We start from the raw sequence: 144,179 nt of genomic DNA on the forward strand, positions 1-144,179 counted from the left end.
TACTACTACATCCTTGGGAACCATTGCCAACCACTGTTGGAGGAGGAGGAGGGAGTATATAAAGCAACGACTACACATAACTGAAAAAGAAATTAATCCTAACCAAAATATTTATGATTCAGCTTCTGAAGATATTCTTTCCCCTTGATTCAAATTCTTTCTGAGCCTCAAGCATCCAGGGACTTTTTCTATGAGTTTCCTCACCTTTCAAATGGAGATAATAACAGTACCCACCCCTCAAAGCTATCTGGAGGATTAAATGAGATAATATTTGTAAGAAGCACTTGGCCCACATTCTGGCATATATATAATTGCATCATTGATGCAATTCTACTAGTACAAGCCAGTTACAAACTTGCCTATTACATTCCTCACTGTAAAAAGTGACAAGATAATAAAGAGATAATTGTTACCTTATAGACAATTGTGCTTCTGTTGAGAATTTGCAGAGAAAATGGCACATTGTTGCGCTAATTGGAAAGGTGAGGTGGGAAAAAATGATTTCACTAGGTATCTAATGCAGCATGACTGTGTCAGGCTGGCTAAGTCACTTCTGGGAAGATCCTTAAGGGTCTTCCTGTCTTGCTGTCTCTGAAGAGAAAGTCACATTCTGCACAGTCAGTTCAAAGCCTTAACTTTCTTTCTTTTTTCTAAATGATTTATTTGTTTACAAATCATATGCATGGGTAATTTTTCTAACATTGACCCTTGCAAAACCTTTTGTTCCAAATTTTTTCTTCCTTCCCTCCCTCCCTCCCTTAGCTGGCAAGTAGTCCAATACATGTTACATATGTATGGACATGTTAAGTCCAATATATGTGTACATATTTATTATTATCTTGCTGTACAAGAAAAATCAGATCAAGAATGAAGGAAAAAAAATGAGAAAGAAAACAAAATGCAAGCAAATAACAACAGAGTCAGAATGCTATGTTGTGTTCCACACTCTGTTCTCACGGTTATCTCTCTGGGTGTATACGGCTCTCTTTATCACTGAATAAGTGGGACTGGTTTGAATCCTCTCATTGTTGAAGAGAGCCATGTCCATCAGAGTTGATCATCATATAGTCTTCTTATTGCCATGCATAATGATCTCCTGGTTCTGCTGATTTCACTCAGCATCAGTTCCTGTAAGTCTTTCCAAGCCTCTCTATTCATCCTACTGGTCATTTCTTACAGAATAATAATATTCCATAATATTCATATACAGCCATTCTCCAATTGCTGGGCATACATTCATTTTCCAGTTTCTAGCTACTACAAAGAGGGCTGCCACAAACATTTTTGCATATATGGGTCCCTTCCCTTCCTTTAACATCTCTTTGGGATATAATCCCAGTAGAAACACACTGGATCAAAGAGTATGCACAGTGTGATAATTTTTGAGCATAGTTCCAAACTGCTCTCCAGAATGGTTGGATCCATTCACACTTCCACCAACAATGTATCAGTGTCCCAGTTTTCTCACATCCTCTCCAACATTTCTCATTATCTTTTCCTGTCATCTTAGCTGATTTTACAGATGTGTAGTGGTATCTCAGTGTTGTCTTAATTTGCACTTCTCTGATCAATAGTAATTTGGAGCACCTTTTCATATGTTACATGTAGTTTTAATTTCTTCATCTGAAAATTATCTGTTCATATCCCTTGACCATTTATCAGTTGGAGAATGGCTTGAACTATTATAAATTTGAGTCAATTCTTTATTTCAGAAGTGAGGCCTTTATCAGATCCTTTGGATATAAAAGTATTTTCCCAGTTTATTGCTTCCTTTCTAATCTTGTCTGCATTAGTTTTGTTTGTACAAAACTTTTTTAACTTAATATAATTAAAATTATCTATTCTGTGATCAATAATCTAGTTCTTCTTTGGTCACAAATTTCCTCCTCCTCCACAAATATGAGAGGTAAACTATCCTATGTTCTTCTAATTTGTTTATAATATCATGCTTTATGTCTAGATCATGAACCCATTTTGACCTTATCTTGGTATAGGATGTTAAGTATGGGTCTATGCCTACTTTCTGCCATACTAGTTTCCAAATTTCCTAGCAGTTTTTGTCAAATAATGAATTCTTATCTAAAAAACTGGGGCCTTTGGGTTTGTTGAATACTAGATTGCTATAGTCATTGACTATTTTGTTCTGTGAACCTAACCTATTCTACCTATCAACTTCTCTATTTCTTAGCCAATATGAAATGGTTCTGATGACTGCTGCTTTATAATATAGTTTTAGATCTGGTACAGCTAGGAGCCTTAGTTTTCTATACTTTGAACTATGTCATGGGCCCCATTAAGATCAAATGTAAGTTGTTTAACATGTATGAGACTGCCTGCCATCTAGGGGAAGGTAGAAGGAGGGAAGGGAAAAGTCAGAACAGAAGTGAGTGCAAGGGACAATGTTGTAAAAATTACCCATGCATATATTCTGTCAATAAAAAAATATCAGATCTAAGTGGTTACATAGGCAGCTAGGTGATAAAGTGAATAGAACGCCAGGCTTGGAATAAGGAAGGCTCATCTTCATGAGTTTAAACCTGGCCTCTGATACTTAACTATTCATGTAATCTTGGGCAATTGCCTCAATTTTTTCATCTGTAAAAAAAAATTTTTAGATGAGCTAGAGAAAGAAATGATAAAGTATTCCTGTATTTTTGCCACGAAAACCCCAAATGGGATCACAAAGAGTTGGATATGACTAGAAAGCATATGGTAACATGGAAGACACTGGTCCCGTGCAGAAAGGAACATCTTTATTCTCCAAAGGAAGGCTAGATGGGAAGATACTAACAACTCCTTCATGACATCTCCTAGGTTGGTATTATCAAAGGTAATTTAAAGAGAAGCCAGCAGGAACTAATCACATAAGGAAAGTGACTTATCTCTGGAAAGAGTCTCTAGGATTTGTGAATAAATGGAACATGCTTGCTAAATAGGGACTATGGATGCAGATCTTCCAATCTAGTCCATACCAGTTTCTTATAGCTCTTTATAACCACATGAAGGGAAAGTAGAGATGCACCACTCTATCAGAAGGCACAAGAAACTTTTCATCTTGTCTCTGACACTTAACTATTTGTTTGACTATAAGCAAGATATATGCCCTCTCTAAATATCAGTTTCCTCATCTGTAAAATTGTGATAATGATAATAACTGTAGCACAGTGGTGTGAGAATCTAGTGAGACAAATCCCATTTTGCAAACCAAAAGCACAATATAAGCTATTATATACAGGATGTTTCCAAAGTCTTAGAGCTCTTAGGCTTTAGTAGTTTTGGAGAAAGTGTCAATCTGTAATCTAGAGTAAATTTCCTTATCTAGGAATACCCTAAAACAATGAAATCACCAATGCAATACCCATTCCTAACCTATTTGAAGTATTAATAAAGTGTTCTTCTCTTCCTGAAGAGATAGATCCTCAGTGGTTAAGAGTACCAGGTTGATCATATATGCAGAGTAACTTAAGGCAGAGAGGATGTGGTCACATATTGTTTGTTTGGTTATTATTAGAATTTTTAGTTGTACTAACATCTTTCTACTTACTAGAAATGAGATCAGAGAATTGTTGTAATTGTTGTAATAAAAATAATTCACATTTCAATAGCATCTTAAAATTGCGCAGCTCTTCCCTCCCACAGTGCAGGGAGCTAGTACAAAAATTATTTTCATTTTACTAACAAGTAAATTAAGATTCAGGTGGATTAAATAATTTGGCTAGGTGCCAGGATCAGGATTCAAAAGTCTCCTGACTCTAAATCCTATACCTTTAGCTAAGTGGTTCAGTGTATATATCTTAGGACCTGGAATTGGGAAGACCAGAATTCAAATGTGGTCTGAGACATTTTCTAACCATCTGATTTTAAGAAAGTCATTTAACTTGTGATTTAGTTTTCTCATCTGTGAAAGAGGGATTATGATAGCATCTACCTTTCAGGATTATTTTGAGGCTCAAATGAGATAACAGTTTTAATTGTTGTTGTTTAGTCATGTCTGATTCTTTGTGACCTCATTTTGACAAAAATATTGGAGTGGTTTGCCATTTCTCTCTCCAACTCATTTTACAGATGAGAAGCCGGGGTAAACAAGGTTAAGGGACTTGTTCAGGGTCATATAGCTAATGTTGAACTTGAACTAAAATCTTTATGATTTTGGGCTGGGCTATCTATTTACTGTAATTCTAGCATATTTTAAAAGTCCTACTCATGATTATGATTATTACATATTGCATTTCTGTGCTGGGCTGCATTAACCTATAGTCACAAGTTCACATACTACATGTCAGTCAAGCCTAGCAATGTCTATTTAGGATGAGACTTGGCTTCTGTAGATTAGTTAGTTAAGTGGAACTCTATGGTATGTATATAGAGCTCTACCTGAAATGAGGAAGACGAGTTCCTGGCCAAATCACTTAATCTTTGTCTTCATCATTGTCCTCAACTATTATAATATAGATATTATAATATAATGGTGATAATAATTATAGCACCACCTCATTATGTTGGCAGAGTAGAGATGCTGTGAACCATGGCATTATTAATTGAAAGTTGTAGTAGCTACTTACTTCTGGGGTTATACAAACATGCTTAGCTAAAGAATATTCCATCATTGCATGTGGAAGAGAGGTGCGCTTCCCCAAATAATTAATAATTGGTACTAGAGATATAGATATAAATTTTCATATATTATATATGATATGCGATATATATATATACATAATTCATATATACTTATATAACATAAATGATATGTGATACATATATAATTTATATATATATATATATATAAAGATATGTAAACTTAAAAAAAATAATTATAGCACCAGAGAAGGTAGATGACAAAGGGATAACAACACAGGGCTTGGAATCAGGAAGCCTCATCTTCATGAAGTAAAATCCAGCTTTAGACTCTTACTAGCTGTATGATCCTTCACTTAACCCTGTTTTCCTCAGTTCCTCATCTGTAAAATGAATTGAAGAAGGTAATGGCAAACCATTTTATATCTTTGCCAAGAAAGCCCCAAAATGAGGTCAGAAAGAATTGGTCGCTACTGAACAACAAAAAATAATAGCAACCACCTCTCAGGGATATTATGAGAATTAAATGCACTTAGCACATTCCCTGACACGTAGTCAGCATGTAATACTTTTTCCTTCCTTTCTTCCATTATCACCAGAAAATATCTATTTAATTGAAAGATACATAACGATTGGTGGAAATCATTACCATGGCAGTCCATTTCTGCTAGTCCTAAACTGGCAGCCCCAATTCCAAAAGACTTGGGATGAAAAGTGCCATCCACCTCTAGAGAGAGAATCCACTGAATATGGATCAAAACATAGTATTTCCACCTTTTTATCGTTATTGTTGGTTTGCTTGTTTTTTTCTTGTTTTTTTCCCCTTTTGATCTGATTTTTCTTACACAATGTTATGAATATGGAAATATATTTAGAAAAATTACACACATTTAACCCATATCAAATTTCTGTCTTGGCAGAGGGAGGGAGGGAGGGAGAAAAGGAAGAAGGGAAATAGGGAGAGAGGAAAAGAGAAAGATTTGGAACACAAGATTTTGCAAAGGCAAATGTTGAAAACTAACTTTGCATGTATTTAGAAAAATAAAATACTTTCAAAAAAAAAAAAAAAGTGGCAGCCTCATTCAGTATGATCTTAGCTCAGCATAACTCAACTAACCCTTAGCTCCCTCTGAACTCTGAGGCAACTGTGAGCCCCACTAACATCAAATGCATGTGATGACCTTCAGGACACTACCCCAGTGTCAAAATAGTCCACAATCTTCTCAAAAAAAGAAGTTTCTGTGCTCCCAAAGATTTAAGCAGTAATTCAAACCCCATCAGGAGGATATAGATAGTGTTGAAAGTCAAGGGCCAATGAACCAATCTTTAAGGATTCATGGATTTAAAAATTTTTTATTTTATTTTTACAAAGTATTTATTTGTGAATGGTGCAGACTGTAATATGACACAGAATAGTGATGAATTAAGTTTCTTAGCACAAAGCCACCATAAAGAATATTGCCTCAAGGGGACAAATTTGTGTTAAGACAAATGGTTCTTTCTCTGGTATCTATTGGTTCCTTTCTACAGTTGTATCCTAAGTATGGACTCTTTCCCATGTCCAAATCTCAGTGTTGTCTTCTTCTGAACTCCTTTTTGTTCTCTTTTCTGCAGTTTAAAAGACAATTCAATGACCTCATTTCTTTTTCTTTTCTTTTTTTTTTTTTTGCAGGTATATTATTGTTATACCTCCCCCTTTTCAAAAGTCTCTCCCATCTTCCCATCTTTTTCCCTTCTTCTCTTCCCCTCCCCAGCATTCTCTTCCCTATGACCTGGATACAAATCTCAATTCTGATAATTGCTATATGTATGGTCTCTGGAAATTCTGCAAAATGGAAGGGGAGTAGGTTGGCACTTGTTGGATCTGATCTCCTCCATTTCTAATGCTATGAAATTTAAAATCTATTAAACAACTTAATCTCCCTTGTCCTAAAATGATTTGTGTTGGCTATTTTCTGATGGAAAGCCAAGTTCCTCGTTTTCAGAGACAAATCACATAATGGGGAGGGGAAAATGTTCTTTCTATAGGGTACTTTTGCTCGATCTCCATAGTGAGGCTGGTCAGTTGTACTGATTCTCCTGGCATGTTGTGTTGTGTTGAACGGAACAGGACATTTCTTCATATATGCTACATGTTGTATTTTGAGTCCTTGAATTGTGTACCTGGAAAATAAAAGCAATTATTCCTATTTTTAATTCAGTTTGAATGCTTCAGCTCTTCCTTTGAAAGCTGAGTAATCCCCTTAGGACTGGATCAGATGTCTTTTCAGAAATAAAACACTGTTTTTGTTTTTGTTTTGTTTTTTTTTTTTTCATTCCACAGTAACACCTTATATTTGTAAAGGAAGGCAGTTGGGAGAAAGGATTCTGAATTCAAATCCTATTTTTGACACATCTGAAATCAGAGTATGAGTCAGCATTGACTCAAAATCATCACTTTAAAGATGAGGAAACTGAGACTCAAAGAGGTAGTGAATCACTTTGGATCACAAAGTATTAAATGGCAAAGCCAGAATTTTAGCTTACCTCTTTTGCCTCTAACTCCAGTTTTATTTTCATGGCATCATGCTGTTGTAAGTAATTCATAAGATTATAGATTTCAGAGCTGAAAGAGTTTTAAAGATTGATCCAGACCAAGATTCTCAGTCTACTGCAGGTGAATTTTATCTATGATCCAGTGTATGAGTGTATGCGTGTGTATGAGAGATATGTATATATACATATGCATATATACATATATATACACTTATACATTTGTAAGTATATGTGTATTATGTATAATTACTCACGCACACATACACCCAACTACACATTTATATAGCAAAGTGATTTCTGTCACCGAAGAGAGCAATCTAGTACTAATTGGCATTATGATCCCATTAGAACTGAATTTGCTATTTGTTTTTTCACTCTGGAAAAGACAATTTTACTAGTTATTCCCTACTATCTCTTGTGTTTCCTGACTCATTCAACTTCTATTGGAAATTCTAAGGATGTTTGGTTTTTAAGAAAGTTGGAGATAAAAGCCAGGAGCCTAGCAGGGAATCAGTTTTCTGGAAATCTCTCTTTCAAAGCATGTAAGGAATACATGGCTAAACAGTCTCCCAATTGTCTTTGAAAATGAATTTTTGGGATATCTCCAACCTCTTCAATGTTTATTCTTTAGAATTCTGTTGAGCATTTCATGACCTTCATAGCATTTCCACTAGTCATTCCTAAATTCTGCTCCTCCTTTCCCTCTCCACAAACTGCTCTTCCTAACTAATACTAGCTCTGACCTAGGTTTCTATACACATTGCACTCAGGGGACCCCATTCCAAGGAGCCCTACCAAAAATGAGATGGTATTTGAGATTTTTGGATGATTGTTTTTTCTGTATCTCTTACTGCCTCCTCTATGTTTTTTGTTTCTTTGTTTTTGCTGAGGCAATTGGGGTTAAGTGACTTGCCCAGGGTTACACAACTAGGAAGTGTTAAGTATCTGAAACCAGATTTTAACTCGGGTCCTCCTGACTTCAGGACTGGTGTTCTACCCACTGCACCACTTAGCTGCCCTCTCCTCTATGTTTTTGAGGGAAGCTCAACCTCTTGGGCTGGGGAAATAGTCAAATGAAAAAACACAAGACAAGCAACAGGTTTGATTCACTTACCTGCTTTTTGATTATCACAAACAGTGGCCACAGAGCCAATCCAATGAAGAAAGATATCACAATCAAGATCACCCACACCTGTGATTTTTTCATGTTGCCATTTTCTTTTTTCCAGATTTTTTCTAGAAAGAGGAAATAGAAAGTAATTTGTAGGACTCTAACAAGTTATCTTCCCACAGGTAGATGGGGAGTTCTGGGAAAAAAAGAGGAGTTATCTCTGTATCTTTAGCTGTGTGATTTGAGTCAGTTATTTAACTCATCAGAGTCCCTTTTTCCCTAAATAATAGAAAAAGCATTGTACTGGGGGTCAGGAGTTCAAATCCCAATTTGAGTACTTATTATCTCAGTCTGGGTCTTTGCTCATGCCCTCCTTCATGCCTTCAATGTATTCTCTCTTTATATTGAAAATCTTTTGTTTCCCCTTTAAGGTGCAGTTTGGGCAGCTAGGTGGCCCTATAATGCATAGAGTGCGAAGCGTGGCCAGAAAGATTAATGTTCCTGAGTTCAAATCTCACCTCAGACATTTACTATATGTATGTCCTTAAGCAAGTCACTTAACCTTGTTTGCCTCAGTTTCCTTAACTATAAAATGAGCTAGAGAAAGAAATGGCAAACCACTATTGTATGCTTGCCAAGAAATCCCTCAGAGGTCAAGAAGAGTCAAACACAACTGAAAAAATGATTGAACAGCAGCAAGGTCCAGCTCAGGACCAGCCCTAGGAAAACTTCCATGCTTTTCCTGCCTAAAAGTGACTCTTTCTTCCTCTTAAGTTTTTAAATTTTATTTTATAGCAATTTTTCAGCATTGACAGTTGCAAAACCTTTTGTTCCAATTATTCCCAGCCTTCCCCTCACCCCTTCACCAGATGGTAAGTAGACCACTACATGTTAAATATGTTAAATACATGTATGTACACATGTCCATACAGTTATTTTGCTGTACTTCCTCTTAAGTTGTTATAGCATAGGATAGACTTATCAATCAGCAGGTACTTACTTAGCACCTACTAGGTGTCCAGACACAGAGAAAGGACAACAATTCTTATTCACAATCATAGAGAATCATAGAATAAATAGATTTTAGAATTAGAAGAGAATTTATATAAATTCTAGTCCATTTTCCAGAAGAGGAAAATAAATCTGAGAGATTTTGTGACTTGAATAAGATCACTTAAGTCAAAAATAACAAAGTCGGGGCAGCTAGGTGGTGCTAGCTTTGAATTCAGGAGGACCCGAGTTCAAATCTGGTCTCAGACACTTAACACTTCCTAGCTGTGTGACCCTGGACAAGTCACTTAACCCCAGCCTCAGGAAAAAAAAATAACAAAGCCAAGATTTAAGTAGAGATCCTCTAACTTTGCAATTAGTAGTCTATCCACAATATGAGGTTACTTGCTTTTTGTTCGTAATTTTCTTACAAACTGACTAAATTCTAATTTGCATTATTTGTATTCTGGTCTTATTTTCCCTATTAGTCTTGAGAACAAGGGACATATATTTATATCCCCTTAGTACCCAACACTGTACCTTGCACAAAGTAAATGCTCAAAATATTTATTGATTGAATGAATGAATGAATTTTTGAATGACAGAAATCCTGCCATAGGGAGGTTGTAGACTGGGTTGAAAGAAAGGGCATTTGTGGTAAAAAAGAAAAAATATGCCTAACAATAGAAGCAATATATAATTGAGAACAAGTGTTACATGAGTTCTAGGGAAGACTTTTAAAAGATTTCTAAGTTCTTCATGAAAGAAAAGGATCTGGGGTTAAGTTTTGAAAGGAAAATAGGACTTAGGCAAACAGAGAGCAGAAAAAGCATATTATAGTTAAAGAAAACAATATAAGCAAAGATTTTGGGAATGACATTCATTTCTCTGAAGTATGAACAGAATTGGGTACCTGTTACCATCACCATGGTGCCATTTCCCTCGAGGTTGTTGAGCACTGTGGCTTGGCATATGTAGACATCAGTATCACTCAGTCCTACGTTGGTTATTGTGATCACTAAATTATTCAAGGAACCAGAGAAGAAGGTACGGTTTTCGTAATTTGTATCTTTGATAAGTTCACCTTCTTTTGATAAATACATCACATTCTTGAACTCAATAAAACTTCGCTTCAAGTAAAGTCCAACTAATTGTCCAGTAGTATTGCAGGTGATATTGATTGTGTCCCCTTCTTGAGCCATGATGAGTGATGGAAATTGTTTCACCTCTAAAAAGAAAGAGACAAAGGAGTTGTTCCCATTGAACTGAATGCTGTGCCTCTGGCTCAGTGGTAGCGGCATGCCAATTTCTGTATGGAATTTAAAACCCTTCACATTCTAACTTTAATCTTCATTTCCAGTTTTATTATACTTCATTCCTCATAAGCTCTCCATTGTCCAGCCAAATTGGCCTTTTTGTCAGTCTTTGTGTACAATACTCCTTCTCATATCTCTTGGTTGGTTGATTGATAGAAATATTTTATCCTTCATTCTCAAAGAGGATCAATCAAAATGACATCATTATGTTATAGTCAAGTTAATGTGTCTGACTGTGCTGATCAAACTAATATCAGCTTGGAATGTCCTGTCATAGGTCAGACACAAATAATCCTTTTGGGGTGGATTTTCTGTATACATAAAGTACACTCCTTCCTCATTTCTGCTTCTCTCTCCCTGTCTCTTTCCTTCCCTCCTCCATTCTCTTTCTCTTTTCTTTTTCTTGTGTCTCTTTTCTCTGCCTCTGTCTTTCTCCACATATATGTGCATTTATCTATCTATCTATTTATCATCTATTTATCTATTCATCACCTAATCTATCATTTACATATCTTTTATCTATCTGTCATCTATCTCTATCATTTATCTATCAACTATCTAGCTATTTATCTATCATCTTCCCAATAGAATATAAGCTCCTTGAAGGCAAGGACTGTTTAATTTTTTGGCCTGGCATATAAGATTATAGGATCATAGAAGGAACTTCAGAGAGCACATAGTCCAACCCCATCATTTTATAGATGAGAAAATTCAAACTTCTCTGCAAAATGACTTAGAGAAGCCCAGAAAGTCTAAAAGACTTATCCAAGTTCACATAGGTAATATTAAAGTCAGGATTTGAACCCAAATCCTATGATATTCTAGATTTAGGTATTGTTCTTTCCACTGTATTGTTTCTTCTCCTAAAAAGTAGAACCTTAGTAAATATTGATTAATTGACTGACTACTACAATTACAATGGCACATTTGAGTCCCATAATATAGATATATTAGAATAGGGTAGTTGGGATCTTTCAGGGTTATACCTATTCATTTCTAGAATACTACCATCACAAATATGTGCCCCAAACCAAAATGGTAGAATCTAATCACAAAATAGATCAATTATGAGAAGGGTGGTAGGAATGGAAAGATATTTCTTTTTTTTTAAAAAATGATTAAAATGCATTTTTTGTTACTATTTTCAAATTACTGATTGGTTTTTCAGAACTACTCTTTTTCTCTATTTTCTTCTACTTACCGAGTAGAAGAGAAGAAGAAGACTATAGTAAAAGAATTAATATAAAATAGCAACAATAAAAATTCAAAGTGATTATTCTCTATTTTAAATAACCTAATTTTCAAATATATTTAGATATTTTTGAGAAATAAATAACAAAATTGTTGATATATTTCTTTTTTAATTTTAAAAGTTTCATTGTATTTTACTGTTATATACATTTAGAGGTTATTCCCATTTCATGAGAATTTTCCTGTAACAAAGCAAAACAGCTAAGTAAAAATAATAATTCAGTGAATTCATCTGAAAGTGCTTACAACATTCCATATCTATAGCACTCTCTCTATTAAAAAAAACAACACTAACAGAAATCTTTTTTCTCCTTCCACACCCCATACATTACCAAAAGAAAAGGAAAAAAAAATTAACAAATATTTTGTTGTAACAAAAAACAAATTTTGCTTCAGGCAAAGTAAATTCCCTCAAGAGCCATATACAAAAATATATATTTCATTTTATATTCCAAAATATACAAACTCTCTATAATGGTGAGCAAGTTTCATCATCAGTCTTTGGGAATTATGAATGGTCATCATATTTATCATATTTCTTATAGCTTTCAAAATTATTATTTTAACAATATTGCTATTATTATATAAATAGTTCTCCTGAAATGATTAAGTTATGTTTTGTGAATGTGATGTAGCACTACTGAGTTGTAGAAATGAAGAAATAGATGATTACAAAAATACATGGTAAAACTATTATATATAATGCAAAACAAAATGAGTAGAACCAGAACTATTTACACTATAAACACTAAACTATTTACACTATAAAAATGGATACTTTTGAAAACTTTTCTAACCTGCTGAAGAATGAAATATGCAGATATGCCTATCTAATTTCGAGAAGTAGGTCCACTCTACCAAGTGTGGACTAGTTGGGTTTAATTGAAAGTGATTACTAAATTTGACGTAAAACTTCTAATTGTAACTGTGAATGGGATTATCTGACAATGAATAGAATTGTTTCTAGGCTGATTAAATTAATTTATAAAATTCTTTGTGAGCATGAAATAATTAATAATCACATACTAGATTATGATCAAAAAAATTTTTTTAACAGGAGCAGCATTTCTCAGTGTAATCTCAAGTTTGCTGCAAAAATCAGACAATAGACTTTTGAAATAAAAAAAGGCCAGTAACAATTTTAGAGTCTGTCCAGGTATACAATTTTCCTGCAACTGTGAATGTCTGGGTATGTCACTATACTAACCCTAAAACCTACAATAGTTCTCAGTTGCTAAAATCTTCAAGCCAAATGATGAAAGTCAATAATATAGAGCTATCTATAGCAATTACAAGCAAAACAATAGGCTCAATGAGAAACAGAATTATTTTGGTAGAAAACAAAATGGTAGAGACAGTAGGGAAGAAGAAAAAAATAACCTTTTCACATTTAGAAAAAGAATTGGGATCGACACAGACAGGGGATAGATTTTAAGAAACAAAACAAGGAGAGAACATTTTAAAATTATCAGACTTCTCCAAAACTGTGAGAAGAAATTGATACCACTCCTTCAGGAAAAAGATTACAACAGATGAACCTCAAATTCAAATCATCCAAAACACACAATTTTCAAGTTTCAAGATTACAGTGACAAGGATGTGATTATACAGTAATACAAGAACAAAAATATCTTCTCAAAAAACAGCAAATATAATTGCATGAGATTTTCCTACATAAGAAATTTTTTAAAAATTCAATATGTAAAAAGTTAAAGCTCATTATAACAAATCAGCAAAGCCATGAATTATTTTTCAAGACAAAAGATGATAAATTTATGTTATTTGAAAAAACAGAAGTACATAGAGACAATATGATGGCAGTTTTTAATCTACAAAACCACCATGACCACACATTGAGAAGCCAGAACAAGCAGGTATACAGCAACATAGTCATAAGAAGGAGATAACAAAAACAATAGCTATTTTGTCTTAACTAAATGATGCAAATTGGTGTTGGGTAAAAGTGCTGAGAAAAGAAGTGGGAGAAAGAAAGGAATAAATTAATAATGAGTATCACAGATATATGATAAGAGAAAAAAGAACTAAAGCAAAGAAGATGGAGTGGAGAGAGGTGGCAGTCTTTGGAAAGACACTCCCATTAAAGGGGAAGAGTATATGTGTGGGAATGCAGATTTATTTTTTTATTTTTATTTTTTGTAAATAGAGTGAAGTAATCTTTATATATGCATGTGAAGGTAGAAGTGAGAATATTGATGTATTAAGGAAGACTGTATTCCTTTCTGAGAAAACAAATGAGTTAATAAGATATAGAAATGGTTGCCAAAGAGAGATGGGGTTATTATGTAAAAAAACTCTAAGGTTTTACATCATAAGAAACAATGCAGCCAGATAGTGTGTGTGTGTGTGTGTGTGTGTGTGTGTGTGTGTGTGTGTGTGTGTGAAACTAGGTTCTTTGCTACAAAATTTTTGAAAAATATAACATGCAAATATGTATAAGAAATTAACAGAAATTTATTAGTATGATCTTTTCCCTAATATAATATATAAATTGTCAAAAGATACAGAACAGATAATTCAATGACCATCTGGGGAAAAAAGTTCAAGCTCTCTAATACATATAGAAATGGAAAATTAGACAATTTTGAGTACTATCTTATACTATTTAACTTGGCAAAGAAGAGGAAAGTGATCACATTCATTTTTGGTAGGTCTGTGAAGAAAGAGAGACTCTACTATGCTTCTTGTTGATATTGGGGCAATTTTCCTGGAAATCAATTTGCTATTACATGATAGGAACTATCAAAAATGTTCATACCTTGCGAACCTACTACTATAGAGTGCTAGGCCTGAAGACAAAAAGAACTGAATACAAATATAGCCTTAGATATTTATTAGTTGTATGTCCCTATGCAAGTCAATTAACTTCTGATTGCTTCAGTTTCCTTATGTGCAAAATGGGATGATAATAATACCTCTCTCCCAGGGTTGTTCAGCAGACAAAATGAAGCAATATTTGTAAAACATTGTACAAACCTTAAAGTACTTTATAAATGTTGCTTATTATTATTTTTACTAAGATTATTACTAGATAAATGATGGCATAGTAGATAGAGAATTTATCCTATAGCCACAAAGTTCGTATCTAGCTTTTGAAACTTACTAGTTAAGTGACTCTGGGCAAGTCACTTTAAGTTCTGTATGCTCATTTTCCTCAACTGTAAAATAAGAATAATAAATTCTTTAAAGTTTGCTTATATTTTTGTTCAAATAATATTAAAAACTGAAGATAAAAAATGAGCAATAGCAATTTCTGTTCTGTATGGTTTTCATTAGTGCTAATGAGACAGAGAAAATAATTTCTGTCAGAAACTATTAGCATCTTCCAAATTGGGAGCCCTAAAGTTTAAACAAAAGATAATTTTAGATGATTATGTTAATGTTTACTCTTATGTCTTGTGCTTCACATGGAATTTCCTACATCCCCTAGTTCAAGCATCTCATCATCTCTAGCCCGGAGTATTATAAATACAAATTTATCTCCCCTGACATTCCCTTTAAATCCTTCACACAGTTGCCAAAATAATCTTCTGAAGGCACAGGATTGACTATATAATTCCCTCATCCAAAAATCTTAGGTGCTTCTAGCATAAAATACAAATTCTTTAGCCTGGAAGGTTCTCTGCAACTTGACTCTTTCCTGCTTTTCCAGCCTCAATCTTCTTCAAGAACTCTATGAATCATCCATACTAGACTATACTATCCATTCCCTGAGCTCAAAATTCTTATTTCCCATCACTTTGCATTCATTTGCAATCTGTTTGCTCACTCAGAATGCATTTCCTCTTCATCTCCAGCTCTCAGAATCCTTGTCTTCCTTCAAAACACAGTTCAGGTGCAATCTGCTTCATGATGCTTTTCCTTACCCCTTCCCTTTTCTTGGTGCTTTGTCCTTCCTCAGATCATCTTCCATTATTCTTATTTGTAAATATGTCATATCCTCTTTGCAGGCTCACAAAAAGAATTTAAACTTCCCGAGGGATTTGTTTAATTTTATTTCTTTGTGTTCCTAGAATCTAACAAAGTTGGTTGTTGTTGTTTTAAAAAATCCCAGTCTGGATAAGATTTCATTAGTATAGGGAACGTATATCTTTCCACTAATACAGCTCAACCCCTTCTCTATATTTTATAATCTTAGAAAGTGGTGTGGGGAGCTACAAGATTAAGTAACTTGATAATGGTCACACACAGCTAGTATATTCAGAGGCAGGCCTAGAAAGCAGGTCTCTCTGATTCCAAGATTCTCTATCCCTCCAGATGTTTTGCTATATTGGCTCAGATATATTAGAGACCTCATAAATGTTGAATTGATCAACTTGAATATAATGGGCAAAGGAACAAGCTGAAAACTATCAAGATGCTCCATTTATAACCTATTCTTGGTTCTTTTATCAAACAAACCCAAAGATGCCTATGGTAATTAGGAAACACACATACCGTTTTTTGCTGGAGTCTCAGAGAGAAGCAAGAAGAACAATAGGAGTATCAGAAAGTGGAACATCTTCACCCAAGTGAACACTTCACCTTACAGTTTTGGTAGTCTGATCTCCACCTTTAAAAATATGTTAAACCACACATGGTTCCTGATTTTTAACCACACTTTGAAAACTCTCATTCAAAACAAGCTAATGTAGACTTTTAACTCCCTCACTTGTGACTTTATGGTAACATTTTTGTTTTATTTTACAAAAAGTATTGTAGTGATTCCCTATAAATAATCCAATCTAATCTAGTCCAGGCCATCTGGAACATAGTGAGTGCTTAGTAAATGTTTGTTGATTGATTTATTAAATATAGATTATGTGCAAGGCACTGCTCTAAGTTGTTGGAGAGACAAAGAAAAAATAAAAAAAAAATCTGGGGAGATGAAACATGTAAATAAATAAATACATAAAACATAATTTGGATAGAGCCAAGAAAGATTTTCACACAAAATGGTACATGAACTGAGCCCTGAAGAAGGAAGGAAAGGAATTCTAACACATGGAGGTGAAAAGAGAATCTATCAGGTTTAGGAATTAGTCTGTTCAGAGTCCTGTCTACTCTTCAGATTTTACCTGAGTTCTTTCTGACTTTCCTCAAAATCAACACCAGTTCAAGCCTCTGAATGGATTTTGAAATAACAGAATTCACAAATATTTGGAGTATAACAAATTTCCAGCAGAAGATATCTGAAAGGATTTTAAGAAAGACCTGTCCCAATTGGGCAGAGGGGGATGGAGCCCAATGCAGGAGCCCATGAAGGAAGTATGATCCAAGGCTATTAGCCAAAATATAGCAGATTTGGCTACTCTGTCTTGGTTCAAAAGCCAGTGGCTCAGCAGACTATGAGACTTCCAACACAACTACAGAAGACAAATAGAAAACCCGTGAACCCCAACATAACAGGCAGAAGTTGGCCAAATCTACCCAGCCCTGGGGAGGAAGCCTGTAGCATAATGGACCCCACGGCAGTGTAAAAGGAAGCTCAGGACTATCTCCCCTGTGCCCTAGGACCAAACATCAACCTTTAAAATGAGCAAAAAAAGCAAAAAAGAACTCTGACCTTAGATAGCTATTATGGAGACAAAGAAGAACAGTCCTCAAACCCTGAGGACATTGAAGGCAAAAGGCCTCCAGATGAAGCCTTAAAGTGAGATATAAACTGGTCTCCAACTCAAAAGGCTCTCTTGGAAGAATTCAAAAAGATCTTAAAAGGGAGTTAGAAGAAAAATGGGGAAAGGAAAGCTTTGCAGGAGAATTTGGAAAAGGAAACATAGAAATTATCTGAAATAAATAACTCCTTAAAAATATATATTTGGAGTGTGGACCACAACATAACATTTACACTCTTTCTGTTGTTGTTTGCTTGCATTTTTTTTCCCCTGAGGCTGGGGTTAAGTGACTTGCCCAGGGTCACAGAGCTAGGAAGTCTTAAGTGTCTGAGACAAGATTTGAACTCTGGTCCTCCTGAATTCAAGGCTGGTGCTCTATCCACTGCGTCACCTACCTGCCCCCTTTGTTTTTCTTCCCAGGCTATTTTTACCTTCTTTCTAAATCTGATTTTTCTTGTGCAACAAGATAACTCTATAAATATGTATACATATATTGTATTTAACATATACTTGAAGTACCCAGGCAACAGAAAAACAGGGCAGCCAAAATAATGAAAATTTAAGAGCGTTCATTGCTAGCTAGCGAATGTACCCCACCAGAACAGGGGAGTCAGCAAATGAGTGGTCTCAGGGCCACATATTTATAGAAACAGGAGAGAGACATCAAAATGTTTCTTGATACATTTGACAAAATAAAGGAATTTCTATTTTAAACAGGAGGCAAAAAAAGTTATCACTCTTAGGGTGTCATTCTCAAGCAGCAGCAAGGAGTATTTCTTTAAGCTTATCAGGTTGTCAAGGACTCAGGTCTCCAGGACAGCACATCTGGGGTTGTTAAAAATACCATCTGTAGTAGGGGCGGTGCACTCTGGGGGCAGGTTCTTGGTGGAAAGTGAAAGATTCAGGATGGAGGGGGCCTCTATGCCCCAGGTGGCGCCTATGCCCACAAAGTAAGGGGGGCCAGGTACAGGCAGAGCCAGCAGCTTGTGGCAAGGATGGGGCTGGTCAGGTTTATCAGCCTGTGTAATCCAGCAAGGGCTGACATAAAGGTCTCATAGGGAGACAGCGGTCCTCCAGGGAGTGGAGGCTGAGGGGGTGTTGTTGTGGTTTCCCCTTTTAGATGAGAAGTGGTCATAGCTGGTCTCAGGGGTAAATGAGGAGGATCAATAACTGCATTAGGGCCTATGGGGATGTTTTCCCTCTGGAAGGTCCTTCTTTGGATTGTGAGTAGGGCTCCCAAATCTCTTCCTGCTCATAAAACCTGATACCCCAGGTCCTTCCCAAGAGCTGGCATGGATCCAGATAGAACCATGGCTGCCATTCATAAATAAGACTCACAAGTTTTATTTCGGGTTTCCACCTCCCCCAGTAGTTCTTATTAAGGTCCACACATATCCATAGGAAGAATAGCGGCTGGGCTTCTCAATAGGGTGAGGGAAGCAAGAGAGAGGACCAAATCACAAAAGGGGATAAGGATCTTCCTGAGTCAGGTCCTACAGGTGCATCAGGAGCAGGAAAAGGCCTCACATGTGAACGATGGATCCAAGCCTTACAGTCGGCCACCTTCACTGCTGAGGGATTGGAGAGGATGACCTGATGTGGGCCAGTCCAGCGGGGTTCCAATGCAGAGCCATGAGGAAATTTTCTGGTCAGGATCCAATTCCCCCCGGGTGGAGATCCCATCCAGCAGGCTGGGGCAAGGGAGGCTGGGCAGAGACACAATAGAGAGCTCTGACCACTGCCTGAGTGTCCTGGAGAATCTATAGGGACTTGAAAAGGAAATCATTAGCAACATCATAAGAGCTGTCCTGCCCCATGTGGGGAAGGATGGGAATGGAGCACTGAATAGGCTCCTACCCAGGTCTTGCCAGTTCCCAACTGGGGCTTAGAAATGTGCTCCTTAAGTGTCCTGTTCTTGCCTTCTACTTGACCTGAACTCTGTGGTCCATAGGCACAGTGCAGGTGCCCTTGAACCCGAGGTCCTGTGTCAGGGACTGAACAATATTAGAAACAAAAGCCAGGCCATTGTCAGACCCGAGGGAGAAAGGGAGTCTGAATTGGGGAATAATCTCAGTCACAAGTTTCTTGGCCATGACCAAAGCAGAATCAGACTTCATAAGAAAGGCTTCAGGACAACCTGAGAAGGTATCAACTAAAAGAAAATGATGTCCCTGAACCCGAACTTCCATGTCTGTGAAATCAAATTCCCAGTGTTCCCCGGTGTAAGCCCTTGGGGTGCAGAGCAAGCACAGTGTGGGTGGGGTTCACTTTGGCACAGGTCTGGCATTGGTAGGCAGCGGTCTCAGTGAAGAATTCCATTCCAGGTGAGGAAAAAAAGAAATGGCAAAGAAGATCATTATAAAGGAGTCCCCCCTAAGTGAATTAGAGAGTGTAATTTTGAAACAAAGAATAGTACAAAGCTTTTGAAAGAGTCACACGTCCTTCTGCAGGGTGCAGCCAGCCCTGTCCATCAGCCAGGCCAGGAGGATCTTGAAGCCGGTAGGAGGGTTGGTTGCCCATAGGTTTCGTTGAACTCCCCTTATCTGGAGTTGGCACATGTACAAGTAATTAACCCAAGTCATATTAGTCCTAATTAACAGAAGGGGGGGTTGCAAACAGGGGAACTGAGGCAGAACAATTCAGGGAAACTGAGGTAGGGCCATTCAGGGAAATTGTGGCACAACAGTTCAAATCATTGGATTACCTTCCCCTAGATACCTGGAAGGTCCCAGAACCATAATGTTGACCAACCCTATTTGAGGCAACAAACCAAAATAGAACTAGAAAAATGCACAGACTTATATGGCAAGGGCAAGTCTCTCCCTGACAACCCTAAAAGCTCCCTGTTGCAGCATGACAGATGGAGCACCATCTCAGCCAGAGAATACAGTTCAAGATCAACAGTTCACTGTGTTAGGTGGCCTGCAGTCATTTGTGCATTTAACTCAGCCTCTGCTTATAGAGCAGCAGGGCTCAAGACACTCGTGCTGCCCATTCAGAGAGGCAGCCCACCGCAGGGGAGAAGGGTGAGGCCTGGAGTAGCTCCACCTATCCCTGCCCAGGATACAGATTTCTGAGCAGAGCTATGAGAGCATGCACAGTTAGACCATCAAGGCAGGCAAATTCCAAACTTTGGAGGCCTCAAATGTCCTTTGAGAAGGCTGAGATACCAGTTAAGAACCTGGGGTTACAGAACTGGAGACTCCCAAGGTGTCTGATTTCTGGTTGTTTAAAAAAAAATGCCAAACACTGAGTCTGCCAGAGCAACTCCTACAAAATAAGGAGTTTCAAAGTTTAAAACATAACCAGCAAATCATAGTCCAGTAGGTTTAAGCAAGGAGTAAAAATGAAAAAGGACTTCTTTTAAGTCCTTTAGGACTTCTAATTCAATCTGAACTAGTGAGATAGGGTGTATCTAGTGAGATAGGCAAAGTATCTAGGGCAAAGTGAACAGGAAATTAGGGGGGCCCATTCTTCCTCTTTCCCCAATTTCCTATCTCTTCTTCCTTCCCTTTTCTCTCAGGCAAATGGAATCATCCAAAAAAAAAAAAAAAAAAAGCAAATAAATTGTCAAATAATCATCCCACATATAAATCCCAAGAGTGACTGCCTATACATATCACAGTAGGGTTTCCTAAAAATCATTCAAACATAACAGCAGGAGTTACACAATTTTAACAATTTCCATCCCAATCCCAACACACAATAATAAATGACCCAGTCAGGGCTTAACAGTCATTCATCAACCATTTTCCAATTCCCCATATCAGTCGATCAGGGGCAGGGGGCAAAGTATCTCATCCAAAAAAACTGCTTCAAGTTGATCAAGGCGAAGACAGTCTGAGATAGAAAGACTGGTCCACAAGAACTGCTGCAAGATGTGCGGAGGCCAAAATAGACCGGCCAACAGCTGCCCATGTAAAGAAGCATGCTTGTCTCACAGGACAGCCAAATGGTTGTCAGCTATAGTCCCAATAAAAACAGCAGTTAGGTTTCACAGACCACTGTTAATTGTCCTCTCATCATTTAGAAGAAGAAAAACCTGAATATCAGGGGCAGCTAGGTGGCGCACTGGATAGAGCACCAGCCTTGAATTCAGGAAGACCTGAGTTCAAATCTGGTCTCAGACACTTAACACTTCCTAGCTGTGTGACCCTGGGCAAGTCATTTAACCCCAGCCTCAAAAAAAAACAAAAAAACCTGAATATCCTCAGACACAAATATATAGATGACCAGGCTAAACACTCATTTGCCTAAGTATTTAGGATATAATGATTACATATAACCAGATTGGAAATAGCAAGGTATGACATAATTGAACTGCATTAACAAATTCTACTGACCATTGACTTCTATTGGGCATAGGAAATATGACTATAACATAATATAAAAATTGATCCTTCAGCACATACAGGACACAGGGTAAAGTAGCTTTAACTTAGTAATACTCCAGGTAACTGTCCCACTAACCATCAGAGAGTGGAGCTTAAAAATTCCCTACAAATATTAATTACAAGCCCAACAAATTTTACCTCCAATAACAAATTCCAATGAACAAAGTTCCAGATAGATCCCAAACAGGTATTTACCATGACCTTATATTGATAACAATAAGAAATTTGTCCCAGTATGTTCGCCACTCATCATTCATATTTAAGTAGGCAATGTCATAAATTGAACATTACATAAATCATTTTGCTTTAAAATATCTAATACACAGAAAAATTTCAAATTACATATTGCCTGTAATAGAAACATTTTCAAAAGGACAAAAAACTATTATTTTCAGAAGTCCTTTAAATGATGGGCATACAATCGATACACTCAATTAAAACTTATACAGAATATTCTAATATCACATAAAAGAATCTGAGATCCTTTAAAACATCAATTAAACTTTTAAAAATAACTTTACTAAATTATAGATCACATTTATGACTATATTCCTTAACCAAGGAAATCATGTATCCAGAAAAAAAAAGCCAAAAACAAAAACAAAAACAAATGTAGGCTGTCTCCTGTCAGCCAGCTGCAACTTGATAAAAAAAAGGTTGGAACACTTAGTTTTTTGTTTGGACACTGCACAAAAGATTCCCTCCTATTCCCACTCAAGCTTCCCCACACAGAAATCCTTCCATTAAAATCCTTCCTTTTTCTCTTTTTCTCTGCCCCTCAATTGCTAAATTTCTTAACCAGTGTTCTTAAAACTTAACAGAGCTCTTTAAATCAACACGACAAACAAGTCGACAAACACGACAAACACAGAATAAAAATCACACAGACATAGGGGCACAATTACAACATTAAACCAACATTTAACATATACAGACTGGGGGGCAGCTAGGTGGAACAATGGATAGAGCACCAGCCCTGAATTCAAGAGGACCCGAGTTCAAATCTGGTCTCAGACACTTAACACTTCCTAGCTGTGTGACCCTGGGCAAGTCACTTAACCCCAGCCTCAGAAAACAAAACCAAAAACATATACAGACTAGGGGCTCTCCAGAAACTTTAGAATAGCTCTGAGGGAAGTTGTTGCAGCTCGAGAGTCTTCCCTCCCAGAATCCAAACAGAGCTTTTTAGGCTTCCAAGCCTCGGTTTGATTCCTCTGCCTTCTCAGAGAATACCCAGAGAACCAGATAGTGCCAAATGGCACTCAGAACCAGAGTTTTGCCACTGGTACACAGAACCAGATAGACACAAGTACACTTAAACACAAAATGACAGTAAACAAACAATTCCGGAACACAACAGACAACCAAACCAGCCAAGGCACTCCAACAGCATCCTGTGGAGGCCGGTAGGCGTTACTCATTGCTGCATCCAGTGTAACGACCTACAATCCTTAAGTACTCACCCAGAAACAAACCGGTTCCCAGAACGCTCAAAACCAATTGAGTTGAATTTATGTCTTCTTTCCTGGTCTGCAAGGGTGGATGACCAAAGTCCAAGGCCGAGGAATGTCTCTTGTTGGCCACACTCTGGAGACGGTAACCCCCCAACCCTCCAGGGAAAAGGACTGGATGTGGAAACAGAGCCAAAAGGGGGCAGCTAGGTGGCACAGTGGATAGAGCACCAGCCCTGAATTCAGGAGGACTTGAGTTCAAATCTAGTCTCAGACACTTAACACTTCCTAGCTGTGTAACCCTGGGCAAGTCACTTAACCCCAGCCTCAGGAGAAAAAAAAAAAAAAAAAAAAAAAAACAGAGCCAAAGGCTGTCTTGCTGGAGCCTCCAATCGAAGTACCCAAATGAGAGAAAAACAGGGCACCCAAAATAATGAAAATTTAAGAGTGTTTATTGCTAGCTAGCGACTGCACCCCACCAGAACAGGGGAGTCAGCGAAAGAGTAGTATTTATAGAAAGAAGAGAGAGACATCAAATGTTTCTTGATACATTTGACATAATAAAGGAATTTCTATTCTAAACAGGAGGCAAAAAAAGTTATCACTCTAAGGGAGTCATTCTCAGGCAGCAGCAAGGAATATTTCTTTAAGCTTATCAGGTTGTCAAGGACTCAGATCTCTCGGGATAGCACATCTGGAGGTGTAAGAATACCATCTGCAGTAGGAGTGAAGAACTAATAATAAACTTCTAACTACAAAGATCCAAGATTATGTTTCTCACGGTCCCATTTGGGGTGCTTTTCCACTTCATACTTTAACATGTTTAACATGTATGGGACTGCCTGCCATCTAGGGGAGGGGGTGGAGGGAGGGAGGGGAAAAGTTGGAACAGAAGTTTTTGCAAGGATCAATGTTGAAAAATTACCCATGCATATGTTTTGTCAATAAAAAGGTATAATAATAATATAAAAAAAAGAAATGAGAAATTTATCAGAAATAAAAATTTTTCTCAAAAAAAAAACATTTAGTGAAATGGAAAAAATATACTGAAGAAAACTACTTCTTAAAAAATAGATTTAGAAAAATGGGAAAAAAGAATTAGTCTCTTCTAAGTTCCACTTTTGATTCATTCTGGGTTAGGAAAACCTAGAATTTCAAAGATTATGCCATCAGAATACCAACTTTGAGTGTAAGTTTGGGAATAAAGGCCTGTTGCACAAGAACTAGTCTAGCTAAAGATAAAGATCTTATTATGGTTAGGCAGGCCACTAAGTGATTAATTCTTTGATTCTGCAAATTTTGAAACAATAGCAGTAGTAGAGGTAGTAGCAGCTAAAATTTATATAATGTTTACACTATGTGCTGGACCCTCTGCTAAGTGCTTTGCATTATTCTAGTGCAAGGAGAGAATTTGAATATAGCCATATGATGGTAGTTGTTCTCTGGAACCTAGATCTTCCAATGTGAAAGTATATTGAAATAATTGAGCTGATCATAGAGTAAATAAATGTCAATATGTTTCCTGTGAGAAGTATGAATTATTATGATATATCATCATATGGTTATATCATGCCATGACCATATCATATGGTCAATCATCATTTGCTTTATGCTAGAAGGAAGGGGAATTAATAGCTTAGGACAGAAAGTGATAACATTTATCCAAACTAACAGACTCCTTTAACATTAAAATGAACCAAAGAGAAAGCAATGACTCCACAAGATAGAATAATAGCAAAAGAAAAAAAATAGAAGAAATGTAAGATAATTCCTGTAAAAACAACTGACCTTGAAAATAAGTCAAGGAGATATAATCTTAGAGTTATTAGAGTCTCTGAAAATGATGATAAAAGAAAAACCTGGAATGAATGATTTATGAAATCAAATCATAAAAGAAAGCTGCCTGGATATATTAGAGCTAAAAGATAAAGTAAAAATATATAAAATTCATTAGTCATCTTGAAAGAAACCCTAAAAGAAATTTCCAGGAATGTAAATATAGCAAAATCAGCTATAAGGAATCAGAGAAAGAGTCACAAGACTTGACAGCTATAAAGAAGAGAGCTAGGAAGGAAATATTACAAAAGATCAAGACTTACTATGGAAAATAACTTACCCTGTAACACTGATCAATGGGAGTGGGGTGGGAAAGCCTTTAATGGAACAGACAACTAATTGTTTTTATTTTTCCAATTGTTTAGCTGTGACTTTATTTGTGTAAAAAGTGTTTTACAACTTTTTTATTTCTAAATTTTTAATTAATTAATTTTTTTGGGCTATATATGTATTTTTTTTTTACATATTTCCTTATTGAATCATATTGGGAGAGGAAAACCAAAAGGAAAGAGGAAAAAAAAAAGAAGAAAAAAGGAAAAAAAAATGAACATAGCAATGTGTTGATTTATATTCAGTCTCCATAGTTCTCTCTCTGGATTTGGATGACGTTTTCTACACAGTTTATTGGGATTTCCTTGGATCACTGAACCTCTGAGATGAATCAAGTCTGTCAGATCACCCCACAATCTTGCTGTTATTCCTGGTTCTGCTTGTTTCACTCATCACCAGTTCATATAAAAATTTCCAGGCCTTTTTAAAATTAGCTTACAATTTTTTAATAGAAGAATAATATTCCTTTACGTTCATGTACCATAACTTCTTCAGCCATTTCCCCAGTTGATGGGCATCTACTGATTTTCCAATTCTTTGCTACCACAAAAAGGGACACTACAAACATTTTTGCTCATGTGGATCTTCTCTCCCACTTCATGATTTCTTTGGGCTACAGAGCTAGTTCTGCTGGTTCAAAGGGTATGCACTATTTTATAGCCCTTTAGGAATAGTTCCAAATGAACAGAGAACTTTTAAATCATTCTTGATGAAAAGATCAAAGTCAAGTAGAAGCTTTAAAATGGAAACATAGGAGTTAAGAGGAAACTAGAAAGGTAAATCCATTTAAGCTCCTGAAAATAGCTATAGAATGCCTTACATTGTAACCAGGTGGGAGAAGACGCAAATAAGTGTCCCTTCAGAACCTAAAGCTTTCAAGGATCATAGAGGGAGAAGAATAAGACAAAACATGTAACCTGGGAGTAGTTTGGATGGTCTTAAGAAAAGAAGGAAAAGATAGGGGGAAAGGAATATACTCGGGAATAAAGAAAAAGGAAGGAAAAAAACAATTTATTTCACATAATTAGATACATGAAACAAAGTATATAAAGAAACATAAAAGCAGTGGTAAGAGTGGCCACCATATGAACCTCATGTACATTTGAATCACATGAAAGAGGGTTTAACTCTCTAAGTCTCTCTCTCTCTCCTCTCTCCTCACTCCTCTCACTCTCACTCTCTCTCTCTCCTCTCTCTCTCCTCCTCTCTCTCTCCTCTCTCCTCTTCCTCTCTCTCTCTCTCTCTCCTCATCTCTCATCCTCTCTCTCTCTCTCTCTCTCTCTCAGTCCTCTCTCTCTCTCTCTCCTCTCTCTCTCTCTCTCTCTCTCATCTCTCTCTCTCTCTCTCTCTCTCTCTCTCTCTCTCTCCTCTCTCTCTCTTCTCTTCTCTCTCCTCTCTCTACTCTCTCTCTCTCTCTCTCTCATCTCTCTCTCCTCTCCTCCTCTCTCTCTCACTCTCTCTCATCTCTCCTCTCCTCCCCCCTCCCCCCCCCCCCCCTCTCTCTTTTTCCTCTCCTTGTGTACAAATACATTAAATTTAACAGGGGAAATAGGGTGGAAAAAAAGAAACTGAGAATGTAGAGAATTTAAGAAGGGAGGATATGAATTGACCAATGAACAAAATAAATTTCAATATCAAAGTGTGAAAAATGTGAGTGAGAATGAAAGAAAAGAAAGAACTTAGCATCTATGGTATAGGACTAGGTGGAATCAGTTTACTTACAGATCAGTAGTGTTAACCACAAATTTTCTTTTACCACCTTGTTTTTTTTTTTTTTTTTTTTTTTTTTTTTGTAAATAAGAATATGAGGAAGGGAAGAGAGAAAAACATAAGAGGACAGGATAGAAAGATATATACACAAGTACAACCCCATTTCTCGGGGCATAGATAATCCCATGAGGTGCAGTGTCCCCTGTAAAATGAATTTACAGGCCTGAAAACCTAGATTGATAAATAAAAGGTTTATTGTAGAAATTTGGAAGTAAAGTTCAGTTAGAAAGATGCCAGGGCCGAAGTGGCCGCTAGGCGGGCAAGAATCCTTACATGGCTGGAAGGATACCATGTGTTGGCTGGGAGGGTTCCTGCAATGAGAGCGTTCAGGCTCACCTCTTTTATACCCAAAAGATGATAGGGGTACCCCTAAGTTCTCAGCAGGCTTTTCAGTTAGCTCGGATCAGGTGAGGGCTGGGGGAAGCTGAGCTGAGGGTGGGGGCTGGGCCCGGATATTCAAAGGGTGCCTTTGACCAGGATTTGTGAATCAAGGTCAGCCTGAGTTGGGCAATTAGAAAGGAATCTTAAAGGGACTTCAACCCCCATCATTATCTTGAACATGAATAAGATGAAGTCAATAATAAAACAAAAGAGAATAGAATGGATTTAAAAAGGGAAATCCAACAATATATTGTTTATAAGAAGGGTACATGAAATATTAAGATTTATATAACTAAAGTAAAACACTAGAACAAAATCTCTATGCATCATATGAATTCAAAAAATGGATTAACAATCATGATCTCAGGGCAGCTAGTTGATATAATAGACAGAGCACCAGCCCTGAATTCAGGAAGACCTGAGTTCAAATATGGTCTCAGACACTTAACACTTCCTAGCTGTATGACCTTGGATAAGTCACTTAACCCTAATTGCCTCAGCAAAAAAAAAAAAACAAACAAACAGATATTTAATCAAGGACTTTTAAAGAAAGAATTTAAAATTAATTAAAGCCTAAATAATTCAGTCTTAAGGAATTTATAGGTCAAAGAATAAATTACAAAAACAACAGATTACTTCATCAAAGAAAATGAGAGCAGCATACCAAAACTTTTGAGATGAAGCTAAGCAGTCCAGAAAGGAAAATTTATGTCTCTGAACTCTTTAATCAATAACAAAAAAAGAAGTGATCAATGAATTAGACATACAACTGAAAAAGATTTAAAAACAATAAATTTTAAAAACCCAATTAAACAAGAAATTCTGAAAACCAATGAAGAAATTAATGAAACTGAAAGCAAAAATAAAATTTCTTAAATGGATGAAATTCGAAGTTAGTGTTTTAGAAAAATAATAAAACAGTGCATCTGATTTTAGAAAAATAATCAATTTCAAAAAATGAAGGGAGATTTCATAATAAATGAAACCCTCAGAAATCATTTTGCTCAATAACATGCAAACAAAAGTAATAGCTCAGAAAAATCATGAATATATATGTGTGTGTGTGTGTAATATTCAAGTGAAGAGAAAAATAAATAATTTTTTAAAAATAATTCAATTTCAGAAAAATAAATAAAACAACCCAAGACCAGATGAATTTAAAATTGAATTCTACCAGACATTCAAAGAATTAATTTCAATATTACTGAAATTGTTTACAAAAATAGTAAAAAAAAAACCAGATATACACAAATTCCTTCTATGATACATATTGTTTAACCATTAAATCAGGGAAATGACCAATCTTCTAGAAAAATATAGATCAATGTTTCTAATGACTATCAGGGCAAAAAAATTTGCCAATTAAAGCATAGATGGCTTAGTAACTTTGTCCTCAATTTTCTTTTTATTTAAGATAATCAATTTTAATGGTTTGTACCCCAAGACAGGACCTGAGAGACTGACTTCAGATATGTATATATGTAGTCCCCATTGAGGTATTTCTGCAAGAGTTCTGGTCACCAAGGGATTTTTCAGAGAGCCCATTTGGAGGCCTGGACTCTTCTCAATTCAGAGTCTAAATCCTCTTCAGGTTAAGGAAAGCTCCACTTTGAGGTGAAACTAGAAAAACCACCCAATTTTTTAGTCTGCAGAAATTGTTAAGTGAGAAGTGCTAAGATTCTTTCAAACTTAAAGTAACCTCCACTTTGGAGAAGAAAAAGCATCGAAATAGAGAGAATCCTCAACATTAGTGGAGAAGAAAGAGTTTTGTTTTGTTTTGTTGGATTTTTTTAAAAATCATGATTAGAAATGTATCCCTTTTAGAAAAGAAAAAGTTTTTAGGCAAGAAAAAGGATTTAGGGAAGTAAAAGAGGCAATTCGTTTCTCTTTTTTAAAAATTCTTTTTTATGTAATTAAGCAAAAAACTTAGAAGTGGAATTCTATAATAGAAACATGAAATAATAGGGAAAAAAATAGAAAATAAACTTATATTTAAAAAGAGAAAGGAAAACATTGCTAAATTGCATCCATCTTTAAAAATACACATATATGTACATATATATACATATGTGTACACATATGTATATATATATACATATATACACATATGTACATACACACAAAGGCACTTTAAATGGGTGAATCCAATTGACAAATAAGTCTGAAGCAATTTGAAATTGTTACAAAATTACATTTTCTTATTGATAAGATTATTAAAAAACATTAGCACAAATAATAAGAAGAATTAATCTTACGCTGACAGCAGGACCCAATCACATGACTGTACTAAGTTGTATACTTAATAGAGGAGACAAATAAAAATCCTAATTTCAAAATGTCCTTGAAAAAAGGTGTGATTTAACGTTGTGTTATTCTAGTTAGATGTTCCTTGTGTGTCTGTTTTGTGAATGATAGAACTAACTTTAGGAATGGTGGGTCCCTTGCTTTGAATAAAAAGAGACTTTACACAATTAGGAAAATCTTTAAGAGAATGGGAAATCTATTCTTTCTTATCTTTCTTATCTATGCTTTGTGCTAATCCATGCTGAGAAGTGCTTCTAAGGGTTTGTCTTGTTTCATGTCATTTGCTATGGGGAAAGAATAAAAAGTAAGACTTTTCAAAAAGTCTACAGAAAAGACAAATCTTTCTTTTCTCTCTTTATTTCCAATATTAGTTAGTCACTTTGACATTTACAGAGATGAAAGACAGATAACGATTTATAATAATTAGAAACTAAGTTTGTTATTGTCTACTGGAAATCATGAAATGTTTTGAAATTTTTTTGTATTTTGAGGTACCAGAAAACTTTGTAAAGTTTAATGAAAACGTAAATTGACAGATCAGTTATTTCATAAAAGGAACTTTAAAATTACTAGAGATTGATTTTAAATGTGTAGTTTGAATTTTAAGAACTTTTGCTAATCAAAGAATGTTCAGGATTCAGTGAAATACAAATTTTATAAAATTCAGAGAAGAGTTAAAATAAGAAAAACTTAGAAAATAACACAGAAGAAATTATAATAAAACTCTAGTGAGTTTAAATGATTCCACAAGTCAGAATTTTAAAAGAAACAAATTTGCTAAGCCCTAAGCAGTTTTAGTTAGCCAGTCTGTGAGTATAACGTTTTGAGGTAACATTGTGAAACTGTTTTTAATATTAATGTATAATAAAGATATACTTTATTTTTTATTAACTTTTCTTTTTATGTATATTAACATGTATATTAACTTTTTAAATACACATTTCTTTATGCATCGTATTGGGAGAGAAGAATCAGAACAAAAGAGAAAAAAACAAGAGGAAAAAAACAACCCCATGAGAGTGAACATAGCATGTGTTGGTTTACATTGAATCTCTATAGTTCTCTTTCTTGTTGCTGATGATGTTTTCTATCCAAACTTTATTGGGATTGTGTTGGATCATTGAATGGATGAGAAGAATTTTGTCTTTCATAGTTGATCAAAACACAATCTTGCTGTTACTGTGTACAATGTATTGCTGGTTCTGCTTATTTTGTTCTGCATCAGTTTGTGTATATCTTTTTTAAATCAGCTTATCATTTTTTATGAAACAATAATATTTCATTACTTTCATATACCATAACATTCAGCCATTCTCCAATTGATGGGCATCTACTCATTTTCCAATTCTTTGCCACCACAGAAACATTTTTGCACATGTATTTTTTCTTCATATGACTATAGGTGGATTTAATTTCATTATCTGAAAATTGTCTATTTATTAAAGACATACTTTAAAACTATACTTAAAGTTGGGACAAATTTATGATAGGAAGAAAGTGTGAATTTTTCTTATTAGAAGGCAGAACAGGAAAGTTTTAGGCCATCTTCAGATCCCAAAAGAATAAAAGTAGGTAGAGTTAAAATTTAACTTTCTGTTCTTTATGGCTTTTAAACAACCAAGGTGAAAACATTAAGCAAGTCCTGATTATGAGTCTCAGATTAAAGGTGAATCCCAAAGTGCTAAAAAGCTTGTTTTGAAATCAGGAGGCAACTGAAAGTAAATGAAATGTAATGTTACTACTGTAGTTAAATCAATTGTTTAATAAATTAGAAGCACAGTAAAACTTGTATTGAAATCAGTAGAAGTGAAAATAACTTCAAAATTCTGTTTTGGTAGAACTCTAGTTAGGGTAAGAATGATTGAAGATAGAATTAATCAAGAATATAACATAGGAAAGCATAGCAATGAATTAAATGCATGCACACCTAATAGAGGGTACTCAAACTACAAAAGATCAAATTAAAAGGACCATATGGCTTATAAGTAAATAAAAACCCAACAATTTTGAGAGAATAGAATCTGTGAATCATTCCAGGATATTTCTTGTTCAAACTCAGTGGGTTAAAGCTTTTTCTAGAACTTATAATGGTTTTGATATTGGCAAGATGCATTCTGAAGCCCACCTAAAGTAGCCAGATGTACTTCCCCTTTCTTTATTCTATCTATAGAGCAGACAAAGGGAGGTTTAAAGCCTATCATATATTTATTTAGACATACTTTAAGATATAACTATATATATATATTAATGTAATGAGTTTTGCCTCCAATTACATTGAATATATGAAAATTTATCTGTAAATGAAGTATTTTCAAATACTTGAAAATGACTATCATGTTTTCCTTGAGTGTCATTTTTTCCAGATTAAATATGTTTTAAATTTATTCTAATATGATTGGATTCAAGGCTCTTCATCATCTTAATTCCCTTCCTCAGGTCATTCCAGTTTGTCAACATATATACTATTGTATATAGTTATATACAATAACTATATCCAGCCCTAATGTATAATTAATGAGGTTTTGTTATTCAAGGTAGAATCTTCTGGGACTTTAATATAATTCTAAGTTTTGATTTCAGTTATAAGTGTCTGACCTCTTATAAGGTTACTAGTCTGTCATTTAAGAAAAATGTCGGAAGCCCAATAGGAGTAGCATTTATAAACTCCCAAAATTGGATGTCTGTCATAGAGGAATAGTTGGGGAGGAAACCTTAGGAAGACTAAGATAAAGACCTTCCTGATTCAATTTCCCATTTATTAAAGACATACTTTAAAATTGTACTTAAAGTTGGGATAAATTTATGGCAGGAAGAAAGTGTGAATTTTTCTTCTTAGAAGGCAGAACGGGAAAATTCTAAACCACCTTCAGATCCCAAAAGAATAAAATTAAGTAGAGTTATAATTTAGTTAACCTTCTGCTCTTGATGATTTTTAAACAACCAAGGTAAAAAACATTAAGCAAGTCCTGATTGAGATTGAAAGTGAATTTCAAAGTGCTAAAAAACTTGTTTTGAAATCAGGAGGCAACTGAAAGTAAGTGAAATGTAATGATACTACTGTAGTTTAAAAATATTTTCCTTTTAAAGGAAATTTCCATTTAAAGACACAAGACATTTTCCTACCTGGTTAATTCTGAGACTGGCTATAATATTGTTTCATTCAATAGGTTGCCTATGACTCATACCTGAAATCAAACAGGACTAAGGCTAACATGTTCTTGCCTTTCTCCTCACAAAGCAAATTCCATCGATAAGGGCAAATATAAATTAATGCCTCATTTATTCATAAGAGATAAATTCTATTGGTAATTTTTGATTAAGTAATATGTTAGTATAGTACTACTATACTAAGGAATAATTTTGAATTGTCATTTGAATCCCAAAGAATAGAAACCATGAGGTTTATGGGATATTTAGTTTACAGGAGATCATACTACATCTTTTTTTCTCCCTGAGGCAATTGGGGTTAAGTGACTTGCCCAGGGTCACATAGTTAGCAATGTTAAGTGTCTGAGATCATATTTGAACTTGAGTCCTCCTGACTTCAGGGCTGGTGCTCTATCCACTGCACCATCTAGCTGCCCCCAACATTTTTTCATTATATTGATATGATAGTGGTAAATATGAATTAGTGGGAGATGTGATTTAGTAATAAATGTGTCACAATTTTCAAAATGAATTAAGAATTTTACACGTAAACCTAGTGTTGATAATTGTGAAGAGGATGAAATTATTTTCCTATTTGAAGCATCTATCTGATAATTTTAAGAGAAAGACAATTTTCCAATTCAGGCTCTCATAATGAAATATTTGAATCTCTGAAATTTCAGGTGAATTTTGTGTTCTTAATGTAATGATCCTTCTATAAAATAAAGCTATAGAAGCTATTTTATGTTGAGTTTGTATTGAGTTTTCCTACAAGAGTTTCCTCTTGGAATCTAAGAAGAAAATCTGAAAGGAAGACATCTTTTCAGAACTGTCCTAAGATTTGTTCCAGAAATGCTCATCTTTTGCTTTTTATAATTATAAAGTAGGATGAAAGAATTCTACAGCATGGGGCAATGGATGGTGAGAAGACTTGCTACAGTGGAACATTCTTCTTCCCTTGCTTTTTACCCTCATTCCCTCCTCCTATCTCTGGGCCTCGCAAAATCTGCCCTCAAAGTGCAGCAGAAAGATCTATCATGAAGGCTACCCTTCTCTATCAATACATCTGGACTACATGATTACTTACATACCTTAGAAGAACTGAGAATCACCAACTCTATATCTTTTGGTGAGATAAAGGACCACCATATAATGTACTACTACTTCTTGAAATTCTACAAGCATTACTTTCTGCTCTGCCTCTAAGCCTTCTAGAAACCCAGTCACTGTCATCTGACTTAGTAACATAATCTAGAGACCCCTGAACTTTGTCATCTCACTCCCTGTAAGCTCTTAGCTTCTTTTTCTGAATAGGGAAGAATACTGACTAGGCAGCCGCAGAAATACTTTACCTGTATTTCAATTCCTTTTTTATTTTAATGCACCATGTCTTATTTATTTATTTACATTTTTAAAAATTAATTTTATAATTATAACTTTTTTTTGACAGTACATATGCATGGGTAATTTTCTACATTATCCCTTGCACTTACTTCTATTCTGAATTTTCCCTCCTTCCCTCTATCCTCTCCCCTAGATGGCAGGCAGTCCCATACATGTTAAATATGTTATATAGATACAATATATGTGTGCAGAACCAAATTTCTTGTTGCACAGGAAGAATTGGATTCAAAAGGTAAAAATAACCAGGGAAGAAAAACAAAAACTGCATTTCAATTCTTAACAAATTTAAATGACAAGGAGTGGCTAAACAAAGTATGGTACATGAATGTAATACTATATTGTGGTATAAGAAATAATAAACATAATGAATACAGAAAAACATGGAAAGCTCTACATGAGTAAAGTCAACAGGGCCATAAAACAATGTGCCTGGAAATATAATTGGAAAGACCAACTACATTCATACACACACACACACACACACACACACACACACACACACACACAATCAAAAGTAAATGTTGCAAAACTATAAAGAACAAACATAGATGGAAAGAAATGAAAAAAAATCTCCATCTCATTTCTTTGCAGAGGTGAAAGATCTGCAAATATAATACATTGCACATATTTTTAATACTTTTTCAATTTCACTGATTTTTCTCTCCTCCTTAAACTAAAAAATATATATATATATGTATATATATATATATATATATGTATATATATATATATATATATATATATATATATATATATATGTATATATATATATATATATATATATATATATATATATATATATATATATATATATATATATATATATATATATTATTTGTCAATGAGATGATTGAAGTCAGTTTCAATGATCTCGTGATGAAGAGAGTCATCTACACCCAGAGAGAAGACTGAGGGAACTGAGTGTGGATCATAACATAACATTCTCACTCTTTTTGTTATTTTTCATTTGTGTTTTCTGATTCATTTTCTCTCCCTTTTGATCTGATCTTTCTTGTGCATCAAGATTATTGAATTACTTGCCATCTAGGGGAGGGGGGAGGGGGAAGGAAGGGAAAATGTGAAACACAAAGCTATGCAAGGATCAATGTTGACAAATTTTCTGTGCATATGTTTTGAAAATAAAAAGCTTTAATAAAAATTTAAAAATTAAATTTATATATATATATATATATATATATATATATATATATATATATATATATATATATATATATTTTGTTACATAGGATAGCTATCCAGGAGAGAAAGCCAGATAATGAAGAAATGTATAAAGTTTCAAAAAAAAATCAACCAACACATTTTAAAAAATCAAGATCTTCCTAAGATCTTCTACCTTACTTTGTAAATTCCACTACATATAACTTAAAGCAGAGTAGAATTGTTTCTCTATACATAGCTGTAGTATATTTCATGATATATTGATACATGATACAATGGTACATAATACAATGAAAATATCCATCTATTATACCTATCAAATGGACATAAAATCCTTCTAAAAAGATAACTCTTTTCCTCTCTTCCTCATTCAAGACATGCTGATGTCATATCATATTTTGGGATTTTACATATGAAAAATCAGAACCACATTTATAATTATTCTGAATGGATTAACACACTGAATATCAATCCGCAGGCCAAATGTCTTTTTAAAAAAATTTCCCTCAATTATTGTAAAATCAATTTTTAATATTAAAGAAAAAGTTGAGTTCTAAATTTTCACCCTCCCTTTTCCCCTCTCTCCTTTCTCTAAGATAGTAGGCAATTTGATATAGGTTATACTTGTGCAATCATGCAAAATATATTGTCATTAGTCATGTTGTGAAAGAAAACTTAGAACAGAAAAAAACTCATGAAGAAAATGTTTAAAATGAAAAATACTATGCTTCAATCTGTAGTCAGACTCCATCAGCTCTTTCTTTTATCATGAGTCTTCTAAAATTGTCTTGGCTCATTGAATTACTGAGAATAGCTAGGCCTTTCAGTTGATCATTGTATAATATTACTGTTACTGTATAAAATGTTTTCTTCATTCTGCTCATTTTGTATCAGTTCATGTAAGTCTTTTCAAATTTTTCTGAAATCATCCTCTTCACATACCACATTCATTTCCTAATTGACGAATATCCCCTCAACCTAAGATTCCTTGCCATCACAAAAAAGAATTGCTATAAATATTTTTGTACAAATAATTCCTTTTTCCATTTTTCAGATCTCTTTGGGACCCAAACCTAGTAGTAATATTGCTGGATCAAAGGGCATGCATAGTTTTTATAGCACTTTGGGCATAGTTTCAAATTGTTCTCCAGAATGGTTGAATAAGTTCACAACTCCATCAACAATGTCTTAGTGTCCTAATTTCCACATATTCTCTCCAACATTTCTCATTCTCCTTTTCTCCCTTATTAGCCAATCTGATAGGTATGAAGTAGTACCTCAGAGTTGTTTAAATTTGTATTTCTCTAATGAGTATAGAATATTTTTTCATATGATCATAGACAGCTTTGATTTTTTTCAAGTGAAAACTGCTTTTTCATATCAATTGTGGAATGATTTGTATTCTTATTTTTTTGAGTCAATTTTCTACATGTTTGAGAAATGAGGCCTTTATCACTGGCTGCAAAAATTTTCCCCAGATTTTTGCTTTTCTTCTGGTTTTGTTTGCATTAGCTTTGTTTTTGCAAATCCTTTTTAATTTCATATAATCAAAATGATCTCTTTTTATATCTTGTAATGCTCTCTATTTTTTGTTTGGTCACAAATTCTTCTCTTTTCCATTAATCTGGCAGATAAACTATTCTATTCTCCTCCTAATTTGCTTATGATATCATACTTTATGTCTAAATTATATACCCACCAAATGTCTTTTAAATTGGTATCTGTGGATTCAAGGTTGAGGAAAAGTTTTCATGGTTTGAGGTATTTCAGGAGGTCTTTTCCTCAGAATGCTTCCAGATCATCACTTGCCTTGACAGCCATCTGAAATGAAGAGTTTAGGCTCTGGAATAAAATCCTTTCCCTATAACAAAAGTCTTACAGCAATTTGTTATGGGCCAGAACTTGAAACAAGGTGCTAAGTCAGTTATCTAATTTAGCATGGTATTTAACAGTTCTCTAGTTCAGTACATGTACTTAGTACTTACTCAGTTCTACAAGATTCATACCTTTAAGAGAGCATATATAAGCTAGGAGCCTCAGCCAGGATTCATTCCAGAGATTCAGAAGCCAGAGAAGGCAGGCCTCTCAGAACCAAGGAGAGAGATAGGCCTCCAGAAAAACTAGCCGAGCCCCAAGTGAAGGAGACAAGACTTTGAAGCAGACAATAAAGGATTTGGACTTTAATCCCTGGCTGCACTTGTGGTGATTACTATACTGAAATGAAGGCTGCTCCCAGAAGCCTCCCAAGAAACCTGATCCCAGAGAACATTATATTTTAGAGAAGAATATTACAACAATTAACTAACTTGTCACACACAAAGATACACTCTTATTTTGCCTTATTTTTCAATATCATAAACTAACAAATTGGGAATAGTATGAATGTCAACAATTTCATGTTTTGTCCAGTTATTGCCCATAGATTCCATAATAATTAGATTTGTCATCATATAAATAATTTTTAGATTACACAAACTTTTCAAACCATTATCTTAACAAATTGCTATAGTATTAACATATGCCCATTTGGTTTTTGAATGTGCGCAGCATAGTTTCTCTGTAAATAAATTTCCTAGTTACTAGTCTTAAATTAGAATTTGCAAAGGTTCTTATCCCTATGTGGGCTTCACATGCATTCCTATAGCTTCGTATTTAACATCTTTTTTTTTTTTGGCTGAGGCATTTGGGGTTAAGTTCTTGCCCAGGGTCACACAGCTAAGAAGTATTAAGTGTCTAAAGCTGGATTTGAGGTCAGATTCTCCTGATTTCAGGGTCTGTTTTCTATTTACTGCATCATCTAGCTGTCTCTCTCATGACACATCCCTCACTCTGCAAGAAAAGATGGAAAAGAGAGATCTGGGTGCATTTGTATAAGTAAAATGGGGGATTAGTTAATGAGAGTTCAGCAATTCCCTATGTGGGCTTCAAAGCATATGTATGTATTCTATGACTCTTTCCTATCTTTACTTTGTGGTAAAGAAAAGAAAAGAATATTTTTTCATTGGATATTGAACCAGAACTGAGAGTGCATACAAAAAATTCTCATAAGGGCAATTGTGCCTTTTTTCCCCAATAGTGGAAAGGCACTAACTGTTGTTAAGCCTCAAGGTAAGAAGAAATGTAGATCCAGCACCAGTAACTGACTCTTTACACTCAGGCTCACATCTGGCCATGAATATCTGATGCTTCTGCTCTTTATGTCTTTGCCTTTGTTCTATCTTGTTCTTAATGAAAGAGTGTTCACCAGTGTGACCTGGTGAACTATGAAAAGTCAAGAGAATAAATAGAAAGTAGAATTTATACCAGAGCTTAACATGTACTCTGTTTCCTTGCCTGCACTGAGGACTGCAGGAACGTCACCAAGTGGACTAAGAGATCCCTTTTCTCCCAGGTAATTGCCAATCACCATAGATTTGCAGAAAAAGATTATTTACCCCATGTAATTTTTGTTGTGTCCTTCATTTTTGAAAAGGACTAATGACATCATGAGGTTGATGTCTTGAGTTGTGAATTGAATATATGCACAAAGTTGTCAGATTCACTTTTTCCTCCAGAATCATTGAAATCTAATGGCAAGGCTTGAAGTACCTGTTTCTACCTTCACAGCTGTTGGCACAAATTGTTCTCATTCATCCATTCTCCTAGAGGAAATCTTCACATGCTTGGGGTATACACTCCACCAACTCAGCAATGGGTTTGATTTAGTAGTAATTAGTTATAGCTAGACAGTATGGGGCTCCACAAACGACTTCATCCTTTAGCCTTTCCAAACCTTCCCTTAGAAGTAATTTGAGACATTCTATGGGAAGGGAAGCCTACTAGTTGAGGGGAACATGAGCCATTTTCCTGGTGTTTCAGGGGGCCTTGTAAGAAAACAGATATCTTGAGGTCTGGAATAAGGAAGAACTAGGAAAGGCTAACAGAGACTATCTCTAAAAGCAACTCATGCTTATTGAATGAATCTGCCTTTCTTGGTCATACCCAACAAGTACTTGATTAGGAAGTCCTTCCCCTTCCTAGAATGGTGCTAGTTCCACAAGGACACAACTTTTGGAATCTGGGATTCCATAATCTCAAAGCTATTGTTTTAAGAGAATGTTTTGATGTTGAACAATGTCAGCATTCTGAGGATGTTAGAGGAAATGGAAAACTAAGCAAATTTAATGGTGTCAGGCTCAATTTCAGACTTTTGTGGAGAAGTGAATGCCCTGATCAGAGATAGTAAGTCCTATTTGGAAGTAAGATATGATCTTTCAGAGCTTGATGGTTGCTGCTGTGGTGATAGACTTGACAGAAGTCAGGGGACGCTCAGTTATCTTTGAAGAGCCCTAGAGCTAGAGTATTTTATCTTCAATGTAGATGTGTTCCTCAAGATCCTCTTACACACTAGCCATGTGACTTATAGTCATTAGAAGCTCTATTAGAAAGCCTTGTCAGATCCTCCATTTTTCAAAGCATCTCCATTCCCAGAGTGAAGGATGCTAACATCTATCTGTGTATATCTTTCTTGTATTGTATAGAAGACCAGTGAACCAGGAAAAAATGTTAAGAACCAAGTTCTCTTAGGAACCAGTAGTGGCATTAGAGTCAGGAAGACAATTAAATCTAGCCTTAGACACTTTCTAGTCATGTGATCTTGGAAAGAGCATTTAATCTCTACCTATCTCAAGTCTTTCAACTGTAGAGTGGGGAAGATAATAGCAAGCCCATACTAAGGTTGCTGTAAGGAACAAATGAGATAAGTGGCAGACCATAGGACTAATGGCAGGGGCAGGATGTCAAGGGTAGAATCCCATCCTTTGGCAGAGTTGCAACTTGTTAATGGAGGGCACTAATTGAGGGACTTAGTAAAGTGTGATATTGATTTCATTATTTCCATTTAACAATAGAGGCTTCCTCTGCTCTATCCCTTTTGTTAGGGAGACTGTTTTGCATTTACCAACACATGATAGGCAATTCTAGATGAAGGGTAATAGTAAGACACCGTTGTCATCTATTCTGTAGCAACGAGGGGACAATAAATGGGCTAATAATTGCTTTTCAGAAGTGGCATATTGAGTGCCTTCTTCAAGCTTAATGGTTGTTTAGTCTTATCACTTGCCAAAAGATTCCAGTCAGCCTCGTCTTTATGAAAAAGACTGCTAAAATCAGAAACCTCATATGGTCATAAGGATCTAGGGAAAAAAGAAAATTTGATAACCCATTTTAGGTCATATAGGCTGCATTATCATGCAGTTGGGAGGAGTTTTTTTTTTTTTTTTCCATTATCAATACACACAATTAGTCTTCTTTCAAAGAAATCAGTACTAGCCTCCCATCGCAGCATTCATGTCTGAAGGATCATGGCAATTCCTTCATTCATGACTTCTGATAAGAGAAAAAATGCTGTAAGGGAAAGCAGCCTCCATTCCATTCATGACCATCTGGTCCCCCCACAATTAGCTTGATCCTTAGCCTTTTTATTCATTCTTTTCCATACTAGATGCAAGAAGCTGATTTTTCCACCTTGGGGAATTTCAAAAGCTAGGAGGATAAGCCACAGGAATTCAGCACTCCAGGAATCCAGGCCACAAGTTATAGCCAGTCTAGCATCTGAGGTATACTGAAAAGCATAGAATAATCATGTCTAATGATCTTTAGGACTTTAGACCAGTTAAAGTTAACAGTGATTCCACCTTTGGATGTGAACTTGGTAGGATCCATGCTATGTAGGAACTGAATTGAATTTTAACCTAATCCCTTTTCAGAGATTAAAGTGTTGGGGTGGGGGGAAATTATGAGATCATAAGGGAAATGTTTGTGAATTTATTTTTGTTGTATCTGTGAAGTAAATATTCCTTTGTAATAGCTACATGATATTAACTGGTTAAATAGAATTGGAGTGCTAGTTATTGGCTCCTAAAATAGAGGAGATTATGGGGGGGGGGAGTTGAGCCAATGATAGAGAAAAGAGAAATACTCCAAACACTTCAGGATATTCTGAGAACAATGAAGTAAGGGGAAGATGATGTAAAAATTCTGGCCCTGAGTGTAGGGCACAGCAAACACATTATGTGTATATTATATACTCAAGGACCACTAGATGTTTTAAACTAAACATGTCTGAAAGATAATTCATTACCTTTCTCCCTAAACTTTTTCTTTACTTCTTAGTTTCTGTATTATTATGGAAGGCAACAGCAGCCTACTAGTTTCCCAGGTGCACAACCTCAAGTAATCATCATCTTTCTCACCCCTATCCAATGGATTGCTGAGGCCTATAGATTTCATTTTTGCAACATCTTTCCAATATTCCCCTCTTTCTCTTCTGATACTGCCATCATTTTACTACAGGCCCTCTCATGCCTGGATTTTTGCAATAGCCTGATGGTTGGTCTGCTTGCCTCACTCTCCCCTCTCCAATCTGTCCTTCATTAAAACACCAAAATACTCTTCCTAATATGCAAGTTCAACCATGTAACTCTACTTTCTTTCGCACCCCCTCCCAATAAATTTCAATGGCTCTCTATCATCTATAGAACAAATACAAAATGTTTTATCCCCTATCCTATTCTTATAATCTTTTTACATCTTACTCAGTGGTCCTCAAACTTTTTAAATAGGGAGCCAGTTCACTTCCTCAGACTATTGTAGGGCTGGACTATAGTAAAAACAAAACCTCACACTCTGTCTCCACCCCTCAGCCCATTTGCCATAACCCGTCGGGCCGCATCTGGCATTTGTTTGAGAACCCCTGATTCTTAATGATATAGCATCAACAACTTGGAGAGTATAATAGCCTATGTTATCAGGAACTTGAATAGATCATGTCAAATTCACTTCCTTTCCTTCTTTACTTGGGTAACAAGAATGAGGGCTCAGAACAGTGTCATAAAATTAGGATAAATCTGTGGGACGTCCACCAAGCCTGAGAATATTGTTTTTTCATGGGTGGCCTCCTTTATGCCTTTTTGTGAATTAGAAGTTGCATTAATGATTCAGGACCTTGCTCACTGAGTCAATCCTTGCCTTTTAGTGGGAAAAAAATAGCCTAGCCTACATGTTAGGGATACTGGTAGATATTACTGATAGCACAAGGTATGTAACATTAATTGAATGAATAAATGCCCCAGACTCTCTAAATTGATCAATAGCATCTGCATAGAGATATAGCTTTATTAAGAATCTTGGTTTAATCAATATTTCAGCTTTACTTTGTTCAGTCTTCATGATCCCATAGTCCATCATACATCTCTTGAAGTTTGTTAATGTTGATATTCATTGTTTTCATGACACTACCTATATGTCTCATCTTCTGCCATCCCCTTTTCCCTTTGCCTTCAATCTTTTTCAACATCAGGGTTTTTTCCAATGAGTCCTATCTCCTCATTATGTGTGACCAAAGTACTTAAGCTTCAGTTTCAGTAATATGAGTGAATAATCTAAATTAACTTCTTTCAATATTGACTGATTTGACCTCTTTCTTGTCTGAGGGACAAGTTTTCTCCTGCACTGCAATTTGAAACTGTCAATTCTATAATGCTCAACTTTACTTCTGGTCCAATTTTCACAGCCATACATTGCTACTGGAGAAATCTTAGTTTTTAATATATGGACCTTTATTGATAAGGTGAGATCTCTGCTTGTAAGCATGTTGTAAAGATTTGTCATAGTTTTCCTTTCAAGGAGCAAAAGTGTCTTAATTTCATAGATACAGTCAATATATATGATGATCTTTGAGCCCCAAAATATAAAATCTGATATTATTTCTATTTCCTCTCCCTCTATTTCTCAGAAAGTGATAGGTCCAGTTGCTAAGATATTAGTTTTTGATATTAGACTTCAAAGTGGCTTTTACACTTTTTTCTTTTATCCTCATGAAGAGACTTCTTAATTCCTCTTCATTTTCTGCCATCAGAGTGGTATCATCTGCATATTTGAGATTTCTCTTATTATTTCTCCTAGCAACTTTAATTCTGGATTTTTTGATTCGTTTCACATGATATACTTTACATATCATTATTAAGTTACATAATTAAATTAGGTGACAACATACAAACTTCTTGTACTCTTTTTTCCAATTTCAAAACAATCAGTTATTGTTTGCTTCTATGTTGCTTCTTCATGCACATACTGGAAAATCCCCATACTTCATGCACATACTTCCAGAGACAAGTAAAATGATCTCATATTCCCATCTTTTTAAGAACTTGCCACACAGTTTTATGTACATATATGTGTATATGTATATATGTATGTATATACATACATATATGTGTGTGTATATATATATGTGTGTGTGTGCATATATATATAAACCATATAACTTATCCAGCCATTCCCTAACTGATGGACTTCTCAGTTTGCCAAAAGATTGCATGATAGGGTTATTAGCTTTCATATAGTTTTGGGAAGAACAAGAAAACAAAAAAACAAGAAACAGAGTATAAATGGTTACAAAGTCTGAAGTATCATAGATGATGGAAAACATTATGCTTACATAGAAGTGATGCATGTAGGACTGATGTGGTTAGTGGCTGTGCAGAAAGCTAAGATGTGAGAATCCCCTTCTGGTGGGTGCAGGTTCAATGTGAAACAATTCACAAACCCGAAATATTAGTGGCAAAAAAGAAAGTTTTGTTGTTGGCACTACAGAAGTCAGCTTTGCTAGAAAGACTGACTTCCTCAGTGGCAAGGTCCTGGAAGAGAAATAACAAAAGGTTTATCACTGAGAAGAAAATGTCTCTTCATAGTGGGCAGGGGTCCTGGGCAGTTATGCCAAAGAGAGGTTCCTTGACAAGGCATAGTCTTGCTTTAGGCCTGTGCAAGTTATGAGTTTAAAATTGCATTTTTAAATAGTAAATCTGACACTGAAGTTTCAATTGAATGAGATTACTGCCCCAGGCCTAGGTTCCAGTTAAATGAGATCACTTAATTTCCAGCTAAGTAGGAGTGGTCCTGGACTAATTTTCAACTCAAAAGAGAGTGAGCTAGTCCCACAAGATAACAAAATGACACCACTTATCTTGGTTCCCAGAGATGGGTCTCTCCCTGAGGAGAGCTCCTCAGAGTTTCCCTCCCATATTCCCAAAACTATCTGCATGAGAATTACCAACAACTCTTTCATTTCAAAATTCTGAATATAATACGAGGAACACACCCAGAGCAATCATGATGATTATAACTATGATTTATTTTGATTCATTGTGGGAAGACCTACAGTGAAGTAAAAGCAAAAATGATGAGTGAGCACTGAATTGGGAATTTAGAGATCCCTATTTGCATCCCTACTGGACCAAGTTGCTACATACTACTTTTGGGCAAATCATTTAATTTCTCTGGATCTTAGCTTTCTTAATTCTAAAATAAAAATTATGATAATAAGGTCCTTTTCCAGCTCAAATGCTTTATGATTCTATGAACTATGAAAGTTAAGAATTTTGTGGAGAAATTTGTCTATCCAAAGTATTCTCTTCTCCCTCAGTTTGTTACTAATCCTTTGACCTATTGTTCATGAAAGAATTGTAGAGTTGTAGAACAGGTTCATTTGAGTTCCTCCATTGTGCTCCATGATATAATTGGGTTGTTTTGATAAGAAAGTAAACTGTATTTTAAAACATTCATAGAATAGAGTCAGAAATAGTATAGAGAAATCATTCAGGAGGCTAAAGAATTATTTAGCAGGAATAGATATGAAGATATCTTAATGTAAGTGCTTATTTTGTCTTTTTGTTTTTAATTTTTTTTTTAGAAAGGGTAGATTTAAAAAGAAAGGTCAGTGTGGCAAAAATTCTACATTTAGAGTTAGATGATTTGGATTCAAGTTCTGGCTCTCACACTAATGAGCTACATTCCCTTTCTCAGTCTCAACTTCATTATCTGTCAAATGGCAGTGTGATAATAATATTTAATCAATATTTCTCAGGAGATTATTATCAGAAAATCAAACTGAATCTATAAAGTGCTTTTAAAAATGAATTATTGGAACAGTGGATAGAGCTCCACTCCTGAAGTCAAGAGGACCTGAGTTCAAATCTGACCTCAGATACTTGATACTTCCTAGCTGTGTGACCTTGGGCAAGTCACTTAACCCCTTTTTTTGCCTCAGCAAAAAAAAAAAAAAAATATGTAATCTCAAAGTGACAAAGTTCAAGATCCTAAGCCATATTTCTGAGTTCACTGCCAAGTCTTATTCCAAATACATTAGAATTGCAATTTTTATCCCAAACAGCACAAAAAAACTTAGAAAATTATTCACTCTAACAGACCCATTCTTCCAGACCTCACCTAAGGATTTACTCATCATGGCATTAGTATAGCAAGTTTGTGCACAAAATTCTGGGGAGCCCCTCTCATCATCCACAACTTTACAGCAGGGTGGGTTACTGTTAAAACTATCTTTCCAAAGTTTAATGCTGCTGAGATTGAATAGGCCTCTGGCATCCTGATTGGATATGAACTCTGTTTTCTCTGTCCAATCTGTCTCATTGGACCAGATGATTCTTCTCCCCGGCTTTTCCAGTGTTGCTTGGCAGATCAGTTTATCATTTTCCTTGGAGATTATAGGACTTTCTAGAAGAAGCAGAATCACAGGAAGACAAATAAATACCAGGAAGAGTCATTACCATCAGGAGGAACAAGAAGTATTGGACAAAGAATTTAGACAGCAATGCATTAGAGAATTCCACTTGTACTCTAGCTCATGATATCAACAACATCACCACCAATAATGATGGTGATGATCACAGTTTTTGTATAATACTTTAAAGTTTGCAAAATGCTTTACATATATTATTTTATTTGATTACAACAATCCTGCTCATAAAGTGAATACTATTCCCATTTTGCAGATGAGAAAACTAAGGTTTAGAAGTTAAAATGACTTATTCATGTCCAGTGCTCTCTCCACTCCTTTTCATATCTGTCTTCAAGAAGTACACAAAGTCCTATAGTAGGTCTTGGTAATTAAAAAGCAACTTGCTCTATTAGGAAAGGCAATGACTTGGTTCCATTCTAAACTGGAACTCATTGTATGACTTCTGAATTCACTAACTCTTTTCCTCCACTTATATTTATAGGCTTATTATGTACTAGGTACACACAGAGGCAGCTGGGTAATACAGTGGTTAGAACCCTGACGCTGGAGTCAGCAAGATCTAAGTTCAAAACTAGCCTCAGATATTTACTAGCTATGGGACATTGGGCAAGTAACTTAACCTCTGTTTGCTTTAACCACTTGAGAAAGATATAGCACACCACTCTAGTGTCTTTGCCAAGAAAACCACATAGACAGTATTGACGTTATAATTTGTGGGGTTGCTAAGAATCAGATACAACTGAACAATAGCAATGTTCCAGGAATCATGCTAAGCTCCTTAAAATTATTATTTTATTTGGTCATATGATAATTTATATAATGATTTATAATTAATTTATTGTGTGACTTTGGACAAGTGACTTTGCCTTCCTTCCTGAATCCAAGCTCATTGCTCTACTCACTGCATTACCTAACTGCAGAATAAATACAGAATCATAGACTGACAGTTTGAATCACTTAATTAAAACAATCCAGCTTTTAGAAGGCCGGCATCAAAAGCTCCTCTGCTCAAATTCAATTTCTGTCAAAACTCAATGTCAAAGTCTTCACCAGTCATTTCTGAAGACTTTCTGATCACAAGCATGCTTATGGACTTCTTGCCAAAACTATTCACCATTTAAGAAGCAGTTAGGTAGTATAATAAATACATTGGGATTTCAATTGTTACTCCAAATAGCCCAAAACAATTTGAAAAATTATTCACTCTATCTGACCCCTTCTTCCAGACTTCACCTAAGGAGTTGGACCTGATGTCTAGAAAACCTGAGTTCAAATACAGCTTCAGATACATACTAACTATACAACACTGGACAAGTTATTCAATGTCTTTTCTCATCTGTAAAATAGGGATAATAACATCAGTTCTTTCCCAGAATTGTGAGGATAAATGAGATATTTATAAACTTTTGCAAATCTCAAAAGTAATTTGTGTAATTTGCTAGCTAGCTTTTATTAAAGGAAACGTAATTACCAGAGATGAGGCAAGATGTGTTGTCACAGCTAAACCCTAAGATGCTGATCATTGCTATTGGAAGAGTTTGTTCTCAGAGAGGACCATGATATCAGGGAGGTGATACCATGACATGCAAATGAACTGGATTTAAATTGAGGGAAGATTGTGTAAGGTCACCTGCCTCACTTTCCCCTCCAGAGCATCTGAGTCCAGTGATCAGATTTTGATCAGAATGACTGGAGATGGTCCTGGGTACAATGGGAGACTTTCTTAAGCTAAAATCTTCAACAGATCTATAGTTTGCCTGAGGCCACATCCATTCAGACATTAAGGCTAGGTAGGAATAGACAAAGAATCTTCTCTTTCACTTAGTTAAAAAAAAATTCTAAATAAGTAAATATGGGAGGAGAAGACCCTCAGGATTTCTGGCGGAAGCATAAATGATTGCTGTTGACATTCAATCTGAGTCGATTAGTACCCAAATAATAATCAACTAGGACTTGGTCTGGGATCATCTATTGGTGGCCAATCAATGAGAACCAGAGGGGTTTTTTTTGTTTTTTTTTTAAAGACATGGTTTGGCTTTGATATCAGAATAAAGAGGCTCAGATGGATGTCTATGCAGCTGCTTATGGCACTCCTTCCCAATGCCTCATTCCCAGGACTTATAGGAGGCTTAGCTTCTTTGAGAATGTAGCTATGCAATTAATACATGTTCTAGGTCTTGATTATCTGAGATTTTTTTTTAATGATCCAACTCAGCAAGTTAAGGGGGGTAGAATTATTTCTCTTGAGGTAAAGATTTGTCTATTGCTTTAAATAGATGTCTGAGAAGAAACTCACCCACCAGGATAACCAGTTATATCTGTTCTGTCTTTGAAAGTCAAAGTGCTGGAGAGAATAGAGATTTGGCCTTGGAATCAGGAAGATCCAGATTCAAATCCTGCTTCTGAATAAAGTCATTTAAATTATCAATATCTCCAGGCAACTTTAAGACCATAAGCTACAAGTGAGTTGTCCATCAGAAGATGGAGTTTCCATACTAAAGAAATCATAAGTCCAAAATCTTGAAAAAGTTACCAGTGCTATAGTTACCTATATTAAGGTGTATGATCATTACATGTATACTCTAGGAGGTTAGGAATCTGTCACTAAACTTTGTGTTGTGATTACTGTATCTATATAATAGGCAAATAATGCTTGTTGAAGAATTGAACTTAGAGGAAGAGCTTAATATGTTCCTTAGCTTTATATATAAAAAACTTGCATTCCTGACTTTTTCTTACCTGAAACATACAGTCTAGTGAATTTAATTATGGACCCTTTGCTTAAAAGACGCCACCGGTAGAGTCCCTGATGGGAAATTTGGGTTTTCTCAATCACCAGCTTGACTTCTCGGTTCTCAAACATGACACGCATCCCTTTCTGAAGTGGATACTCTCCTACTGTGGTCCTGTTGAAGAGGAGTTCTCCCCTGTCGTTCTCATTTTTACAGAGATATAATCCTATCTCACGAAAGTCCATAGTGCTAGTGCAGTTTATCTCAACCCGGTCATTTTGGCAAGCAGATACTTCTTTCTTGCAGCGGAACTCTGCAAACTCTGCAATAAATGAACAAATTCCAGAATCATGTCATCACTACCACCACCATCATTTTCATCAACACTTAGAGAAACACTATTGTGTATGTGCCAAGTACTGGGGGCATCAAGAAACACAAGGCACTCACTACCTCTGACCTTAAGGACTCGCTGTCCCATAAGAATACATAGGGTCAAATGAATGACTGTCACAGATAACATTTACTCAAAGTTCAAAGGGCAAAGAGATCATTGAGGCATCTGGGGAAAGGCTCCATGGAGAATGTTACCCTTGAGTTAGCTTTGAAAGATTCTCAATTACTCTGAGAATTCTCAATTCAATTTAACAGATTTCATGCAATGCCTAGTGAATGCTGGGGATACCGAAAAAAGGAAAAAAGAAAGAAAGAAAGAAAGAAAGAAAGAAAGAAAGAAAGAAAGAAAGAAAGAAAGAAAGAAAGAAAGAAAGAAAGAAAGAAAGAAAGAAAGAAAGAAAGAAAGAAAGAAAGAAAGAAAGAAAGAAAGAAAGAAAGAAAGAAAGAAAGAAAGAAAGAAAGAAAGAAAGAAAGAAAGAAAGAAAAAAAAGAAAAAGAAAGAAAAAAGGAGACATCTTCCCTCAAAGAGCTCATATTCTACTAATCAAAAGCTATTTGACCCATGGGAAGGTGGTGGTGGAGGTGGTCCAGGTCTGTGATTTCATTCACTGGCCTGTTTTAGCTCCATTAAACATGCTAACTAAACACTCAGCCAAGTCCAGCCCAAAACTTCATTAGAAGCCCTACAAAGAACTATGTCACACCAAACTCATTGTGTAAGTTTAGGACTCAACTCCCCACTCAATGTGAAGATTGGAGAACAACTTCTGACCTAAGAAAAGTCTATTCCTTTTTCTCCCTGGATTCCCTGCCTCCCTCATATAGTTTCTTGTGTGTTTTTTTGTTTTTGTCTTTCCCTTGATTTCTGTCTGATTTCATGTAGAGTTGGCTTTCCTGCTGACTTTACCAAAGAGGGAACTGTATGTATCAGAAAAAGAACTTTTGCCCAGGGTCCTAAACTCTCTAGGTTGTCTTAGTATGAAAGACCATTGACAAAGAAAGTAAGATCTAGATATAGGATTAGTCATGAGAGAATGTGTCAGAGAGATATGAATAGAGGAAAATACCATAGGAAAAGTGAGAACAAGAGAGAGAAAAATTCAGAGCTGGAAGGAAATTATTTTTCTAGGGCTCAGTTTTCTTACCTATGATTTCTAAGGATCCTTCTAACTCTGAATTATACTCTTTTTATTCTCTCTCTTGTTCTTTTCTTCAGAGATTATGCAGAGAAGATGGAGAACAAAGATACTCACTTGAATTTCCTGTGGCACTCAAAGCTACCAAGAGACAAAGGATTCCACTTGTTCTCAGTAACATCAGGTCAGATAAACTGTAGTAGCTTGTAAAGATATTGAGAAATCAGGCTTCAAGAGTCACTCCTCTTTGTCATCTGTTCTCCAGACACCCCCTGGAGAAAGAAAAAGTCAATGGAAAAAAAGTTCTTACAAACGATCTTTGCTTGGTCCTATTATCCTCTATGAGAAGTGACCATTGCTGGATTAGGAGTTAGTCTACCCTTTCAACTTCCAGTAGTCATAGGATCATATGATTCAGTGTTGGAAAGAGCCTTTGAAATTGTCTAGTCAACATTTTATAGGCAAGGAAAGTCCTCAATCTGGGACTCATCCTCTGCTTTCTTCCTACTATCCATTGCCATTGATTACTCACATTCATTTTATAGGTGAAGAAAGTGACTCCTGGAGTTTTGAATACTCTTGTACCTCTTACTATCTGTGTTTCTCTTCCCAGATCCCAGTAAAATGAGAAAAGAATGTAGATTTATGATTATTTAGCAATAAGATAGAGCCATAGAGGATGCTAAGTTGAAGCTGAGAAAGATACAGTGAAAGATAGAGGCATAGAGACAGAGACAGAGAAACACAGAGAAAAAACAATGACCTTCAAGATCATTCATTCCAGCTTTCTGATTTTACAGACCAAATGGAGGTTTAGATACTATCAGATCACATACTGTCCAAAATCACACAGGACCATGATTTGATTTATGAGCTCACTGCTCTTTCCAATGAGCTTTTGATATTGTTGAGTAGCTTCAAGTTTTTTTGCTTTTTTTTTTTTCCCCTGAGGCAATTGGGATTAAAAGACTTGCCCAGGGTCACACAGCTAGGAAGAGTTAAGTATCTGAGTTCAAATTTGAACTCAGGTCCTTCTGACTTCAGAACTGGTGCTTTATCCACTGTACCACCTTCCAGTTCTTTATGATCCCAACTGGGATTTTCTTGGTAGAAATACTGGAGTGGTTTACCATTTCCTTCTCCAATTCATTTTAGAGGTGAGGAGAATGAGGTTAAGTGACTTGCCCATGGTTACACAGCTAGAAAGTATCTGAGGCCAGGAAGATGAGCCTTTTGATTCCAGGCCTGGTGCTGTATCCATTGTATCACCTAGCTCCTCCTAAGTATAAAAAAATTTCTTGATGCTATCATTCAAAGGAATTATGTCCAAAAGCTGAACAGATCAGCTCTTTCCTAATGCCAGATCAGCTTCAGGATAGGTACGCTTGTGATGACAGTTTGGCACCTTAGAGCTTGACATATAAACTGACTTTTTTAGCTGTGACATGGAATTGCTAAGGAAAGCAAAATAGCAGAAACATCCAAATCCCCTTATAAGGCTTCACCCATGGTCTGAGATTCCAGACTCATGAACCTAAAAGAGGACCAAGATGAAAATGTTGGCAAAAGAACCTTTTTAATCAATAAGCATTTATTTTTCCCAGGTTTAAATTTATTTATTAATTTTAATACAGATTTCTTTATGAATCATGTTGGAAGAGAAAAATAAGAACAAAGGGGAAAAACCACGGGAGAGAAAAAAATGGAGAAAAAAGTGAACATAGCATGTGTTGATCTACATTCAATCTCTATAGTTCTTTTTCTGGATGCAAAGGGAATTTTCTGTCCAAAGTCTATTGGGATTGGTTTGGACCAATGAACCACAGAGAACCAATTCTTTCATAGCTGATCGTCATGCATTCTTGCTATTATTGTTTACAATGTATTCCTGGCTTTGTTTGTTTTGCTCAGCATCAATTTGTGTAAATCTTTACAAGCCTTTCTAAAATCAGCCTGTTCATCATTTTTTAATAGAATAATAATATTCCATTATCTTCATATACCTATTCAACCATTTCCCAATTGATGGGGAATCTACTCAAGAATCTTTAGTTCTTGAAAACTTTGAAGCCTCAGGGTAACAACTTAATTTAACTTTGCTCCTAAGAAAATCAAACCTAAGGGAGGACAAGTGGAAAAGATAAAAACGATTTTTCAAAAAGTACATTAAGAAGGGGCAGCTAGGTGGTGCAGTGGATAGAGCACCAGTCCTGAAATCAAGAAGACCTGAGTTCAAATGTGGGCTTAGACATTTAACACTTCCTAGCTGTGTGATCTGGGCAAGCCACTTAATTCCAATTGTCTCAGCAAAAAAAAAAAAAAAAAAAAAAAAAAAAAAAAAAGTACATTAAGAATACACAAGTGGGGCAATTAGGTGATAGAGTGTTGGGATAACAAAACGGCACTGTTGGTATATAGAATAGACTTTTGACAAAAAGAACACTTGATTGTATTAATAATTCTAAAAATCAAGCTTGTTGAAGGACCCATCTTTTAAAAATTCTAATATCAAAAGTTGATATTAGCAGTTGTAGCAAAACACTGGAAGCTTGTCTACTAAGTGTATATATATATATATATATATATATATATATATATATATATAAATAAAATGACATCCCTTTTCTCAACTATTTGACATAGTTATAGAAATGTTAGCTTTAATAATAAGTTAAGATGGGAAATTAAATATAAGTGTCTGTAAAAAGGAAATAAAAGTTCTCTATTTTCAGATGACTTACTGATTTACTTAGAAAATCACAGTAAATCAATGAAGAAATTAATTTAAATAATAATTGCATTAACAAAAAAGTATCAAAATATATAATAGATGCACAGAAACTAGCAGTATTTTTATATAATACTCTAAATATATATAATATATAATAATATAATATATAATACTCTAAATAAAAAGCTTTAAACTGCACAAAATGCAGAAATAAAGAAAAAATTAAATAACTGTAGAATCACTGAAATTCATTGTTAGGCCCTGAAAACAAAATTAAAATGGATATTCTATCTAAATTGATTTATAATTTCAATTCTTTACCAATAAAATTGCCAGGTAATTCTTTCCTAGAAATTATCATAGTAAAGTACATCAGTATAAAAAATTTTGTTACATATGTACATTTTTTTATATATATTTCCATATGAGTCAGATTGGGAGATAAAAATCAGGGGAAAAAAGGAAAAACCATGATAAAAGAAAGAAAGAAGAAGAAAAGGTAGAAATAGTGTGCATTGATCCATATTCAGTTTCCATAGGTCTTTCTCTGCATACAGATGGAGTTTTCTGTCCAAAATTTATTGGGATTACCTTAGATCACTGAATTGCTGAGAAAAATCAAATCTATCATAGTTGATTATCACACAATCTTCTTGTTGCTGTGTACAGTGTTCTCCTGGTTCTGCTTGCTTCATTCATCATCAGTTCATATAAATCTTTCCAACCTTTCCTAAAATCAGCCTGTTCATCATTTACCTGGTCCAGTTCTTAACTTTGTGTCATGTTCTCCCTTTGGAAGTCCGGGGAAGTCTGGGGACCCCTTGTCAGAACACTGTCAGTTATCTACATTCATAATAGAAGGCTAAATTTCAGTTAGAGATTAGAGAAAATAAAGATATAAATTTTTCACATTCAAGTTCATGTACCCTTTGAAATCTATCAATAGATTTCCTTGAAGGTTCATCAATCTCACATGTCCTGATCCAGGAGATCATCTAGAACAATTAAAATTCAGAGTTTAAGTGACTTTTTCAAGACTTGTTTTGAAGTGTATTTTATTCCAGTTTATTCCCTTAATTTAGTTTATTCATTCAAGAAGCCTTCATTAAGTAGCTAAGTATGTACTATGTGGAAAGCACTTTCTGAATATTGAGCAAACTGCAAACTTGTTGCAAAATGCAATTCTTCCCCTCAAGAAGATGTTTAGTAGAATGATTTTGCCTTCCTTGAAACCCTTTATTATTTCAGTATTTCTGAGTCACACTAGGAAAACAGAATTCTGATTAGCCACAAGTGCTACCTACCCACAGATTATTCTTTATCACCTTCTTCAGAGAGTGCCCTCAGTCCATTTCCCACCCCCAATAATTGCAAAATGTTGGAAATCACCAACCAGTTAAATGTATTTGCTCTAGGCAGGACAGAAACTGCAGTGCCTCCTGTGTTCTGGATTTCTCTGGTTATCAGTATCTGGTTTACCAGTATCTGGTAAACAAAGTTTTATGTTTATGTAAACTACTGACCTGCCTGGTGCGTGCAAAAAAGATTGTGTCTTTCAAGGAAAATTTGAACTCTTTAAGATTACTCATGCAAATTAAAATATATAAAAGGACTTTGAAAGGATGGTTGCTTATCAGACAGATCTTTGGACTAGGGAGAAATTTATGGCCACAGAACTAGAAAACATTATAAAATGTAATGTGGACAACTTTAATTACATTAAATCAAAAAGGTTTTGCACAACAAAACCAATTCAGCCAAGATTAGAAGGGAAGCAGAAAGTTGGGGAATTTTTTTTTTTTCTTTTTACAGCCAGTGTTTCCAATACAGGTCTTATTTCCAAAATACATAAAGAACTGAGTCAAGGTTTTAAAAAATACAGGTCATTCCCCAATTGATAAGTGGTCAAAGGATATAAATAATTTTCAAATAAAGAAATGAAAACCATCTATAGTCATATGAAAAAATGCTCTAAATCATTGTTGATTAGAAAAATGCAAACTGGGGCAGCTAGGTGGTGCAGTGGATAGAGCACCAGCCTTGAATTCAAGAGGACCCGAGTTTAAATCTGGATCTCAGACACTTAACACTTCCTAGCTGTGTGACCCTGGGCAAGTCACTTAACCCCAGCCTCAGAAAAAAGGAAAAAAAAAGAAAAAAGGAAAAAAAGTAAAATGCAAACTAAAACACCTTTGAGGTACCACTTCACATCTCCCAGATTGGCTAAAATGACAGGAAAAGATAATGATAAATGTTGGAAAACTGGAACATTAAACCATTGTTGGTGGTGGTGTGAACTGATCCAACCACTCTGGAGAGCAATTGGGAACTATGCCCAAAGGACTATAAAATTATATTTGATCCAGCAGTAGCACTATTGGGTCTGTAATCCAAAAACATCATTAAAAAAGGAAAAGGAACCATATATGCAAAAATATTTGTAGTGGCAACGTAATGGCCAAAAATTGGAAAATGAATAGATGCCCATCAATTGGTGAATGGCTGATTAAGATAATGGTACTTGAAAGTAGTGGAAAATTATTGTTCTATAAAAAATAATGAACAGGCTGATTTTAGAAAGTCCTGAATTAATGTTGAGTGAAACAAGCAGATCCAGGAAAACTTTACACAGCAACAGCAAGACAGAATTGTTTCTTCTCAGTGGTTCAACGATCCAAAGCAATCCCAATAAACTTTGGATGGAAAATGGCATCCAAACACAGAGAGAATATGGAGACTGAGTATAAACTAACACATGCCATGCTCACTTCTTTTTCTTTTTTCTTCTGTTTTTTTTTTCTTTTGTGATTTTCCCCTTTTGTTCTGATTTTTCTCTCCCAACATAATTCAAAAGGAAATATGTAAAAAAAATGAAAGCCCATATATAACCCCCCCACAAAAAAAGTTGTTTCTACATGTAACTGGGGAAAATAAAAATTAAAGAAGGAAAAAAAAAAGAACGAAGGAAAGAAATAGAAAGAACAAAGGAAAAAAAAAGCAAGAAAGAAAGAGAGGAGAGAGAGAGAGAGACAGAGAGAGGGAGAGGGAGGGAAGGAAGTCGGGAAGGAGGGAAGAAAGTGATTGCTTTGAATCTGTGTTGGTGTGTGTGAAAGTGTGGAGGTGTGAGACCATTTGCAGCTACCTTGGCAGAAAGGAAAGTGAAACATTCTGATAATGGGCCTTTGAAAATGCTAAAATCTATGATGTCATTTTCCCCAGAGATTTGGCTTGCTCAGCTCTCTTCCAAGATGTTATCATGCTGGCTGCCAATCCTAAATGGGAAATAATCCTTCTCAGGTTTACAATAATGACCGCAATAGTAGCAGCAGCAAAGGTCATTCTCTAAGAATTTAATATGCCATCACAAGACTTACTGACCTTTGAAACCTTGGCCATTACGTCTAGGAAAAAAAAAAACAAACAACCGGCAAACCCTGGAATTAGGAAATCAGCTTTGCCACTGACACCCTGTGGAGCAGTTGACATAGCATTTGATTTCTGTAATCTGTAGAATCCTCCTTTGTAAAATGGAAGTGACCATATTTGTTCTACCTACTTCATAGGGCAATAACCCTTCTCATGAAAATATTTCTTAACCATTTAACACTCTGTATATGTGGGCTAAGTATAAGTATGAAACTCCAAAGCTATTCAGAGATTTCTCCCTGTACAATCCTAAAATTCTAGAATTAGAGATTTTTAGAACTGAAAGGTACCTCAGAAATGATAGAATGTTAGTCCAGCCCAGACATTCAGGATAGTCTCTTCTACAATATATCCAATAAAGGGTCCTCCAATCTTTGCTTGAATACTTCCAAAAAGGACTTTAAAGGCAACCCAGGACCTCATCACTCCTTTGCCTCCAGTATTTTCCCATTCTATTTTCTACTCAGCTATCACTTAAATCTTCTTAAAGTATTGTTTTGACCATGTTAATCCCCCATTTCAATACATTCTAGCAGCTCCCTGTTATCTTGAGGTTCAAATCCAAAATCCTCTGTTTGGTGTTCAAAGTCTTTCACGTGGTATCCTATTACTTTTCTAGTCTACAACTCTGTGTGATACAGTGTTTAACCATTTCCTAATTGATGGCTACCCCCCCCCCTCAGTTTCCAATCTTTAACCATCACAACAAAATCCACTATAGAAATGGATTCTTTCTTTGATCTCTTTGGCTGATTACTCCAATTTACAGATGAAGAAAATGACACAGATATAAGTTTAGTGATTTGTGCAGTGTTGTTCAATTGTATCTGACTCTTGGTGACCGCATTTGGGGTTTTCTTGGCAAAGATCCTAGAATGGTTTACCATTTCCTTCTCCAACTCATCTTACAGATGAGGAAACTCAGGCAAACTATTTGGCCAGGGTCACAAGGTTAGGAATTGCCTGAGACTATTTTTTTTTGAACTCAGGAAGATAAGTATTCCTGTCTGAAGGCTTGGCCTTCTATCCACTTCTCCAGGGTTACACAGTTAGTCAGTGTTTGAGACGGGATTTGAATTCTGGTCTTCCTAATTCTATAGCTCTAGCTGAGCTACCTAAGCACCACAGCTAATCTTTCTTGCTTGTGCTCTTCATCACCAGCTTCTTATCACTTTCTCTTTCTGGAACCTAGATCTTTCAGTTATCTCCTCTCTACAACTTTATTTTCATCTTCTCTATTGGTTGAACCTTCCCTTCTTCCCACAAACTTACACACATGTCCTCTATCATGAAAAAAATGGCTGATATTGTGCTGCTCTTGATCTATTAGCTATATTCAGAAAGCTATCTTCAGGCAGGGAAGAATTAATAACCTGCCCACTTTTGGCACTCAAGAATAATTATTCACTGCATGATTAGCCATTTCAAATGAGGTGATAATAACAGAGTTAGGCTCCAAAGAAAGCTTGGCAGCCTAGAATGGAGATTTGTTAAATTGCACTCACTGAACCCTCTGAACTAACTGGGAGTAAAAACATTTAATCCCCAACTCCTTTGTTGATTCTTTATTTAATCTTTTGAACCTGCCCCTATGGGTCTCTATTGAAAGGATCAGTAAGATATGAATAATATCCAAAGGGCTATAAAATCATGTATACCCTTTGAGCTAATAATATCACCACTAGGCATGAGTCCCAAAAGAGATTATGTACAAAAATATTTATAGCCGTTTTCTTCTCAGGAAAAAAAAAAAAATGGAGACTGGGAGAATGCCCATCAATTGGGGGAATAGCTGAATAAATTATGGTATATAATTGTGATTGAATATTATTCTATAGTAAATGATGAGCAGGATATTCTCAGAAAGAGAAATCTTTCATGAACTCAACACAAAGTGTTGCAATGTTGCAAGATGATCATCTGTGAATGATTTAACTTTTCTCAGCAATACAATGATCCACAGCTACTCTAAAGGATTTATGATGAAAACTCCTATCCATACCCAGAGAAAGAACTGATTGTGTCTGAATACAGATTGAAGCATACTCTTTCCCCCTTTTTTTCCTACTTTACTTTTCTTGAGAGCTTTTTTTTTGGGGGGGGGGAAGGGATAGATTTATGCTTTTCTTCCCAACAGAACTTTTAAGGAAATGTTAAAAAAAATGTTAAAAATGTTTTCAAAATGTTAGAAAGAAAGAGAGAGAGAGAGAAAAGAAAGAAAGAAAGAAAGAAAGAAAGAAAGAAAGAAAGAAAGAAAGAAAGAAAGAAAGAAAGAAAGAAAGAAAGAAAGAAAGAAAGAAAGAAAGAAAGAAAGAAAGAAAGAAAGAAAGAAAGAAAGGAGGAGGGAAGGAAGGAAGGAAGGAAGGAAGGAAGGAAGGAAGGAAGGAAGGAAGGAAGGAAGGAAGGAAGGAAGGAAGGAAGGAAGGAAGAAAGGAAGGAAAGGAAAGGAAGGAAGGGAGGGAGAGAGGGAGGAAGGGAGGAAGGGAGGAAGGAAGGAAAGGAAAGGAAGGAAGGGAGGGAGAGAGGGAGGAAGGGAGGAAGGGAGGAAGGAAGGAAGGAAGAAAGAAAGAGAGAGAGAGAAAGAAAGAAAGAAAGAAAGAAAATCACACCTTTGTATTAAGGGTACAATCTTCAGAATGTTCAATGTTTTCTTTGGAAACTTGTGGGATAATGTTCCTAGAAAACAGTGCAAAAGTAAAAAAAAAACATGAATGCTAATATTTGAAATTATTCAAAAAAGAATATCAAACTTCTGGTTCCAAGAGACCTTAATCCTTATCATAATCCCAGAGCACTTGAAGAGTTTTGACACAGGGCCTGGAATATAGCCCTCTTGCCCTCCAGTAAGGGCCTGAATGAAACTCTGTTGAAATTTCCTCTGTATAGTAAGGCAATCTGATTAAGGTGTAGACAAAATTTCTATGTTATAATAATTTTTATAAATATTTTTAAATAATTATTTTAAAAATACAAGGTAAATAAATACAAAGTAATTTTAGGAGAACTCTAATACTTGAGGAAAAGGGACTCAGGAGCTTTTCTCAGTGGTAGCTGAGACTTGGAAGAAGCTAGGAATTTCAAGAGGCCCAAGTGAGGAAGAACTTATTCTGGACAAAGGGATGTTTTTATAAAAACAGAAAATAAAATTTCAAGTATAGGAAATAGCCAATAGGCCAATTTCTATGGGATATACAGAATGTAAAAAGGAAGAATGTAGGAATGCCTGAAGCCAGACATTCTTCTAAATCCAAAGGAATCTTTGTATCATATGCCCATCTAGTATTACAAAAGATGCATGGACTTGCATGGACCTTCTATATATCTCGAGTGATTTTTTTCTGTGTTCTCCAGAGATCCTAAATGTAAATGGGCCAAAATTAGAGATAAAAATAATCTCCTACATTTGTGCTATTTACCCTGCGACTCTAAATACAAAACTGGGGACATGGTCACATAATAATGAATAGGTTCTCTCTCTTTTATTTTGATTGATATTACTATACTGTGATGAGACACAAAATTGCAACATATTTGCAAATATGTTGAATATGAATATAATGCAAAAGACAATAGTGAGCATGCCATGATTATAATGATCATTTAATTAATGAAAAACTCCAAAGAAGAGGAGTAAAAGAAGTCATCATGGAAATGTATGATAGTGAAAAAAAATCAAATATTGACTTTCTATTTCATTTTAATTCTATTCTTTAATTGATCCTATTATGTAACTGCCTGAGTTGTTTGTCTCTGAGTTAAATACAAAAGTTCATCAGTCCAGAGGTTCAGTTTTCCTCTCTGACTTAAGTTCAAAGGGTAAGATTCTCTACAAATCCCCTTAATAGAAAGAAAACAGTTATCTCTATACAGCATTGTATATCTTTTTACAATTAAAAGAGATCTATTATCTCACAAGTCTTTTAGAATACAGGCAAACACCAAGAAATTTGCTATATATGCTCAACTAATGAGCAGATGGACTCTAATGTCCTATCATATTGTTTTCTGCCTATAGTTTTCTATCTGTGATGCTTTCTGTTTTTTGTTTTCTTGAATCTCCCAAATATATGAAGGCTAGTAAGTCTTACCTCATGGTCTTGGCTTTTTTGGGGTCCAAGATCTATTTTGTTGTTGATTAGAACAACAACATTCTCACTAATAAAACAGACATAAAAACTTTATTGTCTTAGTTTACCTTAATTTTCAAATGCAATAATAGAAAGAAATTATTATTTGGTCACTTGGTTGAAGGCATCACTGACACCTTCTCAACCTTTTTGGAACGTTGGGTGGATTCCATAAGTGGAGAACTAATGGGAGGCTATAGTCACACCGGAAAAAACAGGCTTGGAATGGATCCTTATCCCAATCATCAGAAAGAAGTTCCAAATCAAAGACCATATATTTATTTATATAATTCTTTCCACCAGTGGACTCTGTTCAGAAGAGGATAAATATGACTAATAGAGAGATGAAACCTAACATTAATGGGAAAATAAGAATAAAGCACAAATCAGCAAGCCACGTTAAATGCTACTCTTAGATGCAGGCAAAAGTGACAGCATTAAGAATTGAGCCAATTAGAAACTGGAAGTTGAATGGATGTCCATCAATTGGAGAATGGTTGGGTAAATTGTGGTATATGAAGGTTATGGAATATTATTGCTCTGTAAGAAATGACCAGCAGGAGGAATACAGAGCGGCTTGGAGAGACTTACATGAACTGATGCTGAGTGAAATGAATAGAACCAGAAGATCACTGTACACTTCAATGCTGTATCAGGATGTATTCTGATGGAAGTGGATATCTTCAACATAAAGAAGATCCAACTCACTTCCAGTTGATCAATGATGGACAGAAATAACTACACCCAGAGAAGGAACACTGGGAAGTGAATGTAAATTGTTAGCACTGCTGTCTATCTACCCAGGTTACTTATACCTTCGGAATCTAATACTTAACGTGCAACAAGAAAATGGGATTTACACACATATATTGTATCTAAGTTATATTGTAACACATGTAAAATGTATGGGATTGCCTGTCATCTAGGGGAGGGAGCAGAGGGAGGGAGGGGAAAATCTGGAAAAATGAATACAAGGGATAATGTTATAAAAAAAAATTACTCATGCATATATGCTGTCAAAAAATTTATAATTATAAAAAAAAATTTTAAATTAAAAAAAAAGAAGAGTCAAAAAAAAAAAAGAACTGAGACAATGTCATTGAATGATTTAATACATACTTTTATTCTGGATCTTTAAAAGATTACCTCTTCTAACTTTCCTACTGTCAAGCACCAACATCCTTGTTATTCAAGCTTGAAACTAAGTTGTTATTCTTGACTCTTTATTTTTCCTCAGCCCCCACATGCTCAGTTGCCAAGTCCTTTTAGTTTTCTTTGCATCATCTCTCTACACACCCTCTTCTATGAGACTATTAGCACCTTATTGTAGGCTCTTATAACCTGAGATTTGAACTATGGCAATAGTCCAAGTATTGGTAGATCTCCCTGCCTCAACTTTACTCTGCCCTCCACTTTACTGTCAAAATGATCAGGCCAGACCATATCACTTTGCTGGATCCTCATTATCTCCATAATCAAGTATAAAATTCTCTTTTTGGCATTCAAAGCTCTTCATTACCTGCTCTCCTCAACCACTTTTCTAGTCTTCTTACATTCTATACTTCCCCCAGGAATTCTGGAAATCTATCACCCTGGCCTTGCTGTTCCCTGAACACACTGTCTCCTTATTCAATATTTCATGCCTGAAATTATGTTCTTCTTCAAGTGCTAATCTCCCTAGCTTTCTTCAAGCCCAAGCTAAAACATTACCTTTTACAAGAAGACAATTTGTCCCATATGCATCTTCTTTGTAAATAGCTGTTTGCAAGCTTTCTTTCTCAGTAGATAATGAGCTCTTTGAGACCATGGACTGTCCTTTGCCTTTCTTTGTATCCCTACTGCTTAATGCCAGGTACATAGTCTTTGATAAATTCTTACTCCATTGAAGAAAGTATGCAAAACTAACAATGATAGCCACTCAAAATTAGAACAGGTTTATCTCTGGTGGGAGGATCATATATTTAGAACTGGAAGGAAAGTTTTTAGAGGTCAGCTAGTCCAATCCCTTCATTTTTTACAAATGAAGAAATTAAGACTCAGAAAAACCAAGTTGTCAGACATGTACTAAATGACCAAAACTAAAATTCAGTCTCAGTCTGACTCCAAGTTGATTGTTCTTTCCCTATAAATGGTATCTTATTTTTCAAGGTAAAGCTGGATGATTGCTTGTTGAGTATGTTGTGAGGTTGTGCAGTATGCTGTTTTCTGGCCATCATCAATATCAATCAACTTTTAAAAATATGTTAAAAATTTTTTTAACTTTTAATTGGGGGAGGAGGGGAAGATAAAAATGAAAACAGAGTAAAAAGAAGAATAAAACCTCCAGTGCCTATTAATACCTCAGCATTACCTATACCCAAGTACCATTCTGCTTTTAACTAGGTATTTTTTAAACAGTTAATAAACAATTGTGTTTATCTCTGGTTTATGGTCCCCAGTCCTATTTCTTTATACTTGCATCTTTGTGCTGATACAGATAAGTCAGGAATATACTCTGGCTGCTAAGAAAAAGGAAAAGAAAATTGACTGAGAAGGGGAAGGGGATTCCAGAAAAAAGATGATCAATGAGGCATGGAATTGCTGAGCTGAAATGAGTCTTTTAGGTCCCCTAGTCTAACTTCTCACCAATGGACAGGGAGAACAGACTTAAAAAGTCAAAGGGAAATGGAGGGGGATTCTCCCTGTGTTCAAGTCTCAGCAAAAACATTATCTTTAATAAGAAACTTTTCCCAGTCTCCCTTAATACTAGTATCTTCCCTCTGCTGATCACTTACAATTCAATTTATTACATACACACATGTGCATCATATGTCCACACACATAACCATCATATATATCTATCTCTATATATTTAGATACATCTAGATATAGATATATATTATTTGTACACATTGTTTGCACAATGTGTTTGTACACAATTCCAATAAATTATGAGTTCCTTCAGAGAAGGGACTGTCTTTTACCTTGCCTGAAACACAGTAGGTGATAAACAAGTGTTTATTGACCAAAGGATAGTCAGTACGATCACAGTCCAAGTCTCGTGGGCAAAGTTATAAAAAACACAAAACCTCCACCTATACATGGGAACACCCATGAGAAAGTTCACTTGGAAAAATAAATTCAATGTGGGACAAAATCCAGTATTCCTTAGAGATCTGTGAATTAGGTCTCACAGAGAAAAAGACACACAGCAGTGAAATGAATGCTAATTATGAATCATCAATATGAAATAATATAGTTCTACCCTTTCCAGGAATAAAGATGAGACTATTTGAAAGCTTCTGTGGATTGTCACAAAAGCATAATGGAAACAGAAATGGAGAAGGGGATAAACATTTAGATGGCTACTATTTGCCAGATTCCGTACTAAGTGTTTTACAGAATTGGAATTTGAAGACCTAGATTTAAGGTCTACTTCTATCTTTTACTGACAAGGTGATCTTAAGTCAATAATTTAGTATCTAAATTTAAATAAAATTTAAAACATGAAGTATGCAGAACCAGGAGAATGATTTATAAATAACAATATTGTTGTAGGGACAAGGAACTTCAATAAATTTAAAAATTCTGATCAATCTAATGATCAACCACAATTCCAGAAGACTTATGATAAAGATAGATAGAGAGGTGATGGACTCAGCCTTTTATGTATGTATGTGTATACATAAGTGTAAATGTATGGGTTTATGTACTTATAATGAGTACTGTGGGAATTTGTTTTGCTTTACTACACATGCTCATAATAGGATTTATTTTTCTTGCTTTATCAATGAAAGGTAGGGAGAAGAATGGGAGAAGAGAAATTGGGCCAGACATAATTCAGACATGAAAATAAAATAAAATTAAAATAGAAAAAAAACAGAGTAGTAAGATTGCCTACTTTACAGTATTATTGTGAGGATTAAATAAGATCACATACATAAAAAGGTTGCTTCACATATCTTTAAATACTATGTAAATTAGCTATTTTTAAAAAGTCTAGTTCTTATCCTCAACAATTGAACAATAAAATGGGGGAAGATATGAGACATACACAAATAAATAATTTTTTTTTTCAATCCTGTCCCACTCTCCACAACCCCATTTGGAGTGTCTTTGAAAAAAGATAGTGGAATGGCGTTCTAAATGGCAAATAAATATAACATAATGAAGGAATGAGAGGTCCTGACAAAGTATTCTAGGACAATTAGAATAGGAAGAATTTACTTTGAGCTTGATGGTGATGGTGGAGGAAGTGTGTGTCTGTGGTGGCAGGAGGATATGACAGGGAGAAATCAGGGAAGACTTCATGGAAGAGTAAGACTACTAAGGTGGACCTTAAAGGATTTCTAAATATAATCAGCTTTTTATCCCCCACAAGTGAATGTGGATATGGATAATGACCAATTGTTTCAGGTGACATTTTTTCCTAGAGAGGTACTCTATTATACTCTCCAAACTGTCAAGTTATCCTAGAAACTTGAAGAGCAGAAGGAGCCAGAGCATGCATACTACTTATGAAACCTTTCTTGGTTAAAATTGAGCCTTTCAATTTGTGGGGTTGCTAAAGTTTCTTCATCTGGTTCATTTGATTTTTGATACTTCAGTTTGTGGGATTCTAGGGGAATTGTGAAATAACAATTTGAACAACAACTTTAGGTTGTAACTATATAGTCATTTTTCCAGTATGTTTCCTCTCACTAGTCATTTCCATTTGAGATGAAATTGCATTTTGTGTATCTGTTGATTTATTGACTATTTATTATAGTGTTATATTATTATTGACTATATAACTTGCTATATTCTTGAATCTTACATAAATATTGAAATTGAGACTAATATGGGAAGCATGAGAAATGTTTATGTTTTTCTTTTTGCATTTGGTAAGTAAGACTTAGAATGCTTGCTTTATTATGAGATCCTTATGCTCTGTAAGTCTGCTCTGTAAGTCCACTTTTTTTTTTCTTTTTAGCTTTTGTGTTGAGGAAGACTATTTAGCACCAAGATAAGTAATAGTAACCTTTAGCAAACTCTGAAGGATTTCTTTTTATTGAATCTGCATAACTGTATTTGGGAAAAACTGATTTTTTTTTTCCTGTACATGTGGGACAGCATAAGATTGTGCCATAGTGACTACATGTATAGCAGTTGGATAAGAAAGTAAAAAGACAATATTTATTCCTCCTCAGAATCCTAGAGGATTGGAGATTAGGAACATGGACAATGTATTTAAAAGAAACTCCTGGTTTCAGTTTTTTTCCAACTTCTAGGAACCAAGATGATGGAGTAAGTAGTAAATCATTGTAACACTCCCATAGTCATTTCCAAACTATCATGAAATAGTGCCTCAAAATAAATCCTGGAACAGCAGAACCGTTAAAAAGATGAGGTGAAATAATCCAAGAAACTTGGAAGATTGGCAAGAAAGGTCTCTCTCACTTATGTAAAAGGGGAGTACAGTCCAGGACAGGAAGCATCCCAGAAAACCAGCAGCAAGCCTCACCTCAGCAAATCAACTGGAGATTCTGTGCCCCATTGTGGTGGAGCAGGCAAATGCTATATCAGTCCTCAGTATAGCCCAGGGAACTGGGCTACAATTTGGAAAACCACCTGCTTTAGTATTGCTCCAGGAAACAGGTAGCTTATAGCAGACTTCCACATGCTTCAATGTAGCCTTGGGAAATGCAGAAATATATCACCGGCCTCAGCACAAAACAGACACTGGATTGCTAAGTCTGCATACCTTGTTTCTCTCTTGAGCTCAATCCTGTATCACTGTATCACTGACTGCTTATCAGATATTCCCCACTGAATCTTCCAAAGTATCTCAAATTTAACATGTCCAAAGCAGAACTTATTACTTTTCCCCACTCTTCATAACTTCCCAATTTTAAAAAGGCCTTATCATTCTTCCAATCATTTTCACTCATCCCTTCCCTTCTTCGTTGTTGTTCAGTTATTTATTTATTTATTTTTTACTTTTGATTAACTCTTTGTGACCCCATTTGAGGTTTTCTTGGCAAAGATACTGGAGCGGTTTGCCATTTCCTTTTCCATCTCATTTTATAGATAAGGAAACTAAGGCAAAAAGGGTTAAGAGATTTGCCAAGGGTGACATAGATAATAAATGTCCGAGGCCAGATTTGAATTCAGGAATATGAATCTTTCTTATTCCAACTTCGTCCATTGCACCATCTAATTGTCCTCTTCTTTTTTCCTCTTCTCCTCAAATTTAAGTAATTACCAAGTCTTGCTGATTCTATCATTATCTTAAGATCTTTCATTTTTAACTTTTTGCCCTTAACACCTAGGACTGTTGAATTGAATTGAAATGAATTTCAACAAGAAGACACACAAAAAGGACTGTGTTTAATGTAACTAAGGGAGAGAAACATTAGCAACTAGGAGGAATTAGAGAAATTTTCAAAAGATTATAATATTTATTTTGCAATAAGGAACAAAAATTGATTAGTCATGACTTGAGGTCAAGGAAACCAACAGACTTGCTAAAAAGCCCAATGGGTTTAATGATACTCCAAAAAATGGCATTTGAGAATTAATTGACAGGGCTTGAAAGTAAATTGATTCTGAATGGCAGGTAGGTGGTATGAAGAGGTGACTGAACTCCCATCCAAAGAGAATGCATGTGCTGGAAAATTGCTATGGACCACAATAGTTGCTCTCCCCAAAATTCACAACTTAGAGGAAAAACCTCAGGCCTCCTGAATTAGAGAAGAAACAAGGGTACTATATAAGCTGATGTACCCCAAACTCCTCAAGATTTGACACCTCTGGTTTAAACCAAAGATTCCATACCAAGTGGAAGGAAATTCACCCTGAAAAAAAGAAGATGATAGTTCCCTAGAAATATTTGAGAAAAGTATTCCAAGTGGACTGATGTTAATCAGCTTCTCAAGCTCTTTGGAGGAAAGAAACAAACATTTGTGAAGCATCTATTATGTACTATGCATTGAACTAAAACTTTTACAAATATTTCATTTGATTCTCACTGTGATCCTATGAATAGATGCTATTCTTATCTCTATTTTACAAATAAATAAACTGAGGCAAAGAGTAGTTAAATGATTTGCATAGGGTCACACAGCTAGAAAGCATTTTAGGTCAAATTTTAATTCAGGTCTTCCTGATTCCGGGTGTAATGGTCTATCTTTTCTGCCCCAGATTCCTGAAATGTCTTTAAGTATTTTTATACCAGTTACCTCCTGTTCTCTAATTCAACCTTGCATTTCTTGAAATACCAGATTTCTAAATAAATAAACTATTTTCAATTCAAATCATTTTATTTTCAGTTTTGGTTTGCCATAAACCTTAGAACTTCTGGGAAATCACTGTTTTACTTTTAAATAAAATTTAGGGTGCTTCAATTTGAATTGGGGGGACTATAAAGGCAGTCTTAGTCCTAAAGAAGCTTTTTGGGAGATAGGAATGTGGGGAAAGACATGTACACAAGCCAATATAAGGAATATTGGATGGGAGAGTGTATTAGCAATTGCAAAAATCAGGAAAGACTTCACGGAGGAGACAAAAATGAGATACTCTCAAGATGTTTTTATTCTACCAGCTTTATAATAATTTGATCCATTTTTCCAATCAGAAGACACCCTTCTGTGAGAACCCTAATAAATGCTTGAGAGCAGAATCCCTCCATCCTTCCATCCTTCCTTCTCTCTCTCCCTCCCTCTCTCCCTCTTTCTTTCCCTCTCCCCCTCCTTCTCTCTCTCTCTCTCTTTCCTTTCCTTTTTTCTTTTTTCCTTCCTTAGCCACAATATTTGGCACATAGTAGGCACTAATAAATTCTCGATGATTCATTTTATGTATTGTTTTCTAGCTATTCCATGCCCTAAGCAAGGTACTTATTATCCTTCTAAGTAAATAAGGAACCTTTCCTAATCTTTTTTTTTTTTTCCTTTCAGTTTCGCTTAGTAGCTGACACATACATTCTAGGAAATCATTCCTATAAAGAGTTTTTGTAGGTTTCAATTCAATTTGTCACTTTGGTCACCATTCACCTTACACACTAGTTGTTATAAGGAAAACATTTAGCAAAACTTTAAATCTCTGTTTTTTCTTATTATCCTTATTCTTTTGTATTCAGTACAGTCCAGGCATATAGATTTGAGAAATGGGGAAAGGGAGTTTTGAGTGGATTGTCAGAATTTTTTATTTCACCAAATGACTAGTTATAATTAGCTAGTTGTTCTAAACGGGACTGTTCATCCCGTTCCCAGAAAGCACTTACAAAGAAAACTATGCCCTAAGAATGGTATTCCCCTAGGTCTCATATAAGGGAGTTGTTAGCATCTTGATAAGTCTTCATTGCATCATTAGCTCCCTCCATTCCCACATTAGCAACACTTTTTACCTTGATTTGCCTTTTAACCTTCCCTTCAAGAGCAAGAATCGCGAGTGGTTCTCGTTTCCACTTGACAGATCGGGAAAGAAGTAATACCTTTGATAACTGAGCCCACCAGTGCTTTCTCCCCTAAAGTTATCACACTCTATTTCTCCAGCTTCTACTCCGTCCTCCCTCGCCCCCACCTCTCACTCCCCCAAACTCGTGGCATCCTAGATCACCGTTTCTAAACACTCCAACCTTCTTTACACGGAACTTTCCTCTTTTTGTCATTAAATTAGTATAGACAAGACTTATTCCACTGCCACCCGGTCACGGAGGTTCTGAAGCCGGCATTCGACCAGACTCATCTAGACTCCCAAGCCAATTCTCTGACAGCCAAATCTCGCTGTCTGTAGCGCAGATGTCACCATAAAAATAATAATGTGCAGTGAAAAAGAAGCTGAGGAACTCACGTTGGAAATGTTTTCTTTCACGTTCTGTGCTGAACGCCCTTCAGGAAAGGAGCATTTAGGAGAGTGCGAGTTAGCAAATCACTACATCTGCCGTACTCAGCATGTATTTTTTCTTCCAAGAAAACATTGCAACTCATGGACGACAGTATTATTCTCCTCCCCACCTCGGTCCCAGAGAAATCCCTTTCCTAATAAGAGGGTCCAGAGAGAGTAAAGTGATAAAGGCGACTATTGTGGGCAGGTGCTGCTCCCGATAGATAAGGATCCGAGAGACTTACCTGGCCATGAGAAAATTTTTTTTTTTTGCAATTTGTCTTCCTTAAGTGAGTGACTCCTGACAAGCAGTGTCTGTTTTCCACGGAGAGAAAAGTCTTGTTCAGGTTTTCCAGCACTGTTAAGAAGATGAAACTCACGCATCTCTCTTTAAAAATCCAGCTTTAATTGCCAGTACAGCCTCCTGTTGTGGGCGAGCTGAGGAATAGGATCTCCTTTCCATTAAGTGCATTCAAATAAATGAAGGAAGGGAAGGAGGAGCTATGAGCTGAAGGATTAGTTAAACGCGGAGGTGGAGTCATTCAGGAGTTCCAGAATAGATTTTTTTTCCCCCTGAGTAGTATGCAACGAATTCTTAATAACATACAGAAAACATAGAGAATTATGGTAAATGTTGATGAGTATGGAGTGATTCTTCATTATTTGATTAAGGTTTTCACCTTTATATTAATTATGTAGTTTAGTTTTTTACAACCCAGATCTTTCCAGTCTCTTTCCTCCTAACCAGATAATACTTCCATGTCACAAAGATTAGCAAAATCAATCCTCTCACCAATTATGCCTGACAGAATTGCCTAACAGAATCCTAGAGCTTCTTACTTCTCTACAGATGATAGAGAAGCTTTCATCAACTGTCTTTTGAAACCAAGATTTTTTTCAACTAAGTTCAAAAACTTTCTATTGTTTTCATTTACATTAGTGTAATCTTTATACCTATACATATATATATATATATATATATATATATATATATATTTGTATATATTTCACCTGATTGTTCTTGTCTGGAATAATGACACAAGTTATTAAGGAAAGTCAGAGGAAAGAAAACTATACATGGATGATTTTGGACCAACAGAGGGCAGCTTGTGGTTTGATTAGAGAAATGAGATCCCAGAGCAGATAAAATAGGTACGGTACTGTGTATTTTCCCTTTTTTCAATTAGGTATTTCAGAAAGTGTAGTATTGGAGATTTGTGTCAGGTCTTCTCAAGACAAATTCCAATCAATTGGACAGAGTTTTCAGGTCATAAGTTCTACAGTAGAAAATGATGTTTGTCCAACTGATGAAACACTGAAAGGCAGGAAGATATTGAAAAAAAAAATTGCAGAGAGTTGATTACTGTCCTCCATTCCCAAAGAGAACCAAAATAACATCACTGCATTGGAGACAAAGTGTATCTGATTGTAACTGAGCAGAGGAATCCAATCTATAATAAGACTCTACCACAATCCAGCAGAAATAATCCACGTGAACATTTGGAATGGAGATGTCTCTAAATCTGCTCATCTCATTTCTTTTGAGCTACTACATTTCTCCTTCATTCACAGAGCACAGTGCCTTCATTTATGTAGGCACGACATCAATGTTTTCCATCTATTCCAAAATTCTTCAAAGAGACACTGAGAGTGTCTGTGTTGTTTCTTCTGAAACACTTGTATTAGTTCTCTGTAAAATGGTCTTTTAGATAAACATACATTTTGACATTCAAACAATATGATCAGCCCATTTGGAGTTGTGTTCTTTGCAATGCAGTTTGAATACTTGGTAATTTAGCTGGAGAAAGAAACTCAGTTATCTGTCAGGTAATCTTCAGAATCTTCCTAAGACAATTCAAATGGAAGCAATTCAGTTTCCTGGCATGCTGTTGGTATATTGTCCAGGTATTACAAGCATACAGTATAAGTTCATCACAATGATTCTACAGACTTTTAGTTTGGTAGCAGTCCCTCTTTTCTCTCACACTATCTTTTGGAGCTTTCCAAACACTGAGTTAGCTTGGTAATGCCAAGGGAAATGAACTTGGCTGGATATTCAAAATTTCTCCATTTGCTATAACCAATGGTTTCACATATGAATGATGTAATGCTAGCTGATGGAGAACCATTGTTTCCTTAGTGTTCATCGTTAGGCTAAAATCAGCACAAGCAGTAAGAGACTTGATCCATACTTTGCTGCATCTCATTCTCAAAGTGCATAGTAAAGAAACAAAGCCACTGATTGTACAAAGAGAGTTAGGGAGGTATTTGAGTTAATGCATAAATTATTTTCCTAGTTCTAATCACTTTACTTTGCAACAATCATGGAGGTCTAACCCCAGTTTCTTCTGAAATTATTCATTTCATCAATTCTTTTTTTTTTTCCCTACGGCAATTGGGGTTAACTGGGGTTAAGTGATTTGCTCAAGGTCACACAACTAGGAAGTATTAAGTGTCTGAGGCCAGATTTGAATTCATGTCCTCCTGACTTCAGGACTGGTGCTCTATCCACTGTGCCACTTAGCTGCCCCTCATCATTTTTTATTTAACAATAATATTCCACCATATTCATACAAAATGGTATGTTTAGCCTTTCCCCAATAGTGGCCTTTTCCTTATTCTACATTGGGGTTACTTTGAAAAGGATTATTATGACTTGGAAATATATTTAAAATGATTGTTCAAGTATAATCTGTATCAGATTGCTTGCTATCCTGTAGAGGGGGGAGGTAAAAGGAAGGGAAAAAATGGAACTGAAAATCTTACAAAAATGAAAGTTGGTTTTCTTTACTTGTAATTAGAAAAACAACATCTTTGAAATAAGAAAAAAGAAAATGAATCTTTAAAATTGTTTTTATATATAATTAGAAAAATAAAATATTATAAAAACAGTTATAAAAGTTAGATTTATATTTCCTCCAACTGTCCCTAATATTAAATTTTTAAAATTCAAGTTATGATTTTTTTCCTCCTCATTTTCCTTATTATTATTATTATTTTTTAAAGATAGTTATGCTATCCCTTGCTGTTTTCCCTTCTCTGATGGCTCTCTAATGGCCTCTTCTTATTTGTTACTCCTTTCCTTTGGAGATTTTATTATTTCCTTTTTCTCTCATGTTTTTATCTAGTAACATAATCTTCCTCCTGTTTTCTTTTTTTCCTTCTCAGTCAAGTAAGTTCCTCTTTCTTCTTTTCCATTCCACTACTCCTATTCATTAGTTGTTATTGTTTTTTATTTCATTTTTGCATCTATTTCAAAAAGGATTGCTCTTGCTGTCTTCATTATCCATCCTCTTTTTCCTTCTGTTCAGGATACTCATTCTCTGATTCATGATCCCTATCATTCTGGTCTCTGTTTTCTCTGTATTCTTTCCGAAAACAAAACTTCCAAGATATCCATTCTAGGGTCTCTCCTCTAGATGCTCACTGACATTGTTTTTTAGAGCTTATACTGTGGATTTTGCTTTCCCCCTGTATGTCACAGAACAATACCAACTATTAATGGTGTTGTATAAGGCACTGGCCTATAGTAGGGTCATCAACCATCTCTGGCTCTCCTTATGCAGCCCATCACTGATGTATAACTTTCTCTGATTACCTCCCCCCTCATATTTGCTTCAATATCTCCTTTCTGGGGTGAGTGCTCTTCTACTCCTTCATATGCCAGCTGCCCCCAGGAGTTTCAGATCTCTTCCTCACAAACACATATACATTTCTAATTATAAAAATAAGAAGATTTTTCAAGCACTAGATGTCCCAGACCTCACCCGGTATAATGTCCCCACCTCTTTTCATTAACCATCTTTCTTCATTCATAAAAGCATTCATCTATAGTACTCCCTCCCACCACCAAAGTAAGGCTTCTTTTGAAACCTCACCCTTTTCAGTCTTTCTCCCTCCTCCTCACCTACTCCCTTATAAACTCTTATCATAAAAGTCACTTTCTTCTTATTGCCAGGACTCATTTTGACCTTGTCACATCACAACTCCCCCCCTTCCCTCTTGCTTTTCGTGTATCTTCCCCTGTTATAATGTAGTCCTCCCCCCAATTTTTTTTTGATTCATCTATAGCCAGTGTCACCAGATTGTATCCATAACACCCAACCTATTTTTTTTTAATATCTCCACCAGTTTTCTGTCTTCACCTCTATCTCCTAAAGTATATTTAGAATGTACATTTATTGGTTTCTATTGTTGCTTCATTGGTGTTGCTGTTTTTGGTCTGTTGCATTTAATTAGTCTTCTGCTTTTTTGTTGTTTCATGTGTTCAAAAAGCAAATATCCCTTCAGTTCCAGTTTTGTTTTGTAGAAATATTTATAAACTCTTCTTTATTATTGAATTATCATCTTTTATCCTGTATGGTTAAGCTCATATTTACAGACTAAGTCACCCTGACCTTTGTTTTGAGCTCCATTGCTTTATAGAAGATATTATTAAATTCCCTCTTCCTTTTTAATGGTTGTAAAATAGTCTTGTATTATGTGAGTGTTTTTTCATTTGTACTTGAAAGCCTTTATCCTGATGGCTTGAAAAACGTGTTTCTGAAGAAGTTGTTAAATTTAATTCTTGTATCTTGGAGTTTGCAGTTTCAATTTTGTTTTATCCTCCTCTCCTCCTCCTCCCAGGGCAGGGGGAGGGGGTGATCTACGAATTCTTTCTATTAGAATCTCATTTTTTCTGTTTAGAAGTTCTGGGCAGTTTTTGTTGTGGTTGTTGTTGTTGTTTTTACTATTTCTTGCATTATGGTATTAAAAGTTTTCTCTCCTGAAATGTTGTTCTGGGAGACCTATGATCTTAGGTTGTCTCTATGTATTCTTTTGGATCAGTATATTTGCTTGTGTTATGAGTACATTTTCTTTTAGTTTTCTTTTGCTTCTTTTCTTTACTTCTGTGTATTTGAATTCCCAATTTATTGTTCTTCATTAAAATTTTCATTTGCAGATTCAAGTTTTTCTATTCTGCTCATTATTTTTTTCTGGGAGAGCCATGAATTCTGCTCTCATGATTCTCACTTATCTTTTAAACTACTCAGGAACAGTGTATTATAGTTCCATGTTCTCTCCAAATTCTACAGGGTTCTTTCTCTTAAGTATTGAATCATTTTCCCTTATTTCTCAGTATTTTTTTAAAGCATTCACTTTTAAAACGTTCAGTTACAAATTCTCTTCCCCTTTACCATATCATTGAGAAGTTCATATGAAAACTGATGTGAATACACAAGAAGAGAGCAATAAGGAAAATAAGGGGTGAAATACTGAAAGTATCAAAGATTCAAGAAAGAAGAAATATCAAAGCTCTTGAATATAAATAGAAAAATCAAAGGAAAATCAATAACAACAGAAGAAATATAGCCTCCATATATAGCAAACAAATTCAATTTATTCTATGAATAAATACTGCAAGATATAACCGATTGATAAGGGGTCAAATGATATAAACACTCAATTTTTAGAAGAATAAATCAAAGCTATAGAAATAGTCGTATTAAAATGTTCATATCCTTTGAGAAGGCAAGTAACATGATACTCATTACAAACTGTTCTCACTTTATATAAATTTAATTATGCAAATTTGATTTTACATAAATCCACATTCCAAAGAAACACATATGTTAATTTTTCTGTACAGTACTGTGCTCTTTCTCTTCATTCCTGCCACTTGGCTTGGTGTTCTGTGGCCTTTCACCTTTCTCCCCCCAAAAAACCATAGAACAACCTTCAAGTGAAAGTAGGACAGATATGGGATTGGTGAAGGGGAAAATCAGCCATTTTTCACACTACTACCAAATTATCTTCACACTTCTTGTGCCAAGGAAGGAAACCTTTGCCTACTTTGCCCACCCCATGTATCCAGCCCCAAGGGTCTTCCTTCAGTCCATCCATCCCTGACCCCATCTGTTGCTTGTTCTCTCCTATGTGTCTTTTCCCCATATACTTGCATCCTTCTCTTAAGCTGGTCCTACCCTTTTTTCCTCCTCCATGAACCAGTGGCTCCCTCACTCCCTTCCCCACTTCCAGGTACAAATTCATATTATATAAAAATTGCTTTATGTAGAGGTCTGTGGAATGATCCACTTCTATAAAATAAGAACTGTGTGTGTGTGTATAGTTATGCAAAACATATTTTCATATTAGCTATGTTGCAAAAAAAGAAAAAATAATAAAGATAAAAATAAACTTCAATCTGTATTCAGAGTCCATCAATTCTCTCTCTGGAGGTTTTTAATTTTTAATCATAAATTATTTGAAATTGTTGTGGATAACAATCACTCGTTCCATGTTCAGTTCTAACTGTTGCTTTTTGGGCCACAGATATGTTCCTCAGGAGACAAATAAGATGATCTGATATTCCCATCTTTTTCAGAATTTGCCACACTTTGGCCTACCTATGTAGCGTGCTGTCGTCTCCAGAAGCTGCCGGATCGCTCTCTGGGAAGAGATCTGCTGTGTCTACTCAAATCTCTCAGACAGATTCTTCTTCCTGTAGCGAACCGTTGTCTCCAGGTAGTTGCTGTTAACTCTTGTCCAGAGAAGTGACTTCCCTTCCTGCAGAGAGCTGACTTCCCTTCCTGCAGAGAGCTGCGTCAAGCAAGATGTAATGCAGAGTCTTCTCCTTGAATCTCCTCCAGCTCTTATCCTTCTCCATGTAGACTCACTTTCCAGGCCCACTGTTGCTTTTTATCCTCCCAGAGAATGGGCGTGGGATAATGCAAGGGCTTCTGGGAAGAACCACTTCAGCCAATGAGCTTGCTCCTTCTATCAAGTCAACCTGAGTTCTCACCTTGTAATTGTCCAGAAAACCTGAATTCTCACCTTGTCACTGTCCAGACAACCTGAGTTCTCACTTAGTAATCCTAACATACCTATACCAGATTTAAAACTATATTATAAAGCAGTGGTCATCCAAAACCATCTGGTACTGGCTAAGAAACAGAGAAGTTGATCAGTGGAATAGGTTAGGTTCACAGAATAAAATAGTCAATGACTATAGCAATCTATAGCAATTTGACAAACCCAAAGACTCCAGCTTTTGGGATAAAAATTCACTATTTGACAAAAACTGCTGGGAAAATTGGAAACTAGTATGGCAGAAAGTAGGCATAGACTCACACCTAACACCATATACCAAGATCAGATGGAAATGGGTTCATGATCTAGACATAAAGAATGATATTATAAACAAATTAGAAGAACATAGGATAGTTTACCTCTCAGATTTGTGGAGGAGGATGGTGTGACCAAAAAAGAATTAGAGATCATTATTGATCACAAAATATATAATTTTATGATTATATTAAGTTAAAAAGTTTTTGTACAAACAAAACTGATGCAGACAAGATTAGAAGGAAAGCAATAAACTGGGAAAACATTTTTACATCCAAAGGATCTGATAAAGGCCTCATTTCTATAGAGAATTGACTCAAATTTATAATAGTTCAAGCCATTCTCCAATTGATAAATGGTCCAAGGATATATGAATAGACAATTTTCAGATGAAGAAATTGAAACTATTTGTAATCACATGAAAAGGTGTTCAAAATCATTATTGATCAGAGAAATGCAAATCATGACAACTCTGAGATACCACTACACACCTGTCAGATTGGCTAAGATGACAGGAAACAAAAATGACCAATGTTGGAGGGGATGTGGGAAAACTGGGACACTGATGTATTGTTGGTGGAACTGTGAAAGAATCCGGACATTCTGGAGAGCAATTTGGAACTAAGCTCAAAAATTATCAAACTGTGTATAGCCTTTGATCCAGCAGTGTTTCTACTGGGATTATATCCCAAAGAGATAATAAAGGAGGGAAAGGGACCCACATGTGCAAAAATGTTTGTGGCATCCCTCTTTGTAGTGACTAGAAACTAGAAAACGAATGGATGCCCATCAATTGGAGAACAGCTGAATAAATTGTGGTATATGAATGTTATGGAATATTATTGTTCTGTAAGAAACGACCAGCAGAATGATTTCAGAAAGGCCTGGAAAGACCTACATGAACTGATGCTAAGTGAAATGAGCAACAACATGATGATCAATTCTGATGGATGTGGCTTTCTTCAACAATGAAAGGATTCAAACCAGTTTTACTTGTTCAGTGATGAAGAGAGAGAACCATGGTAACAGTGTAGAACACAACATAGCATTCTCACTCTGTTATTTGTTTGCATTTTGTTTTCTTTCTCAGTGTTTCTTTTCCTTACTTCTTGATCTGATTTTTCTTGTGCAGCAAGATAACTGTATAAATATGTATACATATTTAACATGTATTTCAACATATTTAACATGTATTGGACCACCTGCCAGCTAGGGGAGGGGGGAGGGGAAAATTTGGAATAAAAGGTTTTGCAAGGGTCAATGTTGGAAAAATTACCCATGCATATGTTTTGTAAATAAAAAGCTTTAATAATATAAAAAATTTGCCACACTTTGTTGTGATGCACACAATCAATATCTTTAGTGTAATCAATGAAGCAAAAGTAAATATTTTTCTGAAACTTCCTTGCTTTCTCCATAATCCAGTGAATATTGGCAAGTTGTTCTGACTCTTTGAAAACCATGTTCTCAATTCACATATTGCTAATTCTGGCTCCCAGAATTAAGTAATATGAATAACTTAAGATAAATTATTAAATTTTGAAGAGCCTTGGGTTCCTTATCTATAAAATGGGTCTAAATGATTTTTGTATAAGCTTACTCCACAGAGTTGTTGTGGGAATTAGATGAAAGAATTACTCATTAAAAACATTTTCTTCTTGAATGTTGTTTTTATTAAAATATGTGGTTTGGGCAGTTTTTGATTTGCTTTTTCAGTTCAAAGTAAAAATCGAACTATCTCAAAGCATTAAATTGGACCCCTTTGACATAAACAAGGAAAAAGAGAAAGAACATTTATGTCCTTATTCAGAAAACTTGAGGTTTAGTCTCAACTCTGCCACTATCTAGCTGTGTGATTTTAAGTAAATCATATCACCTCTCTGAACCTCAGTTTCCTAGATTATGAAATGAAATTGCAGGATAGAATAGTTTCTTAAGTCCTTTCCCAACATTGAAGTTCTATATTTTTATGCTTCTATTATTTTATCTGAATTTACAGGCAAAAATCCTTTAGGCTCTATCTCCCTATTGTTCTGTTATAAGAAATTATCTGTTAGGAAGTTTATTATGAGTTTTCCTTCCTCTAGAAGTTACAATAAATTTAACATTCATTGCCTTTATCCATTGCCTCTTCTCTCAGGATGTTAATCTTTTTGTGAAGTGAACCTATTTAGGACACTGTTGTTCATGAGAACAGACCACAAAATCAGAAATAGTTTTAGAAATAAATTTGTTGGGTTATTAGTAGGGCAGCTAAGTGGCACAATGGATAGAGTGCCAAGCCTAGAGTCAGGAAGACTCCTCATCTAGCCTCAGATACTTCCTAGCTATGTGACTTGGGCAAACTGCTCCTCTTAGTTTCTTCATCTGTAAAATGAGCTAGAGAAAGAAATATCCAAAATGCTCCAGTATCTTTGCCAAGGGAATCCAAATGAAGTCACAGAGGGTCATAAAGAGTCAGATCCAACCAAGAAATGACTAAATAATAACTAGGTAGAGAGATAGAAAGCTAGAATCTTTCCTCTCTATCAAACAACTTAACAAATTTCCTTCTCAAATAATTTTAGATTTTGGAATTTGGTCTTATGAATGATATTCTAAAGATTTCATACAACCACTCAACTTCCCTGGGCTGTTTCTGAGGTCAGCCTGACCACCAAAGTAAGTTTTTGGGGATTAGATGATTTTCTAGCTAAATTCAAAAAATCTTAATAAATGGTAAATAAAAATTCATAATATTAAGGGATCATAGCTACATAAGAAGCCTGGTCAGGACTATGGGTCTGTGTGTCCTTGAACAAAGAAAAAAAATTCCCTTTTTCTGGTACTTCTCAAAATGAAGTGGTTGGATTCAGTCACTAAGTTCTCTCTCAGTTTCAACATTCCATGGTTCTAAAACCTATTACTTGTTCAATGTGAGTTATTCCTGAGTCATAAATAGAGACCTGTCCTGAGGCCAGAGTCTGGCTCTGAAATGGGAAAGTCAGAAGCCGGCCACATTCTGATCAATGCTGTTTTGCCCAGTGTGCTAAGGTAGGAAGTCAATGGAATGGGAAAAAGAAAAGCCAGGACCAGTGCAAATAAGTGAAGACTATGGAAACTGGAATGTCCAAAAGGATAATGGGATGCCTTGATCAATAGCAGGCTCTTCAATATCAGGAGATGCCAAAAGGTAGAAGGTAACTTGTTGGAGATATTTAAACAGGGATTTCAGTTTTTGTATGAATTATCTTAAATGACTTCTCTGGTCTCTTTTTACACTGAGAGTCATTCCATAGGCTTTAGGGAAAAGGACAGCTATTCAGAGGCTCTGGTTCTATTCTGATTTCTCTTAGGTAATATTAGCTAAAGAATTTATTTAGTGCTTTATGGTTCACAAAGCTCTTTACAAACATTTATCCTTATAACAACTTGTGGGGTAGGAACTATCACTAAGCCCATTTTATAGTTGAGGAAACTGAGGCAGCCAGAAGTTAAATAACTTGTCCAGAGTCACATAGCTAGTTAGCATTTGAGGCCACATTTGAACTTAGGTCATAAATAGCACAACCTAGCTGCCTCATAAATCACAAGGAAGTGATTTATGCCCTAGAGTGTTGGTCTATAGTTTAGAGTAGAAGCAAGAGATTGCTTGGAAAGAACAAAGTTCAATGGGAAGAAAAAGATACAGACGGACCTTCTCATATGATCCAATGACCAATGAAAAACTGGAAAATCAAGGGAGGCACATTTATAGAGATCAGCTGATATATAAAGAGATGCTAAGTATTATAGCAAAACAACAGCTATAACAACTTCACAGTTTATGGCTTGAATGCCACAAGACCAAAAATCACTGAGTCAAAAAAAAACTGAGATGAGGTAATGTCTACTTATGCAAAGAAGACTATCACTTGGGTATTCATTGGGTCAGATAGGGATAGAGTCAGACGTGAATGAGAAATGGACATATAAAATCTAAACAAGGTGTTATGGAGAAGAAAAAGAATTCCAGGGCTTTGGAGGAGTTTCAACTAACAGTCAATGAGTCAATAAGCACTTATTGACTCATTGACTGTTAGTTGAAACTCCTTATTGACTCATTGACTGTTAGTTGAAACTCCTCCAAAGCCCTGGAATTCTTTTATTCCAGGGTTTATGCTAAGCACTGAGGATAGCAAAGTTTATATAGTTTGTTTATATTTGTATAATTTTAAATGATAGATTTTAATATAACTAATGGTGTTTATAATTTACTTTTTTACTATAAAATATGTTTTTATTCACATAATTTTACATATTATGTAGACCATGGTGCATCTCAACTACTCAGTGCTGATGTAGCCTCCACTAATTAGTGATGAAGACATGATACTAAAGAGAAAGGCTGAACACTTCCATAGTGTTCTCAACGGATCATCATCAAGCAATGCTGAAGATATTGACTGTTTACCTCAAGTTTAAATCAATCACTCCTAGTTGAAGTTCCAACTGAAGAAGATAGCCATTGAACTGCTTTCATATGGTAAAGAAACAAGTGTTAATTCTATTCTGAGGAATAGTCAGGAAAAATTCTAGAATGAGAATAAAAATCTATATACAACATTTATGGATCTGACCAAGGCTTTTGATACTGTCAGTCATGAAAGTTTATGGAAAATTATGTCAAAATTCTGTTGCCCATAACAGAAATATAGTTCTCAAGAGTTCATTTCTTTTTACCTTTTTATGCTTCTCTTTGGAGGTCATATTTTTTAGCTTTTTGTCTTTTCATCAGAAATAAATAGAATTCACCAGTTTCACTGAATGTCCATCTTCTTCCCTGAAAGAAAATGCTCAGTTTGGCAGGATAATTTATTCTTGGCTGTATTCCAAGTTCCTTTGCCTTTCAGAATATCAGATTCCAGGCCTTTAGATCATTTAAAATGGAAGTTGCTACGTCCTGCATAATCCCCATTGTGGGTCCTCAGTATTTGAATTGTTTCTTTCTGATTGCTTAATAATATTTTTTTCTTAGTCCCATAGTTCTGAAATTTAGCCACGATATTCCTTGGAGTTTTTAATCAACATACTAATCTCATGATGGTATGCTTGACCAGGTTTCTCAAACTTTCCCAGTTACCAACAGCATGAAACAAGGCTGTGTGCTTGTTTCCATGCTTTTTAGCATGATGTTTTCAGCCATGTTATCAAATGCCTTAAATGAAGACAAACATGGAATCAAAGTCAGCTACTGAACTACTGGTAATTTCTTCAACTTGAAAAAGGCTACAAGTCAAAACTAAAATGGAGAGAGTGAATATTGGTGCATGATTTTTTGTTTGCAAATAACTGTGCACTCAGTGCAATCTCTGAAGCTGAGATGCAACAAAGTATAGATCAATTCTTTGTTGCTTGTGCTAATTTTGACCTAACAATTAACATCAAGAAAACATCAGCCAGCAGCATATCATCTATTTGTAGAACCATCACTTACAGTAAATGGTGAAGTTTTGAATGCTATGGAAAAAAATAAATAAAAGAGTGGGAGAGGAGAAGTATTAGACTGACTACCAAACTGAAGGACCACAGAGCTGTTGTACTGCCCTCACTGTTGTATACCTGTAAAATCTGGACATATACCAGAGCTATGCTGAATCACTCCATTTGAATTGTCTTAGGAAGATTCTGAAGATCATCTGACAGGATAAGATCTAATTGTTGGAGTCCACGTCCAGTGAATACTGAGAGTGTGAATGAATATCCAAGGCCAGGCAGAAGATATGCTTTCCAATCTCTATTTATTAATCTGAGTGCCAGCATTTATATACCTTTTAGGTTAGGGTTACAATATTGTTAGCTACTTTCAGGTGACATCATATACCTTCCAGGGTTAATGTGCAATCCATACTTTGACATTTCAGTATCCACCTTAACTATCAATACCAAGGTACTTATCAACACAGAATTATAAATAGCATAGTTGTGATGCTCATCAATACCAACAGAATTGTAAATAGTTGTGATATTTATCAAAATAGTAAAATGATCATACTAATGTATTTACCTCAAGTATGTCCTTAATTCACTGTTAAGGAGTAAATAGTATAGTTGAAATGCCTTGTTCCTGTGGCACAAATTCTCCATCAAGATTATCCTAAATTTATCAAGTATGTCTTTATAATTCATTGTTAGAGAGATGGTGAGCCAATAGTTTGAATACTCACCCTAAGAGAGAGCAAATATATATGTATTTTTTAAAGGTAGTTCCTAGTTTAGTTTAGCAATTCAATAGCCTTTGCTTTAATTTGATTAATCTTTTCTGATTTTCAGAATTTGTTTTTTTACTTTTTTATTATTGTTCAAATCTTTTAGTTGATCTTTATTTAATTAAATTACTTTAAAAATAAAAAAGAGAGAAAGAGAAGCAACAAGACAGTCCCATAGAAGCTCACAATCTAATGGAGAGGACAAAGGCAAACAAATACATACAAACCATATGCAGCACAAATGTGAAATAATTTACAGGGAGAAGACACTAGAATTAAGGATTGGGAAAAGATTCCTGGAGATTGTAGAATTTTCAGTGGGACTTGAAGGAAGCCAGGGAAGTCAAGAGGCAAAGATGAGGAGGGAGGGCATTCTAGGCTAAGGAGATAACCAGAGAAAATGTCTGCAACTAAGAAGTGTGTCTTGTGGCTGGGACATCCAGGAAGAGTAGATCAAAGAGTGTGTAGAAGGATATAAGGTGTAAGAAAAATGAAAAGGTAGGGATGGGCCTTTCAGTTCCAGATTACTTTGTATTTAACCCTCTAAGTAATATGGAACTGAAGCAGATTGTGGTCCTTTTAAGAAACTTATTTGTGATTCAGATTACTCCCAGCCCCTCCTGGCTGATGCATTATCTCGTCAGGAATCCTGTGCCATTGATTCACAAATCCTGGTCAAAAGCATCCCTTTAATTCCAATAGGAAATCTGGACTTATCCCAGCCCCCATGGGATCTGAGTAAACTTGGGTTGTCCCAGCGATCCGATCAGGTTTTCCAACCCCCACTAAGCCAAGCAATATAATGAGCTTCCATCAACTAAGGTCTTTGCAGATAGACCTAGGCAGTGCCCTTTATTTACAACCAGGATCTTTCTGCCCACTGAAATACTCTTTCCATTGCCATCTTCTTTTTACCTATTTCCTTAACCAGACTTTAACTTTACTTCCAATCCCCATAATAAACCTCATTTATCAATCTAGGTTTTTGGGTATGTAAATTCCTTTACAGAGGATTTCTGCACCGCCAGAAGGGAATCCCCAGAACTCCCTACCCTTGTGCCACCACTAGACCTCATTTAACTCCCTGACCACCAGAAACCCTAATTTCATTTGGGTTCCCCAAATCTAAGCCTCATCAGAACCATTGGAATTTATTGAGTCTAGAAGTTACACAGTAGGACTTGTACTTTAGGAAAATCACTTTGGTGAAGGGAACAGGAAAGGGTCTTACTAAAATACTTAGAACCATAAAGGACCAGTTCTCTCTATGACTTCAAAGGCAGTAGGATCCTGTTGAGGGGTGAGGATACCCTAACAGCAATTGGGATCCCAAGGCCAGTATCACACATTTTGTGAAAGAATTCACAGTCCCAGTCAGCAAGCAAGGGTTTTTTTTTGGCAAAAATGGGTTTATTTCACTGAGAAACTATTTCTCTCAGTGGGCCGATCCGGATTAGGAAGGAAGATAGCAAAGTTTGGAATACAGTTTTGATTTTTATTTAGCCTTCTTATGGCCCAGGGCTGGGGAGCAATCTCCAGATGAATTGAGGGACTAATTTCCAGGTCAATAATGGATGGCAATTATGCCCCAGGCCAAGATCTCCAAAAGAATTGTAGGGATGATTTTAAGAGTTTCCCCTGGGAATCAAGTAGGAGGGTGGGGATGCTCCCAAAGGTCAGGAAGAGTTGAGATTCAAGGTTGTTTCAACCCAGGTCCAACCCCCTCTCCCCCAAAGATCAGAGGTGTGGTCACAGATAAAATGATTAGAAAAGCAATAAATCCCTACAAAATAAGCATATATATGTTTCTGAAAACAAAGTTGAGGAGTGAACTTTTAGGAGATTGTTTTGGTTGTGGAAAAATTGGTAAGAGAACAAAATTGGAAGGGACTTCATTTTATAAATAAGAAAACTAACAACCAGAAAGGGTAAGTGATTTGCCTTTGGTTAACAGAGGGGGGGAGTTTGATAGCAGAAGTGGGACTAGCATCTGAGCTTCTTGTCTCTCAAATCCAGTGTTCTTTCTGTGACAATGTTACATCTCCTGGAAGAAGTACAATTTTACACTTTTTTAGAGAGTGTAAAAGACACAGTTTAGAAGACAAAAAAGAGAGGATCTTCTAGGAAGACCTTACCTCTATGATTAAGTTTACTGATCCCCAAAATTATGTTTGTGTTTGTAAGATGACCATTGGCTTCAAATATAAAGGATATAGTTGGAAACCACTACAGGGACAGGGGAATTAAGGAACGAATTCTGACTTTTAATCACATCCTAAAGATGTAATGTGATTTAATGGTCCTCTGACCGTGGGGGGCTTCTATTGTAATGGGTCAATGGTCCTGGGTCTTCTGGCTTTGGAATCTGCCTCAGGAAACCCCCATACCCAATCTATCTGATTCTGACCAGATAGTTTCTGGCCTCAAACACCCACAGATCAAACTCTGTGAGACAATACTGAATAAGACCACCCCTCAATCTGGAGATTACTTCCTAGCCCATCCCTTGGGCTGAAGAATTAACATGTCAATGATGGACTTCCTAGCCCTAGAGCCATAGTATTAGCATATATATGATTGAAAGCTATATTTGTATATCTCCTTGCTTCAGTTTTTTTTTTCCCCTGAAGCAGGGGTTAAGTGACTTGCCCAGGGTCACACAGCTAGGAAGTGTTAAGTGTCTGAGATCAGATTTGAACTCAGGTCCTCCTGAATTCAGGGCTGGTCCTCTATCTACTGCGCCACCTAGCTGCCCCCTTACTTCAGTTTTTTTTACTGAATTCCCTTATAATTCAATCTGCTTTATAATAGCCTTATATTTCTTTTATTAAATTTTGCCCCTTGACTAAGAAATGGATTGAAGTCTGCAAAATTCTTTTGAGATACCTTGTGACACTGGTCTTGATGAGGTGAAGTCTAGTTTTCGGGGTTCCCAGTGAGGGAACCAAAAATATGATGAGGTTTAAGTTTTGGGCTTCCCTTTCATAGGGAACCAAATGATAAGGTCTAGATTAGGGAACCAAAATGAGAGTGGGGTTTCTGGTGGTCAGGGTATTAAATGTTAAGTCTAATGGTAGGTTTGGGGTTCAGGGAACCAAATGGAGAGGTTTGGCTCCCCTGCACCCACTTTGGGATTTGACGCAAAGGTAGAGAGTTTGGGGGAACCCCTTTCTGGCGTCACAGGGATTCTTTGTAAAGGAATTTACAGACCCAAAAACTAGACTGATAAAAGAGGTTTATTATAGGGATTGGGAAGTAAGGTTAGAAATCCTGACAGAGAGGCCTAAAGCCTTGTTAGGGAAATAGGTGAGGATAAAGAGAGCATAGCACTGGAAGAGAATATTATTCCAGTGGGCAGAGGCTTCCTTGGCATAGCATGGCATGTTTAGAGCCTCTGCAAAGAGAAATAGGAGAAAATGCTGAGAGAAAAAGATCATTTGTAGCCTAGCTCTTTCACCAGGAAAGCTAATTTCTCCTGGGTTTGAGATTAACAGGTGTGGACCAAAAGCCAGGAGAGGCAAGAGGCCTTGATATCTTGTAGATTTAATGAACCACTGCTCTTCTGTAAGGCAGGGTCCAGGGATGGGTATGTATCCCCAGTTGTCAGAGCTGCAGATCAAGATAAGAATGCGGTTGGAAATGTTGGAAAAACTGCTGTTTTTCTTGAAGAGAGTTAGTTATTCAATAAGCAAAGATCCTGAATCTTTTCCATCCTAGTTTTCCCACTCTAGCTCGAATTCAGGGCAGAGACTGGGGTCTTCTAAGGCATAAGTCTAGAAGAGATTTGCATTAAAAGAGCATCTCTGCTTCTTTCTGAGTGTCTGGAGGCAGGAGTTGCCTGAGAAGAGAACTGAGAGTCTCAGGTTAATGAGATAAAGGAAACCAACAGGTGTTAGAAATCAGTTTTGGTCTTACAGATCTCTATTAGTTGTCCAGTAGCAGACAGATGACCAGGCTAAATACTTATTTGGCCAAGCATTTAGGATACAATGATTACATATAATCAGGCTAGAAACAGCAAGATATGACATAATTGCATTAACAAATTCTATTGACTATTGCTCTGATGTTAAAATCAGTTACATGAGGAAAAAATGCAAGAACATAAATTCTAAACAAATATTTATCATAACCTTATATTGATAACAATAAGGAATTTGTCCCCATAGGTTCATATCCAAGTAGATGATATTCATACAAATTATTCATACAAATCAGTTTGTTTTAAAATACCCAATGCAAATATAATCATATACAGAATGTCTAATTCCACATAAGAGAATTCAAGAAGTTAGCAGTTGAACTTTTAGAAATAAATCCTACTGAAGTATGGATGACATTCACAGAAACTCAGGCTAAGTTTGATTACTGCTTTTTCCCAACTTTTTGGCTTCAAAGGAGTTAGTTTTGCTGGGTGTAGAAGCTCTGTCAAGGTGGGTGGAGATAAGGTTAGATAATCTGTTCAGTGGTATTTATTGAGAGGAAGTAACTGGACCAACTCTATAGCTTTCATTCCCTTTGGGCATCCCTAAGAGAGAGAGAGAAATATGACAAAAAAACTTTTATTTCGCCAGAGCTGTGCCATGATGTCTCAATGAGTGGTGCTTGGCTTGAGCATAGAGCTCCAGACAGCATCAATCAAGTCCCGGGAAATTGAGCTGTCCCACCTCGCTGATAGAGGGTGGGGGTTTGTGTTACCTCACAAACTGGAAGACTGAAATAGAGGGAAGAGAAATATTGGAGTAGGTCTCTAGAGAGATGACATAATCAGTGGAGACAGCATCTTGATAAGGCATTCCCAAAGCTTGGGATGGGAGAGGCATTCTGCTTTTCTGAAACATAAGATCTTATCAAGTATTTTGATAAAGAGGCAGGGTTTTTTTTTTTCAAACTAAGAGGCAGGGAAACTGAGGCAGGACTGAGTCAGGATCATTAGGGAAACTGAGTCAGGACAATAAAACAAACCAGACTAAAACTAGAAAGTGTGAGAACTTGTGGCAAGGACCAGTTTCTCCCGGATAACCTCAGAATTATTAGCATAGAACAGCACTCCTTATTCAGAGAGACACACGCCTCCCTGTTTGGATCTCTGCATTTGGGGGGCATCTCAGCCAGAGATCTTTAGGTCTGTGGTCATTTGTGCATTTAACTCAGCATCTGCTGTATAGCAGTGCTTAAGGCAGTCCTGCTGCCCTGAGAACACCCCAAGTCAGGGGCTCCGAGAGAGACAAAAAAATGGAGTTTGAGAGCTTCATTCTCTCTCTCTCTCTCTCTCTCTCTCTCTTTCTCTCTCTAGGGAGGGCAGATTTCTGAGTAAATTATGCAATTAGACCAAGACAGACCACCCCAACCATTAGAATTCTGATCTCGAATGCTGAAATACTAATTAAGGAAATGGGGTAACAGGGGTGGAGAAATAGATCAGAGAGACTGCCAGTCCCAGGACAGGTGTCTGATTTTGGTTGTTTTTTAAAAGAATAATCCCAAAGACTGAATAAGGGATTTCAGAGTTAAAACATAAGCCAGCCAATCATAGTCTAGCAAATTTTAAGCAAAGAGTAAAATAGTTTCCAATTCGGTTTGAACTGAAATAAGACATCAATTTTTCCCAATTTCCTGACCAGCTGAAATCTCAGTTTCCTTCCCCCGCTGTTTACAGAAATTATCAGATTATACATAACAGACTAGTAAATTTCCTGAAACAGCAATAGTAAAACAGTTTTATGCAGCAATAGTCAAACAGGTTTATACAGCAATAGTCAAAGAGTTTTATGCAAGTCCCCTAAGGAGTCTTAAAAAAAACCAATAGATCAATTCTTCTCATCTCAGCACTGTAGGGAAATTCAAATTCTGGCTCATCTGCAGAAATATGGAAAGTAAAACTGTGGGGACCCCATACAGCCTTGCCCAAACACTCCCAAACCACCTTGGGGGAAATGTGAATGGAGTTGGGAGGGGGCAGGCTCCATGGTCATCATGGTCAGCCCTGGTACCAGTCCCCAGCTTTCAGTAGGTTCTGCCCAGGAACTTTCCAGGATATAATAGCTATGAAATTAATGGCAAATTATTTTATCTCTGCCCAGTTTTCTAAATATAGTTGGGGTGGGCAATTTAGCAAGCTCAGCCCCTTCCATGAGGTCTCTGTCAACTCCCCTTAATTTGTAAGCTTGCCAGTTTTGTTGAAACCATTATGGTAAGCATCATCAGCTCTGAGAAATAAATATGTTTAGGATTTATAGTTTCTAAACAAGGAATGCGTTTACTAAGAATCTATAAGCCTATATAAAGACAGATGTTTTGCACCAGGATAAGTTTAAACATATAAAACATTAAAGTCAGTATCCCACCCTTTCAGGGAAAAGGGATCACCTTTTAACCTGCCCTAATTATGAAAGACTTAGGGAAGTTGCCCAAGGAGCTGAGGAGAATCCCCGCCCTCTTTCAGGAGCACCTTGTAGAGGCTCTAAAATATATATAACACTAATCTGGACCCCACTTCTCCAGAAAGTCCTCAACTGCCTTTTGCATGCATTTTTATTAATCATTCTGCCCCAGATATTTGGAGGAAGCTGCAGAAAGTTAGCCTTGGGACCTCAAACTTTCCAGACACAGCTGTTAGAAATAGCTTTTGGAGTCTTTAATAAATAGGGACTGAAACAGTTGCAGAAGAGCATGGCCAGAGCAAGAAACAAAGAATAGGCTCAATTTTTAGCTGCTTCCATATCCGGGAACCACAGGGGTTCGTGCTTTAGATGTCACAGCCAGGGCCACTGGGATTAGAAACTGTCCTCACAAGAAACTACAGGCCCTTGCCCCAAGTGCAATCAGGAGGGGCACTGGAAGAAAGACTGCCCAGAGGGGTCAAGTCGCCCCCCCAATGCCCTGTCCTCCTGTAGACTCCCCCTTACTCCATCATGATGGTTTAACCCAGGATAACTTTAGATGTGGCAATTCTGATTATTAATCTGATCAAACAAGGGATGTAGATAGGGAATAATATAACACCACTAAAAGCTATAAGGCCCAACCAAAGGAGCTGCTTCCACCAGCTTCCCAAACCAGGACCATCTAGAAGTATTGAACAGTGAGGTCCAAGTCTGTACAGGAACATGAGCAAGTTTCCTAATGTTCTTAGTGATTTCCTTCACTAGATTACCATTGTTATCAATCTTTATACAACACGTGGATAAATTTAGTTTAGCACAAACTCTCCCTTCCTCAGCCAACAAATAATCCAGCACAAGTCTATGTTGTAAAATAGCCTCTCTGGTTTGAGTAGCTTCATCAGCCAAAAGATGTAGTGCCTCAGCTGTCTGATTGGTGATAATCTCTACAACTGCCTGAAGCCTAATTATCCTGTTCAACATGTATATTGGAGTTCTATATCCCCAACTTCCATCTTGAGCCCAGGTCGCTGGCCCATACTCTTTGACTATTCTTTCTGGAGGCCAGGCCTCCCCCCAACCATTTGCATCTCCAGTCCAAGTGATGGAGGTATCTAAACTCTGTTTCCCCCTTCCCAAATCATCATACAACTGAATCCCTAAATATTGGTTTGCCTGTTCACGAAGAAAGAAAAATTTTGGCTTTCTTAGTCCAATATAATAATTCCCTGTCCAATTGCAAACCTTGTCCTCTCTGATTTAAGCAGTATTTCCCTTTCCTATCTTCTGTCAATGACCACTGATGTTTCTCTTCTCAATTCCAGAAACCGGTCCCATTATGAATTTGGGATCTGTTGCTAAGGATCCAGGCTGGGCTTAAGGGGACAGGTACCCATGGCCATTGGTTCAATTGTTGGGATCCACCACAGATCCAACAATTTGATAAGTTAAATGTCCTCCCTATATTCTGCATGAGCAGGAGAAATTGGTTCTCATCTCTAGAAGGTCATAAGGAAATAGATAAACCCAAAGCTTAGGGAGAGCCTCATAGTGTTCAACTATTATAACACTGTAAAGTTAAGGTGAACTTCCCAAAGGAAAATATATCAAATCACAAACAGGCAAAGAGACCCAGAGTAAGAAAAGAGAAGTCATACAGTTACAATGCACTGGATTCAGAATCAGTGTTCCCATTCAGTGGAGGTCCCCTCCTCTTATGTAATTGGAGGTCTCCCCTGTCTTCAACTGTCCGCTCTGATAAAGGTGGCGCCACAGGTCCTTTTGTCCTGGTGTGGTGTGTCCAGCCTCGTTCCTGGGTGCGAATCGCAGTATCTGAAGTCAGTATCACTTGGTAGGGTCCGCCCCAGCACGGAGTCAGCTTCTCGTCCTTCCAGGAACGGATCAGCACCCAATCACCAACCTGAATTCTATGAACAGGGAAACCTACAGGAGGAGTCTGAGCTATTAGCCCTTTTTGTTGAAGTCCTTGCAAATGTTCCAGCAATGATTTAACATATCTCTTAACAAACAAATCCTTAGTTTCTAAAATAGGGTCCCAGTCTCCCTTAGGATAAGCCTGGAAAGGATGACCGTACAATAATTCATAAGGTGAAAGCCCAATATCTCTACACGGCTTGGTCCTGATTCTAACCAGAGGGAGAGGAAGGCATTTCGTCCAAGGTAGTTGGGTCTCTAAAGAAAACTTAGCTGCCATTTTATTTCTTGGTTCATCCTTTCTACTTTCCCAGAAGAGGGAGGATGCCAAGGGGTATGGAGATCCCAAGTGATTTCTAAGGCCCTAATCGGATTCTGCAATACCTGGGCAGAAAAATGTGTTCCCTGATCCGAGTCTATCCTCTCCACCATTCCATCTCTAGGAATAATTTGTTCTAATAAGACCTTACTTACTGTCGAGGCAGTTGCTCGGCCTGACGGGAATGCCTCCACCCATGAGGTCAGATGGTCCATTATGACCAGCAAGAACTTAAGGCGACCCACTGGTGGCAGCTCAGTAAAGTCCACCTGGATGCTTTGGAATGGTCTGATTCCAGGAGGTCGTCCCCCTTTTGGAAGCTGGCGTTGGGCAGCCCTGTTAGTCCTTCGACAAACAAGACAACCGTCCACCAGTTGTCGAGCCATAGTATATAGGCCGGGGGAAACATACCTTGTCAGTATAGCATCACACAGGTTTTGGACATCCCAATGACTGCCCTGGTGCAGTTGCTGAAGGACTTGCCTCATACTTGCTTTGGTCAGTACCTCTCTGCTATCAGGTAAGAGCCATTGTCCTTCCGAGTTCTCAACTGCTCCGAGAGTTGAGGCTTTCTCTTTTTCCTTCTGAGTAAAACTAGGAGAGGGTAGACTAGGGGGAAGTACAGGTATCAAAGCCATTATATGAGAGATTTCCTGATCTCCGGCTCCCTTGGCCTCCCGGTTTGCTAATCTATTTCCCCTTTCCTCAAAAGAATTTCCCATCTGATGTCCCTTTACATGTATTACTGCTATATTCCTAGGAGTCAGAATATTTTCTAGTATCTCTCTGACTAGTGTATGATGAACCAGTTCTTTACCTTTACTGTTTACATATCCTCTTTCCTCCCAAATCCTCCCAAATACATGCACCACACCCCAGGCATATTTAGAATCAGTATATATATTCCCATCTTGGTCACACAATAATTTTAACGCTTGATTTAAAGCATACAATTCACAACAATTCACAAGTTTGAGCCAACTAATGGGCAGGTAGACTGCCCTTGGTAACAGTGTAAGTTCTAACAAACCCATTTCTTTTCCCATTTACCATCCTAGAAAAACCATACATAAATTCTAAACAAATATTTATCATAACCTTGTGTTGATAACAATAAGGAATTTGTCCCAATGAGTTTATATCCAAGTAGATCTTTCATAAGTGAACATTATTCATACAAATCAGTTTGTTTTTTTTTAAAAACATCCAATGCAAATACAACCATATACAGAATGTCTAATTCCACACAAGAGAATTCAAGAAGTTTTGATAAGAGATTCCCATTAACTTGTAATGGGAGAGACATTCTGCTATTCTGAAACATAAGGTCTTATCAAGTATTCTGATAGAGGCAGGGGGGGTGGTTTGCAGAACTAAGAGGTAGGGAAACTGAGGCAGGACTGAGTCAGGACAATAATTCAAAGTTAAAACATAAGCTAGCCAATCATAGTCTAGCAAATTTTCAGCTAGAGTCCCCTGTAAAGGCCTTTTGTCTCTGCAGCCTTCTCCAAACCCCGCATCTGCTAAAATCAGGTGTGTCTAGCTAGTGGACAGGTAAAGAGCTTTTTCAACTTTTTGCAGCCTCTCCCTTATCTGTAGAGACAAGAGAGCGAGACAAAAGGAGACCTTTCGTCAATCGCAGCAATTCTTAAAAGAATTATCTTAAAAGAACGATCCAGTCCAGAAGCAGCCTGGATGTCCGCTGCAAAAAGAAAAAAATCTTTTACCTTTTCCAGAGTTCTATTCAGTACCCAAATTATGTCTAGTTTTCGAGGTCCTTCATCAGGGAACCAAAATGATGAGGTAAGCAAAGAGTAAGTAGTTTCCAATTTGGCCTGAACTGAAATAAGACATCAGTTTTTCCCAATTTTCTGACCAGTTGAAATCTCAGTTTCCCTTCCCCCCCTGTTTACAGAAATTATCAGATTATACACAACAGACTAGTAAATTTCCCAAAATAGCAATAGTTCTGTTCTCCAGGGGACAAAAAGGAAGCAGGATTAAAATTATGATCTTGGATTATGGAACATTCTTTTCTAATAGTATTGCCTCATGTTTCAACACTATGGAATCTGTGAGCCATCTCCCAGCCCTCTAGATTTAATATTGTTCTAACTTGAATACCCCTTCATTTCATCTTCTCTGCATATTTAATAGGGGATTGAGTGTCAAAAGTTCTTTCCCCACCATGATCATGCAAAACATGAAAAACGCATCTGAATATAGATCTATAGTCAGGAACTTGGGATTGGGGTTCCAGAGATTGCCAGCTTCGTCTCAAAAAGAAAGGCAAAGTGGGAGCGGTCCTAGCACTGTATATCTCACTGACCACTTGGCTCTGATTACAAACATAAGAGGAAAAACCAGGGGCATGATTTAAGGCAGTTTTACTTCAGGTAGCTGTCCTAATTTTAACCATCCCACCTCCAGATGGTGGAGTTTAACGACCTCTGCAAACAGTTATACCTGAATTCAAAACTCCAAGTAAATATTAGCTTCAGTCCCAAAAGATTTTATCTAAATGTAGGCTGTTCCTTTAAACAGTAGAAATAATTAATATCTAAATCAGCAAGGAGGTGCAGTTATTAAAAACAAACTAACAAAAAATAACCCCAGTATATTTAATGGGAGGAGGGACCTCTCCACCTGGTCACCCTTCCCCCACACCACCATGCTTCCTGACCCAATAGATCATAGCTCCATTTAAACTATTAATTACTTTTACAAATCAATCTTTCCTGTCCCGTCCTTAAGTAAATATATATGTATATATTTTTAAACATTACACTTCAATGTTTGCACGTAACTGACCCAAATTTCATAAAACTTAATACATGCCCAACAGAGCTGACAAACACTTAAGGCATAGCTCAGTTACAAATTACCCAATACCTCTAGCAAACATACCATCGAAGTAGGGAGATACAACCACAACCTCCCCTAAGTAAGCTACCAGCATTGTTTTAAAAACCTATGTTTTAACTTAAAATCCCAAACACAGCTTTAAATTCCCAATAATATAAAACTACTTTGCCATCACATTGAAAACAATGAACTTCACTAAATAGCGGTTTCTTTCCCCCGGCCCCCATGGCCCTGCTGCAGTCAGGACACGTGGGAGGAAGAGGAAGGAAGCCACCATCTTCACTGGCTCAATCCCACAAACTTCCCCATGTACAGGGTTTCTGATCCCAAATGGGATCTACTAACAGCTATTTCTGGTCAGCTGAAATGACCCCTGCTTCAAAAGACATAGTTCTCCTCCTGGCCCGAAGGCCCCTGGAAGGGCTAATGGAATTAAATCCTCTCAGGTCCTTCCCTTCAGGTACCATTTAATCCTTTTGGCACCACCAGTCTGCAACAAAACAACAATACCTTATCCACTTTTTCTTACTTTTTATTTTTCCTCATATTTTGGCAGTTTGTTCCAATTACTTAATTTATCTCCCAAGGGAATATCTACCGGTATTTTCTGATATTTTTCTCATTTCTCTCCTCGAGGGCTGGCTGGGACTAGGCCACACCCATTGAATTTGGAAGGAGTTTAACAGACTCCTAAACGCCCAAACACGCTAACCGTCGCCGGTTAACTCAGTCACCCAGGAAGGCCTAGCTCTCTTCCTGTCTACCGTCTACAGCCCCCTCCAGAATCTATAACTAGACTCAAGGGGCTTCACAGGACGCTTACCTCCACTGGGTTGCTGCGCAGCAAATTACTTGACTGATCTGTCCTCCACCAACTGGTTGGGATTTTCACCGCGGAGTTTCCATTGCTTTTCTCTGAGTTTCTCCACTTCGGGTCCACTCTACGTCAGGGGTGAAGGGTCACCATTTAATAAAAAAGCTGGAGAGAGCTCTAGAGAAAAGCAAAGTTTATTGTCCATTCTCTGGAGAAGGGTGTCCCACCCTTTGAGTAGACAATCGAAGAGAGGCAGCGCCTCCTGTGGGCAGGACAGCACCTTTAATCCCTAACGCAAAACGCCCCCTCCCACCACTGACCCTCATCCTCATTGGCTGAGAGTCTTACATTCTAAACTCGAGATCTACCCATGAAATTGAACTTGACCAATAAGTACATAGTTGCCCATATTTGGATGAAATAGGGAGATGTCGTAGGAGGGGAAGGCAATGCCCTTTGCTGGAACTTCAGAGTCCTTCAGGCCCACTGGAACTCTGAAGTAGATGAAGCCTTACTCGATTTTCACAACTGTCCTGAAAGATCTCACCTCATCTCATTCAATACCAAGCCCTCCCATACCCCCGACCTGACTTTCTGGGTGTGTTCTTAACCCTGCCACTCCCTGACAACACTCAGTCAGGTGACATTACAGGTAGATCCAGTTTTCTTGAAAATTGCGGAAAAAAGGTAGGTTATTCTGTGGTGATCCTCAATAGCACCCTGCAGGATGTCCCTGGAACTTCTGCCCAGAAAGCTGAAGGTCATTGCCCTGACCAGAGTTTTGAAACTGGGGAAAGGAATGAGAGTAAACATCTATACTGACTCCAAATATGCTTTTCATATTTTGCATGTTCACAGGGCTATATGGAAAGAAAAGGGACTTTGGAGAGCAAAAAGTTCTCCTATTAAATGGGCAAGGGAAACAGGCTTGCAGATCCAGCTGCCTGTGCTGTTGCTCATTTGCCCCTGACTATGGTATCTTTACTTCCCCAGCTGGGACTTACCCGGTCTCTGTCTGGTGGTTTCAACACTCTCTGGCCAGCTTCTAATCCCAGCCCAACTCTTTGCAGAGTGAGTAAGATCACTCCTCAAATAACTCAAATAACTGGCTGAGACACTTAAGATTAGCTTGCTTCCTTTCTTGTTATGTATGAGACTTTTTCTCTCTAGCTCTCTCAAGTGTCACCCCTCCCAGCCACTGGGGAGATAACTCTTTTGTCTTTAGTCAAGCTAGAGAATTCTGTGGACGATAGGGGTATTCAGGATTGTTGGGTGGGCCCTTGTCATCCTCAAGGCAGTCCACATATGTAACCTGATACACTATTTGCAAAGACCCCTTTCCCAAATGTCATCATCCGCAACCTGGATGTCACCCCATTTGTACATTCCCCTGAGGGGAATGACTTTAACTTAACCATCATTTGTTTCAAGCCAGAAAGATAATAACGTAGGATATCCATTCCAAAAGTATTCTGGCAAACTGGCTCATAATGCTTTTATATCATCTTCCTTGAAGCTTCTTAATACTCACTGGAAAAATCATATTCTCTAATCCTTGTGCAACCTAGGAGAAACAATTAAACAGATCTGTCAAATATGCCCAGTAAAGGGTTGCTAAACCCCACATCCTGAAGCCTATCTGGAGGAGGGGTACATACTTAGGAAAAGCCTGGCAGATGAATTCTCTACATGTGCCCCCTCTCAGCGGCTTCAAACTGCTTTTTGGTTTTTGATGTCACCTTTACTAATTGAGTAGAAGCCTTCTTTAAAGGCTCAGGTTTTTGCTAAAGGAGATAAAACCCATTTAAGTTTTTCTCCACTCTGCAGATCATCCTCTCTACCTAATGCTTAAGGTCTTTTTAAACATTATGGTTCTTGCATCTTAGGTCATTTGAGTGCTCTTTTCATTGTGTATAATGCCACTGCTTCAGACACTGTCCCCACCCCTTCAAGGAGACAAAAAGCAGGGATTTGGGGGAAAACATTCCTTGGGATTTATCCTAGGAAAAGCTGTCTAGCAAAAGGCATTCAGGATAGCCTCATCTTCCCCGAAACCTTCCTCTGGGTGGGATTCCTGGCTATTGTCCCTACTAACTCCACTTTAATTGTCCTTTTTGTTCATACTTGGCCCTTGCATTTTTAAACTATTTGTGAAATTTACTTTCTCCAGGCTCTAAACTATTAACTTCCACCTATTTGTTCACCTTGACTATCATTGGCTAACTGATTCTGACATTCACACCCCACTGAATGCTGCTGCTGCCATCTTACCCTCCCCTCCTCAGTCTGGACTTTTACTGGGCCCCTATCCCCAGCCTGAAGCAGCTCCAGAATATGAGACTCTGTCCCTTTGTCCCAAATTCATTCCCCCCCCTCGCTTGAGGGGGGAAATGAGGTATGTGATTTTGTGGTCCCCTGAACCTGAGCCATAGAATTAGCATATCTATGATTGAAAGCTATATAAGTGTATCTATCTCCTTGCTTCAGGCTTTACTGAATTCTCTTACAATTCAGTCTGCTTTGTAATAACCTTATATTACTTTCATTAAATTAATTTTTTTTCATTAATTACCTCATTAAATTGACTAAGAGATGGGTTCAAATCTGCAAATTCTTTTGAGACACCTTGTGATACTGGTCTGGGACTTTTGGGGTCTCCCCTTCTTAACCTCAACACTAAGAGAAGCATTTACAGCCTACTGGGAGTATGGTTCTGGTTTCTCCATTATGTAGACTGAAAGGCTTGCATCTGGTCTAAATCCTCAGGACAAACACATTCTTGATTCAGATGCAAGTCAGATGTGCATTTGGTCATATTTACAATTTATGGAAGAAGGAAAAAAAAGAAATGCAGTGGAAATATTTTCAACATCAAGTCCCTCTTCCTTCTAACCTCTCATCACCTTCACTACTCTTTTAGAATTCAAGTCACTGCAATTTCTGAACATGGGCATTTCTCATACATCTTCATGTATTATCAAGGATTTTATCAAGGATTAGATTTTACTGTCAGGCTGACTGAAATAAGAACAAAATTCTCTTGAAATTTTTGAATAGGACAACTATTTTATTTTATCTTCATGTTAGCTTCCTGATTGTGAATCTTACCTGCTTATCATCTTAAATCTTAGAATTAGATGACATTCTAGGAATCATCCAATTCTACCTTCTGTCTTACATGTGAATGCCCTCTACGATATTGAATGCTTTAACACCACTTTGCATTTTTGGCCCCTCAGTTTCTTCATCTATAAAAGTCCTTTTGATAATACTAGGGAGTAGAACACGAATAAGGATTAATGAATTATAAAAGCCTTAAAAAGAAAAAACAAAACAAAACAACTCTTCAGTATGATTACTAGAACCCCAAGAGAAAATACAGTGGGCTTTAAAAGAAATGTAGGGAAGATAGAAGTAAGCAAGATAACAGAACAGTATCATCTAGTCCACATTTCTCCATCTTCACAAGAATAGTATGAGATATTTCATCAAAAACTGCTAAAATCTAGGCAAACTATATTGACAGTATTGCCCTCATCAATGCCTCAATGAGTTTAATAATCTTGTCAAAAAAGTGAATCTGGCATGACTGGTTCTTTTTTTTTTTTTTTTTTTTTTTTAATTCAATTTTAGTTTATTCCCAGTTTTGGAGTTTCTCCCTCCTCTTCCTTCTTCCCTATAAGTCAAGACAAAAGAAGCACATTACAAATATGTATAATCAAACAAAACAAATTAGCACATTAGTCATTTCAGAAAGGAAACAAACAAACAAACAAAAAATAAAGAAATATGCTTCCATCTGCAGTGAGTCCATAATTTGTTTATTTGGAGGTAGATGGTATGTTTTCATTATTCGTTCTTTGGAATTGTAGTGTGTCATTGTATTAATCAAAGTTATTTGTCTTTGAGAATTGATTGTCTTTGCAATATTGTTGTTATTGTATAAAAATGATTTTAAATTTCAGAAAATTTTGGAAAGAGTAACGAACTGATACTGAATGAAGGAAGTAGAATTAGGAGAACATTGTACACAAGAAACAGCAATATTGTATGAAGATCAGCTGTGATAGATTTAGCTTTTCTCAGCAATACAATGATCTAAGACCATTCAGAAAAACTCATGATGGGAAAATCCTTTACACATTCAGAAAAAGAACTATGGAGTCTGAATGCAGTTCTTTTTTGTTTTCTTTTGTTTCTCTTTCTTGTGATTTTCCCCTTTTGTTCTGATTCGTCTTTTATAACCTGACTAATGTGGAAATTTGTTTAATATGATTATGCATGTATAAGGTATGATCAGACTGCCATCTTGGGAGAGGGAAGGGGAGAAGAGAGGGAGAAAAAAAATGGAACTCAAAATCTTATAAAAGTAAATGTTGAAAACCATCTTTACATGTAATTGGAAAAAATAAAGTAACATTAAGTGGAAAAATAATAAAAAAAATTAATAAAGCTGTAGAAAAAGAAATCTTGTCCCAATTCTACAAAAAAAAAAAAAAAATTGGTTCTGCTTATTTATCACTTCATATAAGTTTTCCTAGGTTACTCTGAAATCACTCCATTATTTCTTATAGCACAATAGTATTCCATCACATTCATTTTTCATTCATTCCCCAAATGAGGGTGACTCCTTTAGTTTTCAATTCAATAGAAAGATGGCAGTTCTGAACCCTGAAGTCAGGAGGACCTGAGTTCAAATTTGACCCCAGACACTTAACACTTCCTAGCTGTGTGGCCCTGGGCAAGTCACTTGCCTAAGCAATAAAAAAATTTTTTAAATGATACTTTTCTGGCATTTAAATGAAAAAAAAAAAAAAAGAAAATTAAATTCTGTTCAATATTGGTCTTTAAATGAAAAAAAAAATTTCAATAGAAAGGGTTACTCTAGATATTTTTGTATATATGTAATTTGGTATTATTTTCCTTTTTGTTGATCTCTTTGAGGCATAGATTTAGCAATGATCAAAGAATGACCTGTTCTTCACATAGTCATGTTGGCTTTTTGTTATCATTTTCTTTTCTAGACATTTTTTAATCAACTAATGATCCACTCTTAATTTTCTGATTTAAATTCACTAGCCTACAATTTGAAGACTCTTAAAAAAAATCTTTCTTTTGAAATCAAGTGATATGCTCTTCTTCAGTATTATGGTATCTTTCTCAATTTCCATGATCTCTCATGGGATTCAATAAGTTCATCTGCTGTTTCTTTCAGGATCTGTGGATATAGTTTACCTGGGCAAAGTGACTTGAATTTCATCAAGGACAGTTACAAGCTCACTCTTTTGGTTTTCAATTTTTTAAATTCCAAACTTAAGAAATAAAACAAAATACATAATAAAATAGAATAGAAAGGAAAAAGAAAAAAACAGGGTTGCTCACGAAACTACAGATCTATTCGGAAAACTTGCTTTTCTTTTTAAATATATAATAAAGTTATCATGTAACTTTCTTTTTCTCTTCTTTCTTCCTTCACCCTCCACCCTAGAAATAACTACCATTAGAAACAAACTACATTAGTTTGTATATATGTAAAACTATAACTAGAATCTTCCTTCATAGGTCCTTTGAAGTTAATTTGGGTATTTGTAATTGTCAAAGAAAGTGATATAGTCACCCAAAGTTATTCTTAAAACTATATTATTGTTACTATATACAATGATCTCTTGGTATGGCTCATTTCATTCTTCATTCTTTTGCACAAGTCTTTCCATGTTTTTCTAAAATCCACAAGTTCAAAAGAGAAAGAGTAAAGGCGGGGATGCTTAGTTGTCTCCCAAACTGTTCTAAATTCCTTTAAATCATTTAAGAGCATCAAAACACATGAACAGATGGAATGAGATATTTTCTGGCCTAAGACAACTTAGACAGTTAATGGGAAAAATCTGTTCCATCAGGGTGGGAGTCTAGTGCACAGTCTCATTGCAGGGTATGCCATTGCAGCCCTGGCCCCAGTCAGGGAAGAAGGAACAGGGCTTGGGCTTTTTGAATCAGCAGGAGTACTGATGGTTTCTAGACCTCTTAGCCCAGATTAGATGCTATTGTAGGTTTATAGTTGGAAGGGACCTAATCCAACTCCACATTTTCCAAATAAGAAATCAAGGCTCACAGATAATTGTCACTCAAATTGTCAGTGGCCAATGTACTTGAACTCATTATTTCCACTATCCCCCAGCTTGAAGTGCTTGCTATAAATAATTTAGAATATATCCTTTTTCCTTAACCATCTTGGAAAACAGACCTAATAGTGGCATTGCTGGGTCAACAGGCATAGGCAGTACAATAATTCCTTGGGCATAATTTGATCATTCTCCAAAATGGTAAACTTAGTTCACAGATCCACCAACAATGAATTAATATTCCAATTTTTCCACATCCTCTTGAATATTTGTCACTTTCCCCTTCACTCATTTTAGCCAATCTGATAGGTGTAAAATAATATCTTAATTAAGATTATTTTAATTTACATTTCTCTAATCAATAATGATTTAGAACATTTTTATATGATTATAAGTTATTTTGATTTCTTCACTGGAAAGCTTCTTGTTCACATCTTTTGACCCAATTTATCAGTTGGAGAATTTATAATATTCATATAGATTTGACAAAGTTCTTTATATACTTGAGATATGAGATCTTTAATGGAGAAACTATCTATAAAATTCCCTCCCCCCAAAAAATTTATTGTTTTTCTTCTCATCTTGGCTATATTGGTTTTATTTGTACAAAAACTTTTAAATTTAATGCAATCAGAACTATTCATTTTACATTTCACAGTGCTTTCTATCTTATTTATTCATTTGTTCAACATATCCATAGATCTGATAAGTAATATGCTACATAATCTTCAAAATTTCTTGTAATATCTCACTTTATATCTAGGCCATATATCCATTTTGACTTTATCTTGGTAAATAGTGTAAAATATTGGTTCATGACCAACTCTTGGCAAACTGCTTTTGTATTTTTCCAATAATTTTTACTGAGAAAAAAAAAAAAAAAAAAAAAAAAAAGGAATTCTTATCTCCAAAACTGGTCTTTATATTTGTCAAACACAAGATTACTATAGTCATTTGTTACCATAAGATGTGTATCTATTCTTTTCCACAGATCTACCTTTTTATTTCTTAGCTAGTACCAGATAATTTTGATAGTTACTATCTTGTAATTAAGACTTAGTACTTTTAAACCTCCTTTCATTGCATTTTTATTAGTTTTTTTTATATTCATGACTTTTTATTCTTCCAAATGAATTGCTAATTTTTTTCTAAATCAGAAAAAAATTTTCTTTTGATAATTTGATTGAGAGTTCATTGAATATATAGATTAGTTTAGGTAAAATTATCATTTTTATCATATTGGCTCTGCCTACCCATGAACAATGAATATTTCTCCAATTATTTGAATCTGATTTTATTTATGTAAAAAAGGTTAGGCTTATAGACATATATGTACATATACACATATATATTTTATACACACACATATATGTATGTACATGTACAATTTTGTTCATACAGTTCCTAGGTTTGTTTTGGCAGGTATCCTCTCTGGTATTTTATACTATCTAGAATTACTTTATTTTTAATTTTTTATAATAGCTTTTTATTTTTCAAAACATATGCAAAGACAGTTTTTGATATTCACACTTATAAAACCTTGTGTTCCAAATTTTGTTCCCTCCTTCCCCACTTCCCCTCTCCCTTAGACAGCAAATAATTCTATATAGGTTAAACACATGCAATTCTTCTGAACATATTTTCACATTTATCATGTTGCCCAAGAACAAATAAATCAAAAAGGGAAAAAAAAAAATGAAAAAGAAAAAAGCAAGCAAACAACAACAACAACAACAACAACAACAACAACAACCACCAAAGGCGAAAATACTATGTTGTGATATGTATTCAATTGCCATATTCCTCTTTCGGGATGAAAATGGTTTTCTCCAACATTGGCCTGAATCAACACATTGTTGAAAAGAGCCACATTCAGCACAGTTGATCATCACATAACCTTGTTGTAACTGGGTACAATGTTCTTTTGGTTCTACTCCATTTAACATCAGTTCATGGAAGTCTTTCCAGGCTTTTCTGAAATCAGCCTGCTGATTGTTAGAATTACTTTAAATGAGGTATCTCAGTCTTTTCTTGTTGGTGATATATAGAAATGCTGATAATTTATGTGGGTTGACTTTATATTCTGCTACTTTGTTAAATTATTCATTGTTTCAACTAACTTTTTAATCGTCTTTAAGATTTCCCAAATTTATCATCATATTGTCTGCAAAAAGAAGGAATCTTATTACCTCATTGCCCAATCTGACTCTTTCAGTTTCTTTCCTGACTCCCTCCCTAACCCTTATTACTATTTCTAAGATTTCTAATACAATATTGAATAACAGTGACAGTGGTCATCCTTATTTCATACTTGATCTTGCTGGGAAGCATTTAGCTCATCCCTATTATAAATAATGCTTGCTTAAGTGTTTAAATAAATGCTTCTTATCAATTTAAGGAAAAATCCATTTATACCTACATTTTCAAGGTTTTGTTTTTTTTGTTTTGTTTTGTTTTGTTTTATTTTTTACTATAAATGAGTGTTGTACATTACCAAAATCCTTTTCTGCATCTATTGATAAAAGTATATGATTTTTGTTATTTTTATTGTTGATATAATCAAATATGTTAATAGTTTTCCTTATTTTAAATTATTCTTGCATTCCTAGTATAAATCTCACTTGATTATGATGGATAATCTTTATAGCACATTATTGTATTCTCCTATCTAGTATTTCATTTAGGATTTTTGTATCTATATTTATTAATGAGTTTGGTCTATAATTTTCTTGCTCTATTTTTACTCTTTCTGGTTTAGGTTATCAGTATCATATTTTTTTCATAAAAAAGAGTTTGGTAGAACCCCTTCTTTGCATATTATTCCAAATAATTTATTTAACTAATTTAATTTAATTAATTGGTCCTGAAATGTTTTATAGAATTCACTTATAAATTCATCTGATTCTGGTGTTTTTTTTCTTAGCCCAATTTTTTCCCATTCAAATTCTTTCTCTAAAATATATCTATTTAAATATTCGATTTTCTTTTTTCCTAAGTTAGGCAATTTATATTTTTGTAAATATTCTTTCATTTCACTTAAATTTTAAAATTGATTGGCATATAATTGGGCAAAAATAACTCATAATGACTTTTATTTCATCTTGGTTAGTGGAATATTGACTTTTTTATATTTAATACTAATGATTTGGTTTTCTCTCTCTTTTTAAAATCATATTAACTAAATGGTTTATCTATTTTATCATCTTTTTCATAAAACCAACTACTAGTTTTGTTCATTAATTCAATAGTTTTCTTATGCTCCATTTTATTAATTTCACTTTCAATTTTTAGGATTTCTTTTTTTTTCTAATTTACCCTTGTTTTTTTTTCTGCTTTGCATCAGATGAAGCATAAAAAAAGTCTACTCCAGCCCTTTGTATAAACACTGTGGGTGTTTCTCGTTTTAAATGTGGTTCTTGTAAAAAACATATTCTCAAATTCTGATTTTTATTCTGTTCTATTATCCAGTTCCATTTTATGGGTGAATCCAATAATTATAATTACTAGTTGTGCATTTCCCTTTATCCTATTTTTTCTTTGCTAAATTGTTCTTTTCAGCTTCTCTTTTTACTCTATTTCTCTTTGATTGTCTATTTGCTTCTAATTAATACCTCTCTAAAATATATCTTTTTAAAAGAATTCTTCCTTATTCTCTCTCCTTTTCATCCCATTCCTTATTCTACCCACCCTCCTAAATGTTAGTCTGTACATCTTTCTAAAAGTCCCTCCCTTATTCTGTTCTCTTACCCTCTTATTTCATTATACATTTAGAAGACTTTTAAGCTCTTCTAGATGTATATGTTTTTCCTTCTTTAACCCAGATCCAATGATGATAACGTTCTAGCATTACCAGCCTTCCACGCCCACCTGTGTCCTCAATATCATTTCTTCCTTTCATAGTGCATTTGTTTGAGATAATTGCTTCTTTTTTACTGTTTCAAAAATTACCCGAGCATACTCCAACTCAGTCCCAAACTTTCTTTCAAACTATCCAAGTAATACTGCTCACATTTTCATTATTTAAGATGTAAACAGTTTGACCTTTTTGAATCCCTTATAATTGATCTTTAATGATTACCTTATATTTCTCCTGGATGTGATGAATTGAATTTCCCATTGAGTTCTGGGGAGGTTTTTTGTTTTTGTCAAAAATACTTGAAAGCCTTTCAGTTCATTAAATGTCTATTTTTTCCATTCAGGATTATATTTAACTTTATTATTAGGTGTGTGGGGTCCCCCCTCCCCTTACGCAAATTGACTCCTTGGAGGAATCTCTGGATACAAACAGAAAACATTTATTTGGAACTTGCAAGCAGAGGTGCAAGCACTGGACAGTCCAGCCTGGTGTGTGACACATGACAGAAATAGACAGTGGATTGCATAGAAGAAAAGACTCAAGTACAACTACCCTTCCTGTTGATTTTTAAATTTTTTGGATGGATTGAAAAGGAAGTAACCATGAACCAATGGTCAACAACGCTATCTACTTCCTGGGGGTCACATGACTTCCCAAAGCTTAGGCCTAAATTCCTACAGCCTGAGAAATACTCACCTGGTCCCATTCAGTTTTCCCTTTTTTCATACCTTTGAAGATTTCTCACACCCATCCTGATATATTTCTTCTACTAGGACATCCTTGTTGCCTAGGCATTCAGGCTCATCCCTCTTTTCAGTATCACCTGCCCTCTATTATTTTGAACCATTATCTGCACATCAGTGGAAGCTTTGAGAAACTACTATAGCTAAATCTTGATCTACTCTATCTACTCTAAAGATTAAGCACATAAGCAGGCAGGTAATAGGATACTGATGCTTAAAATAATGAGTAGGAATCAGACCCTGCTTCCACCAGTCATCACAGAACAGATTGGCATCGGGCAGCCATAGAATTTCAGCAGTCAGACCCAGATTCAGTTGGGACAAAGGGACGAAGGTCTCATCTTCTGGAGCTGCTTCAGGCTGACAAGGGTATCTAGCCAGCCCTACCTAGGGGGGTCCACACTGAAGAGGGAAGATAAGTGACTTTTTAGGTGGTGGCAGTGGCAGCGGTGTCTGGTGCTGAATGTCAGAATCAGGTCTCAGGTGATTTTAGATTGACCAAGTGGTTGGAATTTCATGATTTGGAATCTAGAAGAAAGTATATTGCAAGTATATTAAAAAATATAAATATAAATATAAATATAAAGACCAAATGAGCAAAAAAAAAAAAAAAAAAAAAAAGAATAAACAAAAGTGGGGTTAGTTTGGAGGTTACTAGGGACAGTAACCAGAAACCCCACCCAGAGGAAGACAAGGCTATCATGAATGTCTCACATCCAGACAGCTTTTCTAGAATAAATACCAAAAAACATTTTCCCCAAATTCCTGCTTTTGTTTCCTCAAAGCACTAAGGGCAATGGGTGAAATAGTGGGGCCTTAAGCAAGTATGATCTACTTTAAAAAAAACCTCTGAGTCTTTTCAGTCTTATAAGGGAAGGCCAATTAATACAGGTGTTAACAAAACCTAAAGGAATTTTTTAAAGTCTCTTCCAGGGGACATATGTGCAAAATATCTGCCAATCCTCCCCTAAGTATGTACCTCACCTCCAGATAAGCCTTTTTTAACAGTCCTTTCAGAATTTACTTGGACACAAACTGGTGAGACCTGACATATCTGTTTAATTTTTTCTCCTGGTTTGTGACCAGTGAAAATAGGTTTTACAAGGGATTGAAGAGCATTTATTTTCCAAATGAATTGCTTAATGTAGGCCAAAGAGAAGTTTCCACTGGGTGACCTGTGGAATTAGAAGTTGGTTTGAATGTGCTTAAAGTCACCCAGAAGGAGAAAGGTTATACCTCCTTTCTTTAGCAAGAGCTAAAGTGTAAAAGGGAGTGTGTAAAAGTCACAAATTAGGGAATTAAAGGTTCCATGGTCAGGGGCAGCTGAATCTGCAGGCCTGTTTCCCTTGACCTGAAGTAAATCCCACTTCTGTTGTCCTTTACAAAACATAACAGAAACTTCTCTAGGTCCATGGACAGCTTACAGTAATTGTTCCTCTGCATACTTAATGAGGGAATGTTTGGCTGTCAAAAATCCCCTTTTTTTCCCCACAAAGCCCCATGAGCATGCAAAACCTGAAATGCATATTTGCAGTCAGTGTAGATGTTCACTCTTATTCCTTTCCCCAATTCTAAATTTCTGGTATAGGCAAAAATGCTCTGAAGTTAGAATCTTCAATGCTTGGTTGTGATCCTGTAATACCCTAAGCTGACTTCTTATCTCAGATCCCCAAGCCTGGAAGGGTCTCTCCCATTCAGCAATCACCCAGAGCACCCCTGCTCTGTGCTACTTATCAGGACTTCCTTCTGACTTATTAGGGCTACCCCTTATCTTGGGTCACTAAGCCTTGATGATCTCAGGGTCCCTTTCAGCTTAAGGACAGCCCAAGGGCACAAACAATGCTCTGGATTATACACCCACAAGTTATCTGAGCTCTCATCCTTGGGCTTCTTCAGAGACTTTACTTCTGCTTTTTGTTTTTATCTAGGACCTTCACCTTGGGCTCATACTTCACAGAGAGGGAAATTGGGTTGGAGAAAACTCATTCCTGTGCCTGCCTTGTATCAGAACCGCAGCCATCTCTCTGGGAAGTCACAGATCCTGGACAAACCCCCACAAATTATGTGGGCCAGGTGCTAGACTCAAATGACTACTTAGAGGGATTTCCAGATACAAGCAGAAAGTATTTATTTGGTCCTTGCAAGCAGAGATATAAGCACATTAACTGGATAGTCCAGCATGGCAGAAATAGGGAAGAGATTATATTGCAAAAAAGGCCTGAATACAACCCCCCCTTCCTGTTGATTTATAAATTTATTGGATGGGCTGAAAAGGAAGTAACTATTGACCAATGGTCAACAACACTGTTGGATGGGCTTAGTAATCTGTGCAGAATGTCCCCTCCTGGCCATGTTCTTTGACCTGACTGCTTCCTTAATCCAATCGACTTCTTGCTGAAGTAGACACTGTCTACTTCCTGGGAGCCATGTGACTTCCTAAAAGTTAGGCCTAAGGTTCTACAGCTTGAGAAAGCTTCACCTGGTCCCATTCATTAGGTAAATTATTTTTTGTTACAATCTCAGCTCTTTTGCTCTTCAAAATATAATGTTCTAAAATTGATGGTCTTTTAGTATACAATCTGTTAAGTTTTATGTAATCCTGATTGTAGTTCCACAGTATTTAAAATTTTGTAATATTTTTGGTAATATTTTATTTGTTTGTAATATTTTATTCTTAATCCAGAAGTTTTGAGAGTTGACTATGATATTCCTGTAAATTTTCATCCTAGGACCTCTTTCAAAAAGTGATTGGTGGAAGATGGCGGCGTGGAGGCAGACAGCTGCTTGAGCTCCTCGTTTTCTCTCAGAACTTACTTCATGACAAGCCTCTGACTTAATGCTTGACCCAGAAAGAAATCCACAGATGATCACCAAGAGAAGACATCCTTGAAAGTCAACAGAAAAGCAAGCCAGGAGCAGTGGAGAGGGTGTAAACACCGGAGGTGAAGACTGAAACCCCAGAAAGCCAGCATCTCTCAGAGCCCGGCCACCCCCAACCCCCACCTGGACTGACTCAGTGCGTTCTCGGAGCCTCAGAGCGCAGACTCAGTACAGTCACTGCTGTTCTGTTGGTGGCTCTCTGCTGCCCTACCCCCAGTCTGTAGAGGAAGCCCATTAACACCATCCAGCCCCATCCCCCGCAAAACAGACCAATTGTTTCTCTTGTCAGTTTGTTTTCTTTGATTCCTACTCTGACAAAATGAACAAAAACTTCAAAAGGGCTCTAACCATTGACAGCTTCTGTGTGGAGAGGGAGCAGACTTCAAATGCTGAGGAGACTAGGAATAGACTGTCCCCAGATGTATCCCCTGGGAGGGATATAAGCTGCTCCTCAGTGCAAAAGAACCTCATAGAGGAAATCAGGAAGGCTCTCACAAGAGAGCTGGAAGAGAAATGGGAAAAGGAAAGGGAAGCTTGGCAAGAGAGCCTGGAGAAGTCATCCCAAGCATTCAAAGACAGAGTGGATAAAGAAATCAAATCATTGAGAAACAAGATTAGTGAGCTGGAAAAGGTAAACAACTCCAAGGAAAACAGGATTAGTGAGCTGGAAAAGGTAAACAACTCCAAGGAAAACAGGATTAGTGAGCTGGAAAAAGAAATCAGCTCTCTAAAAAATAAAATGGATAAAATGGAAAAAAAAAGTCCATAGAAGATAAAAACTCAATTGGACAATTACAAAGAGATATAAAAAAAATGAGTGAAGAAAATACATCATTGAAAATTAGACTGGAACAAGTAGAAATGAATGACTCAAGGAGAAACCAAGAGGTAGTCAAGCAAAACCAGAGAAATGAAACAATTGAAAAGAATGTCAAGTACCTTACCAGAAAGACAACAGACCTGGAAAACAGATCCAGGAGAGACAATTTGAGAATAATCGGACTCCCTGAAAAATGGGAGGAAAAAAAGAGCTTGGACACCATTTTCGAGGAAATTATCAAAGAGAACTGCCCAGACGTTTTGGAAACAGAGGGTAAAATAGACATTGAAAAAATTCATCGATCACCTACTGAAAGGGACCCTAAAATCAAAACGCCAAGAAATATAGTGGCCAAGTTCAAGAACCATCAGACAAAGGAAAAGATATTGGAAGCTGCTAGAAAAAAGCAATTCAGATATGGAGGATCCACAATAAGGATAACCCAGGATCTAGCAGCGTCCACATTAAAAGAACGCAGGGCCTGGAACATGATATTCTGAAAGGCTAAGGAACTTGGTATGCAGCCAAGAATAACTTACCCAGCAAGAATGAGCATCATTTTCCAGGGAAGAAGATGGACATTTAACGAAATAAATGAATTCCATCTATTTTTGATGAAAAAACCAGACCTACATAAAAGGTTTGATCTTCAAATACAGAACTCAAGAGATTTCTAAAAAGGTAAAAAGAAATCTTGAGAACTATACTTCTGTCAAAAAAATTTGTAAAGAACATATGTATATTTGTCTTAGAAACTAGAGAGGGAAAGGAGATTATATCATAAAAAAGTGTAAAGTGGTGGTACTACATCTCATGAAGAGGCAAAGGTAACCTATTATATCTGAGAGAAAGAAAGGAGGGAGATGAACATAGCGTGTATCAATAGACATATTCGATTTATGGTGAAACTTCTTCCACTTCATTGAAAAGTCAAAGGGAAGGAGTAAGCTAAGGGGAAGGGAATACAGTAATTTCGAGGAAAAGGGGTAAAATAAGGGGAGGATCTTTAAGATGGGGGAGGGATCCTAAAAAGGGAGGGCTGTGAAAAGCAAGTGGTGTTCACCAGTTTAATACTGGATAGGAGGGTAAAAGGGAAGGAAAGGGGAAAAGCATAAGTAGGGGTTAATAGGATGGCAAGCAATATAGAATTAGTCCTTCTAACCATAAATGTGAATGGGGCAAACTGCCTCATAAAGAGGAAGCAGTTAGCAGACTGGATTAAAAGTCAGAATCCTACTATATGTTGTTTACAGGAAACACACCTGAAACAGGGTGAGACATTCAAACTAAAAGTAAAAGGGTGGAGCAGAATCTATTATGCTTCAGGCAAAACCAAAAAAGCAGGAGTAGCCATCCTCATCTCAGATCAAGCAAAAACAAAAATTGATCTAATTAAAAGAGATAAGGAAGGGCATTATATCCTGCTAAAGGGCAGCATCAATAATGAAGCAGAATCAATATTAAACATATATGCACCAAGTGGTGCAGCATCTAAATTCTTAAAAGAGAAATTAAAAGAGCTGCAAGAGGAAATAGATAGCAAAACTATAATAGCGGGAGATCTCAACCTTGCACTCTCAGAATTAGATAAATCAAACCACAAAATAAATAAGAAAGAAGTCAAAGAGGTAAATAGAATACTAGAAAAGTTTGATATGATAGATCTTTGGCGAAAGCTAAATGGAGACAGAAAGGAATATACTTTCTTCTCAGCAGTTCATGGAACCTATACAAAAATTGATCATATACTAGGGCATAAAAACCTCAAAATCAAATGCAGTAAGGCAGAAATAGTAAATGCATCCTTTTCAGACCATAATGCAATCAAAATAACATTTAATAAAAAGCCAGGGGAAAATAGACCAAAAAATAATTGGAAACTAAATAATCTTATACTAAAGAATGATTGGGTAAAACAGCAAATCATAGACATAATTAATAACTTCACCCAAGAAAATGACAGTAATGAGACATCATACCAAAATGTGTGGGATACAGCCAAAGCAGTAATAAGGGGAAGTTTTATATCTCTACAGGCCTACTTGCATAAAATAGAGAAAGAGAGGGCCAACGAATTGGGCTTACAACTAAAATTGCTAGAAAAGGAACAAATAAAAACCCCCAAACACAAAACTTGAAATTCAAAAAATAAAAGGTGAGATTAATAAAATAGAAAGTAAAAAAACTATTGAATTAATTAATAAAACTAAGAGTTGGTTTTATGAAAAAACCAACAAAATAGACAAACCCTTAGTAAACCTGATTAAAAAAAGGAAAGAGAAAAAGCAAATTGATAGTCTTGAAAATGAAAAGGGTGAACTCACCACTAATGAAGAGGAAATTAGAACAATAGTTAGGAGCTACTTTGCTCAACTTTATGCCGATAAATTCGATAACTTAAATGAAATGGAAGAATACCTTCAAAAATATAGCTTGCCCAGATTAACAGAGGAAGAAGTAAGTAGTCTAAATAGTCCCATCTCAGAAAAAGAAATAGACCAAGCTATTAACCAACTTCCTAAGAAAAAGTCCCCAGGACCAGATGGATTTACAGGTGAATTCTACCAAACATTTAAAGAACAACTAACTCCAATGCTATGTAAACTATTTGAAAAAATAGGGATTGAAGGAGTCCTACCAAATTCCTTCTATGACACAGACATGGTACTGATACCTAAACCAGGTCGATCGAAAACTGAGAAAGAAAACTATAGACCAATTTCCTTAATGAATATTGATGCTAAAATCTTAAATAAGATATTAGCAAATAGACTTCAGAAAATCATCCCCAGGATAATACACTATGACCAAGTGGGATTTATACCAGGAATGCAGGGCTGGTTTAATATTAGGAAAACTATTAGTATAATTGACCATATTAATAATCAAATTAATAAAAACCATATGATCATCTCAATAGATGCAGAAAAGGCATTTGATAAAATCCAACATCCATTCCTACTAAAAACGCTTGAGAGTATAGGGATAAATGGACTATTCCTTAAAATAATAAGGAGCATATATTTAAAACCTTCAGTAAACATCATATGTAATGGTGATAAACTAGAACCTTTCCCTGTAAGATCAGGAGTGAAACAAGGTTGCCCACTATCACCATTACTATTCAATATAGTACTAGAAACTCTAGCCTTGGCAATAAGAGCCGAGAAAGAGATCCAAGGAATTAGAGTAGGAAATGAAGAAATCAAATTGTCACTTTTCGCAGATGACATGATGGTATACTTAGAGAACCCCAAAGACTCTGCTAAAAAGCTATTAGAAATAATTCAGAATTTTAGCAAAGTCGCAGGATACAAAATAAATCCACATAAATCCTCAGGATTTTTATACATTACCAACACAATCCAACAGCAAGAGATAAAAAGAGAAATTCCATTCAAAATAACAGTCGATAATATCAAATATTTGGGAATATATCTACCAAGGGAGAGTCAGGAATTATATGAGCAAAATTACAAAACATTTGCCACAAAAATAAAGTCAGATTTAAATAATTGGAAAGACATTCAGTGTTCTTGGATAGGCCGAGCGAATATAATAAAGATGACAATACTCCCCAAACTAATCTATTTATTTAGTGCTATACCAATCAGACTCCCAAGAAACTATTTTAATGACCTAGAAAAAATAACAACAAAATTCATATGGAAGAATATAAGGTCAAGAATTGCAAGGGAACTAATGAAAAAAAAGTCAGAGGAAGGTGGTCTAAGTGTACCTGATTTAAAGCTATATTATAAAGCAACAATCACCAAAACCATTTGGTATTGGCTAAGAAATAGACTAGTTGATCAGTGGCATAGGTTAGGTTTACAGGGCAAGATAGTGAATAAAAATAGCAATCTAATCTTTGACAAACCCAAAGATCCCAAATTTTGGGATAAGAATTCATTATTTGACAAAAACTGCTGGGAAAACTGGAAATTAGTATGGCAGAAACTAGGCATGGACCCACATTTAACACCACATACTAAGATTAGATCAAAATGGGTCCAAGATTTAGGCATAAAGAACGAAATCATAAAAAAATTGGAGGAACATGGGATGGTTTACCTCTCAGACTTGTGGAGGAGGAAGGAGTTTGTGTCCAAGGGAGAACTAGAGACCATTATTGATCACAAAATAGAACATTTTGATTACACCAAATTAAAAAGTTTCTGCACAAACAAAACTAATGCAAACAAGATTAGAAGGGAAGTAACAAATTGGGAAAACATTTTTACAGTTAAAGGTTCTGATAAAGGCCTCATCTCCAAAATATACAGAGAATTGACTTTAATTTATAAGAAATCAAGCCATTCTCCAATTGATAAATGGTCAAAGGATATGAACAGACAATTTTCAGATGATGAAATTAAAACTATTTCCACTCATATGAAAGAGTGTTCCAAATCACTATTGATCAGAGAAATGCAAATTAAGACAACTCTGAGATACCACTACACACCTGTCAGATTGGCTAAGATGACAGGAACAAATAACGATGAATGTTGGAGGGGCTGTGGGAAAACTGGGACACTGATGCATTGTTGGTGGAGTTGTGAAAGAATCCAACCATTCTGGAGAGCAATCTGGAATTATGCCCAAAAAGTTATCAAAATGTGCATACCCTTTGACCCAGCCATACTACTACTGGGCTTATACTCCAAGGAACTACTAGAGAAGGGAAAGGGTCCTGTATGTGCCAAAATGTTTGTGGCAGCCCTTTTCATAGTGGCTAGAAGCTGGAAGATGAATGGATGTCCATCAATTGGAGAATGGTTGGGTAAACTATGGTATATGAATGTTATGGAATATTATTGTTCTATAAGAAATGACCAACAGGAGAAATACAGAGAGGCTTGGAGAGACTTACATCAACTGATGCTGAGTGAAACGAGCAGAACCAGAAGATCATTATACACTTCAACAATGATACTGTACGAGGATGTATGCTGATGGAAGTGGATTTCTTCAACATAGAGAAGAGCTAATCCAATTCCAATTGATTAATGATGGACAGAACCAGCTACATCCAGAAAAGGAACACTGGGAAATGAATGTAAACTGTTATTTTTACCTTCTGAATCCAATTCTTCCTGTGCAAAAAAAAAAAATTCGGTTCTACACACATATATTGTATCTAAATTATACTGTAATATATTTAACATATATAAGACTGCTTGCCATCTGGGGGAGGGGGTTGGGGGAGGAAGGGAAAAAATCTGAATAGAAGTAAGTGCAAGGGATAATGTTGTAAAAAATTACCCATGCATATGTACTGTCAAAAAAATGTTATAATTATAAAATAAAATAAAAAATTAAAAAAAAAAAAAAAAAAAAAACCTTCAGTAAACATCATATGTAATGGTGATAAACTAGAACCTTTCCCTGTAAGATCAGGAGTGAAACAAGGTTGCCCACTATCACCATTACTATTCAATATAGTACTAGAAACTCTAGCCTTGGCAATAAGAGCCGAGAAAGAGATCCAAGGAATTAGAGTAGGAAATGAAGAAATCAAATTGTCACTTTTCGCAGATGACATGATGGTATACTTAGAGAACCCCAAAGACTCTGCTAAAAAGCTATTAGAAATAATTCAGAATTTTAGCAAAGTCGCAGGATACAAAATAAATCCACATAAATCCTCAGGATTTTTATACATTACCAACACAATCCAACAGCAAGAGATAAAAAGAGAAATTCCATTCAAAATAACAGTCGATAATATCAAATATTTGGGAATATATCTACCAAGGGAGAGTCAGGAATTATATGAGCAAAATTACAAAACATTTGCCACAAAAATAAAGTCAGATTTAAATAATTGGAAAGACATTCAGTGTTCTTGGATAGGCCGAGCGAATATAATAAAGATGACAATACTCCCCAAACTAATCTATTTATTTAGTGCTATACCAATCAGACTCCCAAGAAACTATTTTAATGACCTAGAAAAAATAACAACAAAATTCATATGGAAGAATATAAGGTCAAGAATTGCAAGGGAACTAATGAAAAAAAAGTCAGAGGAAGGTGGTCTAAGTGTACCTGATTTAAAGCTATATTATAAAGCAACGGTCACCAAAACCATTTGGTATTGGCTAAGAAATAGACTAGTTGATCAGTGGCATAGGTTAGGTTCACAGGGCAAGATGGTGAATAAAAATAGCAATCTAATCTTTGACAAACCCAAAGATACCAAATTTTGGGATAAGAATTCATTATTTGACAAAAACTGCTGGGAAAACTGGAAATTAGTATGGCAGAAACTAGGCATGGACCCACATTTAACACCACATACTAAGATTAGATCAAAATGGGTCCAAGATTTAGGCATAAAGAACGAAATCATAAAAAAATTGGAGGAACATGGGATGGTTTACCTCTCAGACTTGTGGAGGAGGAAGGAGTTTGTGTCCAAGGGAGAACTAGAGACCATTATTGATCACAAAATAGAACATTTTGATTACAACAAATTAAAAAGTTTCTGCACAAACAAAACTAATGCAAACAAGATTAGAAGGGAAGTAACAAAGTGGGAAAAAATTTTTACAGTTAAAGGTTCTGATAAAGGCCTCATCTCCAAAATATACAGAGAATTGACTTTAATTTATAAGAAATCAAGCCATTTTCCAATTGATAAATGGTCAAAGGATATGAACAGACAATTTTCAGATGATGAAATTAAAACTATTTCCACTCATATGAAAGAGTGTTCCAAATCACTATTGATCAGAGAAATGCAAATTAAGACAACTCTGAGGTATCATTACACACCTGTCAGATTGGCTAAGATGACAGGAACAAATAACAATGAATGTTGGAGGGGCTGTGGGAAAACTGGGACACTGATGCATTGTTGGTGGAGTTGTGAAAGAATCCAACCATTCTGGAGAGCAATCTGAAATTATGCCCAAAAAGTTATCAAAATGTGCATACCCTTTGACCCAGCCATACTACTCCTGGGCTTATACCCCAAGGAACTACTAGAGAAGGGAAAGGGACCTGTATGTGCCAAAATGTTTGTGGCAGCCCTTTTCATAGTGGCTAGAAGCTGGAAGATGAATGGATGTCCATCAATTGGAGAATGGTTGGGTAAACTATGGTATATGAATGTTATGGAATATTATTGTTCTATAAGAAATGACCAACAGGAGAAATACAGAGAGGCTTGGAGAGACTTACATCAACTGATGCTGAGTGAAACGAGCAGAACCAGAAGATCATTATACACTTCAACAATGATACTGTACGAGGATGTATGCTGATGGAAGTGGATTTCTTCAACATAGAGAAGAGCTAATCCAATTCCAATTGATTAATGATGGACAGAACCAGCTACATCCAGAAAAGGAACACTGGGAAATGAATGTAAACTGTTATTTTTACCTTCTGAATCCAATTCTTCCTGTGCAACAAAAAATTCGGTTCTACACACATATATTGTATCTAGAATATACTGTAATATATTTAACATATATAAGACTGCTTGCCATCTGGGGGAGGGGGTTGGGGGAGGAAGGGAAAAAATCTGAATAGAAGTAAGTGCAAGGGATAATGTTGTAAAAAATTACCCATGCATATGTACTGTCAAAAAAAATGTTATAATTATAAAATAAAATAAAAATTTAAAAAAAAAGTGATTGGTGGATCTTTTTTCTATTTCTACTTTATTCTCTTGTAGAACTTAATAACAATTTTCCTTAATAACTTCTCATAATATTGTATTAAGAATTCTTTTGTTAATTATAGCTATTTCAGGTAGTCAAGATATTTTTACAATCTCTCCTCAATTTGTTCTCCAGATATATTTTTTTAATTATAGCTTTTTATTTTTAAAATATATACATAGATAATTTTTGACATTCACCCCTACTAAACCCTATGTTCTAATTTTTCTCCTCACCCCTCCCCCAAAGTCAGCAAGTGATCCAATATATATGTTCGACATGCAATTCCTTATACATATTTTCACAAATATCATGCTGCACAAGAAAAATCAAATCTAAAAGAAAAAAGAATGAGAAAAAACAAAATATACAACAAAAAGAATGAATATACTATGTTGTGGTCCACATTTAGTTCCTATTGTCCTCTCTCTGGGTGCAGAGGGCTTTCTTCATCACAAGACCATGAGCAGTTGTTTTTCTAATAAGAATTTTCACATTTTTACTTATTTTTTCATTCTTTTACTTTTGCTTTATTATTTCTTGGTATTTTATACTGTCATTAACTTCCCCTTTCCCATTTCTAATTTTCAATGAGTTATTTTCTTCCTTAAGTTTTCAGATTTCTTTCTTTAATTAGTTGACTTTCTTTAAAATAATTTTTTTGGATTGCTTTTATTTTCCTCCATAATTTTACCTTGATTTCTTTTATTTGATTTTAAAATACTTTTTAACTTCTTTCAAGAGCTCTTTTTGAGCTTGTAACCATTTAATATTGCCCTTTGGGGTAGGACTAACTTTTTAAAATTCCACTCTCTTCCTTTGAGTATGAAACCATAATTGCTGTCTATGATTGGGTTCTTTCTCCTTTGTGTACAATTTTTTTTGGTTTTAATTTAGCAATTTATTATTGTAATCTGCATTGTGTCTAATGATGTCCCAGGACTCAGGTACTTTTGCTGTTATTTTCTAAACTCTATCCAGAGTCTGACCTTAGGAATTCCTCTTTTCTCCTAAGTAATGGATAGGGTATCCAGTCACAGCATCCCACAAACACATTTGCTATCTGAGGTCTCTCCCATCACTTTAAGCTATAGTTCTCTCTTGTGCCCTGGAACTAAAATCCAGGACTCTGCTCTTCTGCAAGTGCCCACAGTCAGCAGGGTTCCCACCCTTCTGCTGCAGCAAAAGTTCCTGAGAACGGGGCTGCTTGCCCACCCAACTTGTTTGTGCTTGTTTTTTTGATTCAATGGAATCATCCTGAAATTGTTTCCACTTCAAGCAGGCCAAACCTCCAGTCCTGGAGGTCACATCATTCCTGAAGTCTTCTCAAATTCTCTTGGGATGACAACTGTTTTATCCCAACTTTTATTTATTTTTGCCACTCTACATTTACTTGCAAGTGATATTTTGTCTTGTTTATGGAAATCCAATCTTAATTAAGCCATCTTTCCAGAATGCTCCCCCAGCAAGGAGCTTTCTTAACATTTCCTTAGTTAGCTTGAGTATGAACTCACTGCTAAGATATTTTTGTCCTAGGAATTCTACTATAAAGATTATTCTCCTTTTCAGAGAAAATAGAAACAAAATCAGAATTTAGCAAATCCATCTTGTAAGTTTGCAATATCCCACTGGTCCCAAAGAAAGCATCTATTTCTTCTTTGATCCTCCTTTTTCTCCCAACATAATTCTTAAAAACGCCTTTTGTTGTCAGCTTCCCTCACAAGTCTCAGATCCTTTTTAAGCTTTAGCATTCTGATGCTTTGTTAAAGCAGCAGAAGGCTTGGAAAATGATATTCTGGAAGGCAAAGGAATTTAATCCTAATTAAAATCATCAGCTCAGTAAAACTGAATAGAATCCTTTAGGAGTGGGGTGGGGTTGGATATTTAATGAAATAGAGGACTTTCAAGCATTCTTGATGAAAAGACAAGAGCTAAGTAGAAAATTTGACATTCAAACACAAGATTCAAGAGAAGGCTGAAAAAGATAAACAAGAAAGAGAAATCATAAGAGATGCAACAAAGTTAAGCTGTTTAAATTTATATATGGGAAGATAATACATGTAATTCCTAATACTTTTATCATTTTTAGGGTAGTTGGAAGCACTCCACATAGGTGTGAATTGATTATGTTGGAATGATCTAAAAAAAATGAAGGGGTAAGATGTATTGGGAGAAGGGAAAGGTAGAGGTAAAATGGGGGAATTTTTTCCTCATGTAAAGAGATATTCAAGGATGAGCTTTTACAGTAGAGGGAAATGGAGAGAGGTGAGTAGTACTTGAAGAAGGAAGGAGGTATACACACACAAATATATGTATAGGTATAGAGATATAGATATATACACATAAATATAGTATGGATGTATACATACACATCCATGCGTATATAAATAACATTCATTTGGGTATAGAAATTTATCTTAACAGGGAGCAAGGAAAGGGGTAAGGAGATAAAAAGGGAAGGCAGTTTAAGGGAGAGAGTGGTCAGAAACTAAGTGGCTAGATAAAAAGTGAGAAGAATAATCAGAAGAAAATAAGATGGAGGAAATCATACATTTAGTAATAACTGTGAATGTGAGTAGGATGAACTCACCCTTATAATGGAAGCAGATAGCAGACTGGATTAGAAACTAGAATACAACAATATGTTGTTTACATATTTGAAACAGAAAGATATAAATAGAGTTAAAATAAAGAGAGCAGAATCCATTATGCTTCAGAAGAAGTAAAAAGAAAAAAGCAGATATAATAATCATGATCTCAGACAAAGAAAAAGCAAAAATAGATCTAATTGAAAGAGATAATCAAAAACTACATGTTGCTAAAAAATACCATAGACAATGAAGTAATATCAAAATTTTCTACAGGTTTCTCTGATAAAGGCCTGCTTTATCAACTATCTAGAGAACTGAGTCATATTTATAAGAACAATCAAATATGATAAAAGAAAGATCAGAAATCTAGGACTTGTCCTTCCCAAACCTAATTTCTACCACTTGCCAAAAAACTGAGTTACAAAACTCCATTCTATAGACAATGCCAAATTTTCATAGTATTCTTTGGATTTCCCAAAATAAATAGGCAACAAGGAATAGCATCTGGAATATTAGGACCACAGCAAAGATAAATACAGCTTCTGAACAAATACCATCAATCTTCATCAATACCAGAGTCATTAGCTAAAAATCATTCCCCCTTGCAAACAATTGATGCCAGTGCTATTCCCAGTACTGAGATTTACCTTAACCATCACTCATTCCATATTGCTTGGATCTAAGGAGGGGAAAATGGAGAGAAAAAAAAGAGGGGGAGAGGGGAAGAGAGCAAGGGAAAGAGAGGGAGAGAGCTAGAGAGACACAGAAAGAGACAGAAAGATAAAAAGAGAGAGAGAAAGAACTATATCAAAGTATACATGGTCCCAATTTGGAATGACCTTGCTATCTAAAGAGTTCCAAGAAGTTCCTTCAACTGGTTTTTAAACAGTTCTCAAAACTTCAGTCTGGCTTAAGGCAGCACAGAGAGAGTACAGGCATATCATAGGTGGTAGTCTCATAAATTACTTTCATCCCCAAATATAAGTTTAGTTTGAGCGTGGTATTGACCCCAACTTTATTCCTCTGTTGGGGATAAATTACTTGTTCCTTCTAAATCTATATTAACAATTCTAGATGGTACATTCATAAGGGCAGCCACTTGGCTACTAGTTCCTCTCAGGTTTCCAATTTTACTTTAACAGCAGTTGTTTTATATATAAAATATAGTTATATTAATACATAGTTATATAATAATAACTTATGATTATTAACCATTTTAAAGAATACCTCTTTAATAATTAATACAGCATTAAGACAACTTTGAAGTACCATTAAAACAACCATGAAGTAGTCAGACTGGCTAAGATGACAAGAAAAGATAAAGATAAATGCTGCAGGGGGTAAGGGAAAATTGGGACACTAATAAACTTTTGGTGGAGCTGTGAACTGAATCAACTATTCTGAAGAGCAGTTTGGAACTATGGTCAAAGAGCTATCAAATTGTGCATACCCTTTGATCCAGCAGAGTTTCTACTGGACTTATATCCTAAAGAGATCATAAAGGAGGGAAAGGGACCCACAAGTGCAAAAATGTTTGTAGCAGCCCTTTTTATAGTAGCAAGAAACTGGAAACAGAGTAAATGCCCATTAATTGGGGAATAGTTGAATAAGTTATAGTATATGAATGTCATGGAATATTATTGCTCTATAAGAAACTATCAGCAGGGTGATTTCAGAGAGCCTTGAAAGACTTACATGAACTGATGCTGAGTGAAGTGAGTGAAACCAAGAGAACATTGTGTATGGCACCAGCAAGATTATGTAATGATCAACTGTGATAGATTTGGCCCTTTTCAATAATGAGGTGATTCAGGCCAATTCCAATAGACTTGTGATGTAGAGAGTTATCTGCATCCAGAAGAGAACCTATATATAGGTACTGAACATGGATCATAGCATAGTATTTCTACCTTGTTGATTTTTGTTTGCTTTTTTTTCTTTATAATTTTTTATCTGATTTTTCTTGTGCAGCATGACAAATGTGAAAATATGTATAGGAGAATTGCATGTTTAACCTTTATTGGATTACTTGTTTTCTAGGGGAGGAGGTGGAGAAAAAGGGGAAGAAAAAATTGAAACTCAAGGTTTTTGCAGGGGTGGAATGCTGAAAACTATCTTTGCATGTATTTTAAAAATAAAAAGCTACCATTATTTTAAAGAAAAATTGACATAGCTTGTAAGGAAACTAGACTGCCCAATGCATAACATGACATGTAAAGGGAAAGTTGTCTCTCTACACAATATCATGTATTTTAAAATACGAAATAAAATTTCTCACAATTTGGATGACATTAATTCCATTGAACAGGTCTCCACATAACTTTACCCAAAAATTAATTCATTTTACATCCTTAAAGTAACTTGATAACAACAACAGCAACAATTATGTAATGCTTACTATGTAACAAGCACTGTGGTAAACTCTTCATAATTATGGGGAAAGGAAAATACTGTGTATCTGAATCCCTCTTTTAAGATTTCAACAAAATGCTTCATACTCTAACTTTATTTATAAATTTATAAATACAACAAGGACCTGAAGAATCATTTCCAAAAAGTATAATGTGAAATTTGTAGATGTTGAAGTTAATGACCAAGTCATTCTTTTAGGAGGAACTGTTTGTTGGAAACACTTGCAAAGATTCAGTGTGTTTATGGATGGAGCCACATTGATTAGTGATAAGTACATAGTCCTAGAGACCTGGCTGAATATTTCTATAGGTTTTCAACAGACTGTCAACAATCAATGCTGAAGCCATTGATTGTTTACCTCAGGATGAAATGAATCCCTTCCTAGCCAAAGTTCCAACTGAAGAAATTTTGAATGTTATTTGGCTCATTTAGTTGGGCAAAGCACTTGGTGCTAATTCGATTCCATCTAGGATTTGCAATGTGGGGAGTTCCTTGCTTATACAAAATTGAATTTACTTATTTCCTGAGGCAATTGAGGTTAAGTGACGTGCCCAAGGCAAGCTGGGAAGTGTTAAGTGTCTGAGGTGAGATTTGAACTCAGGTCCTTCTGACTTCAGAGCTGGTGCTCTATCTGTCACCTAGCTACTCCTACAAAATTGAATTTTTTTAATTAATTTTTTTACAAGATATATGCATAGGTAATTTTCAGCATTGACAATTGCAAAATATTTTGTTCCAATTTTTCCTCTCCTTTCCCGCATCCCTTCCCCCTCCCCCAGATGCCAGGTAGAGCAATATATCTTAAATATGTTAAAGTAAATCTTAAATACAATATCCATACAGTTACAAAATTGAAATTTTGACGGGGTTTTTCTAAAATTTTCTGGGTTATCCCCCAAAAGTTCAAGGATGCCTCCACTGTATCTTTATAAAGGTAAAGTGAATAATTTATTGTGCAACAATCATTGGGGAAGAGAGGTTTGTCTCTCTCTTAGTAATTGCTGGCAAGATTCTTGCCAGAGTCCTCCTTAATAGGCTGATTCTACACCAGGAAGAAGATCATCTACCTGAGACATAGTGTCACTTCAGCAGGGACCAAGGAATGATGAATATCATATTTACTGCCTGACAACTCCAGGAGAAATGTCAGGAGCAGAACTCTGTACACATTTGTAGATAGGATCAAGGCCATTTTTTTTTTTTTTTTTTTTTTTTTTACTGTGAATCATGAATACTTATAAAAAATCATGTCAAATTTTGTTTACCCAGAGAATTTCATCAGAATTATATGCCAATTTCATAATGGCATATTTGAACAAGTTCTGAATAATGGACAATGATCTAATGCTTTCCCAATCACCAGTAGAGTGAAACAAAGCTGTGTGCTTGCTCCCATGTTGTTTTGTTTTGTTTTGTTTTATTTTAGAATGTGAAGCAGGATTTTATTGGAGTTGAGGGAAAAAATGAAGTTGTTTTAGAATGCTTACCAAAAAGGCTAATTTACTATAGTGGTCAGCTATGCTATGCTGTTGTAAATTTGCTATGAGATCAGTATCCTGAATTGATAGAATTAGATTATGTTTCTTTTAATGGGCCTTATTCCTTGTGAATGCAGAAGAGTATTAGTTATATGTGACCCTTCTAGGTATCCAAGAATTGGGGAAAGACTCTTCTTTTTTTCCCCCCTTTATTAAAGTTTTTTATTTTTTAGAACATATGTGTGGACAATCCTTCAACATTCGCTCTTGCAAAACCTTGTGTTCCAATTTCCTCCCCTTTCTCCCATACCCTCCCCTAGATGGCAAGTAGTCCAATAGTTAAGCATGATAGAAATATATGTTAAATTCAATATATGCATATATATTTATACAATTATCTTGCCAAATCAAATCAAACCAGAAAAAAAGAAGCAAAATAAAATGCAAGCAAACAACAACAAAAACAGTGAAAATGCTATGTTGTGAACCACACTCAGTTCCCACAGCCCTTTCTCTGGGTGTAGATGGTTCTCTTTATCACTAAACAATTGGAACTGGTTTGAATCATCTCATTGTTGAAGAGAGCCACATTTCTCAGAATTAATCTTGTTGTTGCTGTATATAATGATCTCTTGGTTCTGCTCATTTCACTTAGCATCAGTTCATGGAAGTCTCTCCAGACCTCTCTGAAATCATCCCGCTGATCATTTCTCATAGAATATTTCATAACATTCACATACCATAACTTATTCATCCATTCCCCAACTGATGGGTATCTATTCAGTTTCCTGTTTCTTGCCATTAGAAAAAGGGCTGCCACTAACATTTTTGCACACGTGGGTCCCTTTCCCTCCTTTAAAATCTCTTTGGCATATAAGTCCAGTAGAGATACTGCTGGATCAAAAGGCATTCACAGTTTGATAATTTTTTAAGCATAGTTCCAAAATACTCTCCAGAATGATTGGATCTGTTCACAGTTCTTCCAGCAATGTATTAGTCTTCCAGTTTTCCCACATCCCCTCCAACATTCATCATTTTCTTTCCTGTCATCATAGACAATCTGAGAAGTGTGTAGTGGTATCTCACTGTTGTCTTGATTTGCATTTCTCTGATCAATAGTGATTTAGAGCACTTTTTCATATGATTAGAAATGCTTTTAATTTCTTCATCTGAAAATTGTCTTTTTATATCCTTTGATTATTTATCAATTGGAGAATGGCTTGAATTCTTATAAATTTGAAGAGTCTTTTTTTTTTTGAGAGATTCCTTTAGTGTGCAGTTAGTGGGTTGAAAAATGTTTGCCACTCACTCTGTCCCAATATCTCCAGCCCAATGCACCTCAATTTTATTCTTCTTATTGTTTAGTCAATTCAGTTCTGTCTGACTCTTCAAGATCCCATTTGGATTTTATTGGCAAAGATGCTATAGTAAATTGCTTTTTCCTTCTCCAACTCATTTTATAGATGAGGAAACTGAGACAGAGTTAAGTGACTTGCCCAAAGTCACACAGCTAGTTAGTGTCTGAGTTCCAATTTGAACTCAGGTCTTCCTGACTCAAGCGCCATTATTCTATGCACTACGCCACCTAGCTGCCCAGTGTATGTAGAACATATAGAGCTGCCCAATAATATAGAGATAAAAAAAAACAGTATGGTACAGCTACTGTAAACCTCATAAAATAGAAATTGTTGTTTTTTAACTGAACTTAGGAAATAATTAAGTAAGTAAGCCCTTTTTAAATGCTATCTGCCAGTGCCTGGCAATTAAATGCTGGGGATACAAAGAAAAGAAAAACATAATCTCTGCACTCAAGCTCATCCCATGCTTTTTAGAATGATTTTTTTCAGCCATGTTGTCAAACAACTTCAGTGAAGGTGAACATGACATCAAGGTCAGCTACTGGTCAGATGGCCAATTCTTCAACTTGAAAACAAATACAAAACAATACTAAAATGAAGGGAGTGTTGATACATGATTTTTTTTGGTTGCAGATAATTACGCACTCAGTGCAACCCCGGAAGCTAAGATGCAATCAAGCATGGATTGATTCGCTGCTGCTTGTGCTAGTTTTTAGCCTAACAATTAACAGCAAGAAAACACCCATGTTCCATCAGCCATCACCACACCATCCATATGTGGAACCATCAGTTACAACAAATGGAGAAGTTTTGAATGCTGTGAATAATTACCTTGCCATATAGTGGTTGGCACGCACACTGCCAGAGCCAGCTTAATGTTTGTGAGGCTCCAAAGGAAAATGTGAGAAAGAACTATTGGACAAACCACCAAACTGAAGGTATCCACAGCCCTTGTGCTCTCCTCATTCTTGTATATTTGTGAAATCTGGACAGTATATACCAAGGCCATTCCAGAAAAATGAATTGTTTCCATTTGAACTATTTTATGAAGATTTTAGGAGATTACTTGGCAGGATAAAATATCAGGCATAGAGAACCTTTCTTGAACTACATATCCATGCAATCACACTCTATTGCAGAGAGTGCAACTCCAATGGGCTGGCCAAATTGCTCAAATGCCAAATATTTGCTTGCCCAAAAGACTATTTTATGGAGAACTCAGGGCAATCACTCACATGGTTGTCAGAAAAAGCAGTACAAGAACTTTAGAATAGATTGCATGACATGGGAGATACTGACACAGGACCATCCAGCATGGTGTGCCCTCATCAGAGAAGGTGCAGGGCTCTATGAGCACAGCAGAATTGAAGGAGCGTCAAATAAATACAAGATGCACAAAGTTAGAGAATCTATCCCAAATGTTCATAAGGACTATTTGTACCCAGCCTGTGGCAGAGCATTTCAAGCTCCTGTTGATCTGATCAGTCACAGTCAGATACACTGTAACTTGACTCCACCATAGTATCATTTTGGTTCTCTGAAAACAAAAACAACAACCAGCCATCCACGTTTTTGAAGCCACTGGTGGACTTGTAGCAAATAGAATTTGTATACTGAATTCTAATATACATACACTGTAGCTTTGCCTTTTTCTCCAGAGTATCACAAAAGATTATAAATTTCTAGTCCGCCAGAGGGCAATACAGTGCTACATCTTCCAAAGATTGCATCACCTCAGAACTCCAGCTGGCAAACTACACCGGAAAAAAGCCCATTTCATTTCTTCAAGAAGCCATTATTTCATTATTCCTCCAGCCATATAGATCACAACCCACGGAGTTGTGATTGAAAATTTCATCAGAAAGGTGATGAATTACTTGGAATCTCAGTAGGCTTGTATTTGGAAGAGTGAGCCCACACCTAAAAATTGTTTACCACGCAGTTGGATCTACTACCTGTATTATCTCTTCTGTCAAGTCTCCAAGAACTCAGTATTATCTCCATTCTAGATAAATCATGATAGCAGGATTTAGTGAAAGCTAGAGAAATGGTGAAAGTAATTAGGTGTCAGATTGCAGAGAATGCTGTATTAGAGGCAAAAATCCTTGAGTTCAAATTCAACCTCAGACATTTATTGGATCTAGAGAGTCTGGAGTCAGAAAGATTTGTCTCCCAGAGTTCAAATTTGGCCTTAGGCACATATTAGCTGTGTGACCCTAGGCAAGTCACTTTACCCTGTTTGCTTCTATTTCCTCAACTATAAAATGAGCAGGAAATGGCAAACCATTCCTTTATCTTTACTATTTGTTGTTCAGTTTTTTTTTTTTTTTTTTTCAGTCATATCCAATTAACTCTTTGTCATCCTTTTGGGTTGTTGTTGTTGGGTTTTTGTTTTGCATTTTTTTTTTTTTTTTTGATAAAGATAAAGATCACAAAAAGTTAGACATGACTGAAAACAACTGAACAACAACAACAACAACAAAAAAGAATTAGATTCCTAGAGTTAATAGAGAGCCACTTGAGTTTACTAAGGTGATGTCATCAGATTTGCATTTTAGGAAAATCAGTTTAACTGCTATATGCTATATGGCTAAAACATGGGTAGAGGCTTGAGGCAGGGAGAAGAATTTGTTTCAGTTACTCAGAGTTATTAATAAGTGATTAGGACATGAACTAGGATAGTGACTGTTCAAAGGAACAAAAAGATATGAAAAATGTGGAGATAGAAATGACAAGATTTGGCAACTAATTATATGAATGGAGCGAAGATTTAATTATTATCTCTGTGCTGATGATTCTCAGATTTACTCATCCTGCCAGAAATTCTCTCTCCTAACTTCCAATTTCACATCTACATCTTATCTTTTGGACATCTTAAATTAGATTACCAGGAGATAAATGAAACAATATGTCTAAAAGGGAATTCATCCTCTTTCCCCTAAATCCTCTATTCCCCTTCTACCTTCTCTTTTACTGTAGAAGACACCAGTCCTCTCAATTCCTTTGATTTGCAACCTGTGAGTCATCCTGGACTCTTCACTATCTCTCACTCCCCCATATCCAATATGGTACAAAGGTCTGTTAATTTCACTTTCCCAAGATCACTTTAATATGCCTCCTTTTCTCCTCTAACACTCCCATTACTCTAGTGTAGCCTCTCATGTCATAGAGACATGGGATTGAAGATCATGGAAAAAACTGAAGTTACAGTTATAGATTTAAGAGTCACATGCATAGAGATAATAACTCAACCCCTTCAGAACTGACAAGGAGACCAAGATGAGAGAGTGTGGAGATCTAACTTTGGGAGACTAGAGAAGGGAGAATCTACCTAGCTTTCTTTGTTGGGATATGGTGACTAAGAACTTTTAGATTGCTTTTATCAAGAAGAGTTTCTCACCATTCTAGCCCTATAATCTCCAAAGCAAGGTGCACAAAATAAATACTAAAACTAAGGGGAACAACGCCGCAGTTCAGCATGTTTGCAGCCAGTGTTTGTCATTATTGTTTTCCATGTTTATTTCCCAAATAGGCTGAGATGGATAATCAGCCAAGGATGCTTCTTTCTAGATAGATAAGCATTCATTTTCCTTCCAAGCCCTATGAGTCCTTGTCTTCTTTTCTCATCTCCCATCACAGGAGCAGCAACAGTTAAATCATGTGTTTATTACACAGAGCCCCAGATGCCTCCTGGTAGGCTGATCCTGTTTCTCTGGGATTGCAGACTCTCCCAGGGGCTCAAGAGAACACAAATAGAATGTATATTATATATTCCAGGACAGAGAAGGAACATATATAAAATACTAAAGTTGTGAATTGAAAGGCAAGGTGATATGTGCTCAAGTAGCCAGATAAATTGTTTTTTTGGTTTTTTTGTTTATTTGTTTTGTTTTGTTTTGTTTTTTATTTTTTTAGGTTGGAGTTGGGAGGAGAGGGAAGAAATTCTCCTGGAAACTGCAAATTCCTTGCTGCCTTTATTGCCCCAAACTGAACAAAGGAAGTATGTCTTACCCAAAAGATGCTGCCCAAAGAGAATCTTTGTTTTGTATTAATCGAGTCCACAGACAGACTAGAGAAAATGTACATTGCTGAAGGCTCACAAGCTTTATTATTTTCACTGATTATGGAATAATGTCAAGGGAATGTTTCTTATAAAAATGGGCATAATAAAAAACAAAAATGGTAGGGAATTAACTGAAATAGAAGAGGTTAAAAAGAGGTAGCAAGAATATGCAGAACTATGCAAAAAAGATTTTAATATCATAGATAATCACAATAGTATGATTACTGATCTAGAGCCAGACATCCTGGAGAATGAAATTAAGTGGGCCTTAGGAAATCTTGCTAACAATAAGACTAGGGGAAGTGATGGAATTCCAGAGGAGTTATTTAAAATCCTAAAATATGTTGTTAAACTGTTACATTCAACTTGCCAGCAAATTTGGAAAATTCAGTAATTCATTGTTGGTAGAACTATGAACTACTCCAATTATTTTGGAGAGCAATCTGGAATTATGCCCAAAAAGTTATTAAATTGCCTATACCCTCTGATCTAACAATACTACTACTCTCTTTGTAATGGCAAAGAACTGGAAGTTTCAGGGATGCCCTTAATTGGGGAATAGCTCAACTAACTGTGGTATGTGATTTTGATAGAATACTAACTACTGTGCTTTAAGAAATGATGAGTTTGTTGATTTTATTTTATTTTTTCTTTTGAGGCTGGGGTTAAGTGACTTGCCCAGGGTCACACAGCTAGAAAGTGTTAAGTGTCTGAGATCAGATTTGAACTCAGGTCCTCCTGCATTCAAGGCTGGTGCTCTATCCACTGCGCCACCTAGCTGCCCTGAGTTTGTTGATTTTAGAACAGCATGGATAAACTTGCAGAAAATAATGAAGAATGAAATGAGCAGAAACAAGAGAATGCTGTATATACTACTAATAGTATTATTTTAAGAATAGCTTTGATAGCTTTGAGTAATTAAGTCATTTTGACTATTATAAATATACAAATTAACTACAAAAATATATGAAGGAAGATGCTATCTGCATGCAGAGAAAGAAATGATAAACAGAAGTATGCATAGAATGATTTTACATATATATATAAACATGCACACACACACACAATTGTGTCTGGTAATAACCTTCTGGGAGAAGAAGAGGAGGAAAGAAAAAAAGAAAAAAATTACATGATAAATTTTTATATATTTAAAAGAATCATGTGCTGTACAAAATCAACTTGCAGTTTCATATGCAATAATCTTTTTAAAAATTATACTATGTTGTGGAAATGCTTGTTTTTATTTCATAAAGTTAAAATAAAATAAATTTTCAAAAAACTTTTAAAGAACATTCAGTGACTACTGTATTGGAAAAGATCAGTTTATGTTCCAACCCTAAAAAAAGGCTATGCCAAAGAAAGTTCAAAATAACTGAATAATTGTGCTCACTTCATATGTCAGTAAGATTATGCTTAAGATTCTTCAAAGTAGTTTCAGCAATATATGAACCTTTAAGAATCACCAGATGAGGCAGCTAGATGGTGCAGTGGGTAGAGTACCAATCTGGAAGTCAAAAGGACCTGAGTTCAAATTTGACCTCAGACATTTAACACTTCCTAGCTGTGTGACCCTAGGCAAGTCAATTGATCCCGATTGTCTCAGGAAAAAAAAAAATTACCGGATGACAGGTTGGTTTTTGATGAGACAGAGGAACTAGGGACCAAATTGCCAACATTCACTAGATTGTGGAAAAAACAAAGGATTTCCAGAAAAAAAAAAAAATCTACTTCTGCTTTATTGACTACATTAAAGCCTTTGATTATGTGGACCACAATAAAATGTGGCAAATCTTCAAAGTAATGGGAGTAACATTATCCTACTTGTCTCCTGAAGAATCTATATGTAGGCTGAGAAGCAATAATTAAAACCAAACATGGACAATTGGTTGATTTAGGATTAGAAAAGGCTCTGTATTGTCTTCTCATTTAATTTATATACAGAGTACATTATGTGAAGTGCCATACTGGTTGAATCAGAAGCTTAAAATTAATGCTGCCAAGAGAAATAACAATATGCAAATATGCAGATAATGTCACTCTGATGGCATAAGGTGAAGAAGAATTAAAAAGCATCTTGATGAGAGTAAAAGATGAGAGAATAAAAGCTGGCTTGAAGCTTAAATTAAAAACAACAACAACAACAACAACAACAAACCTAAGATCATTGCAACTGGATCCATCACTTTCTTCCTAGCAAATAGAAAGAAAAGAAATAGAAGCAAGATCAAAGATCAATGTAGAATTTTGGTGACAGAAGCCATAAAATTAAAAGATGCTTGCTCCTTAGAAGAAAACCTATGACAAATCTGGACAGCGAGCTTACAAGCAGAGGCATCACATTGCTGACAAAGATCTGGATAGTTAGTCAAAGCTGTGTTTTTGTTTTATTTTTCAATAGCAAGGTATGACTATGACAGTTTAACTATAAGGAAAACTAAGGAACACAGAATAGAGACTTTCAAATTACATGCTAGAAGAGTCTTTTGAGAGCCCTTTGAACAAAAAGGAAATCAAGTCAGTCAATACTTAAAGAAATTAATTCAGACTGTTCATTAGAAGGCCGAATACTGAAGTGAGCTTAATATTTTGGCTACATAATGGGAAGAAAAGACTTTTGGGAAAATCCTGATGTTGGGAAAGATGAAAGGCAAAATCAAAAGGGGACAGCAACAGAGGAAATAAATAGGTAGTGTCACAGAAACAATGAACATGAACAAGGATGAATGTACACCACTAATAAAGTGTACTTCAGCACTATTCAAACCTGGAATGGCCTATGTGTGAGAGGCAGAGTTACACATACTACAAACAAAAGGCTTTGTTGTTATGAATATCAAGATTTTGAATGGTATAGTCCAAAGAGCACCAGACAAAAATCAGAAGGTCTGATTCTTGGCTCCATCCCTCAAGATTTGACTTTGGGCTCTTCTTTACCACATAGAACTATTATGAAATTATAAGTCTAGCTAAGTGGTGAAGTGGATAGAGCACTAGGTTTGAAATACCCCTCAGATACTTGCAACCTGTGTGGGCAAATTACTTACCCAGTTTGCCTCAGTTTCTCATCTGTAAAATAAGATGGAAAAGGAAATGGCAAGTTACTCCAGTGGTACTTTGCCAAGAAAACACCAAACAGGCTTAGGGTTATAGTTGAACAATAGCCAGACTAAAAGGAGACATAGGAAGTCATCATTATCTGAGAACCATTACCAGAAAGAAAAAAAAAAAAAGACTACTTAAAATAAATGCACTTAAAATAGGAACACTTCATAGTAAATAGTGGTGGGGAGGTAAGGAGTGGAGTGGGTGGGGAAGGGAGGAGAATGTTTGATTGGAACTCCATGGTCTCTATTTGTATATAACGGTTAGAACAGAAGTTTAGCTAGGTAAATTTTTACTTGGATTTCTGCTTTCTTTTTTGCTTTGTGTTTATTTTTCCTGTACATAGTTGACTGAACAGAAATCTTGAGAGGGATTTGGTTGCCTTAGAGGAAATCTTATAAATTTCAGAGGCCAGGAATTTCTGGGTCCCTCAACCAATGCTGGCTATACTTCAAAAGGAAGCTCACTGGGCAGCTAGGTGGTGCAGTGGATAAAGTACCAGCCCTGAAGTCAGGAAGACCTGAGTTCAAATTTGACCTCAGATACTTAACTTCCTAGTTGTGTGACTCTGCAAGTCATTTAACCCCAATTGCCTCAGAAAAAAAAAAGAGGGAACTCATCTAAAATTACTAAAGAAAAAAAATGAATATTTATTGATATCATTTGTTTTTAGATCACCTACATTTTCTCTTCTCCCATCTTTCAGAGACCTGTTCTATTATATAACAAAGAATATTTTTAAAAGATAGAGAAGAAAAAAAATAAAAACAATCAGCAAAACTAATTAAGATGTGAAAAAATTCTGAATATTTGTGTAAAGTTCCACATTACCACAGAGTTTCTTAAAGATGAAAGTCATCAGAAGGATAATGACAAATCTTGCCCTGGCTAATCAGAAGATATGGACTTAGAAAGAACTGTTTAAACAGTGCAGATCCAAGGTGGAGATGAAATGCCAATTCAGCATTCTCATGAAATGTCTTGTGCTTCAATGTTTTAAGTATCAAAGTTCTTGGAGAGTCTAACAGTAAATACAGCCAAAAATATTGATGAGTCTTTTGTCTTTAATAGACATTTCTTTTGTGTAGGAAAAATAAACTGTTGTTCTATATCTGACTTACATTGTGCATTACCATTCAGTTCCCTTCTGGTGTTTGAGGAAGACTTGTACCTCTGATGTGAGGGCTTGCTGAGTTCTTTTCAGTGCTGCTCATTCATCTTTGGTATCTACGTGGCACTCAACTCGCACTTGTGAGTAGCATGCCATACCCTGGTAAAATTGTCTTGGCAGACAATCTAAACCAGATTGAGGGTAACCGAGGAATCTCAAACTTGTTGGGGAGTTGGAGAGTATCTACCCCAAAGATGTGAAGGCTTCTCCTAATGGAATGAATGGATGAGAACAATTTGTTTCATCAGCCATGAAGATAGCTGAAGCAGAACTTGGACAGACATGGAAAAACAAGGTTATCTACTGCATCCCGGGCTGTTACCACCGAACTTTGATGACTCTGAAAGAGAAAGTGAAGTTGATGACTTACCACTTAAATCTAATTCATTCACAAGTCACTCCATGACATCATTAGTTCTCTTTAAAAATGAATAAAAAACAACAACTCCCTTCTAGACATGATCCAAATCTCCAGATTACATGATTTTCCTAAGAGATTTGAAGAAGAGGTTAATGAGTCAGAGAGTTCCAACTTGAACTTAAGAAGACAGGTTTCTCTCTGAGCTGAATCCTATTCATGTATCTAACCTTAAAGATAGGAACTCCTTGACAGGAAAGGGGTGAATGCCCCAGACCCTTTGATACTTGCTGCAGTTCTGTATTAGTTGTTATATTTCAAGACATTCAATCTTTCAGGCAAATCTCTAATAAGATTTTAAGTATAACAGCTGCTGATTTGCATTGATAGAGTGTCCTCACTGGGAAATCCCTTTACCAGGGCAATCAAGGTCCAGAACAAAACACAATTTAACTTGTTATTGGCAGAGTCTGAAATTAGAAATACTCACATAATGAAGACCTTCTCTATTATATGTAAAAGCTCTTCTTTGTCAAGAATTTAAGTGAAACAAAACTTTCATTAACAAATGGAATAATCACCATTCATGCATAGTCTTACTTCCTTCTTTTTGCTTTCTTCCTCTTTCCTTCCTTTCTTTGTTTCTCTTTTTTTCTTTTCTTTATTATTTCTTCCTCTCTCTTTTTTCTCTCTCCTTCTTGTCTCTCTCTATCTCTGTCTCCCTATCTCTGTCTCTGTGTGTGTGTTTATCTCTCTCTCTGTCTCTGTCTCTCCCCTTCCTTCCTTCTTGTTCTATGTATTTGCTTTAGAAGCAGGATTGAAGAAAAATGTCTCTCTTTAATTCTTGCTCTAAATTTACTTCTTATGCAGTTACTCATAGAGTGGGAGCATAGGGAGAGATGTGGATTCATCCTCTAGTCTCTGTCAATGAGGATACTATCTTAGTCTTCACAGCAACTATTTCAAGCCTTCAACCTCCAGAAATATAATGCTAGATGCTCTTGTTCTTGTTCTTGTTCTTATTCAATGGATGCCTGACCCCTAGCAATTAAAACACAGGCCTTTTATAGGGCTCCAGCTATAAGGGAAACAAAGGCAAGGGCAGAGAACACTGATAAGTCATAATGTCAGGAAGAATCATTGTTTTAGCCCTGACATCTTGGGGGTCAAGAAAGTCTGGAGCAGGAGACAGCAGGTCTAGGGCGGGAAATAGCACTACCCAGGCATTTAAGGTAAGTCACCTGGAGTTTTATGACTCACTGGAATGTGAGAGTTTAATGGGGGGGGGGGGGAAGGGTGACCACAATAATTTTATTCAGGGTACATCATAATAATTCAGGGAAACTGAGGTATTACAATCTCTTCTCAAGGTCTCTCTTATCCCCCCATCTTAAGGATCTTGCCACAGACCTCCCCCCCTCAAATTGAGGCCATTTCCCCAAAGTTTTTTCTTCCTTCCTCATTCTTTTATCACATCATTTAGACCTCTTCCCCAGCTATCTCTTTTTTCATTTCTTTCTCTGATGAAGTAACCATTATTTTTGACAATTTGAACCTCTCTCTATATGCTATTCCTTCCCTTCTTCTCCAATAAATTGCCCCCTTCGTCATCTCTATTCTCTCTTTAATCTCCAATATCTTCAAATCTACTCTTTCCATCACAGTTTTCCTGAGAGTGGAATGAATTGCTAGAGTAGAGATAGGGGAGGGAAGGAGTTTCAAATTCATAGCAGTTAGTTCATCCTCTTCATTACAGGAAAGCCTGCACGAAAGAGCTGAGTTTGGCCAATTTGTGCCTTTTGTATGCTATCTAGGCAATCAAAGCCTTCTCTTAACTACACAGTGAGCAGACCGGAAGTTGTTTGTCTTTCATTCTGGAAGAGGATCATGACATCAGGAGGTGATGCCATGGCATGCAAGTGAATTGGATTTAAGTGAGGCAGGGCTGGACAAGGTCACCTGCCTTACTTTCCCCTCCAGGGTCATCTGGATCCAGTGGCCAGATATAGATCAGGATGAATAGAGATGGACCTGGATGCAGTGGGAGACCTTGGCCTTTTTAAGTGAAGGTCTTTAACAGGTTTCTGTTTGACTATGGCAATTAATGCCCAATTAGTGATTAAGGATATATAAGAAATGAGGCGGAGAATAGCTTCTTTTACCTTGCCCAAAAAAGCTAAATATATATATATTTATATTTATATATGTATACACATCTATATACACATATATATGTATATATATTTATATTTATATATGTATATATATATGTATACACATCTATATACACATATATATGTATATATATATGCACATCTTTATACACATATACATATATACACAGATATAAATAGATACATAAATAATGTGTATGTGTGTGATATACATACTTATGTGTGTGTATATATGTATATATATATATATACATATATATACATATATACATACATATATATATATGTGTATATATATATATATATATATACATATATACACACACATATATTTTAAAAAATTACTCTGATTCTCATAGATTGATCAATAATAGGTCCCAGGTCAATGGTCATCATTTAGGCTCAGAGTAAATGTAAATAGCAATTGTTTCTGTTTTGACCAAAAACTCTAAGCATCTTCCCTTCTCAGATTGATTTTTTTTTGACTAGGTAAAAAAGGCCATTCTCACCTAATTTCTTACTTAGTCTTAATCATTGATTGATCATTGCCTCAAACTAAGACCTATTAAAGGACCTTAACTTTAAGAGGTCAATATCTCACACTGCAACTAGGGTTGTTCCCAATCATCCTAATCTATATCTTCTCATTGACAGGGGTGTGAAACTGTGTTCCCTTTTGATCTGTAAAATTAACACTCTGAAATTCAGTCCCCTTTGATTCCTGGTCTCCCAGACTCCGGAGAGTCTATGAGAGAGAGAGAGTATATCCTCCTGGCTGGCCTTTCTAAGGAAAATCATCCCCATGGCCCTCCCTCACTTAAATCCAGTTCACTTGCTTGTCATGGTATCACTTCCCTGATATTGTGGTCCTCTTTGAGAATCAAGGACAAACAACAACAGCAGACAGGAAACAGTCATATTATGACTGCTTTGAAGTAGAGAGCAAGGGTCTCCATTATGCAAGCCTGGGAACAGGCTTACAGAGAAACATGAAGAATTACAGCAGGAAAAACACTAGGTATGCTCAAAGGATGGGACTCCTATTGTCTGCTACCCCATCATTTTTTACATGTTTTCCTCATTAGAATGGGAATTCCTAAAGGACAAGGACTAATTTTTTTAAACCTTTCTTTGTTTTTCCAGAGATTAGTAGTGTTCTGCACATAGGAGATGTTTAATAAATGCTTACTGTCTGGGTAATTGAATTATTTGTGAACTTGTTCAAAAATAAACATGAAGTTCCTTACAAGTATGGATTATTTCATTCTTTATATTAAAACGATTTACATGATTGCACATACAAAAAAAATCCATATTAGTCATATTGTAAGAGAATGCACACACACGAAAAAGAGAGAAATGGAAAAAAGAAAAAGAAAAAAAAACCAAATAAATATTTTCTTCATTGATTCTCACAACAATCCAATTTTTGAATTGGGACCAAATAGTTTTCAGAAGCCTGTAGACATTATTAATGGATGAGATTGACCAAATCTTTGCTTTGACCAAAAACTCTGAGCATCTTCTCTTCCCAGATTGATTTTTTTTTTGACTAGGTAAAAAAGGCCATTCTCACCTCATTTCTTATCTAGTCTTAATCATTGATTGAGCATTGCCTCAAACTAAGACCTATTAAAGGACCTTAACTTTAAGAGGTCAGTATCTCACACTGCAACTGTGATGGTCATAATACATTCAATCCTGGTTGGGAGACCCCACCTAACTAAAGAACCTTAAAAAGAATTAATCTAAGGTGAATTCCAACCCATTGTATTTCACTCAGGCAGGCTTGGGTAGAAGTGGCCCCCCCTTTTGTCCAGATTGCCCTAGAGAAAAGTCTCTTTGTCCAAGACTGAGTGATCAGAGTCACGTCCCCCAGTCCCTCATTAGAATAAGCCCACCTCTCATTATAATATTCATTCTTATTGTTAACCAATTAGAGTCAATTGCCACCCTGATGAACACCCTTTCTTCCAAGGACATATGTGTTGAGGGGGTTCCATGAAGGATCTTTGTCATTTATTAATTATCCACTGGCATGATTTGTAAAATAACTAATTATCCAGAAACTATGTCTCTTGAACTTGTGATATGTTGCAGTATTTGTATCCTTAATGCTCAGTACAATGTCTGTCACTGAATAAATGCTTAATAAATATTATTGCTTAATTGGTTAATGCTTGTTGAATTTAATTCAACAGCAAATAAGACAAAGGAGAAGTCTGACCTCTCAATTAACAAAAAAGTGCCAATGGCTGATAGAAACTGAAGGCTCAGCATAATTTCCAACAATTTCTTTAACTTTTCTTCATTAATGTATCCCACAAAAGTAAATATCCTTGACAACAGCTATTCCTGTAAAATTTCTAACATCACTTAATCCTTTGTGTGAACAAAAGAGGTTAATGGGGAAAAAACTACTGTTAAAGCTGTTTCCTTTGCTCTAGGCCCCTTTGGTGATTTGGTGAGACCTATAACCCTCCCCCCCCCAATCTTATGGGAGTACAGTGGATAAATTGTGGGGTATGGAATCAGGAAGATGAGTCTTCCTGGACTCAGACATTGTGATTCTGGCCAAGTCACTTAATCTTGTTGCCTCAGTTTCCTCATTTGTAAAAGGAGCTGGAGAAGGAAAGGGCAAATCACTTTGATGAAGCACCAGATTCTAGGAAAATAGTTTAGAATGTGAAAAACTCATAAAAGTTTCTGGGAGCCATAGGGAATCCTTTTATTTTGTAATAAGATGATCTACTAGGGAAATGTGAGTCAAAGTATACTATTTAAAAGTGAGAGATGATGAGGAACAGGGAAAGTAAAGAACAGGGTCTAGAGTTGGGGAGGAGTTAGGGAGGGCTCTTGTTGAGAACAAACTCCCATGTGCATTATGTCTCTGTCAGCAACTGCATGATGGGAATACAAGATAATGAGGGTGCTTTGGTCACAAATGTTATTTGTAGGACAAGAATATCTCTAGTGAGCCTGCTCAGGGGAAGGAAGGGTTCCCTTATCTGTCCTTACTGATTTGACAGTTTGAGCAAGTAGACCCAGAAATGTGGCCTCCCTTTGAGTGGAATAAGATTGACAATAGTTAGAGTTCACATCAACTTCAGCATCTTTGCCAAGAAAACCTCAAATGGAATCATGAAGAATCAGACATGACTGAATAACAACGTAGACAGACTCCTTTTCAGAATAATTTAGTTTCATGCATATAGGATTCATAAGAAATATAAATCATACTGAAAAAGTTATCAAAATATCTTATAATATCATAGAACCTATGAACTTCTCTGTAAACCCTTCTCTGGTTCTGGGAAACTAGGTGGTATAATACAAAGAATACTAAGCCTGGAGTAAGGAAGTACTGAGTTTAAATCCAACCTCCAACACTTAGTATCTGTGTGAACTTGGGCAAGTCACTTCATCTGTTTGCCTCAGTTTCCTTATTTGTAAAATTAGATACTAATAGTGCCCACCTCCTAGGATTAATTAAAAAAAAACATTTATTTGGGATGGCACAGTGGATAGAGCACCAGCCTTGAAATCAGAGGCAAGTCACTTAATCCCAATTGGCTCAGGAAAAGAAAACATTTATTTAGTCATTTGTTTTGGGGTCTTCCCCCCACTTTCTTTATTTTTCATGTATGTGGGTACATGTGAACATAAACACATTCTTTTGAAACATGGCTAATATGGAAATTTTTTCACTTGTGCAAGCATGTAAAACATTTCCATATTCATCATTTTGCACAAGAAAACATACATAAAAGAAAAAGAGTGAAAGAGAGACAAAATAGCATGCTTCAGTCTGTATTCAAACAATATCAGTTGTCTCTGGAGGTAAATAGTATGTCCTTTGGGTTTGTCCTGGATCATTGTATTGCTGAGAATAGCTGTCATTCATAATTCTACATTGAGCAATATTGCTGTTACAATGCATAACATTCTCCTGGTTCTGTTCACTTCCCTTTGTTTTAGGTCATGTTAAATCTTTCCAGGTAGAAAATATGTATAAAGCACTTAGCACATAAATGTATGTTATATAAGTGCTAGCTATTATTATCACCATCATTTAATATGATCAACTCTAATTGGCTAATCTGAAGCCTGACCTCACATTAGGAGTAGTTTTAACAAGAGGTGACAGATCTTTCCCCAGAGTCTGCTTCAATTGCATAATGAAGTGTTTTGGTCATGGGGAAGCCTCTGGAAGCCTAGGGAATCCAAGGGCCAGAAGAGAGATTCACCTGAAGTTTGCTGAAAGAGCAAGTATGAGCAATTACAGTGGGATCTATGATCTCATTATTATTCATCATTTTTTTTAATTAAAACTTTTTATTTACAAAGCATATGCATGGGCAATTTTTCCTACATTGACCTTTGCAAAACCTTTTGTTCCAAAATTTCCCCTCCTTCCTCCCACTCCCTCCCCTAGCTGGCAGGTAGTCCAATACATGTTAAATATGTTGAAATACACATTAATATGTGTATACATATTTATAATGTTATTTTACTGCACACAAAAATCAGATCAAAAAGGAAGAAAAAGAAAAATTGAGAAAGAAAACAAAATGTAAGCAAATAACAGAGAGAGTGAGATTGCTGTGTTGTGTTCAGCTCCAACGGTTCTTTCTTTGGGTGTAGATGACTTTCTTCAACACTGAACAAGTGGAATTGGTTTGAATCATCTCATTGTTGAAGAGAGCCATGTCCATCAGAATTGATCAGACTATAGTCTTATTGTTGCCGTGTATAATGATCTCCTGGTTCTGATCATTTCATTTGGCATCAGTTCATGTAAGTCTCTCTAGAACTCTCTTAAATCATTCTGCTTGTCATTTCTTACAGAACAATAGTATTCCATAGCATTCATATACCATAATTTGTTCAGCCATTCTCCAATTGATGGGCATCCATTCAGTTTCCAGTTTCTTGCCACTACGAAAAGGGCTGCCACAAATATTTTTATACATGTGAGTCCCTTTCCCTCCTTTAAGATCTCTTTGGGATATAATCCCAGTAGAAACACTGTTGGGTCAAAGAGTATGCACAGTTTGATAACTTTTTGAGCATAGTTACCAAATGCTCTCCAGAATGGTTGGATCCATTCACAATTCCACCAACAATGTATCAGTGTCCCAGTTTTCCCACATCCTCTCCAATATTCATCATTATTTTTGCCTGTCATCTTAGCCAATCTGAGAGGTGTGTAGTGGTAATTTGTATTTCTCTGATCAATAGTGATTTAGAGTTTCAATTTCATTTGAAAATTGTCTGTTCATATCCTTTGACCATTCATCAATTGGAGAATGGTTTGAACCATTATAAATTTGAGGCAATTTTCTCTATATATTTTAGAAATGAGGCCTTTATCAGATCCTTTGGATGTAAAAATGTTTTCTCAGTTTATTGCTTTCCTTCTAATCTTGTCTGCATTTGTTTTGTTTGTACAAAAACTTTTTTAACTTAATATAATCAAAATTATCTATTTTGTGATCAATAATAATCTCAAATTCTTCTTTGATCACAAATTCCTTCCTCCTCCATAAATCTGAGAGGTAAACTATCCTATGTTCTTCTAAGTTGTTTATAATACCATTCTTTATGTTTAGATCATGAACCCATTTCGACTTTATCTTGGTATATGGTGTTAGGTGTGGGTCTATGCCTACTTTCTACCATAGTAGTTTCCAATTTTCCCAGAAGTTTTTGTCAGATAGTGAATTCTTATCCCAAAGGCTGGGGCCTTTGGGTTTGTCAAATTCTAGATTGCTATAGTTATTCACTATTTTGTCCTATGAACAGAACCTAATCTATTCCACTGATCAACTTCTCTATTTATTAGCCAATTACAAATGGTTTTTATGATCATTGCTTTATAATATAGATTCAGATCTGGTATAGCTAGGCCACCTTCATTTGCTTTTTCTTCATTAATTCCTTTGAAATTCTTGAACTTTTGTTCTTCCAGATGAATTTTGTTATTTTTTCTAGTTCATTAAAATAGTTTTTTGGGAGTCTGTTTGGTATAGTACTAAATAAATAGATTAGTTTAGGTAGTTTTGTCATCTTTATTATATTCGCTCAACCTATTCAAGAGCACTTGATATTTTTCCAATTGGTTAGATCTGACTTTATTTGTATGGAAAGTGTTTTGTAGTTTTCCTCATATAGTTTCTGACTTTCTCTTGGCAGATAGATTCCCAAATATTTTATATTATCAACAGTTATTTTAAATGGAATTTCTTTGTATCTCTTGCTGTTGGACTTCGTAAAAAATGCTGATGATTTATGTGCATTTATTTTGTATCCTGCAACTTTGCTAAAGTTGTGGATTATTTTTAATAGTTTTTTAGTTGATTCTCTAGGGATTATGCATCATTTCAACCTATTTATGACTGTCTGCTCCATGCAATAAAGATACCATTCCACAAATTTGAAGGAAAGTTCAAGTTTATTTATTGAAACACTCTTTTCTCCTCTCTCTCCTTCCCCCACCCCAATCAGGCCTATGGTCATCTAGGAGAAGGAAGCAGCACTAGTTAGGTATGCACATGGAACTCCAGAGCAAAACTAGTAGAAGGGCATCTGCCCATCTTAAACACAATATGAAATAATTTGATGTAAGCAAGAATGTCTGTAGCAAGGAATAAATTAAAGAAAAAGAATTAGTAAGAAATCTAAATTTGCTAAAAAGAAAAATACTTGCTGGTGACTCTCTCTATTATAGCTTCTGTCTTCCAGCCTTCTTTGAAATTGAAAGAAAAAAAAAAAGAAAAAGAGTGAAGAAACATGATTAGGAGTGTCTGAGCTTCAGTTTACTTTTTAAATGCTATATATTTGCCCTGTTCCATTAGAGTATTGTCTCCACACCATCACATTCCAAAGAGTTGTTCTCGATTGCCAATAGCTTGACTTTTTTTGCTCCCAGTCTTGGCATATCAGAAGGGAGACACTTTTCTCTGGTCTGATCTGCATTTTGCATTTCAAGAGAGACAAAATTTGCACAAAACATTGGGCCCTTTCAAGGATGAGAAGGAACATGTGAAAAATAGTCCCAACGCTTTAGGACCTTTATCTAGAACAGGCATTTTACCATAAAATTGGAAAGTTTCTTTTTTTTATGTAGACACTTTGTAAAGTTCTCTATCTCTGTACAAGACAAAATATTCAAGTTTCAAAAGACCCCCAATGGACCGTGAACAATGAACCATATTTTTCTGTTCTGTTTTTCCCAAGATCAGGGAAGCAGTGACAAAAGGACCCATCTCCTCCAGAGAGGGCTGAAATATGAAATGGAATGGGACCTAGAATTTCTAGCAGCACTTTTCTTTCTCTAGAATCTTTGTAACACATTAAACATACACATACACACACACGTGCACACGCACACACAGGGATGGATTGGAGAAATGATGACTTGGCCTGAGAAAAATCACTGTTTGTAAGAAGAGACCATCAGATTCATGAGTAAGTACTACAGTGCGCTTGGAATATGTGGAAAATATCTGTTCATCTTCTTGGAACATCAGGGATCCACATCGATAATTGGTTTTCTAAGTTGCATCAAGGGAGCCTTCTATTCTCTGTTAACAAAAAAGAATTAGAATTACATATCTGCTTTCTTACAACAGTTAGTGTGGGACAGTGAATCAATGTCATATTATGTCTTAGGTTCAGACATTCATTAAGCCTGTCCAATTAGGCAGTGTGGTAGAGGTGCTATACAGTTATGAACTTGGAATGAAAAAGACAAGGGTTCATATCCTATCTTTGACACCAAATGTGTGACCATGGCAAATCATTTAGATTATTTCCACCTGTTTCTTTATCTATAAAAAAGTGATTATAATAATGGTTTTACTTATAGTTCATACTCTCAAAACCTTAATAGGTTGTGAGGCTTAAATGAAATGATATACAAAAAGCATTTTGTGAACCTATATAAATGCTATTATCACATAATATATGTGATATATTTATTAACATATGTAACATATATATATATACATTATATTATATAATCACATACAATTTTAAAGGTAAGCTTAATGTTTTTTTTAAAAAAATTATAATCAACAAATTCAAATGACAAAAAAAAAAAAAACACAAAACATCAGAATTGTAAAATCAATCTTATGTGTTGCTTTCCTTTGTTAGGAGATAAGATTCTTAAAGGC

The 144,179-nt window shown here is 35.9% G+C and overlaps 3 protein-coding genes across 14 annotated transcripts in view; all 3 read right to left on the minus strand.

Moving 5' to 3' along the window:
* Positions 1-5,911: 5,911 nt before the first annotated feature.
* On the minus strand, positions 5,912-39,645 carry CD7 (CD7 molecule). 4 transcript variants are annotated; one of them, XM_074260518.1, is made up of 5 exons: positions 39,175-39,645; positions 37,286-37,407; positions 10,125-10,439; positions 8,225-8,346; positions 5,912-6,738 (listed from the first exon to the last, which is right to left on the minus strand). In XM_074260518.1, exons 3-5 carry the CDS (start codon positions 10,411-10,413, stop codon positions 6,637-6,639), a joined length of 513 nt encoding a protein of 170 aa, XP_074116619.1. In that variant the 5' UTR covers positions 10,414-10,439; positions 37,286-37,407; positions 39,175-39,645; the 3' UTR covers positions 5,912-6,636. The 4 variants fall into 4 exon arrangements, with proteins under 4 accessions (XP_074116619.1, XP_074116621.1, XP_074116620.1 ...); XM_074260520.1 differs by having other exon boundaries at positions 37,286-37,428; XM_074260519.1 differs by lacking the exons at positions 37,286-37,407; positions 39,175-39,645 and adding an exon at positions 18,918-19,027.
* Positions 39,646-44,737: 5,092 nt separating this feature from the next.
* On the minus strand, positions 44,738-95,345 carry LOC141538749 (uncharacterized). 3 transcript variants are annotated; one of them, XM_074260514.1, is made up of 4 exons: positions 95,208-95,345; positions 50,544-50,698; positions 48,902-49,216; positions 44,738-46,137 (listed from the first exon to the last, which is right to left on the minus strand). In XM_074260514.1, exons 2-4 carry the CDS (start codon positions 50,605-50,607, stop codon positions 45,755-45,757), a joined length of 762 nt encoding a protein of 253 aa, XP_074116615.1. In that variant the 5' UTR covers positions 50,608-50,698; positions 95,208-95,345; the 3' UTR covers positions 44,738-45,754. The 3 variants fall into 3 exon arrangements, with proteins under 3 accessions (XP_074116615.1, XP_074116614.1, XP_074116616.1); XM_074260513.1 differs by lacking the exon at positions 95,208-95,345 and adding an exon at positions 69,797-70,033; XM_074260515.1 differs by lacking the exon at positions 95,208-95,345 and adding an exon at positions 69,519-69,612.
* Positions 95,346-142,434: 47,089 nt separating this feature from the next.
* PECAM1 (platelet and endothelial cell adhesion molecule 1) overlaps positions 142,435-144,179 on the minus strand; it is a 111,004-nt gene continuing 109,259 nt past the window's right edge. For 6 of the 7 annotated variants that reach the window (XM_074260522.1, XM_074260527.1, XM_074260526.1 and 3 more), the window contains one exon: positions 142,435-143,585. In XM_074260522.1, the coding sequence (XP_074116623.1) occupies positions 143,556-143,585 (30 nt within the window). In that variant the 3' untranslated portion in view covers positions 142,435-143,555. The remainder of the gene's footprint in view (positions 143,586-144,179) is intronic. The other variant, XR_012481119.1, reaches the window with a different exon arrangement.

Source organism: Sminthopsis crassicaudata, chromosome 4 (genome assembly GCF_048593235.1).
Source record: "Sminthopsis crassicaudata isolate SCR6 chromosome 4, ASM4859323v1, whole genome shotgun sequence".
Taxonomy (NCBI): Eukaryota; Metazoa; Chordata; class Mammalia; order Dasyuromorphia; family Dasyuridae; genus Sminthopsis; species Sminthopsis crassicaudata.

What these genes read in the sequence shown, in the direction of transcription:
- CD7 (XM_074260517.1), bottom strand. Translation starts at nt 16,297, where the DNA reads ATGTTCCACTTTCTGATACTCCTATTGTTCTTCTTGCTTCTCTCTGAG. An exon ending in CACCATGGTGATGGTAACAG is followed by an intron (nt 8,347 to 10,124) that starts GTACCCAATTCT and finishes TCCTCTTTCTAG; the next exon opens with AAAAAATCTGGAAAAAAGAA. An exon ending in TTGTGATAATCAAAAAGCAG is followed by an intron (nt 6,739 to 8,224) that starts GTAAGTGAATCA and finishes TTTATTTTCCAG; the next exon opens with GTACACAATTCAAGGACTCA.
- LOC141538749 (XM_074260514.1), bottom strand. Translation starts at nt 50,607, where the DNA reads ATGTTACTGAGAACAAGTGGAATCCTTTGTCTCTTGGTAGCTTTGAGT. An exon ending in GAGTGCCACAGGAAATTCAA is followed by an intron (nt 49,217 to 50,543) that starts GTGAGTATCTTT and finishes CATTTATTGCAG; the next exon opens with AGTTTGCAGAGTTCCGCTGC. An exon ending in CACTAGACTGTATGTTTCAG is followed by an intron (nt 46,138 to 48,901) that starts GTAAGAAAAAGT and finishes TGCTTCTTCTAG; the next exon opens with AAAGTCCTATAATCTCCAAG.